The sequence below is a fragment of the Natrix helvetica genome (assembly GCF_964273705.1).
Source record: "Natrix helvetica genome assembly, chromosome: 4".
Classification (NCBI taxonomy): Eukaryota; Metazoa; Chordata; class Lepidosauria; order Squamata; family Natricidae; genus Natrix; species Natrix helvetica.
In genome coordinates this window covers 137,783,325-137,906,572 of record NC_138550.1, presented here as the reverse complement: position 1 = coordinate 137,906,572, position 123,248 = coordinate 137,783,325, and the positions used below count along the sequence as shown (strand labels likewise).

Here is a 123,248-nt window from a genome sequence, read left to right as displayed (position 1 = left end):
CTAGCTAAAATATGGCTGTCTACTTTGCAGTCCAGGATGAGATACAGACATAGTTTCAATGGTGGCTACCAACTTTGATGATTTATAAAGGAATAAAATCAAAATCAGATTCTCCAAGGCACCTGAGGGTAGAACAAGAAGCAATGGGTGGAAACTAATCAAGGAGAGAAGCAACTTAGAACTGAGGAGAAATTTCCTGACAGTTAGAACAATTAATCAGTGGAACAGCTTGCCTCCAGAAGTTGTGAATGCCCCAACACTGGAAGTCTTTAAGAAGATGTTGGATAGCTATTTGTCTGAAACGGTATAGGGTTTCCTGCCTAGGCAGGGGGTTGGACTAGAAGGCCTCCAAGGTCCCTTCCAACTCTACTATTGTATTATTGTATTATTTTATTATTATTGTATTATTGTATCAATTTAATTTCAGATGAAGAAAAAGATGGTATCCTTTTCTATTCCTTATATAGCAATTGATCATACCGAATGCTGAATGTTATTTCTGTATTGGAGAGGAACAGTATATCTGAATAAAATAAATCAGAATTTAAAAACCGTGCAAAAATTACTTTCTATATGTCAGTGACATAACAATGTGTCCATCAAACTAGCATTCATACAGAAAGGTTTACAGGTAGTCTTTGACATAGCAGTTTATTTAGTGACCGTTCAAAGTGATAAAGGCACTGAAAAAACTAACATGACAGTTTTTCACACTTATGACTGCTGTAGCATCCCCACGGTCACGTGATAAAAAAGATGCTTGACAACTGATTCATATTTATGATGGTTGTAGTGCCTCAGGGTCATATGATCCCCTTTTGCAACCTTCTAACAAGCAAAGTCAATGAGAAAGCCAGATTCACTTAACAACTGTGTTACTAATTCAACAACTGCAGTGATTCACTTAACAACTGTGGCAAGAAAAGTCATAAAATGGGGCAAAATTCACTTAACAAATGTCTCACTTAGAAACATAATTTTTGGGCTCAATTGTAGTCATAAGTCAAGAACTACCTGTATTTCATTCTCTTTCTTTCTCCCTGTTTTTAAAAAAGAGCATTTTCTAGAAGCGTTTTCTGAACAGGTCAGCCTAATGGTGACTGAAGCAGAAAAAAGTTTCAAGCTGATTAATTAAACTTGCCTTGTTATTTTATAGATATAAGTGACATAGAATGACTAAATCTATGAAGAAGTCAAAACATCCCACAATTGAATGAATAGTTTCTGTATGCATAAAATGCTTTTGTAGCTCTGTATATTAAGCTAAGTAAATAATAAATAGAACAGGATTTGTATGTGACATTTATTAAAAGTACATTTGTAACTTCTTCCCTATGCATTTTCGTATTCATCAGTTCCACATTTTGGTCAACAAAGGTCATTGAGTTTTTAAACAGAAAAATTTGACAACGTATCACCAAGGAAGAAGCATAGATCTGGATGATTGAGATTAGCCTTTAATTCCATGTATTATTACCACTAGCTATGCTTCTGTATGGTAAATTGAGCTATAATTATGTAACTAGATTTTAAAGATATACATAAAAAACTGAATTATGGATTATACCTGCTAGGTTTACACCACTTGTTAGGTTAAAATGTGGTAAGAGGGGAGTTCTAAGTTCACACATCTTAAAGTTGCCAACATCGATCTAGATTGTGTGAAGACAGCTAGGTTGGTGTAGACACCAGGCTAGAAAAGAGGAGATGGTGTATTCTAGTCTCAAACCTTGCCAAGAAAACTGCAGGGACTTGTCTAGGTAGTTGACAAGAGTCAACAGTGATTTGATGGCACAATAAATAGAGCAATAGAGCATGCCCAATGTGCCCCTTCTCATATAAGACTCTAGATTTACTTTTGCTCCTAGAGGGGCCCTGATCTTTATCTTCTCAGCCGTCTGTACCTTTTAGATGTGACTTTATGCCCTTGTTTATTTCTTTCTTGCACATAAGAAAGTTCTTATTTATTACTTATCTGTTTTTTTCCTTTTCTCTAAGTCCAGTTCTCCAATTTTATTCTTAAAATGTTCTTAAAATATAGCTACCTTATGAAATAACTGTGAGATAGAATAAAAATAATAGACTGATTCAGTGAATTATTCAGATGCAAATTTGAATCTGAAATTTCCAAGTCACAAGTTAACATTATAATCAATACATATTTTTCTCAAATTCATCATCTTTCAGAGGTATGGACTTCAGTCTTAAACCTTATTTTAAACCAGAATTTTTATTCTTACTGTGGAGAATATGAATGACTCAAAAATCAAACTGATGACCTGGAAAACGAGCATAGATTAAGAAATGTTGTGTCAATAGGCAAAAGAAAAGAACAGAGGAAAATACAAAGATACTCTTGTCAGACTGGATTATGACAAACAGGGAGGAGAGATGAAAACATTTAGCTCTCTCTTTGTGATGGGTATAAATCTGTAAGAAGGACATCAGACAGCCAAAATATAAATATTCTCCATTAGCTTTTATCCCACATAAATTCTACTGACATTTATTTATCACATTTTTGAATCACCGATCACCATCTATACAATAAAATGTTGAAACATAAAAATTAAAAATTATTATTTTTAATTTAAAAAAAATTAAATAGAATTTAGAATTTAAAAGTAGGCAAAGATGAGATAACCCTGTTAAAAACGAGTTTAAAAGGTGAAGGGAGGGCTCTCGGGGTACCAACCAGCCTCATGTGAGGTTATATAGCCATGTTTTAATTCCTTTTCAGAAAGCCAGGAGAGTGAAACCTGCCTTACTTCTGGGGGGGGGGGGGGAGAGAGGAGAATATTTAACAGGGCCAGGGTGATGGCAGAGAAGGCTCTATTCCTACACCCGGCCGGTCAGAAATCTTTTATCTGATGGAGTTTGCAACATAACTTCCTTGTTTGACTGGATAGGATGGGTTGATATAATGGACCGAAGACAGTTCTGTAGCTTGGCCCCATGCCACATAGGGCTTTATAGGAAACAACCAACACCTTGAATTGGATCCAGAACAAAGCAGTACCCAATACAATTTGCAGAGCAAAGGTGTTTCATGCACCCTTATGCCCCCCTCCCCCCAGAATTGCTTGCATGGCTACATTCTGCACCAGCTGAAGCTTCCAGATACTTTTCAAGGGTAACCCCATGTCCCCCTCAATCAATCCAAAAGGATACCATGGTCAATGGTAATCCCATATCCTGGTCTGAAATCCGACTGGAAAGAGTCCAGATAATCCTTTTACTTTAGGATCATCTGAAGTTGAATACCACCACCTTCTCAACCACCTTCCCTAAAAACGAGAGATGGGAAATTGGGTGAAAGGTATCTAGAATGGTAGGACCAGCAACATCTTTCTTAGTAGTAGGCCCACACTAGCACCTTTTTGAAAGAAGTCAGAAACAATCTCCAAAAAGGATAAATTCGACTTCACTTGAACTCACTCACATGAACCTCCTCAGGGACATTAATCAGCCAAGAGGGGCAGGGATTTAATACACAGGTGTTTATATTTCATAGGACCTTGTCCAATTCCTCAGAATCAAAATATTCGCTGACAACTGAATAAGTCCATTCACCAGGCATCTTTGTAGGAGATCTGTATATACAGCTCTATACTTGGTGTCCAACAAGGAACAAATCTGAGTGATTTTATGCTAATGCACAGATAATTCCTTCACAGGATCCTGTGGATGGGTCTCCAAGCTTCCCTTTCCAAGGAGAGTCTGGGTTGACCCTAAACAGGGCAGCTGGATAGAATTCTGTGGATGCAGTATGTATGGAGAAGTATTGTCACTTTGCCACCCTTGCCCTGCCATGAGGTAAACCTTAATAGGGCCCTTAACTCATGTTTGATTGAATTTGTGGTTTTCCTCTAGCAGCACTCTAAATATCTCTTGACCCTTCTCAGCTCCCTCAACTCCTCTGTAAACCATGGATAGTAACTGCAGCAATAGACTGAGAGAGGTCACATAAGCATGTCTAAGACTACAGTTGATCCCTCTTCCAGACAGCTTCCAGAGTCTCTGCAGAACTTTGTAGGAGATCAGCAGATATTTTCCCCAGCTCCATTTTTCCCCATATTGACTTTATCTGGGTAGTTTAATGGGGCAGAAATCCCAAACTCAATACATAGCTATTAGTTTTGTATATACAGTTTAAATGATCGCTATTTTCATATTTCATATATACAAAGCTGTGTAAATTAAAACAGGGTATAACTTTCACTATGTTCTAGTCTAGAATTGCATTCTTACAAAATTCTCCAGACTTTTGCCTGTCATACTTGGTTTAAATTCAACATTCTCTTAATGGGAAGAAAATTTCTGATAAATACCTTTGATTCCAGTCTACCTTGTTACAGAAAGAAAATTGTCTGATTGGTCAGTGAAATCAGATGCTTTAAGTACTACTGTAGATATTCTGAACAAAACTAATCATGAGAGAATTCAGTGATTCTAGGAAAGTGACCCAGCATGGCCCAAATAAATAATTATTTCAGTAATCTTGGAGCCTGAGGAAAGGTCCAAAAGGGAGTTGGAACAGTATATATTCTGTGGGCCACAAGGTTCCCACCCATGTTTGTCCATTATATAAATTCAGCCAGTGGCATTAGGATGAAAGCTTGAGTGAAATAATGCTGAGTTTAATGGTTAAGATACTGAACTTGGACCTAGAAATTCAAGTCCTCATGCAACTGTAAACTTCACTGGGTGATTTATCTCACTTTTTTTTTGTAAAAATGAAATGACATAATATCCCAGATTTAACAATTGTCAATGAGAAGATAAAGTCTGGATAGGAACATTGCAGTATCTAGAGGCAGCAGAACAGAAGAAAAAGAACTGGAGAAAATCACAAAATACAAGGATTTGCAAATAGAAGCAGAACAATTGTGACAAAAGAAAGCAAAGACAGTACCAACAGTAACAAGCAACTTGGAAGCAATCCCAAAACAACTGAAGCATTCACCATTAGCATTGACAAAATCCTTACCGATCAATTGTAAACGGCAGCTTTACTTGGAACAGCTTGATAACAATGATCGTCCATTGTTTTCGAAGAGGACCTTGACATATAATGGGTAGTGGGTTGTCTACAGTGTGTCCCCAGTGGCTGGTAAGGCCTATATGGGCATGGAATGTTCTGCCACAAGTCAGGCAGACATCTGTGGACACCACTATTGCAGCATTTGCAGCTCTGGCTTTGCGGAGTGCAAGCTTCTCTTATGCTATGATTCTTCTTTTGTCCTCAGATGTCTGGTAGCCTTGGTAGATCAGTGTGCGCCATGTTGATTGATCTTGTGCCAGGGTTTCCCAGGAGGTGGTGTCAATATCCAGGGACTTGAAGGAGGCTTTCAACATGTCTTTGTTTTGCTTCCTTTGTCCCCCGTGCAATCACTTTCCTTGAGACAGCTCACCATAGAGGAGCTGTTTGGGAATGTGGTGGTCTGGCATCCTTGCAACATGGCCTGCCCAGCATGTCTGGGCTTTCATCAGCAGGGTGTGAACTGATGGTAGACCTGCTCTGGAGAGGACTTCTTTGTCTGGCACCTTGTCCTGCCACTGGATCCTCAGATGTCTGTGGAGGCAGGTCATGTGGAAGTGATTCAATTGCCTAGCATGCCTCCTGTATACATCCAAGTCTCACTAGCATACATTAGGGTAGTTAGCACTACTTCTCAGTAGACTTTGAGCTTTGTAGCAAGGCTGGTTCCACATGTTGATCAGTAGTCCACCAAATGCAGAGCTTGCCTTGGCGATTCTGCAGTTGACCTCAATGTCAATTGTCACTGCATGGGAAAGGGTGCTGCCAAGGTATGTAAATTGGTACAATGCTTGCAGCTTTTGTCCCTTCATTGTGATGATGGGTTCTTGGTGTTGGGCAGCTGGCTGGTACATCACTTTGGTCTTCTTTGTGTTGATGAGGCAGATGTTGTCGCATGCTGCTGCAAATTTGTCCACGCTGGCTTGCATTTCCTGCTCTGATCTAGCATTCAGGGCACAGTCGTCAGCAAAAAGGAGGTCTCATAGCAGTCTCCTTTACCTTGGTGACAGCTTGGAGTCTTCGCAAGTTGAAGAGCTTCCCATTGGTCCTATATCTCAGGCTGCCTCCCAAGGAACTGTTCTAGAAGGCATCTGACAGAAAAAGAACTGGAGAAAATCACAAATACAATGATCTGTAAATAGAAACAGAACAATTGTGACAAAACAAAGCAAAGATAGTACTAATAGTAACAGACACCTTGGAACCAATCCCAAACCAACTGGAGCATCCCTTGGACACCAGGGACAAAATTATCACTGTTCAATTGCAAATGGCAGCTTTACTTGGAACAGCTTACATCCTTTGATGATACCTTTAACACCATCAAACATCACCTGCCTATTCCTGGTCCTTGGAAAGGACTTGGTAAGTGGATAAAAATGCCAACTCCAGTCTAACATTTGAGTGAGTGACTGACCAATCAACCATAATAATAGTAGTTGCTACCCTACTACGCTCTCAATAGAATAAATGCATAAGTGAATCAACATGTGGACCACTGAATGAATGAGAAAGATCTGAAAAACTACAAAACCTCAAGCAACTTGAACATGTTTTAGGCACAGAATACTGTGATGGAGGGACCTAGAACGGAGTGCTAGGGAGTACAGTAATGTTGATAGAATGCAACATAGTTTTACTGCATTGGCACATTTTCTTGTAGGCCATATGATGGATATGCCTAGACTAGTAAGAAAGAACATTCCAGCCACACATGCCTACAACCGGATTGGTGTGTGTGTGTGTGTGCGTGTGTGTGAAGATGGACTGCTCAGTGCATGATTGACTTTGAGATGCAGCCATTAAATTTCCAGCCATAGATTAAATGCTTTTTGGTTATATGATGGGCTATTCAGAAGTGCAGTGTATCATTATGTGTTTCAGTCATTAAAAACATGCACAGTATAATTTAGCCCTTAGCACATGGCTAATATAAATCATTGTATGGAATGATTCAAAGAGAGCTGAATGGAACATATCACTCCTCTTCTATGCAGTGGCTCCTACTGAACATAAGCTACAAAAAGCTGTTTAGATATGAATTGTGTGAATAGCCATGGTAGGACATAGTAAACTATAATTCAAAAGAGCTGTGTGTATGCTTGGCTCTGAGGGCTTTTAAAGAGTTAAAAGTCCAGGACTAAAAAGAGCCCTAGAAATTTTATGACCTCAGAGCAAGTTGAAATCCTAAGTAGTAGAACAGGTTTTGCTAATACATTCAACCCTAAAGGCTATGCTGCTCTCTGCCATGCAATTGTTAACTTTCTGGCAATGTTTCACCTGACCTTCTAACACTGATAGATATCAAAGGCTCAGGTTCTTTTGTTAAACTAGAAATTACTCTTTTGCATTTCTAAGTGTTATTTCTGAACAGGCCAAATGTTTTTTTAAATTTGAAATGGATATATTAGAATCCACAGAGACAGTATCCTATGGATGAAATATGAGAGTTAATAGTATTTACTGATAAAGAGTCAAGAGGGAACAGCTGCATAAAACCAAATATGAATAGAATTGTATTTTACACCTAAACATTTCTTGGAAGAAAATATGATTTTTCAGTCTAGGAGGAGGAGGAGATTATTGCTTTTAAACAAATTGTTCCCCATTATTTCTGAACTGAAGAGAGTTGTGATTTATATAAAACTACTCAGTTGAACAGTCTCTGACTTCAAATCCTGCTCTGTTGGGCAGACTTGAATGTCCACAAACACAGCAGGGAACTCTGCTTTTCTGAAAAGCTTGCTGCCTCTTTCTTTAAGGCAGGACAGAAGGATCATTTGGCAGCCATGAGCTACATGATTTTTGTCTTTGAACAGGAGGGATTCTTCTGGCTGCTGGGGACCACAAGTAGGCTTGGCAGGCTGGAAGGAGCAGGACTTCTCAGGAGAAAGCAAGATGAAATCCTTCCGTCCATTTTGTGTGTGTTATGAATTATGGAGTTCAGAAATGAAGTTTGGGGGAAAAGGTTAAACCTACCGGGGCTTAATAAATATATTATTTTAGTCATATAAAATGTTCTTTCCAATAGGTGGTGTGGTCCTAAGAGCTCCAGGAGCAACAGAAATGAGACAGGAGACTGTATGGAATCACTAGGTCTAAATTATCGGTACTCACCTCTACTCTACTGTATGCCAGAAGAGAGGAAGTGTATAAAACCAAGACTTTCAGTACCCTGGTTATGTTGGTAATTTCAACCATGACTTGTCATTCTTTTAAAACAACTTCCTCAGATATCATATGGAAACCTCAAAAGCTATTTTGTTCCAAGAGGCAAATACAAAAAAAAAAATGCTGGATAGTAACAACAAAAAGGAATATCAATAAATATAGCAGGTAACAAAGAAAAAGAAAAGGTTAAACGTATTGCCTATTTCTTTATTAAAGTCAAGATTTGTACTGTTCCTTTTGGTAGAGTTGTATGTATGGCTATAGGATAATCATAGAACTTCCAAACAACTTATTCTATCCCATTAATTCCATCTGTTAATACACTACAAAACATTTGTTTGGCCATTGTCTTTCACAATAGTATAGAATGGTCACAGCATGCTCTTAAGCACAGGGAATAATTGCATTATTTAACCATATTTTGAGTCTGTACTCAAAACGCTACAACTCTTTGATCAGTACGTGCATAGTTCAAATCTAAGCTAGATATTAGAACAGCGTGACCAAACTTAGTTTGCACTGGTTTCTATAAGGAAGGGGTAGAGATGTTGAAGCAAAGGTAGAAAGGAGAATTAAAGGGGGAATTAATTCTTATTTCTTTCTATGCATCTGGCTTTGAAATGAGCCTTCGCTACACATGGTTAGTCTCCTCTTATGTAAACAAACCTCTCCCCCCCCCCCCCCAGCAAGGAGCAAGGCCGTATTAGCTGATTGGGTCAGGTGATCCCTGCTGTTCAACTATGTTACCTATGATTTCATCAAGGAGAAATGTTTCATGCAGGCTTGTCACACTCCCTTCTAATTTCTTCTCGATATTTGGATATTGATGCTGCATGTAGCTGCTTATGTGGCTCAGCTTTATATTTAGCTCAGAATTGAGGGTCTTATGGTGTCAGTCCAAAGAGTTTATGTGTCCCAAGACATTAAAAACATAATTATTTGTAAATGAGTAGATTTAAAACTCGCAGTTTCAAACAATGACCCCAAATTCCATCAATGTTTGTGTTCGAGTTTCCCAGTTTTATCACATTCCTCAGCCTGAGGTGCTCCTTTTCCTAAGTTTCTTGATATTGGTAGTTAATCCAGCAGTAGAAAGCCTCTCTATGAGATAACCATCTCCAAGTTGTTTTGAATATGTAAGTGGGAAGGATTTAAGTTAATGTATTTTGATAAGCAAAGGCTTCAGTCCTGGAAGTTTCATGTCCCAAGTTCCTCAAATCACAAGAGTTTTAGGAAATGCAACTTTGAATTTTGACTTGGCTGATGTCTTAGCCATGTGACAGCAGTTTCCTAAATGTTTAACCAGTTCTATATGTGTACAGATACACACCCATAAAATCTATTTGCCCATGCAGGGAAAGTCCTAATGAGATCACAATCCTAGCTTTAAATGCACAGAGACGTGTATGTTTTATTAGACATCCTGGCCCAAATAAGGAATTAGTACTCTGAAACAATAGAAATCGCTATTATGTCAAGGATTTTGCAGTTACATTTTGAATATATCTTACATAAATAATTTCCTTTATAGCATGGACAATTAAAAGATCTACTGATAAAACAATATGATCCACATGAAGTGATTGGAAATTTAAAAGATGTTATATTTGAAATAATATTCCACACAATACTAAAGAAGGTTAATATTATTAACTATAATATGTAGAATAAGGAATCAGGATATTCAATTTTTCAAAAAAAAATTACGACCCTGGTTTTTTGATTCCTCAAAACCTTTATTTAAACTTTTATTGGTATCTTCAGGGTGTGTATCAAAATGTGCAATCGTGTCCAATCCCTTTTGAATGTGCATGCAACACATAAAGGCGTTTACAAGATATATAAGCTCTGCACTTTCATATGTGCTTATGTTATCAATATATGTTGAAAAGATTTGTGGTTGTGTTGTGAAAGTGTGATGCTGCCTTCATTACTTGCTTCCCTTTGATTCCCCCATATAGAAGGATGGCAATTTGGTAATAGTTTCCTTTTAATGAGACAAAATATCATACTAATTTTTTAGTTATGTGAAATTACATGGGGGGAAAAACCGATAAGCAAGTGGTTAATTGAAATCTAAGGATGTAATTGGTGATAGAATAAAGGTGAAGGATCATATTTTAGATTAAGCATCTGCCTTGGTCTTCAAAGGCTCATTTCCCAGTGTAAATTTAATAAAGAATGAATTCTATATGGTGTTCAGTGATGAGTTGCAGGCGGTACGCCCCGGTACGGGCCTGCCCGGAGTACCGGGTACCGTTCCGTTCCGGTGCTCTGGAGGGCCCACCCAAGCTCCTTAGCTGTCCTTTAAAGCCTTCAGCACTTCCACGTATGCGGATGGCGCATATAGCGCCTGCACGATGCTCTGCTGAATAGCTGGAGTGTTGCAGAGACATCGCTGGAAGGTAAGACGTATGCGCGCGCTGCATGCATTCATGTGGAGGACGCACGGCCCAGTTGCAACTCTACCGGTTGCAACAGGATCCTGAACCCACCACTGATGGTGTTCTACAATTATGATGATACCATGGCATGAAATAATAGAAAGGGTACCTTTAAAAAATAAAGGGAACAAAGTGTTTTTAAAAGACCAAAGAAAAAAATGGCACGTCTTTATGTTGCTTTGCTTGGCATTCCCCCTCCCCCCCTTTCTCTGTTTATATGCTTTTTATTGAAATGTTATCAGTACCTTGAAATACAATTAGGCAGGTTATATGCTTCCTGAATGCCTCTTGGCTGCAGCTATTTTGCCTTTCAGGCTTCCCAGTTTTTTCCTCCCCCTCAGCTTATACAAAGAGGTGTTTTTTTTAAAAAAAAAAAGACAGTTGCTTCATATGAAAAGCTACATGACATGAGCATAATAAATTAAGATGTCTGAAGCCAAACAAAGAGACCAACTTGAACTCTGACACAGCAGCTTGTAAAACATAAGGCAAATTTAAAATGGCCAAGGGTCAATATGGTATGCATAGTAAAATAGAGACAGGGTCAAATATGACTTTAATGATGTTTGCTGAATGACTTTAAGGTTTAGGGGGTTGTTTTGAGTACTGTGTAAAAAATAAATTTTAGCAAAACTACATTTTCACATTACATTACATAGTGCCTTGTTTGGTCAAGCTTTATTTTATCATAAATTATAGTTTACAAGCCACAGTAATTGAGTTTACATGAAACCAAATAAATAGACTGTGAATGTTGTCAACACTCCTTGGAGCTAGGCTGAGAAAAATGAATAAATACCATTGCCAATGGGAAATTTCTCTTTTTCTATTAGATTCCTTGGTTATGTTTGCATGACAGTGAACTACAAATGCTAACCTATGGGCAAACCTTTATCTGCAGTTACATTAAGATGCAGTTTATTGTGTGAGACCAAAAATTGGATTGAGTAAACTGTAATTCAAATTAATCACCATGTTGGTTTACATCCATTCCTCACTAAGTTTCCAGTTGCAGATTTTTTTTTAAAAAAGGAGAAAGATCTCAACCAAGTATTTGATACTTTGGCAAGCTTTTAACACCAATACCAATGAGGAAACTATTATAACCCTTGTAGTTCAGCATGACTCCATAGCGAACCCAATTGGTAGGGTTATTCCAGAGCCTAGAAATAAATAATGCGAAGAAGCAAGCTATGCTTCAAAGTATAGTTCTCAAAAATGATGCAATCATAAGGTTAGGACAGTTGTTTAAATAAGGAAATGATCATAATTCTAATCCAGGCAGTGATCTCAGAAATAGTGACTCTTGTGTCTTAGCTAAATAAAGAAAAGTTCTAATAGTCAAAGTGTAAGGGCCATAATGTTATTGAAATATCTAAATACAACTTTTGTGAGTTCAGAGAATTACAAGAATATTTACAAAGCGACAACTGAAGCAAACTGAATTTAACACCATAATGTTTAGCCATAACATTGTAGTGATCAAAAATTAAACTATTACAGGTATAATTTGTCTTTTGAGGAATTCCAAAAGGCTGTCTAGAAACTAGAGGACTGTGAGTTCTAATCCTGCCTTAGGCATGAAACCTGGCTGGGTGACTTTGGGCTAATTGCTCCCTCTCGGCCCAAACCACCTCATAAGTTTGTTGTTGTGGGGAAAATAGGAGGAGGAAGACGTATTAGGGAAGGGTGGATGGATGGATGGGGAGGTGGGTGGGTGGGTGGGTAGGTAGGTAGGTAGGTAGATAGATAGACGTAACCCTAAATATTTTCATTGTGCTCTTCTGTGTTCTCTAGGAGCTGAGATCCAAAACAGAGCATCTAATTTACAGAAAATCTCAGAAATCAAAGCATGTTAACCTAACAAATACGTTTTGTAAACTATAATATATTGATGGTCTTACATTTAGATACCTAACCTCAAGTAAGGCATTGAAGTTTTTATACAGTTATAAACCAGACTTCTGGAGAACAGAGCACCTTCTGTGGATCTCTTTTCTTCCTAACTAGAAAGCCAAATTGCTGCATTTCATCTACTGCCTAATCTAATAACAATTCAAGTGTGGGAGCTACATTGGTACAACAGACAACATGCCAACATATAGGCTTATGACAATGTTTGTTGCCTTATCTCAAAGTTAAGCTAATTATTTCTACAATTTCCAACTATTTAGTAGGTGGTAACAACCTTTTAAGGGGGCAGAAGCTAAGCAAAGTTAGGCTTTAATTCTTGGGTGCAAGATTTCCTTGGAAATCCAGCAATGGAGGCTAAATTGGAAATCAAAAGATGTACTGGAAGAAGGCAGTGGTAAACTACTTTTACACTATAGGTAAGACTTCAGGGAAGTATACCTTTGCAACTAAGAGCTGATTAGCTTAAGAGTTGGGTTTCTAAAGGCATTCATGAAAGATCAGGTTATTTTAAACCAAAAAGATATACCAGATTTTTCACAATCAGTGAATCAATCAGCAATGAAAAGCAGCATGGAGACAGAGATAATAAGCCACTGTACCTCAAAGTATCGATAATTTATTAACAAGGAATTCTACGTATACAGCTATTAAAGTGAGTTTTTCTTAGTAAAGAAATTAAGTTTTCATTTTTATTTCCAAATACTAGTGTACAGTAGTAAAATGCACAATTATCCAGCAAGTGGCACCAAATACCCACAACATTAAACCTGTGCAGCAAGTATACATTCAGTATATTAAATGTATTGTTTAATAGCATTTCAGGGAATCTTTTAATTAAAAAGTTAAGCAGGTCAGAAATTGAATGGAAAAATGATAGTTTAGAATGCTGAAGACAAACTTGTTTTATGATTGAAAGAGAAAGTATAAATGACTTCATAATCACAGCATAATCTTTTAAGGATATGGATTAGTTCAGTAAATGTGCATTTAAAATAAAATGAAGCTAATTTAATTCTAATTATTCCAAACAAATTTGCAGTGGTATAATTAGGATTCTTAGGTTGGGTGAAGACAGCAAGTCAATGTTGCAGATAGTATTGATAGGAAGAATATACTATAGTAAGTACATTGATTGCTTCATTTCTAGGATGAAACAGACCCATCACTCTGTTCTTCCAAAAGTTAACATTTAACTCATTCTGATTATAGGGTAAATGTTTTCCAAGTTCATTTATCCAGATAAATATTCTGATATATCTTGGGTGAGGAATCATTTCTACAAGGTAGATTGCTGCCATACGAATCCAGAAGATGGCACTAGAGAAAACTCTTAAGACAATGTTTCTCAACCTTGGTGACTTGAAGTCCACAGGAGTTAAAGTCGCCAAGGTTGAGAAACACTGTCTTAAGAAATTAAGGTGACCAACTTTTTTACAATGAAAAGGAGGACAAATAAATTGGAAAAAATATATCGTAAATAAAAGAAATATTTTATTCATTGCAACAATAATACACTAAAATATGATATATGCATAATAAAAACATTTGCAACATTTTATATTGTAATTATGCTTACATGCCTGTTAATTATTATTTAAATGAGTACTTTTCCATTGAATTAATATTTTTTGTCAATGTATCATCTTCTAACAATATATTGGAAATATCTGAAAAAGAAATATCCTTCATATTGAATTTTACGGCAAGTGCTGCAGCTAGAGTATCAACATTCAATCTCGAATTCTCACTTGTCGAAAAATCATTGGTAATTGAAAAAAACTCTTTCAACTGCTGCATTAGTTCCAGGGCAGCACAACATAAATTGAACAAGTATAAATAAATGTTCATATGGAATATGTTCATTTTTGAAATGGCTGAAAATATCCACCCATCTTTTATCAATTTCAACATGTTGATTTTCCCATTGTATTAATTTTTCAGAATTTAAATATACATTCAGTCTTCTAATTTCTTCAAAGAGACAATTATCATCTATTTTAATGTCTAGCATTTCTTTAGATAAAAATTCAACACAAGATTCAATATCTGTTCAATATACTTGCGATGAAGTAAAAAAAACACCATTAAAAACTGTTTAATAAAACGTGAATTGTACTTACCTCTGTATAATTCAGTGCTTCTCAATTATTTTCTGTCATGCCCCCCCTAGGAAGAAGAAAACATTTCGCGCCCCGCCCCCCCGCGCGACTGTAAATAGTATCATTTGTCTATAAAATTGTTATAAGTACACCTCTGCATAACATAGCACACTGGTCTTTCCTCGTCTCCCACCGTAGTCACATGCTTTCTTTCCTCTTTCCCTCTTACTTGTCTATCCTTCCTTCCACCCTCCCTTCCTCCTTCCCTTCCTTCCTGCCTCCCTTCCAGTTCCCTCCTTCCTCTTTCCCCCTGCCTGCCTGCCTTCTTTCCCTCCTGCTTATCTATGCTTCCTTCCTTCCTTGCACCTCCCTCCCTTCTGCCTGCCTGCCTTCTTTCCTCTTTCCCTATCCTCCTATCCTTCCTTTCTCCCTCCCTACTTCCATGCCTCCCTTCCAGTTCCATTCTTCCCTCCTTCCTTCTGCCTCCTTCCTGCCTGCTTGCCTTCTTTCCTCTTTCCCTCCGGCGTGTCTGCTTTTCTTTCCTTCCTTCCACCTCCCTTCTGCCCTCCTGATTTCTTTCCTCTTTCCCTCTTGCTTGTCTATCCTTACTCCCTCCTCTCCTTCTTCCCTCCCTCCCTGCCAGCAGCTCCTCCAGCATCCCAGCTGGAAGCAGCAGCACAACAGTCGCAGTTACCAGGGGCGAAGGGGTGGCGGTGGCAAGATCGGGCGACCGCCGCCCTTTTGTCCCTTCCCCAACAGCGGCTGTTGCGCTTCCGCTTCCAGTTGGAATGCTGGCAGTGGAGCTGCTGGCGAGGAGGCGAGCTACGCGGTGGCGAAGACGGGCGGTCCCATGCTTCCCTCCCTCCCACCCCCGCCCGAGCAGGCTTCTTGCACAGCTCCAGCCCGCGGCTCCAATGAAAATCCACAGTCCGAAGTGCTGCCACTTCCAGGCGGGATATATTATGCCTCGCCCACGCCTTCGCCGCCGTTGCACCCAGATGGAAAGGGAGCCTTCGCGCCCCCCTTTACGGAGCCTCGCGCCCCCCCAGGGGGGCGCGCCCCACTATTTGAGAACCGCTGGTATAATTGAATATTCATTGAGAAACGAATAATTACCGTGAGTCATTCAATTGCCGACGTGCCGTGAGTCTACTGCGTCCGTATGTGCCGTGTTGTGTTTCGGTAAGAAGTAAACAAAGCCACTTGCACGCGGCGGTCTCTCTCAAGGTCTCCCGTGCGGAGCGCATGCGTCTCATAATTGCGTCTTATACCGCACTATACCGAGTCTTGACGAATTGTCATGTCAAATACAAATACGTCACATACCGCGCAACAGATTAGTCTTCAAATATCGAAAAGGAGGACATGTAGGAGGACACTTTTCGAGGGAGGGCAGAACTTACAAAAGAAGGACTGTCCTCCCTAAAGGAGGACGGTTGGTCACCTTAAAGAAATTGTAATATTGTACAATAAAAACTGCTGTAGTACACAGATCTACTCATTCTTCAAAACTAATGGTTCAAACTTACCAACCATATGCTTTATTTTAAAATTTTTATTTACTTATTTATGAAATTTATATGATGCCCATCTCACTGACAAGGCAACTTTTACAAATAAATCAAAATTCTTGCTTGAAATAAGCATTTGAGAGAGATGCTTTGATAAATTATTCATACATATTTTAAAACTTCATATCTGACATAACACTATTTGCACAGGATATGCAACTTGGGAGCTCCCACTTAAATTATTTTGCATTACAGAGGAATAAAAATGCCAGGATACCCCATTATTGCTAGCAAGGATTTCAATTCGGTGCAGTCTCTTCTATCAGGGCTAAAGAAGAATTCCTTTACCTGATTATTGTATAAATGGGGTATCCTCACACTGGATCAGATCAGTAGTGGGATTCAGGTTTTTTTACTACTGGTTCTGTGGGCGTGGCTTGGTGGGCGTGGCTTGGTGGGCATGGCAGGCGAAGGATATTGTAAAATCTCCATTCCCATCCCACTCCAAGGGAAAATTACTGCAAAATCCCCATTCCCTCCCGATCAGCTGGGAGGCAGAGAATAGATGGGGGCGGGGCCAGTCAGAGGTGGTATTTACTGGTTCTCTGAACTACTCAAAATTTCCACTACCGGTTCTCCAGAACTGGTTAGAACCTGCTGAATATCACCTCTGGGTCAGACTATTTCACAGTGTGGAGTTTCAAAAAGACACAAGTATCCCCCTGGCCAATGATTGGAAACATATTATTTGACATTTCTTTTTCAAGCTTCAGTGGAAAGAAAGGCAGAGACTGTAATTGTTTCTGTTCAGTTTTGATTTAGAGTAACATGTAAACCTAGCCATTGTGGCTTGGCTTTAAAAAAAAAAACAACCACCACAAATTGCTTTAGAATTAGAGATGCATAAATCAAAACACTTTAACTTTGTCAAGCAACTGTGTTGAAAGGACTGTTTTAAGATGATGTATAAGCCCAGCAATTAGGTTTACACATTGCATTGTTATATCTTAACCATGACTGCTTAAATAGGCCACGTTTAGCTTCTTTACATAACAGGCTAAGCCAAAACTAAGCAAACCATATTAGGTTTAACATATTGTAGAATGTAGTCTCTATGTATGTTGGCCTCTGAATTGGGATTATATAGTACTGGTTCCAATTGATGTAATGATCTTCAAGTAAATAAAGAAAAAAAAAACAATGGATATTTTTTTAATCTTGAAAAATACTGTTGTTATTTATTTAATAATAAAAATAAATTAAATACATATGCTGCCTAATTCCCAGCAACTCTTATGCAGATTTATTTAATTTTTATGGCTGCTACACCATGCAATTCTAGATAGATGTTTTCCATTTGTTCTATTTTGATCTTATCAAATATACATATGGAGTTTTCACAGAGGGAGGGAGGGAGGGAGGAAGAGAAAGGGGGGGGGGAAGAATGGCTCTCTAGCTGATAAGCTCAGCATCTTTAACCACTGAGCCCCCATGCCCCCATGATACACACACACACACACACACACACACACGCATGAAAATCCCACTTCCATAGATGAGACTCTTTGTGGGAATTAGCAAAGACTCAATCCATCACACTGCATGCATCAGAGGTGGTATTCAGCCAGTTCTGACCAGTTCTGGAGAACCGATAGCGGAAATTGTGAGTAGTTTGGAGAACCGGCAAATACAACATCTGGCTGGCCCCACCCCCATCTATTCGCCACCTCCCAAGTCCCAGCTGATCGGCAGGGCAACTTTTGTTGCCCTGCACAGGAGAACAAAGCTGGAAAGCAAGTTAGTGGGATGGGGAGGGAGTGGGGATTTTGCAGTATCCTTCCCCTGCCATGCCCACTAAGCTACACCCACAAAGCCACGCCATGCCCACCAAACCACGCCCACAGAACCAGTAGTAAAAAATTTTGAATCCCACCACTGGCATGCATGCATATGCTTCATTACAACATATCGAGGCTACAGCCTAAAGAGATTGACTTGGAATATTCCACTTCCAAATCATTGCTAAAGATGACTGAAGACATGTTCTTAGCAGTGCTGTAAAGCTGCACTTTCAAACACATCCAAAACATGAACACTTCCTGAGATATGCATTGGACTTTTTGAAACGAGTAGAACTATAGCTTTATTTCAAGTCTAGGAGAACATAAGAACAGCAGGGGAAGAACACATCTCTGAACAACATTTAATAATCGCTGCAGAGTAAAGGTTTTATTTTCCTTATCTCACTGAATATCTTCTGCCAAGAAATGCATTGGATTAGAGCTGATAATATTCTTTCCAATCCAATAGCACATAGAAAAGAAATTATATGAAGGGGCTCTGGATTCTGTCTTTCATCAGGAGAGCTCCTAGAAAATTGAACAGAGCCGGAACCAGGTGTGGCAAATAAGCCAAACAAATGTTTGAAAAGTTTGTGTTTGAAATGTTTGAAAAGTTTGTGTGGAGCCAGCTCCAGCATTGCAATGTAGAGAAAAAAACATTCCATTTTACTGTCCTCTCCCTTTTCCTTTTTTATTTAGAGGATCAAGTTATTTGTGTGTATCGTTTATTATTCTAATTATACACTTTATTATGATTATGCTCACTTGACTGTTTGCTATTGTTAATCCCAGTGGTTAATACGAGGCAACAAAGCAGAAAACAATACTCTAATCAAAGAACTACCCAGGAGAAAATTATCCCATCAACACTGGCAGGTCACACTATTGATAGCAACAGGAAGCAAACCTCGCACTCACTAGCACTTATGATGTTGACTTTTGTAGTCAGGTCATGAAATGTCTGCAAGCCAACAACTAAGCTCAGAGTGCACAAAGGACATTTTATTATTTATCAATATAAAACCACACAAACCAACTTTGTGTGCTGAGAAACCTCTGGTTTCTTTGTAAGATAAAGATAAAGGTTCCCCTTTCACATGCGTGCTAGTCGTTCCCGACTCTAGGGGGCGGTGCTCATCTCCATTTCAAAGCTGAAGAACCAGCGCTGCCTGCAGACGTCTCCGTGGCCATGTGGCCAGCATGACTAAACGCCGAAGGCGCACGGATCACTTCCCACCAAGATGGTCCTTATTTTTCTACTTGCATTTTTACATGCTTTCGAACTGCTAGGTTGGCAGAAGCTGGAACAAGTAACGGGAGCTCACGCCGTTACGCGGCACTAGGGATTTGAACCGCCAAACTGCCAACCTTTCTGACTGGTTCTCTTGTAGACAGAGATTAAAGCATAGCTGTTTCTACCAGTGTCCATTTTCAGCTGAGGCCCTCTGCAGCAAACCTGAGACATAGCCAGAAGAGCAGCAGTTTGGAACAGACACAGGAGCTTCACCCAATTCATGTCATCAAGAATTGGAGCACATAAAACATGGTAGGGTGCAAATAAATAAATAAAATCTCTCTGGAGGTCAAGGATTCTCTAGAGCAGGGGTGGCGAACACGCGGCTCTCGAGCCGCATGCGGCTCCTGGCCAAAATGAATGCGGCTCTTTGCCTCTTATCATTATTTTGTATACTGTGGCTCTTTGCCAAGTTTGGATTTTGTCCCTTTCGGCGCTAAACCCGGATCGCGCGCTCCCTTTCGGCGCTAAACCCGGAAGTACGGTCTTGCCCCACCCCTGGCAACGCGACGACGCTTGCCTGCGCTCCACCAGCTCGGCTGGGAACGGAGACGTTTCTCTGCTCAGCAATGTCGTCAGTGGAGTGGTGGCAGCCTGGCAGGCTGAGCCTGCGTCCCTTTCAGGCGCTCCGCTCCGCTGAGGAAACCTCTCCGTTCCCAGCCGAGCTGGTGGAGCGCAGGCAAGCGTCGTCGCGTCGCCAGGGGCGGGGCAAGACCGTACTTCCGGGTTTAGCGCCGAAAGGGAGCGCGTAGTGTGGCTCTCTGACTCTCACAGTTTAAAATTTTGGCTCTTTTTGTCGAACTTGTTTGCCACCCCTGCTCTAGAGTAAACCTGAGGCTGAAAGGCAGGGGAGTGGAGGAGGGGAACAGAAGTCTGATAACACAATGTAGGATTTTGCCTACTAATCTTATTAGCTAAATTTCTTTACAAACATTGAATCAAACTGTCTTATGCCTCATAAGCTGCTAAGAGACTCTGACTCATACTACAGCATTGTGCTGAAACCAGCAGGAATACTTCAGGTATAAATCTGAATGAAATATCTGGTTTGTTTGCAACTTGCCCTTTAAATTAAAAGGCAGTGCAATTGCAGAGGGCTGTGGAAGTGGCTATGGCAACAACTCTCCTGAGCTATCAAATTAGACACGGAAGAGAATGAACACCAGCCATGTATGTGGGATTTTTCTGCCCAGCCTTATTTCTAAGTACTGTGGATGTGTAAATATTAAATATTTATTGTACTTTCAAGCAGGGAAATAATGAAATCTGATGTTCATGTACATTATGCATCATAATTTTATGGGTAACTTTTTGATGTGAAAAGAATAAGTAGACGGACATAACTACAGATTACGAACATCATTTCCTGACTTTATTTTTTTTAACCTCTTACAATTAGCTTCTTCTCAGGGGTCCATCTAACAGCACAAACTTGATTTAACTAAACTAACTCTATATTCCAACTTAAGCAGAATTATTTAAAGAGCCGAAAAAGACTAAGAAGTAGTGACAAGAGAAAATTAAGAGCAGTAAATAAAAATAAATTTAAATAAATTATGTAAATACTCCTTCCCATTCTGTTTATGCAAACCATCCTTGTTTCCACAGATCATATCAATTCATATATTATCTTTTAAGCTTCTCCAATCCTTCAGAATCTCATCAACTCCATCTAATGACAATTAATCATTCCCCACACAACCCACTATTTTTTCATCTACCTATTCATTTTGCAATTCAGCCTTCATTCATTCTTTATACATGGAGAGATTATTCAATGTATTCTTCCATTTATTCTTTAGAGATATCCCAGAATTTTTTAGCTTTCTAGCAGGGTGGATTTGATTTAAATCAAGTCGATTTAAATCATAATTTTTAAAAAGCAACTATCATCTTTGTTCCACAGCAGTTCCTCCGACCCGCTGTTGACTCACCAACAGTCCCAATATTGCAGAATATATAACACCTCACGCTACACAATTAAACTCCATTTTATGCTGAATAAACTAAATTATTAATGTACTTTAAACAGAAAACTATCTTTAGATAGAATTTTACTCCCAAAGCATTCTATTAAAATAAATTTGATAAAAATAAAAAAAAATCCGATTTAAAATTTAAAAATCCATTAAAAAAAAATCATCGATTTTTATCCACCCTGTTTTGTAGTCCAGAGAGGCAAAGAGGTAATCTAACTCTAGTGATTCAAGGGTCATTATCACTTAAGGGAACACTGAATGGATTGTATCTGTGAAACTGTGGGAATGTGTATTCTGGTGTCTGAACTACAGACTACAATTATAATAGGTGTAATGTATTGGGTGACCAAAGGTCATCTAGTGAGCTTCATGGTCAAATAGTGACTTGAATTTGGATCTCCCCAGTCCAAGTTAAATACCTTAACCGTTAACCATTGCTATATACAGTTTAGTTAAAGAGATAGATCAGGAAGTCAGATTATAATGCTTGCTCAGAACATTTTTTTAGCTAAATAGGACATAGAAATACAGTAGGAAAGTGTAACTTCGTCTTGGAAAATCAAGGACTTGTAGTCCGATGATCAGTACTGGTAGAAGTAGAGATAAAGATGTCATTATAATCATTCATCCTAAGATAACTACAGTAGTGACAGCTAATGCTATCAGTGTAACTGAAAATGCAGAATGCAGGATCAACTTCTGATTTCAAGGCAGTATAGAAGATATTACATTAAATCCAAAAGATTAGGGTCCCTTCTAGGCCTATCTCACTCCTTCTACTTGGCTCTTCTAGCTAATGAGAGTACCTAGAGTTTCTTAAGTTTCTGCTCTACTTTAAAAAAAAAGTGTCTTCATAATGTGCCTATTATTTTGTCCCAGACTATATATGAATTAGCTAAAAGTAGTCCTGAGCTGCTCCCAGTAAAACGGCAGATGGGGAGATCAACCTACCAATGTCTATGAGCCAGTTCCCCCCTTTCCCAAACAACTGAGAGGAGGAGAATGTGATTATGCAGCAGAAAATCAACTACATGGACCAGAGCCCTTCTCCTGTCCAGTGAAGCAGGAGAATCTTCCTGATTTATCTTGTCTGATTTATAAGGCAACCTCTACCCCCTATGGAACATTGATAGTCTCCTATTACCATGCATCAGCCATAAGCACATCACTTGATTTGTGGGGTGGGGAAGTTGTTCAGTACATCATAGCTATTGGTGCAGCTGTTAGCAACACGATGTTATAAATACTGCCTCACTGCTTCTACTTGGCTTTTCTAGCTAATGAGAGTATTTAGTGCTTCTTCTTAAGTTTCTGCTCTATTACTCCCCCCCCCCCCACTCAAAAGAAATCAATGACTTGAAATTAGAGTTTGATGCTGGATTCCTGTTTCTGGCTGGTTTGCTACAATAATGAAAATACAGGACCACATCTGAGGTCACATATCACATTAAGCCATTAAGCGATTTATTTCTTTAGCATGAAATGTGAAACTAGCAACTGTGATTTACAGATCATGGTTTACTGCTTCAGATTTAATTAAATTGTTGTTTTACATTATGTATGTCTCTGCATAAATACAGAGAAATTCTCATTAAGCTCAGTGGAATCTACTGTTAAATAAAAATACACAGTTGCATTTGAGTTTCTGCTGGCATAAAAGGAATGTACTTATATATATATACATGTACTTTTGGGTCTTGCTGATTTTATTTTATTGCTTCAACTTCATGCTTGGATGAAAGCGCAAAGAGCTACTATAGAAAGTGTCAGGGGAAGGGAGTGGGAATGATGAAACCATCCATGCATCAGAAAAGAACTTCTATTTATAGAAACAGATTTTTGGATCCAAGCTTTTAAAATCTTATAGAAGTGTTTAAATCCAGAAAATGTAGGGCAAACTAGTGAGATATATCAGGGGGAAACTTGAACCCTTCAGATCTTTACCTTTAAATATTGTAGCTAAAGCTTCAAAATCTGTCTTAAATTTAACCACAAAAAAAACCCAAATTAATTATTTTAATGCATTTATATAAGTATAAGTATAATCTTTATTGTCATTGTAGTTAAATACAACGAAATTGGTCTTAACCTCACTGGTGCAAAATTATAACAGAAATGAAAAAAGAAAGAAGAAAAAAAACTATACATTTATATATGTAAATGTATATTTACATTTCTTCAGATGAAGTTCAAAGATTTTCCTGGCTTGTCATTAACAGAGAGAATAAAAACAAAAAGATCAAATCACAAACAAACATGAAATAAGAGTGAATAAGTTGAAAAGTCATATTAGATGGTATTGATCTGCATACCATCAAGTTTAAAGACAATGAAATTATAAAATGGTACTGTATTTTGATGGGCGGAAAGGAAGGATGGATCACAAAGACAGCAAGATGAGAATCAATGAACAGGTTAGTGTTCATTTAGATGTTCACTCTCTAGATTTATATGTTCACTCTCTGTCAATCCAATTCACCACAGAGTTGTTGGAAAATAGGAAGGACTACTACTGTATTAGGTATGTTTGCCACCTTGAGTTATTCATAAAAATAATAAAGCTGGGATACAAATAAATAAAGGGAAAGACACCGGCTTTCTGTATGTATCTATTTGTAATGGAGAAAAAAAAAGCTGTGTATCACCTTTAAACAGGTCAAGACCCCAATTAACATTAGGCAGGACCATGCAAGTGGGATAGGATTAAATCATGCAGATAGGTGGCTTGATTTTTGTTTTCCATATGTTTTTGTGAGGGCATGCTTGCTTTAGATGTTATATGTTTACCATTTTTTCCATCTTAAAATGTTTTTAGAATGATACTGATTTTCAGTGGATGGGTACTGAGGCTGCAAAAAGCAGGTTTGGGAGTCAAATAAGGCCTCAGACTGCCTAGAGCTGAATCACTCTAAATTCCACTCTGATGGAGCCCTAGAGGTACAGCAGACTTAACGCAGATCCAGAGTTTGCAGTCTAAAACTCATTGGAGAAATGGATTATGAAATGCAACACTGTAAAGAGGTCGATTGGATGTAAACAGTTCTACAGTGTAATTTAAAACAGTGGAACAAATCCCTCTGGGCAAGTCTTTTTATGCATGCATTACAAATGTACATAAATGTAACTGAAAATATCATTCTTTTTCACTTTGGGTTCATTTTGGTCCCTTCCAATCGATCTTGAGTCTTGGCAGCTGTCTGGACAACTCTCTAGAGTTTTGGGCTCCTACTATATGGTTGGAAATATCCAGCAGGTACTTTCTAAACTAAAACAGTGATGCCCAGATTCAGTTTACGCTGGAACTCTCCTTAGCCCCAATCAGATAAGTGGGAAGCATCGTTTTGCACTGAAAAGTGGTTGCACACGTTCATTTTTCCCATGCACCTTTACTTCTAGCATTGTTGATAGGGGCGGAGTCCTTGCACCCGCCGCCTTTCGCCACTTTTAATTGCTCCTGCTAGGGCAAGCCCTGTTAGGAGCCAGGCCCTCTTAAAGCGGATGTCAACAATGCCCGCGGCCTATTTTTTTCCTTAGACTCTAACCTGGGCTCTCCCGCTTCCTCACCTGCCGCTGCGCACACCTTCCCACCGTGAGCTCAGGCGGGGCTAGTGGGTGGCTCTTCCGCCTCCCCGGCTGACGTGGACGCCAACGGGAATCCGCCCTATAACAGGCGCGGGCGGTTCGCGCGTGGCGAAGCGAAAAGCGAGAGCGGCGCGGCGCTGTGGGGCGTGTTGGCGGGCGGCTCCTAGGGTGGAAGGCTGCAGTTTGGTGCCTCGACGTCGCCGCTCTCCGTTCTGGGCGCCACCGAAGGAAGGAAGAGTCCGCGAGAGGCCGACCGGGGGGATGGCCGCGGAGACGAACGCCGGCTGCCAGCAAGGTAAAGGGAGCGGGGTCCCTTCCCCCCGGTCGCCGTTCCTTTCCGTTCAAACCCGCCTGCTCTTGTTTTTGGGCTCCCGCGGAGGGTCTTTCGTGGGGAAACCACCGTGCGCATTGGAAAGGTTTGGATAGCCACTCCGCGTAACACTTGGGGAAGGGTTTGCCTCGGCGGGAGGAAGCTCAGCTCCCACCGTGCAGCTCGGAAAGCCTCCGCCGCCTGCTCTTCCCCACCCTGCGACCCCGGCCTTGGGCTCTCAGCAGCCTTTCCGAGCGAGAGGCGTGGCGCGCGTTGGGTGCCTCTTTCGCCCGAGGCCCTTAAGCTGGTCCGCCCTTCGGGCGAAGCCGTTGTGACTGAAGCCCGAGGAACAGCTCGGCCCAAGGCAGCAGTTACGGGACTGCGAGTTTTGGCCAGCCACCCAGAGAGACCAGCGGCGGTGTGTTTGCTTTGCGAGCTCGCCGTGCCTTGTTTCGCTCCCGCACCTCCTCTTCTTCCTCTTGCAGTGGCGCTTGTTGCATCCAGGAAGTGGGAACTGCCCGGTTTTTACGAGGTGCTACCAGAACGTGGTCTCCCGGGTGCTAACTAGGCGGAAAGCGGTTTCCAAAACTTAGGAGACGCTCCCCTCAAAAAAGGAAAATAAAACCCCACCCGAATTTAGAAACTGCACCTTGGAAAGCTTTAGGCTCCAGGGGCAGAACAGGAACAGCTGTCTTCCTTCTTACTACAGGGTGAGGACATTGCCAGAGGTGTGGCCACAGCCCTACAAACGGCCAGGACTTAGTACAATAGATCTTTTCCTCCTATTTATTATCAGGGTATCTTTTTTGAGGCTTCCTCAGCTTTTGGTACACATAGCATATGGTAATAGCACTGAAGCCTTCCATTTTTGTATAACATTTCTTCCACCCTTTGTGTTTGGTGTCACACATACAGTATTGTTTTCTGGAAGTGCAAAGGTAGGTAAAAACCTACCCTGATACTGTGGGGTTTGTCTTACCATTGCTTCTGCCAAATTTCAGATTGCAGCAGACTTGAATCTCTTGGTGGTGGGCCCAAAGACCAGCGTGAACATCTTTGCAAGAAGCTGAGATTGCTATTGCTTCTGTCCCTTTCTCCCATCTGAACTGATCTTGGAAAACTTGCCAGTCAGCTGATTAAGGAGGTGACTTAGACTGAATTTGGGCGGGGAAACCCACAGTCCTTTTTCTCCCAAAGAGAATCCTGCCTGTATGAATGAAAAACGAATAAAATTAGGCAGCTGGACTTATTGCTATTAATGCTTTTACTCTAGGATTTTTTTAAGAGGAAGAGAACTCAGGAATACTTAGAACCAGGACACCATATGAGTTGCTTCTTCCACCTGGCACCTTATTCGGTGTATGGGTGTGCATTTCTGCATATACAGTGAACCTTTAATCCATCTTTTAGTATTAACCAAAACATATATTTGAAAAAAAAAATCCAAGGACCACACATTAAATTCATTGTCATGATTTAGTGAATTCTGATTGTTCTCAATAATAAACTAAGCATATTGAATGAATTTGTGCAGTAGTCCTGATACACCCTCCGGAAGATTATGGAAATTGTAAGGTAACATATCTGAAAAGCAACAATAATATGTAAATGTTACATTCAGATCTAGTGATTGCTGTGGCTTTTGATTGCAATATAAAGTTGCCAAGTGAGATAGGCCGCCATATAAATCTTATAAGTAAATAAATTATCTTACGTTTTTTAGATATAGTGCAGAAAACTGATAAAGGTTCACTTTGTATGGGTAAGACAGACTGTGCCATGCTCACTTTCTCTATGTGGATAAATTGAAATAAAGAAGGATTATCCATCATTTAATACTAGTATTCTATAGAATCGTTTCTGTTTTGGAGCCTCGGAAGCTCTGTATGAAAGTGCAGCTGAAAATACAGCTGATTTGCTAGGTCCTTCATGTCTGAAAGGAAATAATGGTTTATTGTTTAAGACTTGGAATAACCCACAGTTCGCATGATGATCTAACTGCACATATTGGATTTGCACAGCAGGTTAACCTCAAATGTAGTTGCTTGCTTTATGGCTCTGTGTGTTGTGGAAATCAATAGTGGTTGGTTATTAATGTTAATACATGAACTTTTTAACAGCATGTGTGATAGCTGTTTTAATAACTAATTATTAGATTTCTATGTGCCTTCAAGTCAGTTTTTTACTCAATGGCAACTCCATGGACTAGTCCCTGTGGTTTTCTTGGCAAAGATTTTTAGTAGTGATTTCCCTTGCTTCCTTCCTTGGAGCTGAGAGAACACCCCCCCCCCCCCCCATATGGCCATTTGCAGCAATCTGTGGTCACATGATCACGATTTACAATGTTTTTGCCAAAAACCAGGGTTCTCACTTAATGATCATGGTGATTTGCTAAATAACCACTGCCCAAAAAGCCATAAAATTGGTTGGTTATGTGATGACTCACTTTATGATTATCATGACTTACGATCATAAAGGGCAGGTTCTATTACAGTCACAAGTTGGGGATTTATCTGTATAGCATCTCAAATCTGTAGCTTGAAGAAATTGGTTTGGTTTAATGAGATTATAATAAATATTGATTGGCAAATCTTTTATGTTTTGTTGCCAAGAAAACTGCACAAGCCAACTTGGAATTTTTACTTTAGTAATAATTTAGCTGATCTGCAACTTCTCATAATATGTACCCATACTAATAACCTGAAGGCTATTATTATTACCAGCATAGAATGCTTCCTGAAGTCTTTGTCTTCTATGTTGTTTTAATACCATATTTACCTCAAAGGAAATTGACCCTACATTAATGATGACACAGAGGAAGAGTAGAAGAGAAAAAGAAACCTGGAAAAAAGGCTTGTGTAAATGTGTAATGGGGCTGAATAGTAATCACTGTGCTCAAGATTGAGTTATTTCAATATTTGTGCAATTTACAGACAGCAGCTTTTTAAAATTACTTTTTCTAGTATTTTTCATGCAAAGAGGAAAGCAATTTCTTCCGTTCCTTTTTCATCTAAAATAATGTGTTTTTAATGTTTGTTTTTTTACTTTTTTTGTTATTAAGCCCTATGTTTTAACTAGTTTTAAATGGTGAACATGCAATTTAAACTAGTTTCTTAATCCGAATGATCATTATTTACAACCATGTTATGAAGAGGATTGGAAGATATAATTGTGCTTACAGGCTGGATGTGTTAAATGCTGTTTGTGAGTTTAACTATGATTAAGGTTAAACAAGGTTCCAAGATGGGCTTGTTTAAAAACAACAGGATTTGGGTTTTTCTTTCTTAACCTCACTTCTTAGTAGGCTTTCTTTAAAGAGAAAGGGATTACAATCACAGTAAACTGTGATTATAAATGCTTATTTTAATTTCAAAGAGAATGAATTTCTCTTGTACCACTGCATTATTCTGACAGAATTTGCTCCTAAAATATACTATAGTTTTTCCAAATTTACAATAGAGCAAATCTTGTCGTTCAAAATAGTCTTTCAGAAGTTTATCTTTTCCAAAAATTTGTATAAAGTACTGAGAATAGTATAAGTGGTGGCACAGTGGTTAGAATGCAATATTGCAGGCTACTTATGCTGACTGCCGGCTGCCGGCAGTTCGAGTCTCACTGGCTCAAGGTTGACTCATCCTTCCATCCTTCCGAAGTGGATAAAACGAGGACCCAGATTGTTGGGGGCAATATGCTGACTCTGTAAACTGCTTAGATAGATGGCTATAAAGCACTGTGAAGCGGTATATAAGACTAAGCGCTATTGCTATAAGTGGTAAACTTTCTAGGTAATGTTTGAACAAGTTTTGCTAGACAATGAACAGTTAGTTTATGGACATTTCTTACGGAACAGACTTCAGCAATATATGAGGCAAGTCACATTTCATTAGCTTGCTTAACAGCCCAGATTAAAACTTCCTGTTACAATTGTACAGCTAAGAATGGTTTTTGCAAGGCATTTCCCACTTATACTTGCACTGAATTTTTGTTTGCTTATAGATGGGACCACAAGTATGCAAAAAAGTAGCTTCCATAAAATTTTGGACTATAACTTGAGATGTTTATTAGCTATGCTTGTGGGGCAAATAGTCAAAGTCCAAGAATAGGTGAATGGCACAGAAGAGTTGCATTGCCTCATTGTGAAACTATATGGACATCGCATTTTGAGTAAACAAGAAATGTCTGAAGCTAAGGTCTACCATCTTATCAAACATTCCCTCCAGATTTGTTGGGAGCATTAATAGAAATTATAGCCAGCATGGATGGATTTGGTCTTAATACACCTGAAGGAGAAGGCCTGAATTGGTGCTGGCCATGGTTTCTTGGAGGTTTGATTTTTTAAACTCTCTTTAAGGATTCTAAGATAATAGATAGAACTACCATATGTTTTATTTCTGATTTCTCTTTTGCAGTGCATAATGATTTGAGAGAATATATTTATACAGGTAGTCATCCACTTACAACACTCTGTTTAGTGACTGTTCGAAGTTACAACAACACTGAAAAAGTGATTTATCACCATTTTTCACACTTATGACCATTGCAGCATTCCCCATAATCATGTGATCAACATTCAGATGCTTGACAACCGTCAATGTATTTATTTATACAGCTACAATGTCCTGGGGTTATATGATTACCTTTTGCGACCTGCTAACAAGTAAAGTCAATGGGGAAGATAGATTCACTTAACAACCATGTTACCAAACAACTGTAGTGATTCACTTAACAACTGCGACAAGAAGGGGGCAAAATTCACTTAATATCTCACTTAGCAACAGAACGTTTGGGCCCAATTGTGGTTATAAGTCGAAGACTATCTGTATTATGATGTAAATATGTACTCTAAAATAATTGACAGAAAGGAGTTCCATTCTTTTTCTATCCCAAGCAAAGAAATATATCGACGTAGGTAACAATAAAAAAAATTATTAAGACCTTGATCATTTATTATTTATTTTCAATGAAGAACTTTAAAAATGACCATATTGTGTGAAAGTCTTCTTCCCCAGGTATCGTGAATGAGAAGCTGGCAATATAAAATTTCCAAAATAAATAAATGAAACTGAACCCTCCTACTGAATTAAGTTAAACAGCATATTTAACATAGCATTCCTATTGTGTATGTATCTTTTAGCCTTCATGATCAAGAAATGCAGAAATTGTTATGTTCTGGTAGCTTCAAAATACTAGGGATATAGCCAATGCCCACAATTCTAATAGATGTGTTCAAACCCAGTCCTCCACGCTTGTTGAACTTAATAATTAGGATGAGATTTCAAGTCTATGTTGAGGCTCTCATCACATTGGGCTCTAATCTTTTGGCTATCTCTCTTCCTTGTAAAAATTAACTCCCTAATTCAATATATCCACTTTGAGCCAAAATGATGATCTACAGTTGTCACTAAAAATTGGAAAAATTTCAGAAAGATTGTGTTCATTTTGAACAATGCCATAATGAATACTTGCAAGCAGAATTAAATATTTTCTCCGGCTATGCCAACTCTACAAATAAAATTTGCACAAATTTTTAAATGAAGACACCTATAACACTTTTAGCATTAATATTTCAGGAATGTTGCATTCATCTGGTGTGCACTTTTCTTGTCTCTCTGTGCTAACTTTTACATTAGTGTAATGATATGTGGAAATGACTTTTGGAGATAGGGCAACGAGAACCGATAAAAGAAGGCAGCTTAGCCCACAATAGTAATATGGATAAGGCAAACAAGTGACTTCCTCTCCATGCCTCTGCTCTATTTTCACATATTGAAAAATTTTAAATTCTTCTTTCCACTATGGCAGTGGACAACTCAGAGGCATCTTACAAGTAGTCCTCAACTTATGACCACAAGTGAACACAAAATTTATGTTGTTAAATGATATATTTGTTAAGGGAGTTTTGACCCATTTTATGACTTTTCTTGTGACAATTGTTAAGTGAATCACTGCAGTTGATAAGTTAGTAACCTTAAATAAGTGAATCTGGCTTCCCCATTGTCGCAAAAGGTGATAATATGATCCTGGGACACAGCAAACGTCATAAATATGAACCAGTTTCCAAACATCTGAATTTTTATCACATGATCATGGAGATGGTGTAAAAGACGTAACTATGAAAAATGGTCATAAGTCACATCTTTCAGTGCCATTGTAATTTTGAATGGTTACTAAAGGAGCAGTTGTAAGTCAAGGACTACTTGTACTTGGTATCATAGCACCGTGATGGCGAATCTATGGCACATGTGCCGTAAGTGGCATGCAGAGCCATCTCTCTAGGCACAGGAGCTGTCACCCGTTGCTCTTCTGGGTTCCAGTGCGGCAGCCAGCTGGTCTTCACACACACAGGAACACATGCATACCGGCCACCTGGTCTTTTGGTTTCTGATGTGCATGTGTGGCAGAAGACTAGCTGCCTAGTGCACATGTGCACACCGGAAATTGGAAGATCATCTTCCTGGCATGTGCATGCACACTGGGCGGCTGCACTTCCGGTTTCAATGTGGACACTCCCATTTCGGCACTCGGTACCGAAAAAGTTCTCCAACACTGTCATAGCATGTAGCTTCCTGAATACTTTTTAGTTGTCTTTTTGATAAGCTTATATTTCTAGCACACTCTTAATTGACCATCAGTCAATATCTGAAAATGTTTACATGCTGTGTAAATACCGTTAACCCATCAAACAACAATATCTGTCAATTTCAGTATCAAGCACTCGATAGGTGGCTAAAATGCCAACGCCAGTCTAAACATCTGGCTGATTATGCATCCATAATAACAATGAAAGACATTGTTGCAGGTGAACAAATTGGGAGAAGTGTAAAGTGGTTGTGGTTATAAAGAGTGAGCATCTGCATTGACAGCTCCTCTCAATGACAGTGTGTTCTGATTTTCTCAAATCTTCATTCCCATGTGATCACCTTTTGCGATCTTCTGTCAAGCAAAATCAAAAGGAAAACCAGATTCACTTAACAACGTTACTAACTTTAACAACTGCAGTGATTTGCTTAACTTTGGTAAGAAATATCATAAAATGGGACAAAACTCACTTAACAACTATCTTACTTAACAACTATCTTGCTTAACAATGGAAATTTTGAGCCCAATTGGGGTCTTAAGTCAAAGACTACCTATAGTCAAAAAAGAAGCTGCAGAGTAGTAGTTGATAGAGCAGTTGATAGAGGAGGTTTTGGAAAATATATTCAGATACTGTAATGTGTCTATAGAGAACCAATTTGATCTAGTGACTAAGGCACCAGGCTAGAAACAGGAGACTATGAGTTTGAGTTCTCTTTTAATCCTCTTTGCTGCCATCTAGCAGATGCCTGGATTTTAGAAGACTAGATTTTATATCCTTATATTTAGATTGTAGGAAATAATATCTAATGAACCCAGGCTGCCACCGGTGGCTAATAACATTTGACTCAATACGTAAGTGCTATAATTGACTTTAATAAAATAAAATAATAAAAATACTCAGATTGAACAGCCAAGAAGCAGATGTAGAAAGAGATAAAGATCTTAGAGAGGAATATGGGAGACAAGTCAAAAAGAAAAAAAAAGCATAGCAATTAAAGCAGGGGTGGCGAACACGCGGCTCGCGACGACGCTCCAGGCAAGCGTCATCGCGACGACCGTACTTCCGGGTTTAGCGCGCGATCTGAGCCACAGCATACTAAATAATGGTAAGAGGCAAAGAGCCTCATTTATTTTGGCCGCGAGCCGCGTGTTAAGTTAAGATGAAGTCTTAAGTTAAGATGAAGTGGAAGATGGGTAATAATTAGGGGAATGGAGACTTTGGGTTGTGGAGTCCACTTTTTAAAAAAAATACAAAAAAACCAGCCCTTAGAACTTGAACTTTGCTAATCAGAATAAAATGCTAAGACTAAGTAGTCAGAGGAAGGTTGTAGCAGTACTGTCAGTCACCTATTGCACCTCATCATGAATCAAGTATTCTATATTTTAAAAAATACAAACTTATATCTTAGTTACTAGAGATCAAAGTGTCCAAGGAAATAGATTAATTCAAATGCAATGAATTAATCATTATACTGAAGTTAAAAGACAAGCAATTATCAGAATGGTGGCTATGGCAGAGATCTTTCTAAATTTTTAACATTTCATTTAACTTAAAATACTGGAAGTTGGAAAAGATTGGTGATCTGCCAATCATTTGTAGATATACCAAACCCATAGAATCACAGGGTTGGAAGGGACCACAGAGGTGATTGTTCAATTTTATCTTTAAATAAGATTAAGACAATTTGCTTTGTAATCCAGTCTAAGATTAAGAAATGCTGCTCCTCTATATCTTTCTTTTGAGTCTTGTATGATTTTGAATCTTGCTCCCCCACCCCACCACCCAGCTTCCAGTTGGTGCCATTTGGAATAAAACATTTATCTTAGATAATATCTAAGTTTCAAGGAATTGTTCATTTCATTCAATAATTTGTTATAATTGTTTTCAAATGTATTATTATTATATCCTATTAAATAAGAGTTCTAGATATTTCACTATATTTTTCTCATATCCCAATCCCCCTTTTCATGTTTTTTTTTCATTGGAAATTGAATGCCTTATTATCTTACTTTTCATTTAATTTTTTATGTCTAAAAGGTAGCCAAATGGATTCTGCCATTAGTATCTTATGGAGCTTTGTGTTTGCATAATCGTTACTACTATATCATTTGCATAGCATTTCATCTTGTATCTCTTTCTACCTGAATCTTTAGCTGAAATATTTGTTTAGCTTTTCAGTTCTGGCCCGCCAGGACCTCCTAACCCAGGGGTGTCCAAACTTGGGAACTTTAAGACTTGTGGACTTCAACTCCCAGAATTCCCCAGCCAAGTTTGGACATCCCTGTCCTAACCAATTATAAATAATAAAAGAGAAAATGCCCATCCTTGCCTTTGACTTTCCATATTAAAAGATTGTAGAGATTATTCCATTTACTGTGAATTTTAACTTGTCAAAAGCTTTGTGTCTAAAAATATTTCCGTTGCCTTCCGTTGCAGCTCTAATGGGTTTATAAAAATTTATAACAAAAAACACCTGACTGAGCATGTTATATTATGTGTTTAATATATTATTGTTAAAATTATATGCTTTTGTGTGAGTGTTTGTCTGTTTTGGCAGGTCACTGCGTGGTGTGGCTCTCTGACTCTCACAGTTTAAAATTTTGGCTCTTTTTGTCGAACTTGTTCGCCACCCCTGAATTAAAGTATTGAAGCAGGCAAGAGATTATGAATAGATGATTTTTCGTTTTTGGTGTTGTTTTGATTTGCTTCTCTTCTCTCTTTCCTTTCTTTTGTGTAGGTAAGTGATGTGATTGGAAGTTTGGTAGGATAGAAAAAAATGTTTTTTAACAAAGGAGAATGTGATTAAAAGTTAGAATAAGAGATAGAAATAAGAGAAAAGGGGAATATTAGTGTATACACTTTTATATAATAAAATAAGAGCAATAATAAGAGAAAACATGGAATAATCGAATAATGACAGATCACAACTTTATATAAATATGTATTACTATTAGAAATATATGTTGGCTGTAAGTAATAACTATGATTAATGCTATTAGTTTTATTTGTATTAGAATGTACGACACCCAGATGCCACACTGTTCACACATTGATATGTTTGTAAAAACAAAAAACATAAAAACATTTTTTTAAAAACCAACAAAAAAACACTAATAATGTTGAAAAGAAAATCCATCTAGTTCAGTACCAAGCTGGGAGAAAGACGATGGAAACAACATGAAGGCTGATTGGAAAGAAAGTTTATTGAACAGAACCACAAAGATAGCTTGCAGTTCTGGGTCAGCTGAACAACTGGTTGAATGAATGAATGGATCTTTATAGGTTTCTGTGACTTTGAAGTTTGAATTGTTCTGGGATTGTGCAAGGAAGGGGCTTGTGTTCTGAAACGGTATTGGGCAATTCCTATGTGGCTAATGGATTTCATCCTGTTTTGGATCTTGGGTGAGGGGCTGCTTCCTAATCCTACCATTCTGCCTTTCTTTTAATATTTCCCAAAATATTTCATTCTTCTGGGGGTAGGGTGGGGGCTTCCCACAGTAACTTCAAGTAAAGGGAACCAAACTGTTATTAGTTAAGAATCTTGAAAAGGATTATTAATTTTTTTAACACCCCCCGCCAGATGATATTTTTGCCATAACTTCTGACTTCAACAAGTAAGACTTGCATAATAGCAGCAGTTTATTAATAGATTTTAGTGATAAAGTAGTCTCTCTTTGGACAGTTCTCTATCCAAAGGAATGGAATTACAAACTTGAGAAGAAACTACTCTGATTCCCAGTAACAAGGAAGAGTTACTGTTTTCAAAAAAAGCCCTTATGAAAGGGCTTGAATGAATCTGGGGAAATAACAGCATTCATAAGGTACCCAGGATGACAGACAGACAGACAAACAGACAAAACAAATTGAGCAAGCATTCAACTGAAAAACAGAACAGGATTTTGAAGCAAGTCCTATTCTTCCGATTTGAGAAACAAGCTAGATTTGTATGCAGAAATTTACTCATTCATGCTTGCACATATATTTAACATTCAATAATTCATTACTTTACCGTAGAATTTAAATGAGGAGAATCTTACATCGATGCATAGATGCCATTTGCCAGGTCTTGGATGAAGTCTTCAGATTTTGTAGCCAAATTGTAATTTTTAAGATAATACATTATTGAAGCTGAGATAAAATATTGGATAGTTTCATCTGAGGCCTTGGATCTTTTTCATGTCAGTCTATTTATTAAAACTTAGAATACGCAACAACTTCATATCCAGTTAATGCTGGAAGTTGCAAGGGTGTGAATTAAGAAGGGTGTTTTCTTTATTTTGTTCTAAGATAAGAAACAAATACTTTTCAAAGCTTATATGAGATACTGGGAAACAGAATGCAGTTCTTTTTTGTATAACTGCTAAATATGCATTCCTACAATACAAGAAATAGATGTAACTTATTTTTTTGCAAGGATAATGGCTGCAAAACTCGGCTTGTATTTTTTTTGGGGAAAAAAAATCTATTCCATTAATCAAGCATGAAGTCTTACACAGATGGCTGATAGAATAGATTATGTCTAGTAATCCTTTTGTGTCCTAGAAGATTAAGGATATTCTGGTGCAACAGCAGTCAGCTGACACTTTAAAAAAACAACCTAAAAATTCTTGGTATAATCCAGCAAGGGCTAAGGCTTTCCAGGATCATATGTATTTAATGTCTAAAGACCATTCTGGTTTATTGAGGGGGGCGTAAATCACATATTTCTGGTTTGCTTGCCCACATTAGTCCATGCAATAAAGAAGTATTTCTGCAGTGACATTTCAATCTGGCAGCCTAAATCTTATGATCAGATCAGCTTCAGACATACTTCAGGGCAAAGGCACAGTGGTGCAAAGCAAGTAAGAAAGATGGATGTGTCACTAGGTACAGGAAAGAACGAGTGCTCATGCATTCTAAGATCCCTGTGATGGACTGGCGAGATATGGATCTCTGTGAAGATTACAAATCTCCTTTTGATTTTGACACTGGAGTTAATAAAAACTACCTTTATTTACTGCCCAGCATGACTTTCTCCCCTCCTGAATCTCCTGTACTGAAGAATTCTGGTAACTCTCTTGTGTTTTAATATCTGTAATGTTCTGAAAATGAGTACTATTGTAAGAGGAGGTAACAGCTCAGCTTGCTTTTAGCGTTTAATAAGGTTCTGAAAACACTCATACTGTAAAAAGATTCTCAATATTTAGAAACAAGCCTTTTTTGTACTGTAATCTTAGTGTGTACAGGAATATTACTGCTTAGATAGAAACTATTGAAAGCCTAGTTTAGAACATGAATAAATGAAATGGAATCTTGATATTCGATATTGTCACGCAACTTCTAAACCTGATTTGAGTCTCTTAGGATTGTAGAACAGTTGGTTTCTGATTTACGGGAAATAGAAATAACTGTATACCCAAAATGTAATTATTGAAAACTAGCATTCCAAATGTATTAGATTTGAGTTCTCTTTTAGATTAAATAAAACTCATCTTAGATGATGGATGCAGCTGTTTAGGAAATTCATAACATACTATTTAGATACAAATAACAAGTTGCACCGTTATTTTAGTTTTTTTGCTAATGAAAGTGTTCAGGCATCATTCATTGTATGTTCCAATTTTTGCCTCTATATTTGATTAACAAGCAATAGTACTCTTCTAAGTGATTTTGAGGCCTTCTGATTGGTATATAATTTGATTTTCCTGTCTGATTATAACAACTTCAAAGTAGCTGGCAGCCTAGAGGTATAATTTGGCTTCCGAGCAGGAAGTTGTAGATTCGATAGTTCATGACAAAACTCACTGTTTGTTTCATCTGCCTCCTGCCCCTAAATCTTTACAATGATGTGAATTGTGCTTTGGATACTTCCAAGTATTATACAATAGGAGCATTTATAAACAGTGTTAAATAAACATTAATTAGCATTAATTTCTAAACCAGGAGCAAACATTCTAATGTTGCCCAGTGCAGTGCTTAAATAGTCTTAAAGACAATGGGGTCCATGGTGTAGAATGCTCAGAGTAGTAATTCAACAATCCCTGGAGCACTCACATTTTATATATCCTTACTACTTGTAGGCATCTTAATTTCTAAATGGATTGAGTGAAACGTTTGTAAATTTTAAATATTGGAAAATGCTCATTATGAATTTGCAGGAGTTTGCAAATATTGCAGTAAGGTTGTAAGCAGCCCAGAGTTGCCTGGCAATGAGATGGGCAGCAAACAAATTTAGTAAATCAATACTAATTATAAAAAGCATATTCCAGACAACTTGCAGTAAATTAGCATGTCAGGTTTGAGAATATTTTGTCTTCCTACTCTTCTTCATGGTGAGAGGAAAAGGAATTTATGATTGGAAAATTCTACTACAACTTTTTTCAGCTACATATGATAAAGATTTTGCATATTATTCATAATGAATAGTACCCCATTATTTTTTAGTTACTGAAAAAATCTATATACTTTCTATTGCAACTTAAATTTTCCATGTTTGCACTAAGTGAATGATGTCAGATTTAAGTTTTCTGTAATTAATATAACATATAAAGTGTCTTAGAACTCAGTCTTTATATCCATAAGCAGGATAAAATTTCAAAATCAATACAACATGATATCACAGGAGAAAATTAAGTTTGAAAATGAGGTAAATCTAGCCAAAAACTGCAAAGAGAAATATTTCGGTAAAAAATAATAATAATCGCTTAATACATCCCTGGAATAGCCTGTTGAATTTCAACTTGGAATGTTGTAAAATTATATTCTAATACACCTCTGTTTCTGATCACATGACTTAATCACAAACACAGGTGGCTCATCCTTTGTTTCTCAGTGTACACATTCAAAGACACAGCATATTACTTTAAAGTAATAGTAAAGTTGCCTCCTATGATTAATGCTTGTAAAGGAACTAGAGAGAATTCCAGAAGTCACTCAGTGTATGCTTTCAGTTTGCTGTAGCATCCCCAGAATATTGCCTCATTTCTGTCTGCTATGTAGTGAAAACTGTTTTTAAGATTTCATAGGGAACCCTGCACATGCAGATCTCTAACTTACAGCAAAATGACCTGATGTTTTTAATCACTTGTATGTCCGCTTTAGACATTTTGACTAGGTATCCCTATTAAGGAATAAATAGCGTGCTATTTTTGTGGTTTTATCTTTATGATCTTTTCATAGCTCCTTTAGGCATAGAGGAACAGTTTGTCTGGATCAGTCACCTGCTTAATCCGTACCTAGAAAAACTTTAAATTGCTGTTGTTGGAATGTTCTATCGTGTCCGACCATTGCAACCCCATGGACAACATTCCTTCAGGCCTTCCTGCCCCTACCATTCTCTGGAGTCCATTTAAGCTCACACCGACTACTTTGGTGACTCCATCCATCCACTCATTCTCTGTCGTCCCCTTCTTCTTTTGCCCTCAATCTTTCCCAGCATTACACTCTCCTGAGCTACGGAAGCTCCTTCGCCACAATGGCAGTAATCCATGAAGGGGTCTATATGAATAATGGTGTCTCAATGTTGTTTTTATGCTCTTCATTAATATTTAAATATTTTCTTCAATAGTTTCAGATGATTCCAGGGAATTCTTGGATGTCCAGTCTTGAAAAAGACTGGAATTGTAGATCACTTTCTGTAAAGCATCTTTTCTCATACCCTGTAATTCCTTCATTTTTGTTTGTTTGTTTATGTCATTCATTCATTCATTCATTCATTCATTCATTCATTCATTCATTCATTCAATGTAACTATACTCTAGGATTCAGTTTGGTCATAAACTCAATCCTACTGCAAATGGGTGGCACGCCATGCAGATAACTTCTGACATTTTTCAAATCACAGGGACTATAATAAATTGCCATGGTATTAATTTATTCAGATCTGGAAACAAATAGCTTGGTTGTCACTTCTTCATTGCTTTGTAACATTAAATGCCATTCCAGTAAAATGAGAGCAGTAGAAAGAAATTTCTGTGACAAGAGTATGTTATTAGGAGAAGAGGAGGATGGGCATACTCTTTGTAGTATCTTGTGTCTGGAGTTAAGTATGTGCTCATTGTTGACAGTTACTGCAATACGCTGTGTCATGAATCTCTCCAAGTTCTGCTTCTTAAATTCAGTGCTACTTTTAAGGCCAAAGGGGCTAGCTTTTTTTGAAAGTCTGAAATGAGAAATCTTCGGAGGACAATAAGACTGGAGAGGGAAGCCCACACAGTAGAACCAAAATCTAAATAACACAAGTCACTTAATTTTTTTTCCTCTTAAACAAAGCAGGTCACTATTAGGAGTGTTTTACTAATTTAACTGATCATTATGGCTGGGCTTTCTTCCTCTTTATTAAACTGTTTTTAAGCAGGGCACCTTGGTTTTTCATCTGAAGCAATTGTCCCCGACAGGAATTCATATTTTTGGTGCTTCACCTCCCCTCCCCCCACCTTCTATAAATAAATACATTTACTAACAGTGAGTGGAGATTATATGCTGCAATGCATGTAGGACTTTGCCACCTCATTTGCAGCTCTACAGCACCCCAAGACTGAGTTGTCAAATTTCTATGGAGTGATTATAAGATCAAAAATAACTGAGAATGGAAAATGGGCATTGGCATCCACTCAAAATATGATCAAGTTACTGGGGGGAGAGGGGTGACAGCTGCTCCAGCCTACTGGCAAATCAGGACATCATGAGTCATAGTTAGACCAATAGGAGAGTTGCTTATCCTTGACCTAAAAGAAACGGGTTATGTTTGGAACTATTGCTGTTGTAATTGCTTTGCAATATAATAATCGGTAATATTCTTAGTTATAAAATAACTGGTTCAGGTTCATTTATAGCATTGGCCCCTAGATATAGGGAGCCCTCAGTGAAGCATCAACTTGTGGTCCAATACTTTGTTTACAGATCATAATCAAAAATTACAGTGGGGCTCGGAAGTTCTGTCCAGCCATACTTTCAATTTTCACTTTAAATGAGAACAGGGCATTGACGTCATGTGGATCAGAAAGGGTGGCTAAGTAAAATTGCTTGGCACGGCTTACTATTAAAGAGGGGGTGGGGGTGGGAACAAGCATCAATAGTGTGTTTTAGTCCTCACAGCTATTTATGATGAGAAATACACTACTTGAAACCTAAGTTTTCTGTCTGGGTTTTTATTGGAATTGATTCTTGATTTGGCACTTAAATTAGAAAAAAAAACCTGTTTCTTTGCCCCCTGACTTATAATTTTTTTATAATTTCCCTAAAATGAGCTTTAGTCAGTTGACCTTCACATTCGATACTTAGCTTTTTTCACATCTTGCAGTACATCAGCCCTTTTTTCCTACCTAGCCTGTCCTATTGGCTTCCATCCTACCTCACTGTGGAACATCTTTGTAATGTGATGCCAGGTTGACAATTTTGATCGGCTTTTTAAAGGTCTGCTGAAAAATGAAGACATTCCTGAAGGAGAAGATGCAGTTGCTGCAATTAATATAGAAGCTCTCTCTGAAGAAGAACAAGAAGAGCTTAGAAGAGAGCTTGCTAAGGTAAATTTAATTTGGGATGATAACTTTTTGTGCAATCTTTAACACTAATTAGGAACATTTACTTATACACCTATATTTGGCAAGGATAAAAAGATTGAGTTAACAGATTGTGCAAAGCTATATTGGATTTAACTATGATTTAAGAAATCATGGTAATCTGGAAGCCACACTTCTGCTTTCTGTCCTTCTGAAGGGCTGTAAGGATTATGCCTAGAGATGTCATCAGAATGGGAGGATCTAAAATTTAACCCCAGGCTTAGTTTACTTTATTGTCATTGCACCTTGTACAACGAAATTAAATGCGATCTTCAGTGCACAATGACAATTCAGGTTATGGTTGTTAAGGAATCATGCGCAGCAGGTTGGAATGAAATGAGAGGCTTAAAGGTACCTATTTCAACTTTCTTAATCAACAGAAATTTACAAGTTAAGCTGATTTCTCATTTGATGGAGCAACGAAGCAAATGAATGCCGTAAACCCCTGCTTGGCTCAAGGCACCCATTTCATCTCTTTAAAATATTCTAAGTTGTCCCCTAACACTTCCCTATGAATTTAAAAAAGCCATGTGTGTAATGACCTTCCAAGCTAAACTTCCTACAGACTGCTCTTCTGTAAAACAACAACAACAACCTTCATACAGTAATTAAAGGTCATTTTGGGATCTCTATCTAAATAGTTAGGGTTTACATTAGGGACCATCTCTTGCCTACTTGTGTCTACCCATCCAATCTGGGCCACCAGGATGGGCATGCTTTGGATCCTATTGGTTAAGAAATGCCCATGGCTTAAAAGATGTGCTTTTTCTGCCATTATGCTGATCTTACGGAAAATTTTCCTACTGGAGATTAGGATGGCCCAAAGCCTCCTAGCCTTTTGTGAGGTCCTAAAGACCTGTCCCGGGCCTCATCCCTTGACTGTTAAAGGACCCACCTCCTTGCTGTGTTAAGTTGCTGATTATATTTTCCTCAGCTGCTATGCGTTTTAATTTTTGTATTTGTGGTGCAGTTATTTTTTTACTTGAAACTGTTCTCTACCCCCAGCCACTTGTTGGCATAGAAGTTATATAAATTAATTAAATAAATATATAGTATTATAGTAGATTCTTAGTAAAGTTGAGATTTGATAAAGCACTTATGCAAGTTTATGATACGTAAAGGAGTTTTTTTGCTTAAATTTATGAAACGTAGTGTAGATACTGCCTGTGAACTAGAATACAGAGGTTGAATATCAGATACTTCTTGAACTGGCCTAATGTATTAGATTCCATTTTATCTAGTGTGTATGTTGAAATCTGTGGTAAAATATACACACAAATCTTCTGAAAGAAATGCTAGTAATTGCGTGAAATAGAGTATTGTCCTTATTAGTAACATTCTTTTCGTTGCTTTGCTTTGTGGATTCTGTCTCATAGGTAGAAGAAGAAATCCAGACTTTGTCACAGGTGTTAGCTGCCAAAGAGAAGCATCTAGCTGAAATAAAGAGGAAACTAGGCATCACTTCACTGCAGGAACTGAAACAAAATATTTCCAAAGGGTGGCAAGATGTAACTTCAACAAATGCGTATGTTTATCTTGCTATTTGAGAGTGATGTGAAAGTACTCAAATTTAATTAGTTGAGCTCTTTGGATATTGTCCAGAAAAATCTATAATTTAAGTTCTAAGGAGGTAGGGTTTTTTTTTTAAAAGGGATCTACTGGAGTGGGAAGTTGAATTCTCTGCATGGATATCTGATTATTGCTTTTTTTCTAGTATATAAACATGGTTATTAAGCAAGCAATTATAGTTAATTTAGACAATGTTAGACGCTAGACCATGTTTTATAACTATAAAACCAGGCTTCACACATTACAGGTAGACCAAACCAAACACATGATGGTTTAGCAGGACGTGTGAATATAGTCGTTTGTGGGTTTTTCTTCCATTAGGAGAGCTTTCACATGTTTAATATGTATGTACTATCTATGCCATGCCAATTTTATTAGTTAAAGTAGAATGGCAGATGATTTCGAGGCAGGTAATATTTAAAGTTCTCCTAACAAGTATATCAACATCCTTGCCCAATTTACTACTACTACTACCACTACTACTACTACTACTACTACTAAATAAAGACTTCAGTTTTTAAAAATGTTGGTAGCTGAAGGCCAATAATTGTCTGAGACGAAAGAGATGTGACTTTTCTTATATGTAGTTGACTTTTAAAAAATCAAATACAATAACAAACCCTGTCAACAGATCACTAACCTTAATTTATCTTAATAGATGAAAGGAAAGCTTCATTTAAAATTCAATCTAAAGCTGACATTCACTTGGAAATTCTAGTTCATTAAAGGACTTTATTATGCTTTTCATGGGGGGTGGTGGTGGTACAGTATATCTTAATTTTAAACATCCTGAAAGGGAAATAGTTGAATATTTACATCCTGAACCTTTAAGTTCCAGGGGGTAGAAAAACTGTAATAACATAAATTGACTGACTTTCCAATCTAGGTATAAGAAGACATCAGAAACATTGACTCAGGCTGGACAGAAAGCATCTGCTGCTTTCTCAACAGTGGGTTCAGCCATCACAAAGAAGCTGGAAGATGTGAAGTATGTTTTATTTCTACCCCTAGTTATTTGTGTTGTAATGGAGCTTAATTGTACCAGAAATTTTTTTTAAAAGTCTAATACAGTATGTGCTGCAGAATCTCTCTAGATTGTAGAAGAATACAAACACTTTCTTTCTCAGCTGTCATTTTGAAATGTTTCAGCAGACTGTCACCAACAGTCAGGCAACAGAGCTCTAATGGTGACATCAGTATAATGGCTTCTCTTTGCTTTTCCTGTGTTATTACTTGCAGTTAAACAACTGATTAAGATTTTACTGATGTTGTAATACATTCAAAATAATTTTAGTTGCGTATGGATGTGAAGCATAATAATAATAAAAAAAGAATGATCGAAGGACAGCAAAAGGCCGTAGGGATTTTGTTTTTATTGTGGATATAATGTTGATTCAAGTAATTTTGATTGCTATAGATTTAATTTTGATTCTAATACAAAACACCATCGAGTACTTTTGGTTTTTTATTAGAACTTTTTTTGTATCTGATTGGTTGAGAATTTTGCAATTTACACTGAGTTATATGGCTAGCAGAGACTTGAGTAAAATATATTTGCATGAACTCTCTACTTCTTCAAGCTTTTCTTAAAGCACAAATTAAGAAAAAGGAAATAATCTGAAATTTGAATTAGGAGCAATAGGCAACCCAGGCTGTAAAAATAGAAGGTTTTCTCAATATTAGCATGTTATGTTATGAACTCCCCTGCATGGACTTTGAAAACTCCCAATCAGCCTCACTTAGAATTAAATTATTATATGATTTTGAATTATTTTACAGTTGTTGAGGATTTGCAGAAAAATGCTTTTGCACCGGGATGCAAGATTTTTATGTTTCCTGACAAAACTGATATTATATAGACTATAGCTCTGAATTCCATTCCCTAGCATTAGGCTATATATTTGCAGGTTGAAAGTAGGATAGTTATTAATAAAACATGGATATAACAGAATATTTAGATAAAGCAAAATGTATATGTCAAATTAAAGGTGGAATCTTCTGGTTGATTTCCCGGCACAAATTTTTAAAAAAACTATTTTATTTCAATGCAGGGAATAATCTGTTCTGATGCTATTTTCTTGAAGTCTTCGGATATCTATAAATATTTACAATATTTTGAAAAAAGTATTTATATAGTATATGCTATACTTTTATATAGAATCATATTCTTATTTCTAATTATTGCTTATTATCCTACAGAGTGTAGGCATTTATTCTTTCAAATGAAATGTTTAAAAGGTTTTGAAAAAGTATGAGTCATATAAAGGCACCTGAAACTCCTGTATTCTTTTACAAATTCTACCATTATGGTTCTATCAAAAAATATCTGTTCTCTTCAGGGACATGGTAATTGGTCTTTATAACCAGATTTTCCTTTCTTTTAATGCTGCCATAGTATACGCTGTCTACAGCATTCAATTAGTATGCCTGCTATGAGGTAAAGTACATGTTATTTGCTAGAGTGCCCAAACTTGCTTTATGTGAATATAAATGTCTCTCAGTTTGGTTGCTACAGCTACACCAGGATATTAAATATATATAAAGTATCAGATTTATATATAAACTGCTTAGCCACTCATCTGTATTTAAAGTAAGAAATACACTGAAAATGTTATCAATAGTTTGTTTAGTAGGGAAAACCTATTTGTAAAGGTACAGCTTTGAACTTAATTCAGAGTAAAATTCATGTAACTATAGAATTCAGTAAACAAATCTAGAATGAGGGTGATAACCCCTTTAAAAATTAGTACAATCCTCACCGCTAATCAGATTGTGATGAAGAAGGGTGCTTACTAAATTTAATGTATCAGAGGTTATATCTTAAATACTATGCAATATTATTTAATTTTGTTTGTAGGCTCCCCCTATTTTGACTGAGATTGCATGTATATTTCTAACTTGAAAATCATTTTTTTCTTTTTTAAATTAGAAATTCTCCAACATTCAAGTCATTTGAAGAAAAAGTAGAAAACATAAAGGTAAAATTTAACAATAAAATGTGTAGTTAAAGGAGAAGGAATTGGTTACCAAGGAATTGATTTACCAAGATACTGGTAGTTTAACACTTATATTTGTCCCAACTATGGAATGATTTTTTTATTTAACACTATTGCAACTTCAAGATAGAATAGAGAAGAGCTTTTCTTCTTCAAAGTAGAACAAAGTAGATTTAGCATGATACTTTTGGAAATATTGTACTGTAGTGGAAAGTGCTTTTATTACACTTTGTGACATTTTAGCTTTATTAGTGCATAGTATGATGTCAGGATTCTGGAAATTATAAATCCACACAATAGTATTAAATACTTTTACCCATAAAACCAACTAAAGCCATGTTGCTAGGAATTCTGAGTGATGTAGTTGTAGCAGATTTGAAGAACTGGATTTTTTTTTTTTAGAATTGCTTTTGGGTAAAAAAGTTCTGAGGCTTCCTAAGTGTTAATAGTTTCCATTCAAAGAACATAAAATGGGGCGTAAATATATTGCAATGGAAAAATTGCCCTCTTCAGTATTAAAGGTCTTTTTTTTAGTCCTCCAGTGTTTTGCCACAAATTACCACTATTAAAATGCCATATTTCCCAGAAAATGCTAAAAGGGTATTTTGGGTAGGAGGGTTTTTATAGTTTTATAGTTGTATGGAAACCCTTCTTAAGTCGATGTTCTACCTTAAATTGGTAAATGACTGCTAACTATGTATAGTCATCTACATGCTGGCTAAGGAATTCTGGGAATTGATGTTGCAGTAGCTAAAGATGAAAAAGCTGGTCTAAAACATGAATTATTTACAGTATCCACAGATTATCCTCATAAAAGTTTTAAATTGCCCTTTTAGTACAAGGTTGGGGGAAATAAGCCTGCTGGAGCTGACTTTGGAGATGTCTTGAATTCTGCTGCCAACGCCAGTGCCACAGAAGCTACTCCAAAGCAGACTGAAGAGGAGACTCAATGATTGCCTCACCTTTGTACTGTCCACTGCCAGATGCTGCAAGCAAATGCTGAACTGTATCACCTCTGCTGTTGACTCCTCCAGTATGTTCTTCTGTTTAGCACTTAGCTTTGCAAATATTTAATAGTTTCTTGAGGTTCAGAGCATTTTTGAAATAGGAAAATACACTTGCCTTTGTTAATCTGCAGGACAGGAATTTTTATGCATTTTGAGGATTAGGCTTAATTCCGGTCTAGGTAATCACTAAGTTACTGCATTACAAAAAATTATAAACAGAGCTGGAACATTAAGCACATGTGACATTTACATTATGAGCCATCACCTCATCTCTGCTTTCACAGACAAACCTTGAAAGTCTTTGTCTAGCCATTAAGTGGATACTCCTAACTTGATACTCGTTCACTAATATTCTTTGGCCAAATAAATTGGTTTGGGTTTTGCAATGGCTACCATACCACATTTTTTTAAGTTTTCAAAGCTGAAGAAGAGTAGCTTCCAAGCATGTCATCTGTCATTTATTGAAGTTATCCAGAAAACATTTCTTTTGACAGATCCCAGCCAGAGACACAATTTTTCCTTGGAGGTTACAGTTTTCAGTTTTTGCCTTGTTTACTGAAAGTTGCAGAAGTAAAATGAGCTTATAGGCATGAAGCAGATGATAAATGTAAAAACCTAATACAGCATAGTAGTGCTTTCAAATCATTCCATGATATTAAAAGTGTTATGTTCATTCCTCTCTCGTGAATTTAAATCATGGGACAGAATATTCCATCCTCCTCTCAATTATAATTGGTTGAAGCTGTGGACAGTTTGTACACTTATGTACATGGATTCTAAGAGTTTGCATCTGTAAGAAAAGGCCTTCAGTGAAATAGGAGCCTATCTAAATTGAAAACCCATGTTGAAGCTTGAGAATATATTTAAATATTGCAATCATAGGTCAATTTCATATATAAAATGTTAATTAAATTTGTTGCTCTAAAAAGATTTGATTTTGCAGAAGCAAATTGTACTCCACCTTTATATGTTTATTTTTGGCACATTATAAAATACACATTTTGCATATGTTTTTGCTACTTTTAATCACCAAGCTTAAACTGAACTAGAACTAATCCTTAAGATGCACTGTAACTTGGGCTTTGTCTTTATAGCTGCACCAAAAAGGTTACACATCATATAAGTCAGGCTGTATTTGACAGCTTTCTGTAACATTTCAGATTTAATCTGAATACTTGATTACGTATACAAATAAAATGCATTGTATTGTCAAACACAAAAGGCTACCTGAATGTTTTCAAACATGGTTCTATATTTCATAAGTTGAAATATATGCATATTTATTTGAATTCAGTTGCATATTAGTTACCTTTAAAATACAATACAATACAATACAATAGCAGAGTTGGAAGGGACCTTGGAGGTCTTCTAGTCCAACCCTCCCCCCCCCCGCCTAGGCAGGAAACCCTATACCGTTTCAGACAAATGGCTCTTAAAGACTTCCAGTGTTGGGGCATTCACAACTTCTGGAGGCAAGCTGTTCCACTGATTAATTGTTCTAACTGTCAGGGAATTTCTCCTCAGTTCTAAGTTGCTTCTCTCCTTGATTAGTTTCCACCCATTGCTTTTTGTTCTACCCTCAGGTGCCTTGGAGAATAGTTTGACTCCTTCTTTGTGGCAACACTTGAGATATTGGAACACTGCTATCATGTCTCCCCTAGTCCTTCTTTTCATTAAACTAGACATACCCAGTTCCTGCAACCGTTCTTCATATATTTTAGTCTCCAGTTCCCTAATCATCTTTGTTGCTCTTCTCTGCACTCTTTCTAGAGTCTCCACATCTTTTCTACATCGTGGCGACCAAAACTGAATGCAGTATTCCAAGTGTGGCCTTACCAAGGCATTATAAAGTGATATTAACACTTCACGTGACCTTGATTCTACCCCTCTGTTTATATAGCCTAGAACTATGTTGGCTTTTTTGGCAGCTGCTGCACACTGCTGGCTCATATTTAACTAGTTGTCCACTAGGACTCCGGGATCCCTCTCGCAGTTACTACTATTGAGCAAGGTACCACCTATACAGTACCTGCATTTCGTTTTTGTTGCCTAAATGTAGAACCTTACTCTTTTCACCATTGAATTTCATTTTATTAGATAGTGCCCAATGTTCAAGTTTGTCAAGATCCTTCTGTATCTTAAGCCTATCTTCTGGAGTGTTGGCTATTCCTGCCAGCTTGGTGTCATCTGCAAATGTGATGTGTTCCCCATTTATTCCCTCATCCAAATCATTGATGAAGATGTTGAAGAGTACTGGGCCTAAAACAGAGGCTTGGGGTATACTGCATACTTTCCTCCATGTAGATGCAGTTCCATTGAGTGCGGTTGGTCACCAGTTACGAATCCATCTGGTGGTGATGCTGTCTACCCCACATTCTTCTACTTTATCTAGTAGTAGGTTATGGTTTACCTTATCAAATGCCTTACTGATGTCCAAGTAAACTATATCGACAGCATTCCTCTGGTCCGCTAATTTTGTCACTTGGTCAAAGAATGCAATAAGATTAGTCTGGCATGATCTGTTTTTGACAAACCCATGTTGGCCTTTGGTTATTACTTGTTTACTTCTAGGTGTTTGCTAATTTGAAGCTTGATTATCTTTTCCAGAATTTTTCCTGGTATTGAGATCAGGCTAATAGGTCTGTAGTTTCCTGGATCTATTTTCCCCCCTTTTTTGAAGATGGGAACCACATCAGCTTTTTTCCAGTCCTCTGGCAGTTCCCCAGTGCTCCAGGATCTCTGAAAGATATAGTTCAGTGGTTCTGAGATCTCGTCTGGCAGTTCCTTCAGAACCCTGGGGTGTAATCAATCTGGTCCTGGTGATTTGAACTCGTCTAGGGTAGACAGGTGCTCACTTACCATTTTCTTCCCTATTTCAACTTGTGTTCCTAATCTGATTTTTGTGGTGCTGTTTTTGATAGGTTTGACTGTTTTATGTGTAAAGACAGATGCAAAACATGAGTTAAATAGTTCTGCTTACTCCCTGTTGCTTGTTACCTTCTTTCTACTTTCTCCCAGCAATTGACCAATTGTTTCCTTAACTTTTTTCTTGTTTTTAACATGTTGGAAGAAGCTTTTTTTGTTATTTTTTACTTTTGTGGCAAGCCTTTCTTCATTGTGAGCCTTAGCTTTCCTCACTTCATCTTTACAGGCTTGGGCTATTTGCTGATATTCTGCCTTAGTTATGTCCCCCTAACTAAAATACTTAGTTATAATTCTTAACACAGGGTGTATTGCTCCCAGGATCTGCTTGTTGTCATGATGTCAGCTTGTTTTAGAGAGTTAAGTTGGCAGTTTTCTGATTTTTCATATATCGGCTCAAAGCTTTTGTTTCTTGCACATGTAGCTTTTAGGGACCTTGTTTTTCTATTGGTCTTTCTCTTGCTTCACCATATCTCCTATTCTACTATCCTTTCCTCAGCTGCGTCAGTACTACGTTGTGTTGGGTATAAGTCTTTTTAACAAGAGAATCCCTTCTTAACTATTCCAGTCAGTTTCGTATAGTGCGATTTTGTTTTTGTTTACAAGAACTTTGTTCAGTTGAATTTTTCCCTAGTTACATGTGCTGAATTCTTGCTGTGCTTTGGACTTGTATGCTGTTCCACACACATACAAATTCTGCACTGCAATTGCAGTTAGAACTTTTGTAAAATAAATATTGGCTTCCAACTGGTATGTTAGAGCCCAGATAGTGGAAAACAAGATGAAAACTGCCATGTAAAAATACCCTAAAGAAGCAAAATAAGATTATAAGTTTGTAAAGTCTTTTATAATCTTGGGCTTTATGTGTGCATGTGGTCATAACCACAGGTGAGTCTCCAAAGCAGCATAATAAAAATTTGGATTATAAAACACAAGTGGTAAATAACTCTATTACAGATAAAATTTAGTTTTCCGTACAAATGGAGATACATTTTGATGCAGCCTGATACTGAAACATCATAAGGTACAATATATGATAATAAATGAAAACATATTTGTTTTAGGAAATCATTATTCCCCATAGGTGTACAAGCCTTCAGTTATACCCAGTAATTAACATAGACAGATAACACCAAACACTTGATATTCCAAGAATGGATTTGCAAATAAAGACTACATTTTGTCCTTTTGCCAATTTATTGATGGCTTGAATGGTTTTAGGTGGCATAATAAAGGTGATAAATCCAGGATCTCCTCTTTGAAAAGCTTATTTCTCCTCCACGTACTTTAGGTACTAACAGTCACTAGTGTACTACTATAATCTGCTTAACCATGTTTAATTAAGATTTACCCCACCCAATTGATTGAATTGTTCAACACACAATGCAAGTTGGATTTGTGAACCCACTAGACCAGTTTGCGGTTCAGTTTGTCAGGAATAAAACAATTTTTAGATTTTTTTAAAAAAACAATTCTTGCTATAAATAACTTCCAAGTAAAAACCACAAGGCGGCAGTAGTTGAACAAAAATGAAAACTGAATTTGATATAACAGAGAATATCTTTAAAAACTTTGATAACTTACACAATTGATTTGGTTACTCTGAACTATCAAGCAACTGGATGTTGATACATGTGCAGTTATTTTGAGCTTTCAGTTTTACAGCATAGTTATCAACCATAGCTTAGTTCTGGATATTTCTGAGAAAACTTCATGAACATGTTAAAAAGTTGAGTGGAAGACTGACATTTACTGATATTTATTTGAGAAACTGAGGAACAGAGGGAACCGGAAGGCACGGAATTTGTAAAAAAAAAAACACCAAATTCACTTATAATGCCCTAAGTGATCCAATGATGATGAAATAAATATTGATTTATTAGACCACTTACTATTGAAGTGACACTTTCAAGATCATGAATATCCTAGTGAATAGGGCACAAAAGCTAGAAAGTGAGTTCATGTCCTGCCTTAACCATGAAAGCCGGCTGGATGGTTTTGGGCCAGTCACATTCGCTCAGCCCAACCCGCCTCGCGAATTGCTATGTGGAAAATAGTAAGGAAGGCTTGCCGGATAAGTTCACAGCCTTGGGAGTTATTTGTAAAAGTATACAAATAAAACAAGATTTGAGAATGATCTGTCCCAGCTGAGATTCCCACTCTCCCTCCTAATTCCTGGCTTTGGTGAGAAGGAGCACCTGCTATATCATCCTAGATTCTAGCTGAGCTCCCAAACGCGCATCTCGTAACCACACTCGGCGAGAGCACGGCAACTACGGTACTACTAGACCACGAAGAAAGCAGCGAAATGTCAAAAGTGCCGCACCGCAGCGGAACGAAGGAGTCTGGTTCCGTTCAACCCGAGAGTTTCCCCCTAGGACATTTGGTGAACTTCCGCTCTATTCCAGACACAGCCTAAGAGGCCCCTCTTACTCGGAATCTTTATGATGGTTGTGTTGAGGCGGGTTAGAGAATTACCGCTTCCGGTGTGGGCGGAGCTTGGCCAGCCGCGCTCGGCTTCAGTCATGGTAGTCGCCGGTCTCTTTGCTGCTGCTGTTGGGCGAACCCTACATCGGGGAACCGCTTCGGTAGGAAGACGCGTCTCCTGCGCCAGTCCTGGGGTGACGCTCGCCTGTCGCCGGGAGGCTTCTTCAAAAGAAGGGGAAGTTGGCAGCGATAGCGGAAGCAAGGTGCGGGCTCCGTGCATCCTTTCTTACTCTTCCCCCGGTTTTCTTTTCGCGTGTCCACTTTCTTCCGGAACTGGGGAAGTGCCGCCTTCACAGGTCTTTTAACGGTCTCGAGCCTCTCTGCCTAAATGCTTTGTCCGGGGACGGCCTGAGGCTGACCCTGAATTAATTCGGTACCTGAAAGCTGTACCGAGAAACGTTTTCCGCCTCTCGAAGACAACTTCATAATCTCTCTAATTGGGGGGGGGGGGGGTCTGCTGTGGGTTGGGGGAGCAGTTGACCTTGAAGCTGCACGCCAATGAGGAATAGGCGCATTTAATCAGAGAGAGAAGCAACATGGAATTAGGGAGAAATTTCCCAACTGAGGATAATTAACCAGTGCAATACCTTGCCTTCAGAAATTGTGGGTGCTCCATCACTGGAGGTTTTTAAGAAGAGACACTGGACAGTCACTTGTCTGAGATGATATAGATTTTCCTGCTTGAGCAGGGGACTGGTCTAGAAGACCTCGAAGGTCCCTTCCAGCTCTTTTCTAATGCTGGGCACCCTTTACAACGTTTCTGTCCTTTTTCTGGCTTTAACTATTGTGATCTTTGTTATCATAAGAACAGCCTCCTCTCATTTTATGTAAGTGTGCCATTGTATTTTTCCCCTTAGGACCCATTTTCTGCTTGAACAGGGGGTTGGACTGAAGACCTCCAAAGTCCCTTCTAGCTCATTCATTCTATTTTAACTCTTTACCTCACTAACACACTATCCATCTATCCTTCAACTCAGAACTGTTTTCTTGATTGTCTATGGGCAGTGACTTTATAAGACACATGGCTTGATATGGTGACATATTAATCTAGAACAGATGTTTCACTTGACATTTTTACTTCTAAGTCTTTCCTTGGTTTCCAAATGGGTCATTTTAGAGGTTCATAAAAAGTAATTAGCTATTATGGCATACTCATTAGTCCAATATATACATATTTAATTTTCTGGCATAATCTACACAATCAAAGGCTTTTCTGTAAGCAATTACCCAAAAGGAAACTTTGTTTTTAAAATATATTGCTCACTCTCCATTATTTATTCAGTATTAACTATCTGGTTTTATGGCTTTCAACCTTTCCAAAACTTGTCTGTTCATTTGATATATCTGTATCAACATATGGCACTATTCTTTTTAGTAAACAAAATCTTCTTCTAAATAATTTGTACAATACAATAATGTGTGTGTTCTTTTGCTTTTCTTTTCTTAAAGAACACCTAAGTACACCTGTCTTCTAATTTCTAGGCCTAGAGAGATTTGTTCTACATGTGTTAACATAGAGATATTTCACAAAGATTCTCAAATCTACCTTCTGAAATTGTTTTTGTAGTTTGATCATACACTTCTGTAACAATTTAATACAAAATGACAAGGTGGATGTGATTTAAATCAAGTTGATTTAAATCCTAATTTTTAAAGAGCAACTGTCATCTCTGTCTCGCAGCAGCTCCTCCTCTGACCTGCTGTTGACTCACTGACAGTCCCGATATTGCAAAATATACAGCCTCATGCTACATAACTAAGCACCATTTCATGCTGATTAAACTAAATTATTATATATCTTAAATAGAAAGCTATCTTTAGATAGATTTTTATTCCAAAAGCATGTTATTAAAATAAATTTAATAAAAAAAATGATTTAAAATTTAAAAATCCATTAAAAAAAACCCCATTGATTTTTATCCTCCCTGCCAAAATGATCTGTTATTTATTGTGTAGTAGCTGAGCATATAATTAGTAGTGCATTTTTAGTGTTATTGCCACTTCATTCCATTTGGGTCTCACACCCTAGATCACGGGTGTCAAAACCGCCACATCACATTGCCAATCGGTGATGTTTTGCCATGTTTTTCCCATTCATGCAGCAGGGATGGGCGCAGCCTGCCCGTGACGCATCTGGCCCACGGGCCGCCAGTTTGACACCCCTGGCCCTAGATAGCATATTGTATAATTTAAAATTGTCTGTGCTGCACATCCTAATTGATCTTATTCCTAAAATATCCAATCATTTGTTTTTTAACGTATTATGATTACTGCGTTATTTCATGCATCTGAGGTTGAATGTTGGCAGTTAAAATAAGAGCCTTATAGCCTGATCATCTCTGGCAGTCCTGCAGCATTCAGTGAAGTGAATACTTTTGTCCTACCAGATTACAGATTTACGCCGCAGATTTACATTAGTTTGTCTGACTCTTTAAGAACTGTGTAGTTTAGGTTCCAAGACAAGCATTTGAGGCTATTTATTTTTACTTGAATGTAAATTCCACTATAAACAGCAGGGCATTCTAAATTTAGAAGGGGATATTTGTAGTTCAGGGTTGAACGATGGGGCTCCTTGGCGCTTTCTAAGTTTGATTGTTTTCTTGCAGACATTTCATTACCAAACTAGGTAAGCCTGATGATATTATCTAATTTGGTAATTAAATGCCTGCAAGAAAACAGTCAAGTTCAGAGTGCACCAAGGACCCCGCTATTGTGAATTTATTTTTCAAAGTAGAAACCACTCTTGCAATTATTTAAACAATGATTAAAATGCACAGCATATAACTGTTAATACTATAAAAGAAAGGCCATGTGAAGCTCTGGGCAGAGATTTTTTTTTTAAACCCTGTTGTTTCTTTGTAGGACTAGGCAGATCTTCACTAGAAATGTTTAAAATGCAGAAGTGATATAAATACTTTTAAATTTTTTTTAAGCAGCCATATTTTTTAAGCTTGCATGCCCACTATGTAAAATGTCCTTGTCCCCAGATGTGTGTTCATGCTCCCACAACAGGCACAAAACTAGTATGATATCACATTGTCTAGCTAGCCTTTAAGGTGTTCCATAGCTGTATTTTACACTGCCTGCTGTTTTTTTAACTATTATGAAATGGAACATACTGTGTTACATGTTACCTTGAGCACATAAGGGAAAGATACATCATAAGGGTAATAAATAATGATTACAACCAAGTGTGCATGATCCTGAGAGCAGATAGGTTACAGTAGTTCACCATCCTTAATCCTGAGCTAGGAAAAACATACTTAGCCACTTCAACTTCCGTGCAGAACTCTTTATCTAGGAGTAAATAAGTGTAACACTACCCACATCTCCATCAAGATCAATGGTCTATGAATGAATGTTTCAGATTATTCATATGATTCCTAATACTGTTTCTTGATACCCTTAATTTCTTTATAAAATAAAGATTTCTCTGTAAAAATTACATTGAATGTTAATAAATCAAATCTGATAATTTCCTAAATTAAAACGACTGCTTTCTCTAGGTGCCTTCCAAGAATGTGGAATCCTTTGCATCAATGCTGAGGTTCTGTCCTTTAATTCAGATGGGACCGGCCAAAGACAAAATTGTCACAGGAAAAATATTTTACATATTAGAAGATGATCTGTACATTGATTTTGGTGGAAAATTTCATTGTGTTTGCAAGCGACCAGCAGATGGCAAGTAAGTATAGTCATACTATAGATATTTAGTATGCACAAATCTAAATAGTATGCGTTATAGTGAACTATTTGTATGATGTTATCGTTGAATAATATCTCTTCAAATTTTCTAAGTATTTCCTTTTTAAAAAATATTGACTGAGCAATTTCCTTACAAAGAATAATGAGCTTAAGAGATCATGCAAGCGCAAGGCTTCAATGGCAAAAAGGATCTTTTATGTCTTTCTGCCTCTTAAATATGGCAACATTTATACAGAATATTATTTTCCTGATGAATTGACATCCAGAAGAACAGAACATCAAATAGATACTCAAGATTGCTGCATTTAGCTTTTGCATTTTGCCTAACCCAGGCCAAATTTTGCATTTTAAAGGGAGAGAAAGGTATGAGGCAGGTCTCCAGAGAGAAGCACAGGAAACAGAAAACAATGGCTGAGAAGATCAAGCGTGAGAGAAGAAGAAGAAAATATTTTTTCAGGGGAAGGGGAAAAAAGGATTCCAGAGCTGTCTTTAAGGAAGCAGAAGGAAATAGCAATAGCACTTAGTATAACACTTCATAGTGCTTTACAGCCCTCTCTAAGCAATTTACAGAGCCAGCATATTGCTCCCAACAATCTGGGTCCTCATTTTACAGACGGAAGGATGGAAGGCTGACTCAACCTTGAGCCTGGTGAGATTTGAACTGCCAAATTGTAGATAGCCAGCAATTAGCAGAAGTAGCCTGCACTGCTGCACTCTAACCACTGCATCACTGCAGCAGAGCAGAAACTGAGGAGGAAGAATCCATAAATAAGAGCCATTTATTAGTTCCTTGTTCAAGTTTGAATCTAGCAAGATGACTATTTATGGTTTGTCTCCCAAGTGAAAACACTGCCAAAATTTGATGATATTACTCTTCTCCTTTGTGATAGACCAGGTTAGGAAATCTACTTTATTCACTGGAATTCTTATTGAACTAGCCTACAAGAACAGAGTCTTTAAAGCCTCCGGATTTTCCCCCTTTCCCTTCTTTTTATATCTGGCACTGTGTTCTTAATCTTGCCAACTTGAAGATGTATGAATGTCAACTCAAACATCCTGGGGGTTAAGGGCCACACTTCTTCAAGTTGCCAAGGTTGACAAACACTACTCCAGAGCGTTCAGGCAGAGCCAGTTTGAAGGTTTCCCCCTATAATGTTTTAAATGCTGTAATGCTTAAATGCCTTTCCCAGGCTTATATATTTTGTAACTGTTGCTGCATAGTTTCCCCAAGGTCATTTCTTTGACTCTCCACAATTGCTCCCTCCTAAATCATTCTGTTCTTACTCTTACTGTGAATTTCAGTTATCATAATAGCCTTAGCTGTATTGATAGCTGTGTGGAGAAGATGCAAAGATAAGAGCTCCTCGTGGTACTAATACATTTTGGGGCAGTATCTTCTAGCTGAATGGGAATAAATGGGTTCTTTTTCACAACACCCAATGTGGGTACAAACGTTTACAGCTTCATAGCTACTATGCAGACAACAAATTCATAGAAAAAATAAATTGGGGAAAACTAAAAGGAAGAGAGAAGGTGGAAAAGAAATTCCACTTTTGTGAGTTATACTAGATTAAAGTCTTTGAAGGGCATTAGACCTATACCTATGTGGACTAACCTAAATGGCACCAGCAATTTGATCTGGATATAATAACTTGTTTCAAAAGCCATCTTCCTTGGAATGTTATCTTGATAGCTTTTCCCTCAAATCTGTATCCAAATTTGTAGTATAAGGTTTTCATGATTCCTGAATCTTCTGTTATTTTTTCACATGTTGTATATTCATTTAAAAGTAGTTATAATTATCAATAGTGGCCATCTTTAAATGGTCATATTCTAGCTCTGTAAGTTGGATGTGTGTGTGTGCACTATGTGTTTTATTTATTTTACCACACCAATCATATGTCTCTGAGTGATGTACAATCATGTAAAAACAATAAAATAAATTCAGCCTAGAAAAAAAAATGTAAAAATGCACATCCACAAGCATTATACAGGAATCACTAGAGAGAAGGTTGCTGCTTCTAGTCTTTGAACTTCACAAGAAGGATTCTCTAATGATAATGAAAAGTCAACTTTGGCAAGGCAAAGCTTCATGTAGCCCAGTATTGGGACATAAAGGGATCTTTAAGAAGAAACTGGTACTTTGAATTGGACCTCAGAATTGCAGCAATCTCAAAAGTGGTACTTTTCTGCTGTGGAAATGGTTTTACTAATCTGGCTATTGCATTCTGGACAAATTCCCAAAGATTGTCTCATGTATAAAATGCTACATAAGCCAGTGGGGTGATCAGGATGTAAGTTCAGGTGAGTGAAGAAATCTAGATTTATTTGTTATAAATATTGTTATTAGCTGTCTTATAATAACATATTACAAAATAAATAAAACAAATAAAATATAAAAATTGGTATAAGCTACCTACGGCCACAAAATGAGAATGGGAAAAATGAATAAGATCCAAAAGCAATACAAGATAAAATACATGTTAAAGACATTATATTACACAACAATTAGTGTAATATAAACTACAAAAGAATAAGACAAATATGTCAAGATGAAGCTCCCTCCTGCATTTGTTGTTTCCTAATTTCCTATATTTCAAGATATGATGGGTATTTATCTGTTTCACTGTGCAACAAGAGCAAAGAGGTCATGTAAATACATGAAGTTCATATTTTCTTATAGTAGCATTTTAGCATCAAATGAGGTCAGTGTCAATTAGAAGATTCACAAGTATGTGAAAAAATGTAATTTTCTCTGAAATAGGTATTTCACATAGGTGATACCGCCCTTTCTGGGGGGGGGGGGGGAGACTGGCCAAGTCAGGGGGTAAAGCGGAGAATTAGTCTGGAATCCTTATGTGGGCACCAGAGGGCGAAGTCAGACCCCTCTTGAATGCAGTTGAACCTTATCTAGTCACACTCAGGTGCAAACTGTCATTCTGAGAATATTCCTATGTATAGGCTAGAATAGAGCAATAAAACAGCTAATTGAAATCTTGACCTGTGGGTCCCCTTGTTTGCTCCTGACACTTTCAATTTATAAATGATTACATTTGCTGACAAGAATGTTTCTTTAGATTTTCCTTTAATGCACCTCTCCCCTTTAAAAAAAAAGAGAAACAGCATGGCATTGACTTTTGTTAGTTGTGATTTTCAGTTGTGTCAGAGCTGCTGCCACTTAAACCTCTAAGTAGAAACCATCCTTGGCTCCATTTGTTGAGAAGGGCATCATTTTACTAGAAGTCAAGTTTATTGCAGTAGTGCAGTACACTTTTCTAATATATATCTTTCTCAACAAATGGAGCCAAGGATCATTTCTACTTAGAGGTTTAAGTGGTGGCAGGTCTAACACAGAGACTTTTAGTAATTTTTGTTGACTAATAAAAATGGTTTGTTTTATTTGTTTTTAGTCATAGTCCACTAAAGTCTCAGATCTTTGGTAAGATTGTTCTCCTTGTGCTATTTTCACGGATTACAGAATGGAACAAAGAAATAGTAACTATTTATGTTTAGGGAAGGTTAGATTCAAGAAGGTGGCTTTTAAAAAGCTGCTTTTACAGGGTTATTCACAGTAACTCTTTGCCCAAACAATGCTTATGGTGCCTCTGTGTCTACTGTCAAACACTAGAGTGCATTTTTTACAGACTAGCTATGTGATTGCAGACTGAATCTATGCATTTTTCAGCAAATAGCTTCCAGGATTATTTATAGTAATGTACACTTAGGAAATTATAACTTTTTATCTCTTGTGGACTTCATCTTATTTGTTTAAATGCCTTACAGTGCACTTTTTGTTTGCCACCCACTACGTTGTTCTGCAGTTAGTTATTTTCAGCCTCAAATTGAGGTGCTGCTTTTTGTGGTTCAGTATTTCACAAAGATGGTGTTGCTGAAATGGGTGAAGCCATAAATCTGTAAATATTTCTGGACTATTTTTTTTAGTAGTGTAAACAACTAGCAGAATTCACATCTGGAGACAAAATGCAAGTCACTACTAATCACCTTCCTCAGAATAGTCATTGTAATTAATAAATAATTCAGTTTTCCTTAAATAGTACAATTACATACATAAAGGGGTAGCAAATACATTAAAAAAGACTTTAGCACTGTTTTATTGCACCAGATGTAGATTTAAACATCTAAAAAAATCTATGATGCAGATGTATCTTTTGTTTACAAGTGTGCTTCTTGTAAGAAATTGCACAACTATGAAATTCTACTCAACTTTTAACCAATTGTTATAAATGGTACATTAACAAAAAAACTAAATTCTAATTCGATGCTGCAAAGTTAATCAGCCTTGAGACTAAAAAGTAATGTGTTATCAAGATATATAGTCAATTGGAACATTTAAAAAACAAAAATGTGCTTGGGTTTATGAAATCTTAGCCATTTAAGAAAAACAAAATTTATGCCAAAGCTTTATATTAATGGAATAGTGTCAGTTAAAAAGAAACTTTTTCTAGGTTAGGAAAAGCATGCAGAAGGTGCCTTCTGGAATTCTTTACAATAATTTTTGTTCTGGATCATGTGACTAAGGAAGAAGGAGGGGGCTTAGAATGGAAATGCTGGCAGGGCATCAAGCCACAACCCAATCATCTATCCAATAGGGTTGCATTGGCAGATTAGGTTTACTATACAACCTCTGGTGTACCTCTGGCTGAATCTCACCCAATTTCAAACTTGATTTTTTCTTTTGCAGACTTCTGTCCCACCTTTCACCAAATTTGCTTCTTGTTATAGAGGTTTCAGAGAGTTACCTTGCTGACTTGCAGAGAGACGGAGTCCTAAGCCTACCTCTACAATATTTCTTTGCAATATTATTTTGGATTAGGAATAAAGATGGCAATTCAGTGAGATGAAATGGAGCAATATGGGGGAATGAGGCATGGTTAGTTAGCAAGTTCAGTTAAGGTAGTTTATACACCACATTGTGTTGCAAATCACATTCACACATTTTAAGGTCATAAAATGTAAAATGCAAGTTTGTTTTTGTAAGAAATTTAGTACTGGTAAATTGATATCAAAAGCATTTTACACTAAAAGCATGATTGCTGTCCACAGAGGATAAGAATGAGATTTTGGAAGTATGTACAGTATATGTCAATACTAGAGAATTGTGAATGATCCAACTATTGATGGAATATGCAGAAAGTTAACCTGGGAGATTGAACTGCTTGGACTGAAAAGCATTCGGTAGCCTTGTTTTAAGAATCCTGGACAAAGTAGAGATGCTTCATATAATAGATATTGAGAAGTTAGAAAATAATCCATTTTTTTCCTTGTATAGAATTACCGTACTCTTTTCTCCCCCACAACCCATTTTGTGTTTGTATGTTAAAACTTAAAAGAAAATACAGGAAGAGTGTTCTTTGTGCTTCTCTTTCTAACTCCACCCCTCTCTCTTCCTTCCTCCCTCCCTCCCTCCCTCCCTCCCTCCCTCCCTCTCTCTCTTCAAAACTGTACCCATATCAGTGAAATGAAAAAATATACTCAGATTTGATATAAGCAGCCATCTTGGATCCTGGTCCTTTTTGATGAGAAATCATATCAGAGAGAAAGTTTTTCCCTTCTTCCTTATTCAGGTAGCTATGTAATCTGGGAGCTCTGAAGAATGCTAGTGTTAGAGTTGCCCGATGTTTTGAACAAGAACACTACTGTTATAAAGTGGGGCTACTCAGCAATGTCAGGTCTGTACCTGCAATTGATATAATAAGCAGGTGGCATAGCTACTAAAGAAGAAAATTGTGGAATAGGAGAGACCAATGTATTTGGAATAGCGGTATTTTTAGATACGACTACTTGTTTTCTTTATTAATTACATACCTATTATGTATTATAACTTTTGTGCACTTTCATTTTGTTCTTGTGCTCAACAAAAACGATTATAGAGCAGTTTTCCCACACTTACTGAAAATTTGTGGGAGGTTTAAGCTGAATGTCCAATATTGGGTCTAAAACCTTTGGTGAACACAGAGTAGAGTCCACTTAATCCCAATTCAAAATTTTGTTGTGGAAGTTAGGCAAGATTTTTCAACATAAGCATGTTGTTTTCTTGAAATTGTTAAAGGTGTATTCCATTGTAATAAAATATAGTTTATCCAGCACATAGACCTGTGATGGTGAACCTATGGCACAGGTGGCACGCAGAGTCTTTTTTGCCAGGATGGCAGCCCTCGGTAGCCCTAAGCTCCGGCGTGCATGTGTGCACCGGACAGTTGATTCTTGGCCTTCTGGAGGGTGAGGGGAGGTTGATTTAGTCCTCTCCAGGCTTCAGGAAAGCCTCCAGAGCCTAGAAAGGGCAAAAATCTCCCCACCACCACATGTGCATGCACATGTAGGGGGTTGCTCATGCAGGTGGTTGGGCACGTACGCATGCACGATAGCACATGCACACAGAGTTTTGGCCACCTTTAGAAAAAGGTTAGTCATCACTGACATGGCCCATCTGAATGTCCATAGGAGACTCACAAGGAGAGGGGAGGATAGCCATCTTGCCCTCTTTGCTCTAATTTCTACTAATTCAAGAAACTCTATGAATGACTTTCTTAACTGCAACAGCTAATAACTCTCAGATACATTGTGAGTGTTCCTTTTTTTTTTAAAGTACCATACTTGCCAGTTGTTTATGTACTAAACTGCCTGTAGCTAATTCATTTCCCCTTGTTTTCTACTGACAGTTCTTTAAATATGTGCTCAGAATTCTGGTGCCCTTCTCTTATTTTCAATTCTCAGACGTCCCAATGATGCAGTCATTTAGTGATGTATCAGAACTAACAGTAGAAACATTTTCAAGGGAAAAGGAACCTCAAGCTAATATTCTAATAGGCAAATTTGTTATGAGTAGCACAACTGGAGCTTCAATATAAATCCAGAGGTACTGTGGGAGTAATTAAGGTGGGAGAGAGTCAACTGGTGACTTTAGGCTTTTCATTGACCTTGTCATGTGCATATGGATATTCTGTTGGCTGCAGGAAAGAGTGCAGAGCTATTCTTCCTCCTTCATTTCCTAGGCTCTTTAGCCCGCATTGAGCCAGGAACAGTGGCTGAGGACAAAAGCTGTATACACTGTACAAACAGTGCACCAAAGCAGCAGTACACTGAGTCATTCTTCGCTCTGTGTGAGAACTGAGGGGGACTCTATTCACTTCCTTTGTGCTGGTGTCTGTCAACAGCGCTGTTTGAGGCAAGGCCTATTGTGCTGGCCAATGTTTCTTATTGACCCAAGTCTGTGCCTGCAATGTTCCCAGGGTCGAAGTTGCGAGCGAGAGAATGTTTGAAAAGGGGTAATCATAGGGTAAATGCATTTTGCTGCATTGTCATCTGACCTATTAAATCTAAACTGTGGTCTATGTTAATGCAAACAGGTAATTATATAGTCACAGCTGCAGCTATTGACATCTGGTTACCTCTCAAAGGGGAAAATATGTGGTTTTCTCTGCCATGTCTAGGCTCTTAAAGTTTGACTTTAATGATATTAAATATAAAAGAGAAGATGGATTAACATGATAGGACAGGTCAACAAGGTAGGTACTTTTATATATGTAAGAAAGGATAGCAGTGTTCGTGTTACCTTACTGTTGTTTTTCTTTAATAAAAATTAAGAAATTAACTATTATGAGTTGAACTGGGGAAGTAAATGTTATAACCTACTTTCCCACCTGTTTTCATATTTTAATACTATTGTGATTTCTACTCACATAACTGACATACTGCTGTGGGCCACATACCTGTTAACCATCCCTCTATATTAAGTTCCTAGGAGCTGAATACTTAAAGCAATATTATGTGTAGGCTTCAGTCCTTTAAGAAGCAAGTATGCTGGGGTAGTAATAACATTTTTGGCAATAAATTATATGATTGCTTGCCTTTCAGGGTAATGTAAGGCTGACACCCATTGGACCAATTGAAAATCCTGCTCTGATACAAAGTAGTATTTCCTGCCTATTCTTAGGAAACAAAGACAGCTATTTTAAAAAGCAACGTTTTTTCATTAGGGCCTAATAGTACAATATAAAGAATTTGAGGAGGAAAGATTCATTTGGAAAATAAGGCTGCAGATGCTTAGGCTTACAAGCAAGTTTAATAATGGTCTAAATAATTACAGACAGAAATTCCATATGATTGTTGGTCAGCTTTCTTTCTTTTCATATCAACCTGATGAACTTTAGTAATAAAAAAGATATCACAAATACATTATTCAATACATTAGATGGATTGAACCATAGAGGTAGATGATGAGTCTTCTCAGTACGCATAAAATGTAGGTGCTTTTCAAGACTTTTTGCTGAAGGGCTTGAAAGTAACCTGAGGGATTTTGAATTCCTGTGATAACTGCTACTGGTTTAACTTTCTTTGACAGGAATTGCCTAGTCCAGGGGTGTCTAAACTTGGGAACTTTAAGACTTGTGGACTTAAACTCCCAGAATTCCCCAGCCAGCCATGCTGGCTGGGGAATTCTGGGAGTCAAGGTCCACAAGTCTTAAAGTTCCCAAGTTTGGACACCCCTGGCCTAGTCAAACTAATAATGGTAAATTCAAAACGACTTGAGAATGGTCTAGGAACCACACCTAATTCACTACCGTGTCCTTCAAATATTTAACTCTAGCACTGAAGCTCTTTGATTATGTTATTAATTGATTTACTATATTTGTTAACCACTCCATTCATCTAGTGTTTGCAAGCAAATTTTTCATGGTTTGGAATGCTCCATGTTGACCTTGAAGTGGAGATTAGGATGTAACACTTGTTAATTCATCTATTTCTTTGGTACATTTATATCCCAACTTTTCTCAAAGAGCATATACAGAACCCTCTGCTCCAGTTCTTCTCACAGCAGGATTCCTATGGAGTAGGTTCAACTAACACAAGGGTGTCAAACTGGTGGCCTGCAGGCCAGATGTGTCACGTGTAGGTCACGCCCATCTCAGCTCCGCGAATGAGAAAAACGTCGCAAAATATCATGTGTTGACAATGTGATGCCATGAGTTTAACACCTGTGGGCTAAGAGAATAATTTACCCCAAGTCATCCATGGGCTTGCGATATACTTAACAACTGCATCAAACTGGTAAAAACATTTCTAGTAAGGTCAGAATGCTTTAAAGTCAGGACATTTGAATCATAAAATATATTTTTTTAATCTTTAGTCTTTTTGATGAGGCTGCCATTTAATGGTAGCAGGAGTTTGTTTCATGCTCTTGGGAAGCCTCAGTCAGAACAGGGGGTTGGTTTTGCTATGATAGTTTAACATAGTTTCATTAAAATCACATATTATGTGGTGATCCATTGCCATACTTTGGAATCAAGGCAATATGTTTGAAATGCTCGTTGCTAGGAAACAACCACAGAAGAGACTGTGTGAGCTCCTGGAAAATGCTTATGATTGGTCACTGTTGGACACAAAATGCAGAAGTAGAAAGGCATTGATCCGTAAGGCTTTCCATATTTTATTAGGCCCAAGATCGTCTACGTAAAAACTGCATGTTACTTAATGAACAAATTTTTACGTAGTACTGTATATGAAAAGCAGTGGGGATACAGCTAGAATCTTAATTAATCCAATCTCATGGATATTAGATCATTTTTTAAACCAGACTCCTTGATTAAAAAGAAAGAAACAAAATAAATGTTTGCCATGAAGAAAGTACCATTCACAAAATGGAGAACTTCATTAGGAACGGATGAATGCAATTTCTATTGATTTATTTCTGAACCAAAATAAATACTAATAGAATGACGAGATGCTTGATGACATCTGCTCCTCGATATTCACTAGTGTATGCCAGTGTGCTATTAAGCATGAGATGCAATATTGCAGACAGAGCAATATTGAAAACAAAGGAAAAACTAATATAACAGAACTAACATAATCTATGCAGCTGTTCCTTGATATCTTGCACTGTGAGAGCACCTTTCTGACAGATTCTCAGGCTCCACTGTGAGGTCAGAGCAACCTTAGAGCTATAACTAGGTTGTCTATGCTGGCAGCTACATGATTCAGTCACTGCAGTCTGATACCAAGTTTATAGTTTCTAATTAAATTGAATGTGATTAATTACTTTGTCCACAAGCAAGAAAAGTTTACACATAGCCAAAATTTAGACCTGTTGAAATCTAACAAGATAGAGGATCTAGTGTAATTTTGAAAAAGCAATGTGAGTACCAATTATATGGTTATATCTTCCCTGTAGTCTTATGAATCATTCCCAGATGAGGAAACACAAAAATGGGTGTACAGTGGCCAGGTAGTTAGAAGCTAATGAGAAGCAGAATTGAGTTCCTGAATCAGGAACTTTATCATTGATCCAGATTTTGACCCATGGCAATGTTGCTGCTTTTGTGTCAGAGGCTGGGAAGAAGGGTGAAAGCTCTGAAGTATGGGAACAAGGTCTGGTATAAAATGGTCTGTTTGGGAATCAGTTGGTGTATTGAATAACTTGCTTCTGAAAATTGTAATCGGTGCCAGTTGTACTGGGAATGGAGGATTAGGGCTTCCTATATTGACTCTTCTCGCTGCAATGTGATGTTAATTCTCAGTGGCAAATTATTATTTATGCTTTGTGCTTTTTTCAAAGCTATACAAATCTCAATTTGTGCCTGCTATAGATAATACTGTCCATGAAAGTTAACTACTGGTAGGAATTTTATTGCATATTAACATGAACTAGAAGTATGACTATAGATTTAGTTGATTGGATGTGGATGGTGATTTTAGTGTCTTGAGTATTCAGGAAAGATGGCAAACATTGCACACAATCTCAAAGTATTCTGTTGCCTCTTAAGTGTATTGTGACTAATTGCTTACATATGGCCAAAATGGAGTAATGTCAAAATTAGGAAATACTTGATTTTTTCTGCAGAATCATAAATGATGCTGAGTATTAAAAAAACTCAAGAGTATTTGTATTTTGTATAATTGTAAATATTAATTATTAAAAGCTCTTAAAAAGGAGACTGTATTTGAAAATTTGGGTAATAAAAGTTGCCTCTGGTTGACACAAATCAAATCCATCCATCCATCCACTCATCCATCCATCCATCCAGGGCATAACTCTAGGGATTTTAAAAATTAAATACAGTTAAAACCTCTGACAATTGACCATCCAAGGGACTGAACAAAAGTGGTCAACATACAGAACAACTCTACTGATATGTACATGTGCCTCATTTTATTGTACAGCTTTTATTAGATAATGTCATACACACATAGTGAAAACACAGGAAAGTCATTCATACTATACCGTACGATACAATATCAATACATTTACATATGTATTGTTTTCTCATGACTTGGTCATTTTTTCTGAAAAAAAGCGGAGAAAGTACTCTTACCGGTGGCTATACCATTCAGCATACCTGGGCACTTTTCCCCGGCAAATGACTTTAACTGCATTATCAAATGACTGACATCCTCTTCTTTCAGAATATCTGTAATTTCCGTGTTCTCACTTAATTCTTCTGCTTCATCAGTTGCTTCCAGCACTTTTCCTCTGGGTTGTACCTCAGTCAATATTGATTAGAAAATTGCTTCTGGTTCAGGGTTAGGATTAGGATTTTGTTTCTACAGGCAGACCATAGGTTTGCGTTTTAGCAATGACCCACTGCAGAAGCTGGGCTTTGAAGTGCATTTTGAATGTTTTGATTATGCCTTGGTCAAGAGGTTGAAGTTTTAATGTAGTGATTGTAAGATGATTCACTTGGAGATGGCTAGGATAATTGTCCACTACAAGGAGAATGGACCGTTTCTTCCTCTTCATTTCTCAATCAATACCTCTTATCCATTCCTCAAATAGGGCACCAGTCATCCATGCAGTTTTGTTAGATTTCCAGGTGACAGGAAGGTCTTTGGGCTGTAGGTTCTTGAATGAATATGGCTTTGCTGATTTATCAATCACCAAAGGTTAGCTTCTCTCTGGTTAAACTACCACACAGCAGAACTGTGAAATGTTCTTTAGAAAGTTTTAGACTCTTACACTAGTCACCCCTCATAATGAGGCTCCTGTCAGGCATCACCTTGAAAAAGAGTCCACACTTGTCAGCACCGAATCAAAAGTAAAAAATACTGTATTCTTTGATATTCTTCTTGAAAGAAATTCATTGCTACCAATTCTTGCCCTTGGTGCAGACTGGACTCAACTCGTCAAGTTATAGAACAGGGGTGTCACACTTGCATTGTCAAGCATCATTACGCAATTTCTCATGACTTTCCCCCTCTTTGCTAAACCGGGTGTAGGCATGGGCAGCGTGTGATGCATCCAGCCTGCGGGCCATGAGTTTGACAGCCCTGTTATAGAGGGTAAATTAATGCCATGCGTCAAGGTCCAGATGGCCAAGATGCAACTTACAGAGGCGGTCAATATAGAGCGGTTGGCTTTCTGTTGTGTGCATACTGTATAGGATATATCCGGTCTATGAAAATTAGGTCAACTTAGGGAGATGGTCAATATAGGGAGGTGGTCAACTAAGGAGGAATTACTGTACTTGTTTTGTGAACTCACCAACAGTTTATAATTAGAACATACAATTAATTAAAATAAAAAATACTATTTTGATATTATTGATATGGCTGCTTTAAGGAGTTGCAAACAGATGCTATGAAGTTCTTTCAAAGGAATGCTGTTCCTGTGTCTGCCAAATTTCCCTCTCCATATCTGATTGCAGAACACTAGTTCAAGCCATGTATTTATTTACTTATGTTGACTGTTGGAATCTGAGAATTAATTCATAGATAATAAATGCTTCCAATAGTTAATAGAACACTAAAGATTTTTATGGCTTGCAGCTTTTGACAGTTCTGTATGCATGTCACAGTTAACTGTTTTGTGTAATGAGTATTAGACTTAACTAAGTTTGAAAGTGGTGCTTCTCCATTTGTTTTGACCATTTGTTTGCTTACTCTTGGTTAAATGAAAAATCTTCTTTCAATATTTGAACTGACCATCAGCTCCCAATATGTGGAGAGCTTGGTCTTTTTGCTACTTCCTGTCAAATTCTCAAGTAACATAAGGTTTGGAATGAAAAAGAAGAAGGATTAACGAAAAACCTTAAAATACGATGTGTAACATAAAGCGATGCTGTCAGTGGTAATTGGTCAAAGCTTACCACTAAGCCTCTTTAGACTTTGTTACTTCATTCAGCTTTTTCTGAGAAATACTGCAGAGAACTCCAGAGTTTGTCTTCAAAACAGAGAATCTGGAGAGAGGCCAAGAACACAACAGGATATTTAATATACTATTGTATTCATTTCCCCCCTAATATGATAATACTGCTCATTGTTCAGATGAGGCTTCAGTGACAGAAGACATTATACTTTTGAGCTTCTTGTAGATTTTAATACTTCCGGGGTAAAGATTATTTTGAAATGTAAGTACTAAAACATGAAAAGGTCTTGGTATCATGAAAAATGCCTTGTTATAGAAGAGGAAATCTTTACCTCTTAATGCTTTTTCTCTAGGATCTTCAAAAAGACCTTTAAAAAGATGAATGTTGCAATTAATGTTTTGAAATAAACACCTAAGGATACTCTATTTTTCACGTTATCAATCTAAATGTTTTTACTTTGATTACAGTATAAATAACCTATTGTCTTATAAATGAATATTTCTCTTCAGTAGAAGAAAATATTGTTGAATATTTATCCTGAAGTTGTTAAACAATTATGGATCAGTTCCTAGTCTAACTGTTCTTAATAGAAGCAGTAAAATCAAACTTTAATAAATATCACATTTAAGTAAAATATACTCCGTGTCATTTCATGCTTTACATGCGAAGAATACATTACAATATAGTGACTGTTGGGCTCTTCCACATCTGATGTCAGAGATGATAGAAGCTGTTACATTTGTTTAGCGACCATTTAAAATTACAAAGGCACTGAAAAAAGTGACTTATGACTGGTCCCACTTACAGCTGTTAAGTGTGTCTCACTTAACAACTGTCTTGCTTAGCAATGGTACTTCTGGTCCCCAAAAGTCTGTAGTAATTGTAGGACTATCTGTATTAAACTGCATTGAAACTGGAAGTGAATATCGTACTAAACATTTACAAAGTATGTGAAAGAAAAAACAAGACCAATGTACCCTTGACTCAAATTATGGGTGTTTAATATCAGTAAAGGTAAAGGTTCCCATCGCACATATGTGCTAGTCGTTCCTGACTCTAGGTTGCGGTGATCATCTCCGTTTCATAGCCAAAGAGCCAGCGCTGTCCAAAGACGTTTCTGTGGTCATGTGGCCCGCATGACTAAATGCCAAAGGTGCATGGAAAGCTGTTACCTTCCCACCAAAGTGATCCCTATTTTTCTACTTGCATTTTTACATGTTTTTGAACTGCTAGGTTAGCAGAAGCTGGGACAAGTAATGGGAGCTCAGTCCGTTATGTGCCGCTAGGGATTTGAACTGCCAACCTTTCTGATCGACAAGCTCAGCGTCTTAATATCAGTACACAGCCACAAATCTAGGGTTAGGATTAAGGTTTGAAAAATTAAAATATTGGATTATAAATTGCTCTCTGCTTATTTTATTCTAATTATGTCAATAGTTTCTAGTGCTACCGTGTTTCCCTGAAAATAAGACAGGGTCTTATTTTCTTTTGACCCCCGAAATAAGGACTTAGCCTTATTTTCAGGGAGGTCTTATTATTTTTGAGGTGCAGGAGGCAGCGAGCGTTGTCAACTCATGGCTGCTGCTGTGTTGTAATATTTTTGGAGAGGGCTTATTTTCAGGGGCGGGCTTATTTTAGAGCATCCACTCAAAAGCCCAATTGGGCTTATTATCTGGGGAGGTCTTATTTTCGGGTAAATAAGGTAGTTTGTTTTTCCAAAATAAAACCAACAGAAATTTATATCTGTGGCTCAGTGATGTGATATTGAAAATCTATTTTATAACCTTGCACCGATTTAATGTATTGGGCTAAATCATCATAATACTGTTTTGTTACAATTCTAAAAAGCATCTGATAAGGTTGTCTCAAACAATTTCGATCAATTATCATCCAAGTTCTAAATAAACTTAAATGATTTAAAATATGATTTAAAATACAAGTGGATATGAGTCAGAAGGAACTCTTCCTTAAAACTGTATAAAACCACATCAACTGCTAAATGTTTTGCAATATATAGGAAAGTAAGAACAGAAGGTCTAACAGGATACAGTGGGGCAAAAAAGTATTTAGTCAGCCACCAATTGTGCAAGTTCTCCCACTTAAAAACACGAGAGAGGCCTGTAATTGGCATCATAGGTAGACCTCAACTATGAGAGACAAAATGTAAAAAAAACCACCAAACAATCACATTGGCTGATTTGGAAAGAATTTATTTGCAAATTATGGTGGAAAATAAGTATTTGGTCACCTACAAACAAGCAAGATTTCTGGCTCTCACAGACCTGTACCTTCTTCTTTAAGAGGCTCCTCTGTCCTGCACTCATTACCTGTATCAATGGCACCTGTTTGAACTTGTTATCAGTATAAAAGACACATGTCCACAACCTCAAACAGTCACAGTCCAAACTCCACTATGGTGAAGACCAAAGAGCTGTCAAAGGACACCAGAAACAAAATTGTAGACCTGCACCAGGCTGGGAAGACTGAATCTGCAATAGGCAAGCAGCTTGGTGTAAACAAATCAACTGTGGGAGCAATAATTAGAAAATGGAAGACATACAAGACCACTGATAATCTCCCTTGATCTGGGGCTCCACGCAAGATCTCACCCTGTGGGGTCAAAATGATCACAAGAACGGTGAGCAAAAATCCCAGGACCACACGGGGGGACCTAGTGAATGACCTGCAGAGAGCTGGGACCAACGTAACAAAGGCTACCATCAGTAACACTATGTCGCCAGGGACTCAGATCCTGCAGTGCCAGACGTGTCCCCCTGCTTAAGCCAGTACATGTCCGGGCCCGTCTGAAGTTTGCTAGAGAGTGTTTGGATGATCCAGAAGAGGATTGGGAGAATGTCATATGATCAGATGAAACCAAAATAGAACTGTTTGGTAGAAACACAACTCGTCGTGTTTGGAGGAGAGAGAATGCTGAGTTGCATCCAAAGAACACCATACCTATTGTGAAGCATGGGGGTGGCAACATCATGCTTTGGGGCTGTTTCTCTGCAAAGGGACCAGGACGACTGATCTGTGTACAGGACAGAATAAATGGGGCCATGTATTGTGAGACTTTGAGTGCAAACTTCCTTCCATCAGCAAGGGCATTGAAGATGAAACATGGCTGGGTCTTTCAACATAACAATGATCCCAAACATACCACCCGGGCAATGAAGGAGTGGCTTCGTAAGAAGCATTTCAAGGTCCTGGAGTGGCCTAGCCAGTCTCCAGATCTCAACCCCATAGAAAATCTTTGGAGGGAGTTGAAAGTCCGTGTTGCCCAGCGACAGCCCCAAAACATCACTGCTCTAGAGGAGATCTGCATGGAGGAATGGGCCAACATACCAGCAACAGTGTGTGCCAACCTTGTGAAGACTTACACGAAATGTTTGACCTCTGTCATTGCCAACAAAGGATATATAACAAAGGATATATAACAAAGTATTGCGAGGAACTTTTGATATTGACCAAATACTTATTTTCCACCATAATTTGCAAATAAATTCTTTCCAAATCAGCCAATGTGATTGTCTGGATTTGTTTTCTCATTTTGTCTCTCATAGTTGAGGTCCACCTATGATGCCAATTACAGGCCTCTCTCATCTTTTTAAGTGGGAGAACTTGCACAATTGGTGGCTGACTAAATACTTTTTTGCCCCACTGTATAAGAAAAGCTACAAATGATAAAATGGGGTCTTTATATGGAAAGTTGTGCATTGAATCCTTCAGTGATAAATATTGATGTCCGGTGTCGATTTGGATACATGAAATGGGGAATTTTGGTGTGTGTGTGTATCAGCTTGTATGTAGAGATTAAAAATGTAAGATTACAGCTTGCACAAGCAATGCTATTATACATTTCACATCATAGTTACTGCCTATTCTCATGATTAAGTCTAAGTCAAGCATTGCTTCATTTCCAAATCAGGCATCTTCTTCATCAGAGAGCCTGCTTTTAATATTATTTAGTTGCATAGAGGTAAAGAAGTAAGAGATTGGATGCCTCCAATGTATGAGTGGATAAAATCACTTTATGTGACTACTTTTTTCCTCTTTTGTTAGAGTGTGAGAAAATAATTCTGTAGCCCAAGGGTATTTCTAGATTGCTGGTACCACTAATACGTGCCTCAAATCTTTTGTGAAGGAGTAAGGCCTCTCTGTTCTTTTTATTGAGAAGTGTGCTAGAATTTCACCTGCCACTTAAACGTAGATAAATGCTTTTGTTTAAAAAAGTTTGTTTGAAAAAGTAGCTGAAAGTGAAATGAATTATCTCTTAGGTGTTTGGTGTGTACACAGATGCAATTCGATATTGTGGGAAAGCTGAAAGCAGTTCTGAGATGTCAAATAAAAGAGCTACTGAGATGCAATTAATCTTGCTCGCACTTAGATTTAGCTATTATTGTGTGGTTTGTTGTATATGCTGATAAGCCTAGCTATAGACCTCCCCCCCTTCTTGCAGTGATAGTCTCTAAACATAAGAAAATAGTTAAATCAAACATTTGAAATGACATAATCTTTTAAATTCATTAAGTGATTTTTCATAGACTGACCTTTCTTTCAGTGTTCCAGGAAGACCCTGAATATTGAAATTTAATCTGCTTTGAACGTTTTCTGTGAATAGTTTTTTTAAAATAGTTATAATCTGCTTTTTAAAAAAACATCAGGAAAAGATTCTGGAGGGTTGGAGAATCTTCAAGAAAACAGGTGCAATAGCATTAGGCCTGCAAAGAGGAAGAGAAAAGGGCAAACTGTATTGCCCCTTCAATTGCAAGCAAAGAGGCTTTATTGTATTCCAAATCCAACTACCAAGTTGTTCACTAGCAAAATAACCAGTTCTTAATTGTATCAAACATTGAAACATAATATTGATTGAATGTGTCAATAATGCTCAGTAAACCAAACCAGCAGTGTACGCTACAAATAATTTGCCAAGCACAAAACGTCAGTTTTGCTCAATGCATATTATTTTTTAAGGAGTTTGCAAAAACCACAATTATATTACTTACTATAATTATGAATAGTTTATATTAATTCTCATTAAAATTTTCACCAATAGTGCTGGATGGATCTCTAGAGTTTAGATTTCAAAAATCTATATTTAACAATATATAGTAGAGCAAAAATCCTAATTTAACCAGTTGGGGCCTATAGGTGGTGCTGTAATAAATGGAATGCACAATAATACACAAGGGATTTATGGATACAGTGCTACATACTTGATTTAAATCAGGATATTAATTTATTTTACAAATATATGCCAAATTAATTGTATGACTATGATTGCCCAATAAAAATAATGTTATGCCTTGCTCTATTTATTGTGATGGTCCCCTATTTTCTAGACTTCTATATTACATGATTGAGAAGTATCAGTCTAGCCTATACGGTAGTATAATTTGTAACTAAGCTCTAAAATATAACAAATATTTCTCAGTGACAGTCATATATAACTGAGGACTTTATAATGGGAGCTCATTAATTTTTAAATCCACCTGGTACAGTGAAAAGACAGAGTTGAAATTAAGGGAGGACCTATACAATTTAGGATAATAATAAACCACTACTTTTAGATGTTGATAGTTGTATATAAAATTAGCTGAACACATATAATATTTGGCATATATAATATTTTTCAAATTTTAAATTATAAAAAGACCTGTTTGCTATGTTTTTAAAGGGAATACACAAAAACCAGTTTTGATTTACTTTCAGTTGCCCAACCAAACATGGTGGTATTTAACAAAATAGTTGAAACATTAAACAATTAAAATTTTCTTTTTTGAAATAAGATTAAAGTAATGTAAGCGTAATCTTGTGCAGGCAATCCTCAACTTATAAAAGGTTGTTTGAAAGGTTGACTGCCACAAAAAGTTGTAAAATTAGTAAAATTGGTCACATGACCGGCCCACTTTACAAATGTAATGAGTTACAACCATTATAATGATGACTACACTATGGTCATAACTCAAGGACTACCTGTATTGAAAACAGCACCAGGGTTTTCTTTCAGCTGTTTATAATACATCTTTGCATTTAAACAGGGCATCCCTTTTGTTCACTTTTATTATGTTTAAAAGCTAGGTTCTTTTAAATATTTTTTCTTCCATTCAGTCACTTTGGTTACTTTAATAGAAATCGATATGTTTGCTGAAATCTTAATAGCGTGGGCTAAGTTGTTTTGAGCTGAAAGGAAATTAATCCTATATATTTAATACATTTGAAATGAAATATATAACACAAGTATTGTATATTTCTCGAAACTGAAAAATGTGGCAAAGAATAATCTCATAACAAAGCCCTAGGCCAGAAAAATCCTGAGCTAAATAGCTGAAATCAATACACTTTCTCTGAATAACTGTATATTCTTTTCTTTCCAGGACCAGTTTGTCTTCATCTTTCTTTTTTACTCTAAGGAGCTTATTCTGAGTAAGCTTATTTGATGCCATTTATCAGTACAGAATTTATTGTTCTCTTTTTGCTAGAAGACTGAACTTTTTGCAAGCAAAGGCAATTTGTAATGAACTGATAATGATAATTTAACAGCCTTAACCAATTGCCCGTGATTTGCAATTTAAGGCTGGCTATTCCTTTTGCATCCTTGACCTCAGGACTTTATTATTTACTTGAACAATTGCCAAGAGCCCAATAACAAAATTTCTGAATGAGCTAGCTAATCTTGGAAGTTCTAATATATATTTCAACTTAATTTCATTATAGCCTGTAGCTGGCAACTAAAAACAAAGATCAACAAATTAAAGAGAGATGCAGTCTGTTAAAATGTGGGGTACTAAATGATAACTGCCTTTTTCCTGATATTTTTAGCTCTTTCCAACCAGACTATGGATCCTCAAAATTGGGATACAGCTTTCAGAATCTTTGTCAAAACTGGACTGTTAAAACTTCCCTTAATGCAATCCCTCCCCCACCTCTTTCTTTCTTTCTTTCTTTCTTTCTTTCTTTCTTTCTTTCTTTCTTTCTTTCTTTCTTTCTTTCTTTCTTTCTTTTTTTCTTTTTTTCTTTCTTTCTTTCTTTCTTTCTCTCTCTCTCTCTCTCTCTCTCTTTCTCTTTCTCTTTCTCTCTAGCTTCCTTTCTTTCCTTTCTTCCCTTTTTTCTTTTTTTCTTTCTCTTTCTTTCTCTCTAGCTCTTTCTTTCTTTCTTTCTTTCTTTCTTTCTTCTAAGTTCTATACAGCTTATAGTATTATAAACTGTACACTGCCATCAGAACATACATATTTATATAATAGTAGTGCTTCAAAAACCCATTCTTTTCACTATTTTTCAAAATAAAGTTATGGAGTCTGATCTAAGTGACGGGTATAACTCAAGAAGTCTACCTACCCATTGTTCTCCTGAGGTAGAGCCAGTGGTGAGTTCCGGTGCGCGCATGCATTGTAGCTGGAAATGACACTTCCACAAGCCTCCGCGACACTCCAGCTGCTCAGTGGAGCATCGCGCAGGTGCTGTATGCGCCAAGCACGTGCGCGGAAGCGGTGACAGCTTTAAAACATGGTAAGGACCGCGGGCGGGCGGGCCCTCTGGACTACCGTACCGGAACGGTATCCGGTGCTCTGGGCTGGCTCCGGTATGCCATCCCAGGGCATACCACCTGCAACCCACCACGGGGTAGAGCAATCATGTAGGCTCCTTCTAGGTGCATTGTGTAGGGTATGCAGATTCTACTTAGAGTTCCTGAAGACAACACTATTGAAATACACCTGAAAAACATTATATATGTATTTTGTTTGGTTTGCCTTTATAAAATAATCCTTTTGCTAAAGGCTAATAAACATCCAAATAGCCAAAAAAAAGTATAAACATTCATAAAATGCATAATAAAATAGTTTTGTACTTTCTCTTTATAGGTTACAGTATTTATAAATTAGTGCTCAAGTCCTATAAAATCAGGATAATCTGAATGTATATTTTGGTTGGCTTTTCCCATTAAACTTGTTTGAATTGTTGGATGTGCCCTCTGTTTTCAAAATATATTTTATCATTAGAATTAGATTATACTTTTTCCATCTTGGTACTTCTAATATTTAGAAATGAGTTTTCTTAATTTCTCTTGGAATTGTTTTAACAAAAAAAATAATCCAGATTAATTCAATGTAATAATGATTTCAGATTAACAATAGCAGTAGAAATTAAATTTAATACAAACTATTAAATAGATAAATGAATAATATGAAGAAATATATTAGGAGCAATGGTGGCACAGTGGTTAGAATGCAGAATTGGAGGCTAACTCTGCCCACAGCCAGTAATTCGATCCTAACCTGTTCAAGGTTGACTCAGCCTTCCGTCCTTCCAGAGTCAGTAAAATGAGGACCCAGATTAGTGGGACCAATATGCTGACTCTGTAAACCGCTGAGAAGTGACTGTAAAGCACTATGAAGCAGTATATACTATTGCTATAACGAAATATGAATACATGCGGTTGAATGCTAGGCGTTGAAATTTTAAAATACATGTCAGTGAATAGGAAAGGAATGAAGGAATTCTTTCTCATCGGGCTTTTTGAGGGACTATTGTGCATGAGAGGACTTTAAAAAGTTGGGCTGCTATGGTTTTGAGCACACAGATGTTCCTTTTGGCATTCATACAGTACTAGTCTGTATAGGGATTTTACAGGCATAGAATGTGAGCTTCTTTGTTAAAGACAAAGTGTTGCCTGTGGTGGGAACTGTTACACTGATGGGAATGTAGTATAATGTATTGTTTTAGTTTTATGTCTCTTCTCCCTCCCCCCATTCCATTCCTTGTAGACAGTAGATTTGCTTTGTGGGCAGTGAATTGTTTCACCCAAGCCTGGCTAATAACATAACCTTCAAGCACATAGGAGAGGTACTTCACATGGTAGATAGTCACATGGCTTGTTTCAGGTCTGCGTGTGAATGTAGATTTTTAAGCTCAGGATTTAACAACTTGGAAAGTGAAATTAAATATGTTCTTCAAAAATACTGTAACATATATTTAGGAAACTATTTTCTTTTCCAAGAGAAAGAGCCTACCACAGTACAAATTAAAAAGATTAAATCAACAACAATATAATAGCACACATCAGAAAAAGCTAAAGGCAGTCTTAAATAGCAATGGCACTTAGATTTATATACCGCTTCACAATTCTTTTCAACACTCTGAGTGGTTTACAGAGTCAGCATATTGCCCCCAACAATCTGGGCCCTCATTTTACCGACCTTGGAAGGATAGAAGGCTGAGTCAACTTTGAGCCAGTCAGGATCGAACTGCTGGCAGTCAGCAGAGTTAGCCTGCATACTACACCACCTCACAGCAATGGCCATAATGTATGCTCTAGGTCAGGGGTGTCAAACTTGATTTCATTGAGGGCCGCATCAGGGTTATTTTTGACCGGGGGGAGGGGAGGGACAGGAAGGGCAGGGACAGCTCGACATCATTGCTTGTGGCAGCCTGAGTGCTCTGCCAGCAAAAACGGGCTCCTGAGCTCCATCTTTGACTGCAACTGACTCCTGAAACACTCTGCCAATGAAAACAGAGCTCAGGAGGGCCCTCCTGAGCTTCGTTTTCACTGACATCGGCACCACAAGCCGGTTCTTTGCTGTTTCCAGGGCAGCCCTGCAGGCTAGATCTAAGCACCACAGGTCGGATCCGGTCCCTGGGCCTTGAGTTTGATATCCCTGGTCTAGGTGATCTTTTTTGAGAAAGACATTCTAAAGGAACCTTTCTCTTATAGCCTCTTACCAAATCTTGGAAGTGTTTGTTTGTTTGGAGTGGGGGAGGGGAGAGCATCTTGGCACATAATCTCAGACTATAATTGCAGTTTCCATGCAGATAGATCTGAAAGGGTAATCTGATTTTTTAAAAGGGAGTATTTCCTTTGAGTAGATTGTATAGTCTCTTTAAAGAAAAAAAAAGATAGTTGCAAAGAAAGTGCTCAGAAAACCTAAATGGTTAGGATTAAAAGTGACAATAAATGCATAATTTTGGTGGAAATAATAATGGTTGTAGGATGAAAAGTATTAAACAAGGAGCTTCCTGCAGAGTGGATTGATAATGCACATGATGAAGTCATTAGGGATAAAAGTTAAGGAAAAGAATGCTGGAGGGAGTGTTTTTTTTTTTAAGTGAGAATATCTGTGATAATCTGAAGAGTGGAATTCAAATGAATCCTATACATAGTAGCACCTCAAAAATATGGATGAAAAGGAAGCCGTAAATATGAATTGTTGAAAATGGTTAAGGCTACAGGCAGACATGATATAAAAGAAATGTTAAAATGTAGATGTGATTTGCTTATAAAGTAGTTGTGCAATTAATTGAATCTGTGAAGAGAGTGATCCATGCGTGCAAGTTGGAAAATCGCTGTTAAATAAAGAGTAATGTAGCAAGAGTGCAAAAAACTACAAGTAAATAAAGTTAAGCAAGCCTGCCCCTGAGGGTTTTTTTTTAAGCAGAAAAGTGATTATAAAGCACTAAAGGAGATAATGAATAAAATGTATGAATCTGAGAAAGAACACTCTCATATCTTGATTGTATCTTCACAAGGTATGATAAAGTGAGTGGCTTGAATTATGGAACGTTTTGTGTCAATATGGAAGGTAAACTTAGTTTTTGAATGCAGTAAGAATGATGTATAACGAAGTAAAATGTGTCAGAATATATAGAAAGATTGGTAAATGGGTCTAGTAGAGCAAGATCGTGTGAACTCCCCTCACTTGTTCCATGTGTTTATGGATAAATGTACAAAATGTATTGTGATCTGTTGCAAGTAATTCATCTTCATCAAAATATATGAAAACAGATGAATATAAGAGTGTGCTTCTACCCATTTTGTTACATGGAAGTGAGGTTGGATACATCAGGAGAAAAGCTAGTTGAAAAATGGAAATGGTTTGTTTAAGAAATGTTCATTTGTCTTCTTAAAAAAGATGGATACAAAATAGGACTTAGGAAGTTCTGCCTTCCTTCAATCATCTATTAATAATTCATCACTTTCTCCTTGCTATAGAGCAATGTTGGCGAACCTTTTCGCCACCGAGTGCTGAAACAGGAGCGTATGGGCGCATGTGAGGAGCACCAGAAACCGGAAGAGCAACCAGGCTGGTGTGCCCAGAGAGGTGGAGAGCTGAGCTTCCAGTTTCCGGTGTACACATATGCGCCAGACACCTGGTCTTCCAGTTTCCAGTGCTCCCTTGCGCGTGAAGACCAGCTGGCACGCCCGAACCCAAAAGAGCAACAGGCAACAACTGGCGTTCCCGGAAAGTTGGCTCTGCATGCCACTTCCAGCACTCATGCCATAGGTTCGCCAACACAGCTATAGAGCAATGCTGCCTTTAGTTCACCTTAATCCTATTTGTTGTGGTTGCGTTTAGTGCATCTCACAAGCATCTGCTCATTCTCAGCTTTATTCTTTTCTGCTGTCTTATATCCTTCTTTGTTATGTACCCCTGTTTTCATTTCCTGTACACGTCCCTTTTTTCTTCAGCATATTAGAGGCCTCTGCATGTGTTCACACTGGCTTCTAGATTTTTCCTATTTTTCTTTCTTGTGGGGTTTACAATGAATTATTGTTGGTTGACTACAAAACAAATGATTTCATGTGATGGATATGTTTCTCCATGTATAATTTTTGAGTTGAATATCACATACTTCTGTGTAGATTTATTATTATTATTTCTTGGATTTCTAGACCGCCCCCTCTCCCAAGAAGGGACTCGGGGCGGTGTACAGTCAATGCAGATAAAAATACAATCATAAAACACTTAAATACATTTGGATGGAGGAGATAGGCTGTACAAGAAATAAATATATTCTAAAACCCTAAAAAACATCCCCAATTAAAAACCCAAACCCCATTAAAATAAATCCCCGGGAGATAAAACTAAGAGAGTGCCAGGCCAGCTGATTGAAATAGGTGAGTCTTTAACTTTTGACGGAAGGAACGGAGGTCGGTGGTAGTTCGAATGTCGGGGGGGAGGTCATTCCAGAGGGTTATTGGGAATTGTATGGATGTGATTTGCCATTGCTTCTTTCTGTGGTGTATTTCAAATATCTTAGTTAAACCTCTATCCATTATATTCTTGGTGATCATCCACCTATATACTTACAAGCCCAATCTTGCCTTTAAAAACCAGACAAAATTAGCCTCAACTCCCAAAAGTCATTTAGGAGTCACAATACACTTTAAAACCCCACTTATAAGCCCCCACATATTCTGAAATGTTGGAAATACCACCCTGCTGAATTCATTGTGATCTCTGAAAAATGGGTAATCAATGACGGCTTCATGTTGCACTTTGTGGATGTTTTCCTATTTCTTACTTGTGGGACAGCCAGCAATAAATGTCCTTCTCTGAAAGTCACCTTCTGGGTTTGAGTCTCAGCAAAGTGGAAGCAATGTGAGTCAAAAACAGATTCTTGATTCAAACCTAGGAGACAACAAAAATAAAAATGCTGAAATGCCATTATGTACTTCCAGTATCTGGAAAGGATTCCTGACTTCCCTTGCAAACTGAGCCTTTAAGAGCATGAATATGGCTCTAAACCTGAATGACTAAAGGAAATTGAGCTGTATCTTTCATAGAACTGCTTGTCATCCTCATGTTCCCTTGTGTGAGACCCGAGTCTGTTGAATTTCAAGTGCAAAGGAAGCTTACGAACAAATCCATTCATTAACTGAAATTTCAGCTTTACAAGAAGCCTTAAAGTGCAGTGGAAGTATTGACTTCTTTTGTCACTTCTGTATATAACAGCATATTATCCTCCCACCCATCCCCACCCCCACCCAATGAGACCCACGTCATTGGTGGGGTTGGGGTTTGTTGCTTTTTGCTGCTTCTTCAGAATGCCTATTATCAGGCAAGTTATTGAATAAGGCTAATTGAAGTATTAGTTGATTGAAAAGAAAATTATCAGATTAGTCTTGGAAGGGCATCCTGACCACTTAGGTTAATGCTTTATTGCATATTAAATATCATAAAAAAATTGATTATTGTCAGCAGCTTTTGAATGAAAGAGATGCCATTAAATACAAATGCTTTTGTCTGGTATGGGATTTCCGTCATGCCTGACCATTAAAATTGCTGAGTGTAATTGACGAAGCTCATAACTAACTATATAAAATCTTTCCACTATCTCTTCTTTCTACAATTCTGATCGTAAGTCAAGGACTACCTGTACAGCAATATGAACTGCTTATAATGGCAGGTAAATGAAACGATGTGTGTTTCCTAACTGTTTTTATTGTAACAGATACTCCCCAAATTGAGCCCAACATTTCTTTTGCTAAGCAAAGCAGTTGTTAAGTAGGTCATGCCTCATTTTATGACCTTTTTCAATGGTTGTTAAATAGATCTCTGCAGTTGTTAAATGAATCTGGCTTCCCCCATTGATTTTGCTTCTGGGAAGGTCACAAGTGGTGATCAAATCTCTCCAAGATGCTGCAACCATCTAAATATACACAGGTGGCAAAGCACCCAAATTTTGATCATTTTGTATGGATGCTACAACAGTTATAAGCTTGAGAACAGGTCATAAGTCACATTTTTCAGGGCTGTTATCACTTCAGTCTCTAAATGAATGGTTGTAAATCCAGGACTACTTGTAGCAAGAATGTGCATGTCATTTAATACATGAAATAAGATTTGCTATATTACGTAACAATAGATAAAATCTTTTAAGGTACAATAATATATACATTTAAAGAGAGAATAATTCAGTAAGATCCAAGCATTTGGAGGGGTAGGAATGGTGGTAAATTTTGCTAGGTCTCAGAGATTCAGAAATCCAAGAGAATGCTACAGTCTCCTTGTAATAATTTTTAAAAAGCTAAATTGTATACAGTTAATATATTAATGTTTAAATATATTTATCGACATGTTTTTCTGTGTATCTCTGCAGCTATGTCCAGATCTCATAAAATTTTCTATTTCATAAGAAATAACATTTGAACAGAATGAGCAACTTTCTCTAAGTGTTCCTGGTGGTAGATTTTCCAGTGTTAGAGTTAAAGCAGCTAATCCTACAGACTGTGGGAAACTGCTGCTGATAGAATCTGCAATCTCAATACCGTATTTTTTGGAGTATAAGATGCACCTTTCTCCCTCAAAAAAGAGGCTGAAAATCTGGGTGCATCTTATACACTGAATACAGCATTTTTTGCCATCCAAAACCCTGCCCCCTTCACCAAAATAGCTACGCATAGCTTTTAGGAGGCTTTCAGGGAGCGCCTGGGGGCTGGGGAGGGCAGAAATGAGCAAAAACGGGCCATGTTTTGGTTCAATTTTGCCCCTCCCCCAGCACCCAGGAGTACTCCATAAGCCGCCTAAAGGCTATTTGTGCCCCTTTTTTTGAGAAAAAAAACAACCTGGCCCATTTTTGTGAAAAACGGGCCATTTTGGGGAGGTTTACAGAGTGCAAAAACTTTTTTAAAAAAATTTGCCTCTTCAAAACCTTGATGTGTCTTATACTCCGGTACATCTTACACTCCGAAAAATACAGTATATATTTCTAGTTTTATATAGTCCCTTTGGCTATACAATATTACAGTGTAAAATGTTAGCAGAATAAAGCTCTAGAGTAACTTGATCTAATTTATGAAATGTTGGAAGATAGTTTAATAAAGTAGGATGCTCATACCTTGTGATGTAGGGCTGCCTAAAGTGACACATGAATTCTGCAAACCCTGAATAGATTGAACTAAATAATAAATAATAAGGAGCAAGTAATAAATAAAACTGCTGTGGATGGCAGGTGGTTTTTAACAGATGGCTTAACCTGCAGGTTTAGCCATCTGTCAAAACTACTTCTGGGCTTTGCTCTCACCCCACCCACCCCCTTTGTCACAGGTTTAGCTGTCTTGGAAGTCCCTGAGATTGTGCTGCCCATGTTGTCTGGACAAGTCAACTGCTAACTTGCCGAAACAAGTGGGGGGAAAGCAGGATTCATTCTGATAGTTCTCTGGCTTCACTTGTGCAGCTCTTCAGTGTTCCTGTTTCTTGCTTCCCTAAAGATGTGCTCAAAGATTAGTTACTTTTTTGTAAAGTAATGACTCTTCCCAAATACTTTACTACTAGTGCCAACTGTAAAAGGGCCTCTGGTAGCTGTGGTCCTGGAAAAAGTGTCGTCTTTCCCACTTGACTCCACCGGTATTATCGGTCTTCATATACATTAGTATGCTGCTGTAATATTGTCATTGGGCAGTAACTAATGTAGCAAATTCACTTTTAAAAAACGTGGAAGGTCTTTTCTGTTCTTTAGTTGCCTAGGTCCGTGATGGCAAACCTATGGCACGCATGCCACAAGTGGCACGCGGAGCCATTTGTCAGGGCACGCGAGGGGCTGCCCTGTCAGCTGGCCAGCGAGCATGCGCGCGCTGGCCAGCTGAGTTCACCTTTTTAAAAGCTATTTTTCGCCTTCCCCAGGCTCCAGAGGCTTTATAGGAGCCTGGGGAGGGCGAAAAGAGCCTTCCCCGCCCCCCCGGAGGCTTCAGGGACCGTCCCTGAAGCCTTTTGAACACTTAAAACCACCCTCCGAGCAACCCGGAAGTGACTTCCGGGTTGCTCGGAGGGTCGTTTTAAGCGTTCCGAAGGCTTCAGGGACCGCCCGAGGCTTCCCTGATGCCTTCGGAGCGCTTAAAACCACCCTCCGAGCAACCCGGAAGTCACTTCCGGTTTGCTCAGAGGGTGGTTTTAAGCGCTCCGAAGGCTTCAAGGAAGCCTCCGGACAGTCCCTGAAGCCTCTGGAGGGCCTCCGGGGGGTTGGGGGAGGCTCTTTTCGCCCTCCCCAGGCTCCTATAAAGCCCCTGGAGCCTTGGAAGGGCAAAAAAAAATGTAAAAATGGGGGGGTCGCGCGTTGCATTATGGGTGCGGCACACCCGCACTCGACCCCCCTGCGCTCCCCCCACTTGTGGCACGCGAGCCAAAAAGGTTCGCCATCACTGGCCTAGGTGATGCAGTATGACTGGTGGCTCTGCTCCATCAGGAAAACAAAGCATCTCCAGAGGAAGCAGGTGATGGGCTTAAGGACCCTACTGCAAGAGAGAGGTCTAAGCTTATCACACATCTCCCTTTGCTTTTGACTGTTTCACTATTAGTTCTCAATTCTCCTGAGGAGTCACTTCAGTTGCTGGCTGAAACAGTGCAAACTAAGGGTGCAGCACATATAAAGCCCAGAACCTTAGCAGTGAAATACTGCACATATAGAACCCACCTTAAAACATTCAGTTTCTATTTGGCCACATGTTTGGCACTGCAGTGAACCAATGATTCTGTTCCTACACCTACAGGTTGTGTGCAGACAATTTCCAGTTGGTGGTGGCATTGAGCAAGGATACCCCTCAACAATAGCTCAGTTGCCGAAGCACTGCTGTGCTCCCCTTCTAAAAAGTGGAAGAAATGCTGCTGTTAAAACTTGCTCTGAATTTTACTGCCTCCTTTCCTTGAACCAGCTTGCTTGGTCAGGCAAAGGCAAGCCATTGGTTAGCACTCTAGTTGTGTACGCGAGACCTCCTTCTCCTAGGCGCTGCTTGGAGTGTCCAAGCATGGGTTAACTTCAGCTTGCTGCCCAAGGACTGAGTTCAAAGTTTGTGTAGCTACGCCTCCTGCTCCCTTTAGAGGCTCAGTTTAAAAAACTCAGTCGCCCTAAAAGGACGCAGTTGGGGAGCTCCAGTTCTTGGACAGCAACGTGGACTCTCCAAACAGCCTAGTGTAGCCTCTTTTCTTATTTTTGTGTTTAGAGTGTAGGTTAGGAAGCATTAGGTTTTGTTATTTTCTTCCTTCAATTGAAAACTTCCTTCCTATAGCCTTCTGACACGTGGAACAGGCAGCTTAGAGCACGGCTGCCTTCCGCGACCACTGCGGTTGAGGCACCACTGGGAGGCTCATCAGCGGCTGCTGGCGAGCTCTGGGGGCAGGTAGGAAGGTTAGGAATCCCCCAAAAGCTGTCGGGGGACTGTGTTTAGCCCTGGAGGCTCTACTGAGCTCTCCGGATTGCCGACAGCTCACTGGTACGCTCCAAAGCTTGCGGTGGCCATTTTGAAAAGAAAAAAAGTGGCACGCTTTATTTTCAAGCCATTTGAATTGCCGCAGCCTGGTTCCACAGCAGATCGCTGCTGGGAGGGCTTCTTAACTTTGGGGTCTCGCTCTGGGGCTTCAGGCAGGTCTCCCCCTCCCCAGGAAGATTATTAGGAGCAGTTGCAGGGAGTTTGGCTTTGCTGTGGCCATTCCCTGCTTTATTCTAGCACGGATCTGCAGCGCCCTGGGACTCTCTATTTTGGGGCCAAAAAAAATGCTCCTTGTTATTGAATCCCTGTCTGGCCCCATTTTCCTCAGGACTTGGACTGAATTAAAGGGCTCATCATCCATACTCTATCACGTACAGGGATTAATTACAACCAAGCTGTCATAGGGCTGGAAGTGAACCATGGCCAGCAATGGTGTGGCTGAAGTCAGAGATCAAACTGGGCCTACCTCTAACAAGTGCAGCAGACCCAACCCTGCTGCTAAAGGGGACAGTGCAGGGTGCCCTGCAAAGGGGAAACAGCCAAAAGCCAAGAAGATCTCCAAGGCTGCAGAAAGGTTGGCTGAGAGGAGACAGAAAGTCCCGGAGAAGCAGTTTCAAAGAACAGTAAATGCCCAGGCACAAACTGTTCGAGACAGGGAACCACCACTGGCTCAGGTTCCTGCAGACCTTCCGATAGTGGATAAACAACGGGAGGGATCTCTATCTCTGGCGGAAGAAGGGGACTTTGGCTTTTACCCAATCCTTCCAGGGCATCTCCCAGGTCTCCTGATTCATCCATGGAAGAGGTGGCTATGGAGGAGGCCTGCTCTCTAATGGGTGAGGATCTTCCCCCTTCTGGACCTATTCCCGGGATGACTCCTGAGTTATCCCAAGCTATGCAGGAGGTGGTCGCATGGGCGATATCGCAGGAGATTGCAGATGGCATCCAACACCTGGGTCTCACCTTGCCTCTCCAGAGCAGGGCCAGAACTAAGGTGCAGGCCTCCCCTTCTGCTTCCTCAGCTGTCAGCGAGGTGTCTGAGGATGAGGAGGGTGGAAAGGATGCCCCTGACCTGTCAGAGGATGACATTCTGGTTCCCGACGCCCCCGCCTTCTCAGGCTTATTCAAACCTTCAATGTTTAAGGCCATTCTGACCAACGCTAGGGCTTCGTCCATTCAAATGGGACTTCCCACCCAATCCGACAAGAATGCCACTGAACAGGGTAGCAAGGAAATGGTTGGATCAGGGGATCCAGGCGCAGGTCTCTTTAAGGAGGCCACCCCCACCTCAGGAGCTGGTCCCGGCACCGCAGCTGTTCCTGGATGTCATCCAGCGACAATGGGCCCAGCCTGGGTAGATGGCTAATCCCAGTGGGGTGGATAAAAAGCTCTACTCTATGGAGAGTGGCATGGAAGAGCTCCTGAAGCTTTCTCAAGTAGATGACCCCATAGTGGCACTAACCTCAAACTCGGTCCTTCCAGCCGTTCTGCTGGATGGATTCAAGGTGGAAGACAAGAGGGTGGAAAAGGCCTGTCATAAGACTCATATGGCCACCGCGTGGGCCATGAATGCCTCCTCATCCTCTACCTACTTCAGTAGGGCAGCCCTATTTTGGCTCTGTAAGCTGCTAGCCAACCTCCCAACCGGCGACACTAGATCGCACCAGGACGTCAACAAAATTATTGCAGCAGTCGAATATTCGGCTGACACCTCCCTTAATGCCACCAAATTTTCCTCTAGGGCTCTGGCATCTAATGTGACCATTGGCAGGCGGACATGAAGGCGAAGTGGAAGTTGGCCTCGGCCCCTTTCAAGGGTGGTAAACTTTTTGGTGAGGCCTTGGACTCAGTCTTAATTGAGTCCAAGGACAAATGCAAAATCTTATCAGCGGTCACCGAGAAATCGGACCGCAAGGGTCATTCCTTTTTTGGTAGGCAGCCCTTTCGGAATGCAGACCCTCCATCCACCTCTGGGGGATTTACCAGGCCTTATTCCCAAACACAAGACCGCTCCCAGGATAGGACATCATTCAGGGACAAAACCAGGCAACAGGGTAACCACAGGTCCTTTAGAGGAGGGTTCTCCAACCGCTCCTTTCGAAGAACCAAGTGACTGTCACTGGTCCTCTCCCATTGGGGGTCGGCTACAGCTCTATGCTGCCTAGTGGGAGGAGACAACGACGGACGTTTGGGTCTTGAACATGATCCGTCATGGCCTTACCTTAGACTTCCTCTCATTTCCTCCGCGGACCTTCATCCACTGTCCCCTCCCGAAATCAGCCCACAAGCGACAACTGATGCAGGGAGAGATCCGGCATCTACTGGACATAGTGGCCATTGATCAGGAGGGCAGAGGATTTTACTCGATCCTCTTTCTAGTTCCCAAGGCCTCGGGAGGGGTGAGAGCCATACTGGACCTCAAGAAACTCAACATCCATCTAGCGTACAAGCGTTTCAAGATGCAATCACTCCAGACCATCTTGGGTTGCATCAGACATGGTGATTTCCTGACATCAATCGACCTGAAGGAAGCATACCTGCACGTTCCCATTCATCCAGCGCATTGCAAGTTTCTGAAGTTCCAGTTTGCAAACCAGCATTATCAATACAATGATCTTCCTTTCGGCCTATCATTGGCCCCCAGGACATTCACCAAACTTCTGGCTGCTGTCGCGGCACATCTCAGATCTCGTCCAGTAAGACTCGTTTGTTATCTGGACGACATTCTGTTGATGTCGTCGTCCAGGGAGCAGGTATGTCGAGATCTCAGCGTCACCATCCACGCAGTAGAGCAACACGGCTTCTCCGTCAATCTGGAGAAGAGTCACTGGAGCCAACTTCCAGGATTCAACACCTGGGTACGGTGATCGACTCCAGAATTTGCAGGGTGTTCCTCACACAGGAGCGGAGGGACAGCATCACATCCCTTGAGCGTCAGATCCGGAGGTTCAGGTCAGCACCCCTATCTTTTCCTACTGGGGAAACTGATCTCATGCATCGCTGTAGTTCCTTGGGCACGGCTGCATGCATGGGATCTTCAGTGGTTCCTTCTTCCGATTCAGTGCTCAAGGCCAGCAATTCCAAGAGGGTGGTCAGCATTCCCCCCAAGGTGCTTCGGTCGCTCGGGTGGTGGCAATCCTCGACGCTGATGAAGGGATCCCTCTTCAAGGAACCAGAGCGTCTGATCATAACAACAGATGCCAGTTTGTATGGCTGGGGCACCCACCTATAGACGCATGTGACACAAGGCAGATGGTCGCAGGCAGAGCTCGCCCACAACATCAACTGGCTGGAGCTCAGAGCCGGCAGACTAGCCCTGCACCACTTCCGTCGGTTCATCAAGGGATCCCACATCCTCATACTGATGGACAACCTCACCACCAAGGCCTACGTCAATCACCAGGGCAGAACTCGATCAACAGCCCTGATGTCGCAGGCTGATGCCATAGGACTATGGGCGGAGCGTCACCTCAAGTCTTTGAGAGTGGACCACATCTCGGGGGAGGACAACATGACAGCGGACTGACTAAGCAGAAAAAACATCAGCAACTCGGAGTGGCAATTTCACCCATCTCTGTTTTATGAAATGACCCAGAGATTCGGTCTTCCGACAATAGACCCGTTTGCCAGTCCCGAGAACACACACTTCCCCCTGTTCTTTTCAAGATTCCAATGCTCCGGCGCGGAAGGGACGAACAGTCTACGATGCCACTGGCCTCCTGGCCTGTTATATGCGTTTCCGCCCCTCCCACTGATACCTCAGATGATCAGGAAGATCTTACTGGAGGGCGCTGAAGTCTTGCTAGTCGCCCCGCACTGGCCAAGGAGGTCCTGGTTCGGCGACCTTGTCAGCCTGTCAGTGACCAAGCATTGGCACATACCTCAGGGGCAAATCTCCCTCAGTCAAGGGGCCATACCACACCTGGACCCTCAATGGCTTCAGTTAGCCATTTGGCACTTGAGGGGGCCTCCTGAGGCAGGACAGCTTCTCAAACAAGGTCATCCACACCATCCAGGCATCCAGGCGACCTTCCACCATGTGGATCTATGATGCAACTTGGGCTATCTTCTCCTCTTGGTGTCAGTCCCGTCACATCAAGGACACAGCAGCAACAATTCCACAAATTCTGGACTTCCTCCAGGAGGGGTTGGACAAGGGCCTCGCCCCCAACACCCTTCGGAGGCAGACAGCAGCCCTAGCCACCATCTGTCCAGAGACGATTCTCAACCGTTCAGCAGACAGCCAAAGGTTCGCAGTTTCCTAAAGGGGGCTATAAACCTACGGCCTCCGACAGTTCACCGTTACCCAACTTGGGACTTATTGATTGTTTTGCAGACCTTAACATCAGCGCCATTCGAACCAATTCGCTCTGTTAGCCTATGATATTTGTCGTTCAAAACTGCCTTTCTTGTAGCCATCACTTCAGTGCACAGAATTTCGGAGCTAGCCGCGCTCTCCATTAGGGAGGACCTTTGTATTATACATTTGCACAGAGTCATTCTGCGATTGGATCCAGCATTTCTACCAAAAATTAACAGCTTATTCCACAGAACGCAGGAGGTCATCCTCCCTGACTTCTGCCCGCACCCCAGTCATCCCAAGGAGCGCGTCTGGCACAAATTGGATGTGCGCCGCGCTGTGCGGGTATACAAAAAGAGGACAGCTTCCTTTTGCAAGTCAGAATCGTTCTTCATATCATTCCAGCCACCTCCATGGGCAGGAAAGTCTCATTTTCCACCATAGGACGTTTTGCTGCACACTTGAATTAAGCTGGCTTACGAGCAACAATCCAGACCTGTTCCTCCTCATATAATAGCACACTCCACAAGGAGCGCTGCAACTACGGCTGCTTGGGCCACTCAAGTGCCTATTGATGAGATCTGCAGGGCGGCTACCTGGTCCTCACCATCACTGTTCATTCGGAATTACAGACTGGACTCCTTTGCCTCTTCAGAGGCTTCATTTGGAAGGAGAGTCTTACAGCGGCTCCTACTAACCTGAATGGTCGTTCTCTAGGCACTGCAGGAATGTTCAACCCCGCCCTGGGGTCGCCTGCGGGTGCGTGACATCACCTCCATAGCATAGACTTTTCTCCACACAGCATCCTTCTGGGTCTCATTCCTTTGTTTTTTAAACTGAGCCTCATAAAGGGAGCAGGAGGCATGGCTACAAAAACTTTGAACTCAGTCCTTGGGCAGCAAGCTGAAGTTAACCCATGCTTGGACACTCCCGTAGTGCCTAGAGAACGACCATTCAGGTAAGCCAATGATCATTCTCCCCATTTGCAAACCAATCAAAGTTACCATCTGTAGTCCCTTCAAGAGTGGAGAGAGTTGCAACCTCTTTGAGAACCTCTATCTTAGAAGACAAAATTATAGAAGAGGTCAATAAGTATGATAGATACTTTCATATATTAAAGAAAAATATTGCCCCAAATAAATATGTTTGGGAAATGGCATGTTTAGAAGTGTAGAAAATGTCATCTAAGAATTTGATTAAAAGCTTATTTCATGAACTTGGAATGGGTATATATGTGAGAAGGGTTTATTTTACCAATTTGAATTGGGACTTTGTAATGGATTTTGTGATTGACAATAATAGCGAATCCAATTTGTTTATCCACTAATAATTGATTTTCTGACACGTTAAAGGCCTGGAACGTTAATTTTAAATGTTAGAAGAGAAGAAGTGTTCTTGTGTCAATGTATGTTTCAGGGACCCCTGATTATTTGGAAGGATTGTGTTGTTCAGTGTGATACCCCACAAGGACATCTTCATTTCATTGTGCTTTGTATTTATTGTGTCAAAGACATGAATTCTTCTTTTTTGGGATGAGAGCAGTTACTGGAGTGAATTGGCACATGCTAAGGAATGTCTTGAGGCAGGGGGAAATGTCAAGAAACCTGTCCAAAGGAAAAGCTTTTAAATTACCTCTTCATGCAGAAATGCAAAATCAAATTTAATTGCTCTCTTCCTGTCCTGTTCAGACAAGCAGACTCCTTTTGGTACATAGTGAAAAAGAGCCATAATGGTAAGAGCTGGGATTTGTTTAGCTCTAGTAATCAGGGGGGAAAATAGAAATAAGTATGAAAGAACAAAAAACGCAGCTGGGATGGGAGATGGGGACTGAACTTTTAACATTCTGGCATGGGCACGGGTGATATCTGCCAAATCAGGTTTAAAGATGAAATATCACATTCTTTGGTAACTGTTTGGGAATTTCTGGGTTCCAAATGGTGACAGTGACCAAACCAAGGATTTTAAGGGAGTCAAACTATTCTCCAGGGAGTCAAACTATTCTCCAAGGGAGTCAAACTATTCTCCAAGGCACCTGAGGGTAGAACAAGAAGCAATGGGTGGAAACTAATCAAGGAGAGAAGCAACTTAGAACTGAGGAGAAACTTCCTGACAGTTAGAACAATTAATCAGTGGAACAGATTGCCTCCAGAAGTTGTGAATGCCCCAGCACTGGAAGTCTTTAAGAAGATGTTGGATAGCCATCTGTCTGAAACGGTATAGGGTTTCCTGCCTAGGCAGGAGGTTGGACTAGAAGACCTCCAAGGTCCCTTCCAACTCTACTATTGTATTGTATACTAGAATAATTTCTACTGTAGATTGCCTCAGCTTTGGTTAAAATTAGAATTTGTCTTTTAATTTTGATCATTTGTGTCATCTTCTCTTTTCCTTTCCATTAATTAGACAGATAAAAATTGCTGACAAAATTCCCTTCCATGTGTATTTTGCCCCTAGGAAGGGACTTGGCCATCACTTCAAGAATTTCCACACTCTTATTCAAGCAAAAGAAGCCATTACAGCTGAATTCATTTCAGTATTTGTTGTTAGAAGCAACAATTCTATGTGAGATACAGAGTGTTTTCTTTTCACTCTGATAATAGGAAGCAAATAAATCCTAAAATGGAGCATTAGACTACTTCAGTGAGCTCATACTTTTGTACAGATACCCCCACCTACATTGCCTTTGGTAATGGTTCTGTGAGAAAAATCAATTGCATAGAAAGTATAATCTGTGCAAATATTTGTTTAAAATTTCTCTTATGAAGGAAGAATAGTATTTCTGAAAATAACACTATGGCTTCTGCGTAGGTACATTATTATAACAGGCAACTCAATGTGTGTGTGTGTGTGTATATATATGTATGTATATATATATATATATATATATATATATATATATATATATATATATATATATATATATATATATATATATATATATATATATATATATATATATATATATATATATATATATTTATCAGTACAATTACAACATATATATAGATAGATAGATAGATAGATAGATAGATAGATAGATAGATAGATAGATAGATAGATAAAAAATATACTGTACATAACATTCATTTTTTCAGCAATTTATTCCATATGCATCAAAATCTCATTTGCTAGGAAAGTGCTGGAAGTAATGTTCATGTTTCCCCGAGTGGAAGATGGACTACTGCCAGAATTTAGCCTGCCAAAGGAAGCATAAGAATTACCATCATCCCTGCTCTGGAAGCATCTGTACTCCTGTTGCCCATTTGCCAGCCCTCTGGCATTATCTAATCCCACAGACTGATTGTTATCTGCTGCCTTTATTCTCTCTCCCACTGGCTTCCCTCCATCTTCCCTAGCTAAAGGAAGAGGAGGGGGGAGGAACAGCAGGGTAAACAAGGTAAAACCAGCATCACCAGGGCCTCCTTACCCTCCACAGGTGTTTGTAAGTGCATAAGAGAGCGACCATTTTGGGAAAAATGGGCAGAGATTGGCAGCAACAGTATCTCTCAGCAAGCTTGCCTGGAGGGGGGCTGAAATTTTCACTGTGAAGGTGGGTAGAACTCCCTTGCCTGGATGTCTGAAAGAAAGATCCACTTTTAGTGCAGTCTTCACCATCCATGCAACTATGACATTCATGGCCAGTATGGGGCCAAGTGAATATCTTGTTATATTCTCCATAGAACTCTCTGCTAGGGCTCTTCCTTGCTAGTCATATGTGTGATGCCCTGATTGATGCATGTGGATCATCACTTTGGCCTGTTTCCTTCCTTCACCTAAGTTACTTTCCCTGCTCATCCTCAACGATGGTCCCAGTTCCAGCCCCAAACAGGCTACTTTCATATTATGGTGGCCCTTTGCAGTAGATAAAGTTGAGCCAGGGTCCCTACGTGACTTAAGATTGTGCAAGAATTTTACGCCAGCCTCATCGCTGCCATGTTGCCGGAGGGATAAGAACCTAGATCAAGCGAAAGGTTCTTTCTTTCTACATCTGGCGACAGATGCAACTGTATTGTCTGCCTTTTCCTCTCTTCTAACACAGCCAGAGAGAAGGAAGGCCCTTCAGTGATTAGAGACTTCTAGCTGCAGAAGACATATTGCCAATGCTCCTCAGTCTCTCAGTCTTTCAAAGAGAGACAGTACAGAATCAGTTTGGCACTTGGTTCTCTATGGTATGTTGTTTTAAGAAGTACCCTGGCTCATAATCTGGGATGAATTGGCAAGTTTACTTCCAGGTGGACCAACATCCATGGTTGAGCATTAAGGTATCTAGGCCTTTTAGGGGGAGAAAGATTATCTTAGTTAGAAACAGTATGGAGAACAGTTTTCTGCCCTCCATTTTTATTCAAAGCGCTACTGATTGCAGACAAGGGTAAAAACAGAGCAGGATAGCTGGAATTCTGCTTTTAAGAATTTGAACTAGAGAAGTCCAGTGGGACAATTATTTACAAATGAGTATGATTACAATTATCATTTCAATAACTGCAGTCTGCACATGTGTGTGGGCTGTTACTTAGTATGAGGACGGGAGAGCTATAAAATTCAATGTTTAGAGCAGCTACTTGAAAAACATATACGTTTGACATTGTCAATCATACTTCAAGTGGATGATTTTAAATCCAGAAAATTCCAGTTCATAACTTTGCCTAAACTTGATTCATTTGCTTTTAGTGTTGCCTGAACCTACCTATTATGGTCTACTTTATGTGCAAATCAGGCTGTGGTGGCTTGTTTGGCAAATCATGGTTTTTAACTCTTCTGATTTAGTATAACTCAGGGGTGTCAAATGTGCAAAGTCATGGCGTCGTCTCATGACGTATCACAACTTTTTTCCTTTGTTAAACCAGGCATGGGCATGGCCAGTGCGTGATGCATTCGAGCCGTGAGTTTTGACAGCCCTGGTGTAAGTCATTGCTTCTGACAGCTCTTGAAATACGGCTAGTTTTGCCAAACCACTTTAGACTAAACAAAATTATCTTTACATTGTGAGAGGAAAATGGCTTATTGTTTAAAGTATTGTATCTTGTCGAAGATTACAAAGAACATGAAGGATGAATGGAATTTTGCAACGTAGACTCACAACAGTCAAGTTTAAAATGCCACCTCAAAATATATGTTTATATGTCATTACACGTTTTTCTTTTTTCACCAGGAAATATGAAAATGGATCCAAAGTTCGCCTGAAACTTATTGACCTTGAACTCTCCTCCAGATTCTTGGGAGGAACAAATGATACAATGTTATTGGAAGCTGATGCTGTGCTTTTGGGACTAATGGAAGGAAAAGAAAGTAAAAATAAATAGTATATGTTTGTTTGTTCTTTTTTTAAAAAAAAAATCTCTTGTCACACTTATTTGTACAGAATATTCCATTTGAATTAAAATATTGAAATCATTCAATCACCATTCTTTTGTGGTTAAAATAAATGTAAAGATAAACTTTCGTAGAATATTTATTATTGGCAATACAATTTATTGTTCTTTCAATTTTACATTCATACTAAAAATGGGAAATTTGGTAGATTTTTCAAGATTTCATTATCTTACAATTTACATCAAATTTTAGCAGGTAAAATATACCAGATGACTACGGTCATTATTTATTGAAATTATGATTTTCTAACTCAAGGGAGAGTAAATCTTAGAGATGAACAAAATTATGCTGACCTTTTTTTGCTTAACCCTACTTCATAATCATTCCGTTTTTAGTTCTCTCTCTCTCTCTCTCTCTCTCTCTCTCTCTCTCTCTCTCTCTCTCTCTCTCTCTGTATGTGTATGTGTGTTGGTTGGTTAGCAGATTGGAATATGGAAACCACAAATAAGCCTAATTAAGCCTCGGGTACAAACAGTAAGCCTCAATAAAATACGTTGAGTTGCAGTTTCAACTTTAAAATATTGCATGTAGACCATATCCTCCCGCCTTCAATCCCATTTTTTAAGGTTCTTAAATTTGCTTTATTGGACCTTTATTATAATTAAATAAATTTGTCCAACCCGCCCGTCCACATTTATGACTAGTGGTTTAATTGTGGTTAGGATTAGGCAGAAATGGATCACTTTTAAAAATTGTACATTTAAATATCAAACAAAACATTACTAAAATATTAACAGCTTTATACTTAAGCAAATAGTAAAATTTGAAACGTTTTTAATGCTCAAGGGATGAGCTTGCTTACTTTTATATAATTCCTTTAATCTTCTTCAAGTATGCTGGCATAATCCATTTATTTTGCTTGTTTAGCCTCTTTTATTCACTTCCAAGACAATGTTTTATTTCAGTCAACATCAGTCTGCATTTTCCATGCCTCTTTAACTATTCCTTGTTCTGTTTGAAAACATTTTCACAACTATTTTTCTCCTTCCCTCCATCTCCCTCTCAGTATCCCTTTCTCTCTCTATATATATATATAGATCATGGTGTCAGATTTGCGACGTCACGTTGTCGTCATGTGATGTATCATGACTTTTTTCCTCCGCTAAACCAGGGATGGGCTTGGCCAGCACATGACGTGCATTCGGCCCACAGGCCATGAGTTTGACACCCTTGCTATAGACAGACAGACAGACAGACAGACAGACAGACAGACAGACAGACAGATAATTCACTCCTATGGTACTCTAATAATGATCTTGTTATTCTAGTCTAAGCAGCTTTCACATCCTTTTCTTATATCCACTTTCTATTCATTCTGTTGGGAAATTATCTTCAGAATATGTTTTCATAGGACTTGTTTTTCACTTCAGTTTCTCTATCTTTCATTCCTTTTTTTCTTGTCCATTTCCTCCCAATCCAGTCTTGACATCCCCAAAATAGATTGCTGTCCTCTAACCATGTCTTTTCTAAAATGCAGTGCCTAGAACTGGACTTAATATTCGAGGCACTTTCTGAACTATACAGGAGAGAGAGAAACAAGAATGATCTCGAAATTCATCTGGACTTTTGTTGATACAGTTTAGGGCTACATTTGCATTTTTAGTTTAGTTTATAATCCAAGATACCTAGCTCCACCTCATATGTTCTGCTGCCTATATTCTTCTCAGTCGCATACTTATGCATTTGAGTCTCCTACCCAAAAACCAAAATTGTATTTCTTCCTCTTAGTGTTCATATTTTTAGTTTTCCTAACTTGTCAATATCCTCCTGAATCTTGATATTGTCCCATTTGCTTTCCCTATTATTTTTGTGTCAATCACACATTTAATAATTGCCACCACTGTATGATATAAGCTCCACAGCTTCTAAAATACATGTTTAAAAAAGGCTATGATCCAATTATTATGCCCACATCTTTACTTTTTATCCTCCCTTGAGAATATCTCTGTGTTGAAGAAAATATGGCCTAGACTAGAGTTGTACAGCATGCCACTCACAACAACAACAACTTTAAAAAGCACCTTTGGGACATTCATAAACATTGACATACACTTGTTGGATATAGTTGCTCATCTACCTCTGTTTTCCTCTTTTGCAAGTTCATTCAAACTCTTAGGGATTCCAAGCGTGGAAACTTATCCATGTGATTCATGGAGATGCTAGTATATATATATATTTGAATATAAATGTAAATAAATTAAGGTGTGTTTATTGTTTATTTTGCATATCTCTCTCCTCTGCCTTGTTTCCATGGTAAGAAAACCTAGCAGGGGGAAAAAAATAAGCCTGAGCAGCCCTATCTACTTTTCAGTGGGAAGTTTGTGCCTCTCCATCTTGTGCCAGACAAAGCAAGCTGCCTGCTTTGGGGCAAAGGAAACAGGAGCTGTGAAAGAGCAACGGCTGCCTGGAATCGCTTTCTGCTGTGCCCTTTGGCCTTTGGTCTGCAGCTTCCCTGCACACGTTGGATCACAGGGGAGCTGAAGTTTCATTTATCGACTGAGCAACTTTGAAAAAAAAAAAAAAGCCCTGTTCCCAATTAGTGTTGCAAGTTGCCCAGATCAATGATGGGTTAAACTGAGCTGCCCACTCAAGTGGGGGGCGTAGCGTGCAATGAAAGGAGAGGAAAGAGCTGGTGTGTGTGCGTGCATGTGCATGGGTGGGGGGGGAATGCGTGCATCTCTTTCAAGAGCACTGGATTCTTTCAAGCGAGCTGCATTCTTGTGTGAAAAACAACTGCCACAATACTTAAGTTGTAACCTTCTCACCCCTGACGGCATGGGAAAGTGTACTCTTCAGCTGTTAGCGGGAAGAGAGGCTGCCGTAGTCATGAGAAATTTGGATAAAAAATGCAGCTTCGAACTTGCCCTCCTCTTTTGCACATGTCATCTTGCCTATCAAACAGCTTAATTGGAAATTTAGTTGTGTTTTTCATTAAGAGCCTTGAAAATTCAAGGGCCAATAATTTCTTTGGGGGCTTTTATTTGGAAGTGGGGGCATTGCTGTATTTGTTAGGAACTTATTTATAGTAGGATGCAGAAGAATGCAACAGACAAACAGAGAAAGCTGGGTGCATTGACCACTGATTTATTCTTATTCTGTTTTCAGTTGCAAGGTTTAATTCATTTTCAATAATAGATTTTTTTCTAGCTTATGTTTCACTTAATGATAATTGAAAATGTATTTAATAATTAGAAAAAAAATCTATAAAATTATAATATTGTGTAAAATACTAGATATAAAATAGGGTTTTTCTTGGAACTCTTTTGCAAATTATCTTTAGAAAATAAAGTATTCACTCCTTTTTCAGGGTTAGGGGGCCGGGGGGGGGGGGGAGTGCTGGCTGGCTCACAAAAAAAAAAAAAGCTTTATTGAAATTATTCAAACGTAAAAATACTGCGACACAACACTGGAGCTTTACTTTTTTATTTCAATCCATTCTATATCGAATATACATGGAAAGGATGAGGGTGAGAGATTAAAGCCACTATCCCAATCATTTCCAAGGGCAAAAGCTTCCAGGAAGGCCTCTGGCTTAGCCCTGCACCTGTTTCCAGCTCATTATTCTTAGGACTTTTCTAGATCAAGGGTCCACAGCTGTTGCCGGAGTGTTGAGCTGTCCCCTCTGCTGCTTCATTGCCCTGTTAGAGAGGCTCATGGAACTTTAAACCATCATGAAAAGAACTCCTGTGCCACCATCTTGGGATCCTTCTCATGTGAATCTAACAGCTCACATGGAAATTATTCTAAATTCTACAAATAGCACAGATGGGTGGGTGGGTAGGGAAGATGCCGAAACAGTACCTATCCCAGGAAGTTGTACTTCTCAGCATTTTAATGTAAAATAGAAACTGAAGAGCGCTCAGGGTATCTGCAGATATAGGATCTGTATACGGCCAGTTCCAATTTATTACTTTGAAGTGATAAATCGGTGAACAATAGCCATAATTATAGAACAGCTGTGGAAATACTGATTAGACAAAAGTGGCTAACCCTGGCAGTGCTGTAAATCCCATGGCTATGTAATTGTGGTGTGAGTTACATATTGAATTTCCCTGGAAGGGAAATTAGTTCCCCATCTACTCATCCATCCAAATTTACCTGTAGACAGTTTTTTTAAAGATTTGCTGAAAGTGGGTTGATGAGGGTGAGGGTGATGAAGTGGGTAATGGGAATTGATGAGGTTCTTTTTTTTTATTAATTCAGGTCCATGTTTCTTTTATCTATGTTTATTAGATAATAAGGATATGCAGTGATCCCAGTTTGAAAGGGAAACAACTCGGATTTGTCAATACTTCCTTTCATGAAATGCATCTGGGTACAGCAAAAAGGAAATGACCCCTTTTGAAGGGCTGCTTTGGAGGGGTGGCATGCAAACCAGATGTGATCCAAATCATTTTTTTCCCTTTTGAATCCAGATTGCTTCACAGTTCCAGAAGACAGTAATTAAGAATCATCATGTTAAGTTTCATCAATGCCTAACCATTGCTGAATAGTGAACCAGTTATTTACTAGTGGTTTGATTAATAAAGATGTCTCAAAGCATTTCTGTAAATTCAGAGCTTTTATAGCATAATATATATATTTATGAGAAGTAAATCCTAGTGCATTCTGTAATCCATTTCACTGTTACAAACCAATAACCTGCTTTTATTCAGAACTAGGTGTGGGTGTGGGTATGTACACACACATACACATACAGTGTACCCTAGTACTCGACTGATTCAAATTTCATTGAATTTGGTTCTTGATGCATTTTGACACAAAAATGTCCTGATACTCGTAGTTTGTTTGGTACTCAATACATTGCGATAGGAAGAAAGAAACGGTCACGGAGAACGGACAGAAAGTAAGCCATGATGCTCGCCTCCTACTTGAAAGGTTGAGGGTTAAATCCTAGGTTGTGGCAGATGTTTCTCTCAGGGTGTAAAGAAAAAATATCTGCTGCGAACTCCAGGTATGCTTCAGAATTGGCACCCATCCAATAAATGCTCAGCTCCATGCAGTCACCCCAACTCTACCTCAAATAGAGACCACAGAGGAAGTTTTTTAGTCTAATGTAATATATACACACATTAATACTGTGATCTGTGAGAAATCCTCTGCATGTTTTTACATGCTAAAAGTTGTTAAATATATATTTAAGATTATATATAAAAGCCAATATATAAAGTAGTAAACTTAGACATGGCCTTACATTCCAGTTGAACTTTTAATCCAGAACACATATGAACCATAACTACAATTTAAGGTCCTTGGAGTTCTGATCGGAAACACTTCAGCAAGCCTTCCAACATAGCCTTGTACATAGTATATTTCCATTTCTTCCAGGAAAGAAGCTTATTATTACATATCAGTTCGGTGTTGTATTTATGAGACCCCACTTGGTATACCAGTAATGGTTAAAACATCAGGCTAAAACTGGGAAACTGATTTCTAGAGTTGCCTTAGACACAAAGCCAGTTGGGTGATCTTGGGCTAGACATTTTTCTCAACCCTAGGAAACAGACAGTGGAAAACACTTCTGAAATCTATCCTAGAAAACTGCAGGGACTTAAGCCAGTCACCAGTAGTCAACGCTAACTTTAATGCATCAAATAATAACTATAGCATTTCTTATAGTTACCATAGAAGAGAATATATGGAGTTGAAGGTTGAACTGTGGAACCCATTCTACTAGATAACATCATCTGTGCACTGATGATGTTACCTAGTTGAATAATGAAATATCTGTAAGCCAATAACCAACCTCAGAACACCAAGAGCTCTACTTATTCTTGTTTAAAGAACAAATACCTGCCAATATTAAAGTATTAGATGGATCTCACCAAATGGGAGCACATCATACTTTGTTAAAGTGTCTTAAAGTGATGCCAAACTTGCAACTAGGCACAAAAACAGTTATTTTTTCATTCTTAATTAGAGCTATCTGCAATGCAAGAGTCAGTAACATTAGGTGGTGAGTGGAAAGGGCAGGGGGTGGGAATCAAAGCTTCCCTTACCAAGCATTATTTTGGTAACTCAAATCTTTACCACTTCCATGGATCTGCAGTGGTACTGGAAAGTATGGTAGTCATAGTCCTAATTCACCTGTAGGGCAGAAGATTGAGATAGATTAAAATAAATAGCTATGTTGCACAAGAAAGGAAACTTGAACAGACACTTCCCTCTGCAATGTGTTCATTGTCACGGAAGAAACAAGCCTAAAGAAATCCCGTCAGTAACCTATTGGCCTGAATATTATTTGTTCTAGCTAAATTGATGAGTTGCAGGACCCATCATCTAGCGATAATTTGATGGTGCTGCAATGCAGCCAAGTTAAGATGAATAGCTTCCTCTACCTCATTACTCATCATCAACAAGTACAGATATACCATACACATTCTGTGTACATAGATGAACATACCTATCATAGGATGCTGTCAGATAGAAGGAAATTTACACATAGGTCTGGGAAGCAGCTCTTGACCTGCAAGAAATTTGTTGGTAACTTGATCTGGAATGGCAAAGCTTTAACTCATTCTGCATCCATCTCTCATTTCTGGAGCACTGCTCATTTGCACCCTTGTTTTCTTGCTCAAGGACAATCTTCATACTGGGAGGCCAATATACTGCCATTCCCAAACCCACATACAAAGAAGAGCCTCACATAAGACTGATGCATTGACTAGCAAGCTACATTCACCCTCTTTGGAGATGTTTTACATCTTCACTTGGTTATGCTAAGGCTCATTGATTCTCACCATCTCACCTCCTGCCTTGGACTCATGTTCCAGGCAATTAACACAAAAATGACTTAGTTCGCATATACCTTCTTTTGAGTTGAAATGAATATGGGAAACAGCTTCCTTCAGTTTTCCCACCATGATGGTAGATGTTCTACCATGAGGGACTTAAGACCTTTGTTCCTGGACTTCTTGGCTTAATTTTTTTTTTCAGAATGAAAAACAACTGTAAAAATAAAAAGTAATCGGTACACTTCCTCACACCAACAACAAGGGATAAGAGGGAAGTTTGCATAGTGGCCTACCCTGGCCTTTTCTGTAATCTGTATATTTGTGGCACATGATTATGTATTTTCTTCCTCCCAATGCCCCCTTAGATGAGAAGACAGATCTGGACACTGATTTGAACACCAGCCCACAAAGCCATCATTTTCCACTGAAATTATATAAGCAGATGGGGAGTTGTCTGTACCACTTATAGAAGGTCCAGTGGGCACACCTTAAATTAGCCATGTGGTGAGTCTTTAACCACATGCACACCAATTCTCATCTGAACAGCTGACACAACCCTGAATAATTTATTGTGTGCAAATGGTAAAACTTGTCTTTGACATCTGAACCAGATTCCAAATGCTACTTGATAGTCATGATAGTTGCTAGCTTGTGCTGACAGGAGTAGAACCAGCAATTCTACCAAGAGCAAATAATTAAGAAATTGTGTCCATGTTATCCTTTTTCCTTCAAAGATGTTACTTTTCTCTTTGGTAAAGAACATGTTTAAAATGAATACAAAGAACTAAACCTGAAAGTTTTCAAATGACCCATCCAGTCGGAGCTATAAACACATGAAAAGGGTTTTGTCAATCTCACAAATGGAGTCAGATTTATGATCTAAAAATTAAGTGTAGCAGATTGTCAACTAGGACAAAGAGATATGTTTTTTGAAGGTTTGTGTATTCCTGCTTCCTCCCTCTGATATTCAAGAACCTAGAAGTTGCAAAATTTAACTGGGCTAGGCAACATAATGATTTTTCTATAGTTTCACATAGGATCTAAACATTTGTATTGAGTTTTTTCTTAGCTATTAACTTTATTGCCTAATTTTAGCAACATTTCTCCACCTGCTTTCTTCTGGAACATTCTTACCTGCTAGCTTGAAACTTCTTAAAAATTCAAACAGAAGTTCATTGCAATATTTTAAAGCCAATGGCAGATTAATGAACTTATTGTGTACGTCTATATACTGTATTTTGCATGAATAATGTATATTCATTAATCTTGCTAACAGGAAAATGCTTATTATCATTTATATATAATTGAATAGGGAGTGAAAGTGAATCATGCTGAAGCATTTAATATTTTTGTAGGCTACAGAAGTACAGATCCAAAGTGGTAGGTTGTTATATACAATTTGTTCTATAATTGTATGTGTGTGTGTATATGCACATGCTCGTGGGGGGTATATGTAGACACATTTCTGCCTGGGGGTAGGAGAATAAAGCAAACTTGGAAATTAAAAAGATTAATTTAGAGCCAGCTGTGCAGCATTTGATGAATTGGTTTATAAAACACAGTTTAGAAGGCATGATTATGAGCACATAAAAATGTGGCAGGACATTTTTACCTTGTATTTACCTGATGAAAAGGGTAATGTTATGAAATCTGTCAGCTTAATTGACTAACAAATTAAAGTAGAAGCTCCCATTTAATTTTTTTTTTTTTAAAAAATTATTATTGGATGTGTGTGCATTTATTCAAGTTCCCGCTAAGTGCCAGTACTTTGTCCTTGGGGAAAAAAGCAATATCTTGAAATAAGAAATGTTCTGTACCTATATCTATATGTATCCATTCATTTATTTATTCCCCTTTTATTCCAGTTTGTCGTTGCATAATATCTAGCAGCATTTAAAAAGGTTAAAAACATATGTTCAAAAGCAAGACCATTAAATTTATACTCATCTGTAAAAACACTAAAATATATTTTCTCATTAATATTCCTATCAACAGAGCAATCCACCCGAGGCCACCAAACTTTTGATGGAGAATAACTGTACCCAAAACTAGACCACTCTCATATTTGAAAGACCAAACATACAAGAGGTACTTGGAAGGTGGGGAAAAGGAGGATAGATAACAGCAGTTACACAGCTGATAATCTGGGGTTGTTGTTTTTTTTGTAAGCCACTCATTGAAAATGATAAATACCTTCCTAGTACTCAGTAAACTGTATTGTCTAGGTCTTTTTGCATATAAGCAACAACAATAGTAGTAGTAATAATAATAATATCAATAATCTTTACTTCTACATAGTAATACTCTTCCCACTTCTAATTTCTACTTTTGTTATCTAACCATTGATAAAACAAATCCCACGTTAACATATGGTGTCTTCTTTATACATTCTTAAGAATAGAGTGTACCCTGGTAACTAAGACAGGCATCCATCATATATATGCTTAGTGCATTAGCAGATAGAATTTCTCCTGCCAGGAACTTAATCTGCACTGTTTCTTTAAATAGGATTATTGCTTTTTCAAGAGTTTTCACTTACTGCCATTTGTTTCAGTCAATGGCTGTAGACATGATCTATCAAGACAGCAAGACAGTTATCAGGAAAAGCTAACAATACTTGAAGAGCTGCCTATTAATATCTAAATTACAGAACATCAAGTTAAGTACACTTAACTCCCAAACAACAGACTAGATAACATTGCAGTAAAAGGTTAATGGGACAAATGTAATGGGTATATTCCTTCATATATATTTTTGTTGGCAACGGTTCATAAATGTTTTGATCTTGGGGGGGTTGTTTCTTGTTATTTTCCAAATTAATCTATAGTTTGGAAAATAACAATAACAGCTAGAGTCCTTTGGTAGCCTTCGGTCCAAATATCAACTGGACTTGATTGCTTCTCATCTGATTGCAGGCAAGATCACCCTGGAGCTGTCACTGCTAAGACTATGTGCTGGGTAAACCTAGCTACTATGTCTGATCCAATGAACCATTGTTGAAAACAAATCAAGTCTCAGTGGTATGTGTGCATTTTGCCAGTCTTAGTTGTGGATAATATAAATCCTTTTGATTTCAGTCAGGTTTAAGCTTTTCCTAATCAGTTGTGGCTCTCATGTGTTACCAAAGATACATCTGATGATGGAGAGTTTCTTTTTTTCTCATATCTCTCCACTTAAACTTTCCACTAGAAAATGATCTTATACGGCAAGAAAGAAACTCCCCATCATAGACACTTGGATTCATCTAAAAGAAAGTAGAATCTTAACGAAGAATTCTTAAAGAAGAATCCAAGTGGATGCTAATGACAATTAAACCATAGGTAGCTCAAAGGATATGTCAGCTGGTAGTGTTATACCTCATTGGAATTACTGCAAAAACTAGATGAGCAATGGTTTCATTTGTAACGAAATGCATACACTCATCCAAATCTTACATTGGGTTACAGAACTGCACATAGGGAATCTGATCAATGTCTACTCGAATTGGTTGGCTAACAAAAACTGAGATTCTCCTTATAATGCTACAGAATTGTTGGAAAGTTCATCCATTTAAATCCACCTTTCAATAAAAGTTGATTTATCTGCCTTTCTCCATCATACTGTTCTGAATCTTGAAAAGTGGTCACTTATTTTTTGATGACCCACATGAGAGGTTTAGGCATGCACTCTTAGTTTAAGCTTTAGGGTGGGCCTTAATTTCACTGTCCCTAACGATAAGTGACATAGAGGTCTGTTGGTTTTTCAACCCTCGGACTCCTTCCTGCTCTAAAGTAAGCCCAGCAGTGAAAGCAGAGAAAGAAAAAAGGGAGGGGCAGAATACCCCTTGATAAATAACCTTTCCATATTAAATGCCCATCAATCTGACATAAACAATTAGCTGTCAGGTGCTTGGCTTTGCAAGCAGAGGCCAATTTTCAGATTAGTGCTAATTGCAGGGAGGGCTGACACATCAACTCTGAGAGCCAGTAGCTTACAGTGCCCATAGAAGCAGACTTCAATAGCAAGAGCAAGGGAGGGCCAAGGCTGCCTGTCTCCAGATTGCTGGCAGTTTGACTGTAGACTAAAGTAATGGAGCTGGCAGGGTGGAATCAATTACTGGCCAATGAAGATTTTCCCACAGGTCGGGGCTTGGGAAAAAAAAAGGACGTTCCTGCTGCCTAGACAGCTGGCATGGACTGTCCAGTGGGAAAGGAGCCGGCAGAATGAGAAAAAGAGGGACAGTTTTCTGTGATAAAAACAATGACAGACTATAAATTATGAAAAGGGGACTTGGCAAAAAAGAAAAAAGAAAAAGTGGAAGTTTGCTGCCTCTGCCTTTTTTCTCTGCTGTACCCAGAACGATTTGAAGACTTTTGCACTGACTTTAGATGGGAAATGTGTCAGTAGACAAATCCCAATTTAGCTCTTACATTTGGGTTTTTAATAAGGTACCCATGTGTGCTTCTTTGCAGATCTTTTGGAGAGTAGTTTGGGTGACAAGTTTGATTTGACTGATGTTTGATATATTACGTTCAAGTACTAAGTACAGTATATATGTCATTTTTCCCCATTTCCAGTCTATCTTGTTTCTGAAGAATTTAAGGGACATACGTGAGAACCTTCCTTCTTTTACTTAGAGCTGCCATATCAGATTTTGTCTGCAAAAATCTAGGTTACCACTAAATAATAGCAAAGAGATACTGAAAACTTTTAACTCTTGGCTGCCATTTAGTGAGCATCTGAATTGTTGCAGGCTGGGTTGGAATGAGTATCAGTAATCACCCCAAGTCAACTAGTGACCTTTTATAGGTAAGTTGAACTTGATTTTTCCTGGTCCAGCTGCCCACAACTTTTTCTTCAATGTCCCTGTGTATGTATGAGTTGAAATGCTTAAAATGTAGCTGTAACCGTAAAGTACAGTTAGTGGCATGCACTAAGTTAGGTTTCCCCAAAAGTTTTGACCTCTAGATACGGTTGGACAGAAGTTCATACAACTGGCCTTCCTAGCAGAGAATGCTGGTAGTTTGGTGCACCATATTTAGAGCACATAATAAGCAATATCTAACAAAACAAAACATATACCCTTGGAATGGCAGTATTTTTGCAACTATTGTTCTTTCCATTCTGAAAACCTGATTAAAATTGAAAAGTAAATGTATTTTTAATATCTGAACTTTTTTTTGAAAAAATGAATGCAGAGGTAGTCCTCAAGTTATGACCACAATTGAACCCAACATTTATGTTAAATGAGACAGCTTTAAAGTGAATTTTGCCCCATTTTATGACCTTTCTTGCCAAATCATTAAGTGAATCACTGCAGCAGTTGTCAAGTTAGCAGTACAGTTGTTAAGTGAATCTGGCTTCCCCATTGTCTTTGCTTGTCAGGAAGTCTCAAAAGGTGATCACATCCCCCTGGGACACTGCAGCCGTCATAAATATGAGTCAGTTGTCAAGCATCAGAATGTTTATCACATGACCATGGGGATGCTGCAATGGTCGTAAGTGTGAAAAACAGTCATAAGTCCCTTTTTCAGTGCTGTTGTAACTTTGGAAATCACTAAATGCACTGTTGTAAGTTAAGGATCATATGAGCTTCTAAGACTGTCCCCTTTTTTAAACCCTTGCCCAACAGTGCCCACTGATCTGAAGTTAGAATAATTATTTCACTAGCAAAGACTTCTTGGAAGTGTTTCCTCTGACTCACATTTTTATAGGTAGAAGGTTTCACCCTCTGCTGGGAAAAGAATTTCTGAGGAACAATAGAATGCAAGTCTAGAGGCATGCAGTTAAAATGAGAAGGGAGCCGCTTTCTGATTTCCACCTGTAGGAGAAAGGCAAAAGAGAAGATGTAAAAGAGCAAATCCTGGGGAAGCTGAAAAGCTTCATACCGGTATTTCTGAGCATTGTGTAAAAATCCCTATGGAGATTCTCAGGTCATGGTTGTCCCCAAGGTGCTTTTTTTCAAGAAGTAACTCAACTTTCTGTTTTTTTTTCTTTGAAGACGTTTCATCCTTCCATTCCTCACCATCCAGTCAGAGCTGAAAAAGCTTATTGGATGAGAAGTGAAACTTCTTCAAAGAAAAAAACAGAAAGTCCAGTTGCCTTTTGAAAAAAGCACCTTTGGAACAATGTGTAGACATCCGAACAGCCTTCTTTCTCTCTCAAGAAACATTTAAGCAACACATAGCCAACCCTTGCTTGGCTCCTGTGAATCTCGCAAGTCTAACCCAGGGACGGGTGGGACGAGACAACAGAGCAACAATGAGTTGCTTAACAGGACATGTTTTCTCAAGGACATGAATTATTCCAGGATAATGCTTAGAAAACAATGGAAAGCTTGCTGGCAGAGGGAAACAATTCTGAGAATGAGAAACGGTACGAGTTAAATGTGAACTTCCTGATCTCAGCTTGCCAAAAGGTGCTCTTCTGAAATGGTGACACCCATCCTATCAAGTTGAGAATTCTTCTCAGAACTACCATACCTCCATTGTTGCTAGCACAGCTGCTGTTTGAGTGACACAATGGCAAGACTCGTGCATAGCACACAAACGGCTGCTGCTCATAGGTCTGTGCTGGGTTCCTTCAAATGGTGGATGTAAGCCATGGAGAATATCTGCCAAGGAACCTCACCCACCCAATAAGATATTTTTATTAAGAAGTTGGTTTCACTTTCGCATGATGGATTAAAATGAATGGAGTTTCAATGTCATCATTATGGCCGCCATCTTGACTTTTTCAATCATGTCCTGAGGACATGTCTCATTTAATGAAATGTTATGAGGATGTGTTCTGACTCGTTTGAGAAGACTTTTTTTTAAAGGTGTATAAGTTCAATAAAACCCAATTTAGCATTTCTAAATAGCCCATTTTATTTTCCTTTACCTTTGCTTTTTACAAATTAATTAATAATAAACAATCTATTTAAGTCAAGCTTGATTACTGAAATTTACACAGACATTTTTAAAGTAGTTTTCTTGCCAAGAATATAGAAGAGGTTTGCTTTTATCTGCTTCTGATCCTATCCTATCCTATCCTATCCTATCCTATCCAGCTGGTCTTCAGGTTTCCAACACTCCGGTGCTCCGGGGTGTGTACGCGCACACCAGGGGTGGGTTCCTGCCAGTTCTAACCTCTTCCATAGAAGAGGCTCCACAAATCTACAGTGCCATTTAGAACCAGTTCCAGTTCCCTCCCCCCGCCCATCCGCACATCATCAAGATGAAGAGCGAGAGGAGGAATTCTGGGAGTTGAAGTCCCCAAGTCTTAAAACTATCAAGTTTGAACACCCCTGGAGTTTTTTTTCTAAAGGGTTAGGGATGCAAGAATCTTGTAACTTGACAGCTTGAAAACCTGTGTGCTTCAAATGCCAGAGTTCCTGAGCCAACATTTGGGTTGCTAAGCAAGAGCGTTGTTCACTGAGTTTCACCACATTTTACAAGTTTGGCCATGCCCACCCGGTCAAGCCATTCCCACCCAGTCACATGGCCGGCAAGCCACTCCCACAAAGCGGGCCACACCTACAGAAGAGGTTCTAAAAAAAATTGAAACCCACTACTGGCGCACACACACATGCACACACGTTCCAGTTTGGGCACTCAGTGCCTAAAAGGTCTGCCCTCACTGCTCTAGTTACATTACTGATTTCATTGGAAAGAGCTGAACATATGCTCAGTTCTCAAATATAAACCATAAGGACTAAAAGGAAGTTGGCCTAGATTTGGATAGCAGTGAGCAGTCATGCAGAACTGGAAGTAGCTGTCCCTTTGGACACTTCCCATTTTCAATGATAGAAAGAGGAACATGAATCAATACAAGGTAATCATACTAAATTTATTAATTCATTATAGTGGTATGTGCATTTAAATTAAATTAAGGTTAATTGCCTAGGTTTGCTTACTTCTTTTGTGGGCCTCACAGATATTTTGGGAATCCAGTCAACTGACCAGTCCTTCAAAGTCCAAAAGATCTTCGTCTAGGAAAGCTGGGCAACCCCATCCTGCACATTTTATGTTGTTGAAGAACTTTTTTGCTTACTTGATATTTCATTAATTTACTTACTAAGGTGTTCTGAACCCCCCCCCCCTTCGTCCACACCAAAACACTCTGAGCCAAAGATACTTTACAAGATTTATTGACAGACAGACAGGTCCTTGGCAGTAAACCAACACAGATAAGCCTTAATAACAACACGGCACTGGTAAGCATTAGCAGCAATCCAGCCTGCCATGCTCACAAGACTGTACTCCCACATTAGTTCATGCGTTAACTTCTGCAAAAGGGCGTGTGCACAAGCAGTCCTTTTATAGTCTGGAGAGGAGTCTAATTACCACTAGCTGATACAATTACCTCCTGTAACTGCGCAACTGTTCCTTACGCATATTAGCTCTTCGGTGACGAGCATCCAACAACAACTCACTGCTGACGTCTGACTCACTGTCCCTCGTCTCCTCCCCACTGCTCCAAGGCATGACATCAGGAGCACACTCCCTTTGGCTTTCACCACTGCTCCATGCCTCAGGCACCTCCTGGTGGCCAACCAGCCTCTCTGATCTCTGCTCGGAGTCGGAACCCTGTCCAGGATCCTCCACATCCTCCAGAGCCAACTCATAGGAACCCTCACTGTCGGAGTCTGGTGGCAGCTCCAACGGCTCCTGCTGGGCCACAACACTAAGGCATATACATAGTATTTGTTTCTGCAGCATCAGTTTTTGTTTTTCATTTCTGTTTATTTATGGATCCCTTTTTGATTTATATTTGGGAAACATCCTGATGAGCTGATCACTAACCTTAAATAATTGACAGCATTGACTTGCTACCAGAGGGTAATTCTGCTCTTTGGGAATTTCAGGAGTTACGGTAGTGACTTTTTCAAACACTAGGCAGTATCGGTTGTTGTATTTCCTTGTCTCTTAAGTGTTTGCAGCTCATTTAATAGCTTCAAGAAAATGAGATTTTTAAAAAAAGTATTAAAAATATTATAAAATGACTTAAGAATTAAGAAAGAAAATGGGTATTGTCTCTATACAATCTTCCTAGCTGTAGTTTTAGGAATTTTCCTCATGTATATCAATAAAAACAATTGTTCTTTTTTTATGGGGCAAGCAGTAAGGAATAAAAATGAGGTGATCTGTATAGGAAGTAAAGAAGAGAAACTTAGAAATGAAAGTCGTCCTATTCTAGGACAGGTACGTTTTTGGAAGAAAGTACATTGTACTAGAAATAAAGTATGATTTTCCAGTGGAAAAGAGGGAGTGGTCACGTGTGGGTATTCTCAAAGCTGACATTATTGTCTGAATTTGTTCGCTTCAGCGGATGCTTCCTTTGGTCAGAGGGTGCTACAGAGGGTGGTGGCAGTTACTCCTCTTGGGCCATAGCTTGTGGTTGTGTGTTGTTTCCCCCCTTGGGACTGAGCTTTGGTATGTCCCACACGTGACCACTCCCTCTCTTCCACTGGAAAAAGAACATTGGTCTTACCTGAACGTGTCTTTTCTGGGGAAGAGAGGGAGTGGTCACGACCCACCCTGTTTGTGTTGTTGGGGCCAAGGGGAGGATGGGTGGTTCCCGGGGTTTGTGTTGTTGTTTTTTTGTCCCAGTTCTGATGTTCGCCTTCGAGGAAACTGGGCAGGAATGGAAGGCAGGAGTATTTAAGAAGTTTACTCTCAGTCTTTGGACCAATGAGGCTTTGAGAATACCCACACGTGACCACTCCCTCTCTTCTCCAGAAAAGACACATTCAGGTAAAACCAAAGTTCTTTATAAAGTAGCCTATCTGATCTATATATTTAAAAAGAACTTGACAGAACAGTTTCTTGTAACCATTGGTTTTTTGGGGAGGGAGGGGAAGTAGCAGGAAGAATGAAGTTAAATGGGACATGAGCGAGAAAGGATGCTATTACGAGAATCGCCTTCCTTACTCTGAAGCTTTCAATGTTTCAACACTTTCAATGTTTTGGATTTCAACTCCCAGTCTAGATCTAGCATGGAATTTTGGTTTGGAAATGAAATAAAACACATGCAAGAAGGTACCAAGTCCATCAAAGTGTCCTAAAACTTGACATTTTTCTTAATTTACTCTCTTAACTGTGTGCATTCAAGGGCGATAAAGCCATGGCTTTGTCCATCTGTGCCTATGAGGGGGGAGGTGTCTCAGGTCAGCTGCTGTCCACATGCAATGCAATATTTTGTAGAAGTAATCCCATGGAAGGTTCACGGTCACCATATGTTTCTTATTCTGTGCTATACAAAATAAATTCAAATCTGGATTCTCTAATTAAGACAAGGGGTCTTGTTATTAAGAGTTGTGTTATTTCACACTTATATTCAGCTTTATCTCACACTTACTATATTCACACTTTATTATCTCACATTTACTATATTCAGCTTTGCGTAGAAAAGGGAAATCATTCAGAAAACTTCTGCTCCAGTCCTCTCACACATTACAGCTTGAACACTGAAGAACAAAAATAAAAATTATTTGGAATTCTGAATTCTCCCATAGTTCATAAACCAAGAGGAGCTATTAAAGATTAGCACAGGCTTTAGCCTCTAAAACTGAATAAGTACACTCATGGTGTTTCAAAAGGAAGATAATTATCATAAGAATGTAGGAAGAGTTCTGCTGATTCAGGATCCTATGTCCAGTTAGATGCTTCCAGGAAGACCACACATAAGAACAGAATTGGGCCATGTTTGTCTCACCCCCAGCAACTGATACATTAAAATTAAGTTGGTCATTTCTTATTTTTCTTCACAAAAACCCAACTGCAGGACAATACTTGAGGTATTTGCAGTCCTGGAACATGAAAAGTCTTGTTTGGTGGTATGTGCCTCTCTCTTCCCTTCCCTCCCTTCCAATTTCAGCTCAAAAAGGAATCCTAAACAACTTCAGCCTCACTCTAAGGGAGCTAGATAATTCTTGTTCTGGCAGAAACTTTTGTGAAACGTCAGAACAGATTACAGGACAGTTGTTAGTGGTTATGGGCATTGTGCTTAGTATCTTTCCAGGAAACTTGTACTCTGTGAATTTGTCAAGGTTCCCTAAAAGCTGTCTATTCTAGCAGCTAATTCCAGAATTTAATTGTCTTTTATGGGCAGAAGGCCAATGGTTAATGCTGAGCTCTTAAAGCTCAACCTCTGATATAGAGGCTTAATATAAACTATCTTGGATTTTTTTTCATTTACAGTACAAAATGGTACATTAAAAACATACTTTACTCTCTTAACAGAGAAACTGTAAAAAATATAATCTTCCTTTCATTACCATCTCAGTCTATCTTCTCATGCCAGTTAAGATCTAGATTTTAACATTATGTCTCAAATTCAACATATTAGTAGTAGCAACAATAAAACTATCCCAAAGTTAATTTTAGCTATTTATCAAGATTAAAAGGTAAAGGTTCCCCTCCCACTTATGTGCTAGTCGTTCCTGACTCTAGGGGACGGTGCTCATCTTCCTTTCAAAGCCGAAGAGCCAGCGCTGTCTAAAGATGTCTCTGTGGTCATGTGACTGGCATGACTAAATGCCAAAGGCGCAAGGAACGCTATTACCTTCCCACCAAAGATGGTTCCTATTTTTCTACTTTTTACATGCTTTCGAACTGCTAGGTTGGCAGAAATGGGGACAAGTAGCTCCCTCTGTTATGTGATACTAGGGATTCAAATTGCCAACCTTCTGATTGACGAGCTCAGTGCCTTAGCCACTGAGCCACCATGTTATTCTTAGCTAAATACAACCCTGATTCTTTCAGGTTCTATTAAGAGTCACTTTGAAATCACTTCAAAGGAGATCCGTGTGTAGAACTTCTTTCAATGCAGCGCAACCCTTGACATTCTCATTGTTTAACCCTTCAAACCATTAATGCTTATGACCAAATAAATAGGGGTGGGATGCATTTTTTCTCCTGCTCTGCTGATCTTCTAGCTTAAGCAAAGGCACTTGAGCAGCATTTTGCAAATCATTTGATCAGTCCAGAAGCATCTGTTGCATTTCCTTGGCCATTGTGGATGGAAATAAAAGCCATTCAAATAATCCCCAAGCAACTTCATTCCTCTATGGCCCTTCAAAGACTTCAGATTTCTTTAACAGCAATGCAGGGTTTGGAGACATTTCATCAAGAGGTCTTGGCTACCCTTCCCAGGTTTTGGAGCAAAAGGGCAAATCTTCCATGCTGAAAAATAGTGCTTAATGAGCACAGCATCTTTTGAAAAATGATGGTTCCAGTGGAAATATAATATTTGAGAGTTGAAAATAAAAATGCCTGGCGTTCCTTTTCTAGTTTGTAGGTAGAAATGTTAATGTAGAAGACTGGAGTTTATTATTATAGACATGCTCAATGATGATATAAATAAAAAAAACACAGAAAGACACGTTCCTCTGTCGTGATGATGATAATGCTGATAGCTGTCATTAAATTTGTCCAAGGAGGCTGTAAAATAATTTTACAAGGTTATGTATGTACCTGTTAAAAGGCTTTTCTTGGATCCAATGGTGGTGAAAGACCAAGCATAGAGCTTCCTAAATGATTATCTCAATCCTTCTCAGTCACATTTTAGGCTGGGCATGGAATGGAGAGAACTTTTGTTGTACTAGTACTTTACTTTACTTTACTTTACTTTACTTTATTCGCACTTATAGACCGCCCCCTCTCCCAAGAGGGACTCGGGGAGGTGTACAGTCAATACATTAAAAATACATAACATGAATAATTAAATAATTAAATAGTTAGATAGTTATGGAGGAGGTTAAAAGAAGAACTGTACATTAAAGTAAAGTATTTAAAATATAATTTAAAACCCCTAAAAATACCCTGTAAATTAAATTTAAAAATGGGTCCCCTAAAATACCAGTTAAAATATATCTGCCAGGAGGTAAAAGTTATGAGTGTGCCAGGCCAGCTAATCGAAACAGGTGAGTCTTCAGTTTTTGTCGAAAGGAGCGGAAGTCGGTGGTGGTTCTAATGTCGGGGGGGAGGTCATTCCAGAGGGTTGGGCCTATCACAGAGAAGGCCCTACCCCTAGGCGTCGCCCGTTGGCATTGCCTGGTGGACGGCACCAGGAGAAGTCCCTCCCTGTGAGAGCGGATTGGTCGCAGGGATGTGTGTGGCAGGATGCGATCCCGCAGGTAGCTAGGTCCTGTGCCATGGAGCGCTTTGAAGATGGTAATCAAAACCTTGAAACCTAGTAGATTTGGTTGGAATTGTATGGGGATCTGAATACAATACTGCACTTATCCTGGTCCTATTAGGCCTTCGGTAGTATCAATTATGGTATCCAGTTAGACCAGGGGTTGGGGACTGATGCTACTGTTTTGCAGTGTTTCTGCCTTTGTTCAATGGATGCTTCTAGACCAGTGGTTCTCAACCTTCCTAATGCCGCGACCCTTAAATACAGTTCCTCATGTTGTGGTGACCCCCAACCATACATTTTTTTCGTTGCTACTCTATAACTGTACTTTTGCTACTGTTATGAATCGTAATGTAGATACTGATATTGGAAGACTGCTATCATATCACCCTTAAGTCCTTCTTTTCATTCAACCAGACATACCCAGTTTCTGCAACTGTTCTTCGTATGTTTGAGCTTCCAGTCCCCTAATCCTCTTGGTTGCTCTTCTTTGCACTTTTTCTAGACTAGAGTCTCCACATCTTTTTTATAGAGGCAGCCAACATCTTGTCTGCTCCTAAATTTTGGGTCTGAAAAGAATCACATCCTGGAGGCTGGACAACCTCGGCTGCTATACAATCATACACACACATACACAGAGACACACAGTGGCTTTATTTCCACAGCTTCCTTAACTAAGTTGCCTGCAGCTGCATTCACAAACTTGCTTACCCTGCCTGGATGGATCTTCAACCTGGTTTGGGGTTGTTTGCAGGAGTGCTCTTAACCTTGGTGGTGGTGGTAAGCTTAACCTTAATTTATTGGGCAAATGTCGTGCATTGTTTATTTTTAATTTTAATTTTTTTTAAAAAAAGTTTTTTATTTTCTCTTTCAAGTTCATTCACAAATATACACTCTTATAATTACCATTAATTATATCATTATCATTAATCATTTATCTTATTTTCTTACAAATATATAGAATACAGTTTGGGTCACTTTCTTGCCACCCCATTTTATTTTGCAACAACCTTGCTCCTTCTATCTTCTCTACCTCCCTTCTCTGCCTTCTTCTTTCCTCCTCTCCTTCCTCCCTTCTTCTTCCCCTCTCTTTCCTCCCCTCCTCCTCTTCTCCTCCTTCTTACCCTCTCTCCTACTCTTACTTCTCCTCCTTTGCTTCCTCTGCTTTACCCTTTCTTTCCCTCCTTCTCCTTCCTCCCTTCTTCTTCCCCTCTCCTTCCTCCCCTCCTCCTCTCTCCTCCTTACCCTCTCTCCTACTCTTAACTCCCCTCCCTTACTTCCTCTGCTTTTACCCTTTCTTCCTTTCCCTCCTCCTTTCTCCCTTCTTCCCCTCTCTTTCCTCCCCTCCTCCTCTTTTCTCCTCCTTCTTACCTTCTCTCCTACTCCTGATTCTCCTCCTTTACTCCCTCTGCTTTACCCTTTCTTCCTTTCCCTCCTCATCTTTCCTCCTTTCCGCTGTTGCCCTTGCTTATTTACTTTCTCTGATGGGTTCTTGGAATGGCATTTCAGGAAACCCAACTTTATATTTTCATATATATCATTTTCTGTTACATTTTATTTCTAATAATTCTACTTGTATCATTTTTTACGTTGTTATCTTGCATTGCATTTTTTTTTTTTTTTGCTCTTTTCCTTTGTGCATGGTTTATGGTACTTTTAGTAAGCAGGTTTTCATTGTGTGAATGGGGCCAATTCGGGCTCCTGAGCTTGGCTCTTGATGACATAGTTAAAAATACCTGGCAGCGGCGTGGAAAACTTAGCCGCAAGCACGCCTCGCACAATTACAGCCCGGAGCAGGACCTAAGCCCCTTCCTCCCTCACAGGAACACTTTCCCGCCATTACGAAGTCTCTGAGGCTAATTGTACGGGGTGTGCACGCACACCTATTTTTTTTTTATGGCATGCAGCCACAGCGACGCTCTGCGATGCCACTCTGGAGCCCATCCACGGGGATTTCAAGGAACGCGAGGTGGAGTCTAAACTTTAGAGTTGCGCTGGTCTCAGCGACCCCTGTGAAATGGTCATTCGACCCCAAAAGGGGTCGCGACCCACAGGTTGAGAACCGCTGTTCTAGACAGTAATGAGAAGTTGGGTTAGCCTTGTGGAGTGCCCCAAGGCTTAGTCCCCTCCCCCTGTTTAATATCCATGTAAATCCACGGAGAGAAGTCATATATCAGTTTGAGGTTCTTTACTGATGAAACTCAACTTTACATCTCCACCCTAATTCATGGAATTAAAACATGTGAGATTTTATCCTGTTCTCTGGAAGCTGTGAGATTCTAGATGTGATAGAACAGGCTAAACCTGAAGCAAGGAAAAGTTCTTGTGAGGTTCTTGTGTTGCTGCAGTGGTACTCTAATACTCCCAAAGGAATATGTGTATGATTTGGGGGTCCTTCTGGATTTGTACCTCTTACTTGAACAGCAAGTTGAATCATGGCCAGTGAGACCACCTTGTAGCCGTCACTCAAGACCTGGTCATTACTTGATTAGATTACTGCAAAGCATTCTACATAGGTCTGCCTTTAAAGGTCACTTGGAAGCTTTACTTGCCCCAAAATGCAGTCCCCATGTATTAGTCAGAAGTGGACAGTAAGCACACATTGCACCAATGCTGTGAGCCCTGCACTGGCTTCTTACATACTTTGAAGTATAATTTAAACTGCTGTTGTTAATCTATAAAGCTCTTTATAGCTTGGCACTGAGTTACCTTCAGAACTATATTTACAGTACCTATTAGAATCATCCAATTACTCAATTTTGCCGGGAAAAGCAACTGCTAGATCCTCAATATTGAGAGGTAGGTGTGTGGGAGGAAAGGCTCAGGGCTACTGTTTTTCTGTAGCAGTACTGATCCTCTAGAATAGTTTCTTGTTGGATTCTAGGGTATCTTTGAGTTCTCCTTCTGTGAGCAGCTAAAAGCAGAGCTCTTGCAAAAGGTCTTTGGACCTTGATTAGTGTATTTTTGTGATTTTGGATCTTTTGTTTTTGAACATTTTAAAGTTTTCAATCAGAATAGAGCTGGAAGGGACATTGGAGATCTTCTAGTCCATCCCTGTTATCAAGCAGGAGGCCCTATGCCATTTCAGCCAAGTGATTGTCCAGTCTCTGCTTAAAAACCTCCAGTGATGGAGCATCTACAACTTCTGGAGGCAAGCTGTTCCACTGGTTAATTGTCCTCACTCTTAGGAAGTTTCTCCTTAATTCTAGGTTGCTTCTCTCCTTATAGGTTTCCATCCATTGTTTCTTGTCCTGCCTACAAGTGCTTTGGTAAATAAGTTAACCCCCACCTCTTTATGGCAACTTCTCAAATACTGGAATACTGCTATCATGTCACCCTTAGTCCTTCTTTTCTCTAGACTAGCCAAGCCCAACTCCTACAACTGTTCTTCAAATATTTTAGTCTCCAGTCCTTTAATCGTCTTAGCACTTTTTCCAAAGTCTCAACATCTTTATTGTAATGTGATAACCAAAAGTGTGTTCCAGGTGGCCATACTAAGGCTTAATATTTTTTAATATTTTGTTTTGTATTTTGGTTTTGCATTGTTTAAACAGAATGTAGGAATCTTAGTAGTTTATATATTCCTAAGAGACCTATGAGATTCCAGTGGCATATAAATGTAATTAATAAAAGCAGACTGAGTCTCCAAAGCCTTCTCTCTGTGAAATTTTCCCCTTGAAGGGAGTTACAGGTAGTTTTGATATTTGGATCATACTCTTATAATCATAATGGAGTACAAAATTTCTGTTATATGTTGTGATGGTCAAGCACCCATGTGACTGACCCAATTTTATGACATTTTTTTACTAATCCTTAAGCAAATGTGGCAGTCGTTCAGTGAACCTATGACCACAATGGACATTTTTGCTGGAAATTGAATTATCTCTGCAAATTGTATAGTTGGGAGGGTTAAATTGGATGGGACACTTGTATAAGAGGTTTCATAGGCAAATTATATCAGATTTCTTTTATATCTGTTTCAGATTCTAAGAACTGCCTAGTTCAGCTGCTTTTAGCTTTTTTAACTGAGCAGAGAATCCACTAAATAAGTTAATATTTCAAGTTATTGAATTCCAAATATTGGGTACTTAAATTGGGTGAGCAAACAATCAATCAGAATCAACCACTAGATCTTAGATGTTGACCTACAAATATCTCCAACTCACTGTTAGTCTGTAATATTGATGAATACTTCTCTGAAATAAGTTTGAACTAAAGAGCCGTGGTGGTGCAGTGGTTAGAATGCAGTATTGCAGGCTAACTCTGCCAACTGTGAGGAGTTCGATCCTCAACAGCTCATGGTTGGCTCAGCCTTCCATCCTTCTGAAGTCAGTAAAATAAGGACCCAGAGTGTTGGGGCCAATATGCTGATACTGTAAAGCACTACCACTACCACTTAAAGAGGACTGTAAAGCACTATGAAGTGGTATATAAGTCGAAGTACTATGTAAATGCTAAGTGCTATTGCTATTTCTTCAAACCAATTCTGGAGCTGAATCCAATTTAGGGAACTGGAGGGAAGTATCCAAGCCATGTTATGTCTGCAGGGTATAGAGAAAAAAGGTTAAGATTGTGGCACAAAGGTGTGACAGAAGGTCTACCCTTGAAGCACATAAACTTTTTTTCTCTTTTTTTCACAATCACACCATTGTGGCTGTCGTCTAACTATTTTTACCATATCCTGTCCTGGGAGGATGACCAATTCTTCCATGGCAATCTTTCTTTTAGTACCGAAAAATTATAAGGGATGGTAACAATCACACAACTGTCTTCAAACAGTTTGGGCCCGTGGAATGAGAAAGAAAAATTAACATCATATGGAAGTACTCAGGGCTTGGATCTATATTGCTAGATTTCTAGATCTATAGTAATCTGAAAGTTGATTTATATTTCTTAGGCAAGCGCGAATTGGAGCTGATCATTCTTGATTTTTTTTTTCCTGGAATGAATTATTCCAAGACTTCAAAAATAATTCCTAAATCTCCAGTAGCATCTTATGAATCACATTCAGAATGTGCAGGCCAGCCCATTCCTGGAAAGAAAGAATATTCAAGGGCAAACTGCTCTGTTTTGCATATTTTTGCATGCAGGTTACCTATGAAATTTAGCAGGTAAAAAGTTCTGTCTCCCGAACCTATTTTCATGGATTTGGCTCCCGGTAATATTTTTCAAGTGTGTGCTGCTTAAGCCCAAAGCTGATCATGCAAGAGAAATCCCATCCCTACAGGAATACTACAGGAAAACAAAAATGAACCTGAAAAGGCATGTTGGCCTTCAATACCCAGAATCCTTCGATACACTCTCTGGGAATTGTGGGAATTGAAAGTTGACATGTCTGGAAGGGATCAGATTGGAGAAGTCTGTGACATTGTCAGAAGGAGCGAGCACAAGATTTGGTGAAGAAGAGGGCTACCTTGCCAGATTGATGGTGTAAATCTATAGAGAGAGGTTGTTTGAGGGGAGTCTGTCAGATTGACAGTGCAAATGTCTAATACACACAGCCTGTGAGAGAGGAGTCTGCCGACGGGTGGGAGAACGCTGGCTGAGTATTGCTCACACGGAGATTGAATTACAGTTGAATTAGATCAGAGCTGTGGGAAACATCACCTCCTAAACACACACAGTCTCCGGGGAGGGAGGGAGGGAGGGAGACGCGGGGTGGAGGGAGAGACAGAGGCGGGCAGCTGGGGTGAAGGACTGAGAGCAGCTCGCTGAAGCCAGGAACTAACTTAATTACTAAGGACCTGGTTGCATCATAGTTGCCCACCTTGGAAGACTTTGGTCCCTGCAACTGAAAGGCTCTGTGGTGGCAGGCTGAAGACATGGCAGGGCACACTTCATATAAAACCTTTGTTTCCAAACTGGGGGAGAGGGAAGAGGAAGAGAGAGGGAAGAGGGAGAGAGAGAGAGAGAGAGAGAGAAACGTCTGGGCGGGAGTGAAAACACTAGGAACAGCAGGGAAAAGATCTGCTTAGGCTTTTCATCCAGGCAGCTTTAAAGGTCAGACTCCAAAGGGGATTTTGTGGCTAGTGCTACCTTTGAAGATTCGGTATTTTAGAGTGGCTTAGATATCTGAAGGAAAAAACAAAATCTCCATGCTCACCCGGGCTTCCCCTTCTCTCTCCGGACTCAACCCACCCTCCTGTTCTTCTCTGTCGGCCTCATGTTTTGCGGTGACACACCGCAAAGCTGGGACAATGCACCAGCAACTCAGGGCTGGGATCGCAGCGTGTGGAAAGATGTGAAGGGGGAGGCCGGAGGAGAGGACAGAAGAAAGCTGGAACTTTTTAAGCTCGATTAGGGGAGGGCAAAAAGTCACTTGGCGCTGAAATGAGTTCACCCAGCAGGGATGAGAGCGGGACTTCCAGGAGACAGCAGGGCAGCATTTGTTTCCTTGTCTGGCACAGAAAACGCTGGCTTAGGATGAAGTATAAAATGCATGGCATTCTCTCGTGCAATCGCACCTCAGGCGCCTTAAAAGCGACCCCTTTTCTCTCTCAGCGTCATTCTGCAAGAGCTTGGCAGGGGGGTGGGGAGGAAACAGTCTTCCTCCTGTTCATTTTCCCGTCCTCTTAATCTCCTGGGTTTGCACATGTCTTTGTGGGCAGGGATGAGAACCTGACCTCTAAACCCTTGTTAATAGAATATTGGGTTTGTTTTTATTATGCAACCCACTTTCAGGACAATCCTCCTTTATTTGACTTCCAATTGCCTTGGCTTGGCTTGACAAAACCTCTTTTCCCCAGCCCACTTTTCTTGCCTTCTATTTGAAAATAAGCCACTGCTATCAAATGTGATTTTGAGTTAAAGTTAGCTGCACCATTTTAAGAAACTTAAACATTGCTCAAGGTTTTTTTATTGTTGTTGCTCAAAACAATCAAAACAGGCACAAGCTTATGTGCTCTCCTTTTTTTAAATGCAGATGCTTTTATTCTTGATTAATAATGATGGTGAAGAAAACTCCAGTGTTATATATTCACACTGTTGCCTTTATTCCTTTACATTTGCAAGGCTGTTCTTGGATTCAGCTGATCCCAGAACGTCCTGTCTCAAATTGTCCCAACTTACAAATATTACCAGGGTGATTCACAGCATATCTCTTGCAGTTTCACCCTATCAGGCATACATTCAAGAAATGCAGCTTGAGAAGTGACTATAGAGTGCAGAGGTAGCCATTTCTGCTCTTTCTGTGAAGAATGAACTAGGAGGAGTATATTTAATAAAGCTCAGAGTGGCACAAAGTTTTTTGCCGGTTGCATGGTATCATCTCCCCCATGACTGATGTAATCTCAGAACCTTGTAGTGTTGCTGCTCACTTCAGTAGTAAACTCCACCAACACATCTCAGTGTCAGACTATTCACAGATAAAATGGTATGTGGGAATGACCTTGGGAGACAACGCAAAGAGATGAAGCCAAGTGAAGTCAGATAAAAGGCAGCTTAGCCCACAACAGGAATGTGGGCAGGGCAAGATGCTCAGAAGGGACCTCCCCTAGTTTTTGGGGTGTAAGGGAATAGGGGTTGGGGGCAGAAATGTATTTTCAGACTTGCAAGGTTTTGTTAATATAACCTTAGAGTACAGTAGAATTAGTTCATTTGGCTGTGTTTTCTGTCTGGTCTACCTCACAAGGCTGACATAATAAAGCTAGATATAAGATTTAAACTGGTAAC

General features: G+C 38.9%; 1 protein-coding gene and 1 long non-coding RNA gene across 3 annotated transcripts; one reads left to right on the top strand and one right to left on the bottom strand.

Annotated features, from left to right (window-relative positions):
• The first annotated feature begins 24,856 nt into the window (after nt 1–24,856).
• Nucleotides 24,857–95,768, top strand: LOC309390927 (tumor protein D52-like). Of its 2 annotated transcripts, XM_081950831.1 has the most exons (7): nt 24,857–25,171; nt 41,160–41,269; nt 42,682–42,830; nt 43,761–43,862; nt 45,804–45,852; nt 55,793–55,971; nt 95,522–95,768. In XM_081950831.1, the coding sequence occupies exons 1-7, from the start codon at nt 25,138–25,140 to the stop codon at nt 95,670–95,672; spliced, it is 774 nt and encodes a 257-aa protein (XP_081806957.1). In that variant the 5' UTR covers nt 24,857–25,137; the 3' UTR covers nt 95,673–95,768. The 2 variants fall into 2 exon arrangements, with proteins under 2 accessions (XP_081806957.1, XP_081806956.1); XM_081950830.1 differs by lacking the exons at nt 55,793–55,971; nt 95,522–95,768 and adding an exon at nt 46,707–48,098 and having other exon boundaries at nt 24,884–25,171.
• A 5,986-nt stretch (nt 95,769–101,754) lies between these two features.
• LOC309391724 lies at nt 101,755–121,798 on the bottom strand. The gene is made up of 3 exons (XR_014175323.1): nt 121,681–121,798; nt 108,160–108,276; nt 101,755–101,829 (listed from the first exon to the last, which is right to left on the bottom strand). It is a non-coding gene; the product is annotated as an uncharacterized lncRNA (long non-coding RNA).
• Between the last annotated feature and the right edge of the window lie 1,450 nt (nt 121,799–123,248).

Bases quoted from the DNA above. Each gene is read 5' to 3' on its own strand.
- LOC309390927 (XM_081950831.1), top strand. From the start codon at position 25,138: ATGGCCGCGGAGACGAACGCCGGCTGCCAGCAAG. The intron at 43,863-45,803 runs GTATGTTTTATT...TTTTTAAATTAG, and splicing joins AAGAAGCTGGAAGATGTGAA to AAATTCTCCAACATTCAAGT. The intron at 45,853-55,792 runs GTAAAATTTAAC...TGCTTTCTCTAG, and splicing joins AAAAAGTAGAAAACATAAAG to GTGCCTTCCAAGAATGTGGA.